The 144,179-nt window shown below is 42.4% G+C and overlaps 1 protein-coding gene across 1 annotated transcript; it reads left to right on the top strand.

The window, feature by feature from the left end:
• The first annotated feature begins 1,714 nt into the window (after positions 1-1,714).
• On the top strand, positions 1,715-65,708 carry LOC127215513 (A-kinase anchor protein 13-like). Its single transcript, XM_051175928.1, is given in 25 exon segments — positions 1,715-1,823; positions 11,346-11,388; positions 12,970-13,007; positions 13,010-13,101; positions 20,513-20,687; positions 32,796-32,863; positions 34,948-35,014; positions 37,847-37,982; positions 38,156-38,268; positions 38,866-39,018; positions 39,667-39,917; positions 41,599-41,724; positions 41,836-41,953; positions 46,155-46,403; positions 51,347-51,423; positions 52,053-52,234; positions 52,358-52,440; positions 53,512-53,706; positions 57,144-57,305; positions 57,981-58,051; positions 58,625-58,669; positions 61,008-61,055; positions 61,907-62,356; positions 63,660-63,990; positions 65,090-65,708. Coding segments are annotated over 25 exon segments (3,432 nt in total). The 3' UTR covers positions 65,140-65,708.
• Positions 65,709-144,179: the final 78,471 nt, after the last annotated feature.

The raw sequence follows: 144,179 nt of genomic DNA on the forward strand, positions 1-144,179 counted from the left end.
ACCAGACATGACCGTGGTGCACAATACATACATTCAGAAAAAAATAGGTAAATATAAAAAATATTATTTTGAAAAGAACACATTAATCTATACAGATTTAAATATTCCCTCACCACCAATGTTTGGGATTGTAAAAATTCAGGACAATAAAGCTTCCTTTATCTATATTCTTCTACTAGCTTGTTGTAAATTGAGTTTTTTAAAGTGCATTGCATGTCATTATTACATCTACCAATTTGAAAGTCCATGCCCCAACGTTTATTTCTAGGAGAAAACATGTTCTTTGTCTCAACCATACTATTTAAGAAATGCCTGTTGATTCCCTTCCTTAGCTGTAAGAGCTACAAGCCCCTATAAGTGAGTTGTCCGATGCCATGTAACATTAAGCTGCATTCCAAACTCGGTCTTGGTGACTGTTAGTCTTATTACTTCTTTCCATGACCTAGAAGTAGACAGGTTTTAATAAGACTGTTTTAATTTTCTTAATACTGTTTGCGTGCCCTTTTCTAGAGGAATAATTTCCAGAAACTTGACAAATGACCATTGTCTTTTGGAGTAAATGATACTAATTACCACTGTTCTCTTTCCGATTTAATCTTTATAGATAAAATCAACATTTCTAGATAAACATCAGCATTGTTGTGCTGTGCTATACCATACTCTGCTCTGCTCTGCTTTGCTATTCAGTCTTCCTAGAACTTTCATCTTGCCTTTAGTTTTCTCTTGTGCACAGCCTCAGTGTGGGTGTTGTGCTGCGTGTATCTCTCTGATCTAGACAAGTTGCCTGCAGCCAACTTCCTCTTGAAAGTCTCTGCTATTCGCTGAGGTCATTTTTCAGGCCTCCCAGTTGTATCTGAAACATAGCAACTGTTTGTCTCAGATTCCATGGTTACAGATGAAACAAACTCTAAATAATCAGAAGTCATCTTTGGCCCAAATGAGTGTGAATGCATGCTAGCAGTAGATGTTCAGTGTCTCTCTTTCAACTCGAATGAGTCATGAAGAGGCAGATTTCATCTTGTGAGACGATTAGAATGAGTTGTCTCCCAAAGAGGCCTGAGTCCCTTATCACCAGGCACCATGATTCCTTCAGGGGTGTTAAAAGGAGCTTCTGCTTTTGCTTGGGACTACACAGCTTTTAAAATGCTGTGGATTTAAATTACTTATAACACTGCCCAGGAAGTTAAGTTACTAAATTGCAGTCACCCTGGGTTCGTGTGGAATCAAAAGAGAGGAAGTGAAAAAGATTTAGCTCGCTTCCCAAATGCATGGTTGTTTTCTAATGCTCTTGAAATCCTTCTACTCCACATCCCAGTTTCCAACTCCTTATAATCAGAGTAGCAGCATATCATACTGTATGTCTGTGAAGATATTTTGATTTTTTTTTAAAGGAGCAATATACTACAGTATTTGACTTCCGGTGAAGTTACCAGATTGTGTGCCCAGCAAATACCTACTGATCACGTACTCAATATAAAACATTGTTAGATGCTCTGAGGATTGTAAAACCACTGTGAATGATGAATACACTCACCAGTTTCAGGTGGGAAAAAAAAAAAAAAAAAGCAGGCATAGGAAAGCTGAGTAACTGTTTAGTGGCAGAAGCAGACTGGATTTCAAGTCTCCCTCACCAGGTTGGGTCAAGTGTAAATTCTGCACATGTCTAAATATATTGAACATGTACTTAGAACTCATTCCTTTTTTTTTTTCATAGATGTGTCACAGGTCTAAACAACAGGGATTTAATTACTGTACATCAGCCATTTCTTCTCCATTGACAAAATCCATCTCATTAATGACTATTAGTCATCCTGGATTGGACAGTGAGTATACCACTTTTTAAAAATAAATATATCTTAACCACTTTTCCTAAACTTTTTACTTTAGGATCTTATTAACTTCGCAGATTTTGTCTGCTTCTTCTTTTGACTAAGTGGCTTCACAGAAACGCTAATGTAGAGATCAGCGGCCAGCTCTTCCTTTGGCTAACACAGAAACCTCTTTGGTACATATATTGCATTTGTTATATTGTGGAGTGTAAATATGATAACATTTTTTAAAAGGGCTTCAGAAGTAATTTCAGACTTGAAAAATTATGGATAAAAATGATTCTCACTAGAAAAATACATGGCAAGAAAAATCCCTGGCTAAAATAGTGTAAAGAAGCCAGATGGTAGTGGCCTGTTACACCCTGTCCCAGCACATTAGAAGGCAGAGGCAATCAGATCTCTGAGTTCAAGGCCACCCTGGTCTACAGAGTGAGTTACAGGACAGTGAGAGCTATCCAGAGGAACCCTGATTCTAAAAAACAAAACAAACAAACAAAAAACTTGGTATAAGAGAATTTATGTATTTCTTCCTCCAACCCCCAAATGTTAACTATAAAATTCCTTATTTTTCCATGATACTCCTTTCTTTATCACTCCTCTTCAGAGTAGATTCTTTTCTTTTCTTTTGATTTTCAAGACAGGGTTTCTCTGTAGCTTTGGAGCCTGTTCAATTTGTAAGACCAGGCTGGCCTTCCTGAGATCTGCCTGCACCTCTGCCTCCCGGATGCTGGGATTACAGTCATAACCACCACCACCCCAGAGATACTAGGTTTCTTTACCTCTAAATAATTTAGTAAGTTAAAAAAAAATATACTCTTTCCTGTGGTAATATAATTTTCTGAGTCAGGAAGTTAATCATGATTAATTGACCTAATGTAGACACATTCCATTTTTCTCACCTTTTTCCTGGGACAGATGTTGAAATGAGTGTTATTGTCACAGTAGGCTCCTTTAAAATATAGAAATATTTCTCAAGTGATCTTGTCCCTGCTAAGCTTGAGAGAGGGCAATCTAGTCTGCACACTCAGAAATGTCAAGCTCAGCCAGACAGAGCTGATGGACATTTGTGCCCCAGAAAGTACCAGAGGATGTAGTCTGAAAGTTGACTGTAAAACTGCAGTTGTAGATTAATTGGCTGTCAAGAGTATATTGACAGTTGGACTCTTGCGCACAGGTCATTTGTGAAGAAAAATGCTTACAAACATATTTTAATTATATAATGTTTGTCACCGATTTATTCCTTAAGGAAACTCCTTTTATTATTAGATTTGTTTATATTGTGTGTGTGTGGGTGTTTTGCTTATATCTGTGTCTATTATCACATATGTGCTGTACCCACAGAGTCCAGAAGAGGGCACTGACTAAAGTTACACATAGTTGTGAGTTGCCATATGGGTGCTGGAAATCAAACCCAGGTCCTCTGGAAAAACTAGCCATTGCTCTTAACCACTGAGCCATCTGTTTAGATCAAAGAACCTCTTTTAAAATTTATTTTCCAAGAGTAATTAGAGTATGAGATCATGATGCAAAAGTTAGATCTAAAAGGGAGTAATATACATGTTCTTCACTATATAGCCAGGTCTTCTGAAGACTAAGCACAGCTCCTGCTGTTTGTGGTATTTTTTCAGTGTCCTCTTAAAATTTCATTCAAAAGAACTGGAAACTAATATAGCTGTCCTTCACTAATGAGCAGTTTTGTCTTGTATCTTGGCTAACTGGAGGTGTAAGCTGGAATATTTCACAGTAGAATGATGGCATAAAAGGGTAATTATTTTGCTCTATAATCATGAGTACCTGTGTTTGGATTTGGTGCCTACATAGCAAGCTAGGCATGCTCTCCTGCTTTCCTATGAGCCCAGCATGCTTAGGAGCGGAGGCAAGAAGACTACTGGAGCATGCTCCTTCCAACCTAGCTAAGTAACATGAGCTCCGGGTTCAAGGAGGCCTTGACTCTCTCTTGTGTTTTCCTATGTACCCACCTGAACATAAATATACACACACATGCGTTTTATTTTAAGGGAAGTTGGGCCTGCTGTTCATTAGGTTCAGTTCTTGGTGAGCATGCATGAGACCCTCCACACCTCCTAAGTTCTAGGATTATGGGCAAATATCGTCACACTCAGTTTACAGTCAAATTTTCTTGAGACAGTTTAACTTATGTTTTATGTAAGCACATATAATGGCCGAATGACTACTTGTTACAGAAACCCTTTACCTTCAGTTCAACTTCAGCAGTTAAGTAAGGATAATGTACTCTAGTTTTAATGTGAACTAAAATCATTAGTGTACTTCCCTGCTGTACAATGAGCATGGAGTTATGCAATTCACAATGACCCAAAATAATGCCAAGGTCTCTTTTTCCCTAACTTTAAGCAGTTTTAGAAGCAAGGGCATCACTTTGGAAAAGAACCTCAAATTGTTAAAAATCGTATTCCTGATATCACACAGACAAACAGCAAAAGTAACTCAGCAAGGCAGTTTACTTTTATAAAAGAGAATAGATAGAGACCTTTCCTGGGCAAGCCAGTACATGGGGCCAAAAAGTTCATTTCACCCCATTGGTGAGAACTCACCTTATAATCTGATGCGGTTGGTGTAGCTTTCATATATGTATTGGCCATTTCTTCACATTTGATTTAGGGCCTTATGGTTCCCAAAAAGCCCAATAAAGGGAAAAGTTCATGTATCCAATTTTCAGTCCAACCCTTACTGTACATCAAACTAGACAATGGCAGAAAAGGACACACTTACTGGTAGTTTCTCTCTTGACTATAGTTACTATTTACAAACACAAGAACAAGTTGAATATAATAGAAAATAGTAAATGAAGCAACCAAAGTAAACACTCATTATTCTAGAAGTATCAGACCTCAGGAGAAAATTTAGACCAAAAGAAACTAGAAAAGCAGTAGAATCGGCTGATTAGAGACTCGACCAGCCTCAATGGAAATAATGTTGGGAAGCAAAACATTACAGGTCAAATAAGAAGGTTTCTTGAGGTTTGCAATGCAGCTGTTTCAGAATAGTGATCTCAGGAGAGAAGTTATCAGTTCAAAGAAGCCCAAATGGGGCGTGCTTTAAGGATCTAGTGGTGGCTCCCAACTTTGTACCTTGAGTAGAGATGTTAGATATGACTTGGCTGGTAAAGGACTAGAGGAAGAGCAAGATAGCAGGAAAAGACATATTCCCTTTTATATTTGTTGGGTTTCAGCTGCTTGTGGAGTGTCCCCACACACACAAGTGAGCAAGGAGATGAGTGAGTCTGATCCTGAAAGAGCCCTACCTTGAAGTAGAGCTTGAAGAGAGAAAGGAAACCCTAGTATATTATGTACATGGTAGAGGTAGGAGTGAAGTAGGAAATTTGGGATGAGTGAGAAGAGGAGTAAATACTGAACCCTGAGCAGCATCACTGTTGGATGTCTGTACACTGTAAAGAAAAACACAAGGTGTGAATATGACTATTAACAACAGTTTGCTTGTTTTCCAATCTAACAAGTACATATATTTAGGTGATTTGTTAAACAGCATTACAGTTTTTCATGTTCAGAAATGAATATATAAATAAAATACATTGTTAACCAGGCAGTGGTGACACACAACATTAATCTCAGCACTTGGGAGGCAGAGTCAGGTCTGAGTTGGAGGCCAGCCTGGTCTACAGAGCAAGTTCCAAGACAGCCAGGACTACACAGGGAAACCCTGTCTCGGGAAGGAAGGGGAGAGAGAGGAGGAAAGGAGGGAAGGAAGGAAGGAAGGAAGAGATCCTGAAGGCCATCAACATTATCCTGTTTCCACATAGGTTGGAAGTACTTTTTTCTTTGTCCTGGCATAACTTTTGCATGCTCTAATGTCTTTCTGTTATCCTACTTCTCAGCTCAGCAGCAGTTGAAGCCATCAAGGTGGATCTCCTTTTCCCTCAGTGTTTCTCCACTCCTCCTTAAATCTAAAACTCTCTTTTCTTTTGGCTCCTCTTATTCCAGTGATGAGGAGGAGGAGTTGCATAGTAAGTAAGCTGACTTGGTGTCTAGTTGTTCTCCAAAGTCTGGCTAGTTTTTAAATGTTATAGGCTTGCTACTAAAAGAATTAAATCATTTGAGGGCTTTTCTCTCCTTGTGTGCTGTCGCTTGACTTGCATGCCTTTGCAAATCAATTTTGCTGAAACCAGGTTTTTGTTGTACTTATAACTACTAACGCTGATTGTTTCGGTGGCCTCCTGGTTCCAGCACAGGTGTCTTTCCAGAATACACTCTCAAATGTGAGGGTATAGTCTCACCCCACTTCTGCCCTTTGTAATACTGAGTGCTAGTTTTACAAAACTTCCTGCTTGATACCTCAGTTTGAATTTCAATTATCCACTTTTCTCTATCTTAGGTTCTCTTTCAATCTTTTCATATAATTGAAAAACAAAGCTATGAGATTAGATCCCATAGATTAGGAAATGGAAGTTACATATCTTTTTTTTCAACTTTTGGTTTTGTAAAAGTCTATCTTATGCCACACTCCTCAGGGAGTTACAGGCTTCAAATTAATAAGTTCATAGTAACACTGGTATGAACATTTTTGAGAAATCAATTTTAGTAAACTTGAAATGCAACTGAGTTTTCTTCTATTAGAAGACCTTGACTCCAATTTTGAAGGGCTTCTAGGATACTCTGGAACTTACATTTTTTTTTTAAATGGGAAAACTATTTCTATCATAAAGTAATGAGTGGTTGTGTTAGAACTAATATTATGAGTGCCTAACATTTATTCTACTTGCTGATCTGAAGTAGCAACAATGTATAAAAATTATTGTGGCCACGCTTTGTGTGTCTTTTTAAGGAAAATGTCTTTGGCAGAGAGATATGGTTTAGTTTTAAATGGTAGCCGCATTGGTGTTAAGTGTATTTTGCTATTAAAAGATACTTCACAAAGAAACAATGAGATATTCACATTTTATTCCTTGTACTGGTTAGAAAGGTGCAAAACATTCACCTCAACTTTGTGTTCAGAAGTTCTCAAATCTCTTTGGTCCGAAAGTTGGTAGTACTATAGCAAATAGTCAGGTTATAATAACAAACTGAAACCTCAGTAGAACTTCATTATCACTAGAAACAAACTGTAATGATCTTACTGTAATCTTAAAAATACAGAAGCAGTGGGGTGTTTTGAATGCAGTGTCTAGCATTTCTTAAACCACCAGTCAGATTAATGGGGAGAGAGTAGTGTAACACATTGAGAAGCTCAGTTAAGCTTTAAGATACTTATTAACACATTGTGATGTCCCAAAGCAGTACTTGATATGCTATACTTCCCAATTTTTTAAATTAGGAAACCATAATAATGCATAAAACCATCTATGCTCCATGAGACTCTTGTTCTATAGAACACATTTTGTTGTTCAATGATTTCAGCCCCAAATCCTTAGACTTATAGTCGACCTATATATTATTTTGTGTCTTAAAATAAAAATCTGGTTGAAACGTTATTTATCTGCAATAATATTTAATGGGTTAATGACAGGTTTATTTTCTTCTGTTTATAGTTTTGTCATGGAAATGGCCCATGTTATTGCATACTTTTAAAAGTCTCCTCACTTCAGGAATTTCAGAGGCACTCATTTTGGTGGCAGTGGTAAATGAATCCATTTTTTTTTCCAGAACCACATGTAAAAAGTCATAGTAACTGAAATAAATTCTTTTCCAGCAATAAAACCATTGGGAACTCTTAGAGGTGGTGCCATAGATTTTCTTGATACCTAATCATAGGTATTTAGTTTTCATCTGTTTCACAGAATCAACTAGTATTTTTGTTTTGTCTTTCTTTCTCCCCCCACCCCCGCTTGGCCAAGTTTTTTGTTGGGTATTTTTCTGCAATAAGAATTTGACTTTTACTTTGTATAGTTTACTAGAGTTTGAATTTAGTGACTTGTTTAAATGTACCGTGAAGTCTTGGCAGTCTGGGAGAACTAAATACTTATTTCATTGAGGCTACTGGGTGGGAAAAATTACAAGCCATTGTTTCAATCCATCTCTTGTTTAAAGTTAACTAAGATATCTAGGTTGAAATGTTTATAGTTTCACAACTAGATTCTGCAGAATTGGACATCAGATCCTTTTTTCCCAAGCAATTGTTATCAAATACTGTAAATATAATAGAAGAAACTTATCTTGGTTAGGGCTTCTGTTGCTGTGAAGAGACACCATGGCAACTCTTATAAAGGAAAATATTTAATTGGGTGACTTATAGTTTCAGTGATTTAGTTCATTATCATCATGGTAGGACATGTTGGTGTACAGGCAGACATGGTGCTGGAGAAGGAGGTAAGAGTCCTACATTCGATCCACAGGCAACAGGGAAGTGAACTGACTAGGCCTAGCTTGAGCATAGGAGACCTCAAAGCCTGCCCCCACAGTGACATATTTCCTCTAGCAAGGCCACACCTACTTCAACAAGGCCAAACCTCCTAATAGTGCCACTCCCTATAAGGTTATGGAGGTCAGTTTCATTCAAACTATCATGTTCCACTCCCTGGCTTGTGGGCAAGCTTGTAACCATATCATAATGCAAAAATGCATTTAGTCCACTTTAAAAGTCCCCATAGTCTGTCACAGTCTCAACATTTAAAAGCCCAACATTCAAAGTCCTCTGAGAATCCTGGAGTCTCTTTAACTCTAATCCCTTTTAAAATTAAAAGCAGATCACATACTTCTGACATTTAGTGGTACAGGTTATACATTCCACAACATAGGGTATGGAACATAGTGAGGAAACACTGGACTAAAGCAAAACCAAAGACTAGCTGGGCAAACTCCAAACTCTGCATCTCCATGTCTGATGTCATAATGTTCTTCAGATCTCCAACTCCTTTCAGCTTTGTTGACTGCAACACACTTCTTTTCTGTTAGGAGCATTCCTTGGCAGGTAGCCCACAACTCTGGCATCTTTAACAAGTTGGAGTCTCCAAGGCAATTCAGGCTTCTCCTTCACAGCTTCACAGGGACACCCCTGACACATGCCTGTCCTCAACAGTTTTCCTTAGTCATGGAGGAATATTCCATAATGCCTTTCTTCTGTCTTTGATGTTAAAATAGAACCACATGGCCAAAACTTCCAAGTTCTGCTGCTTACTGGGGCTGGAACATGGCCCCTTTGTTCAATTACCTCTTCATCATCTTTCTGTTTTCAGTAATTTCTTTCACTGCCTAATCCTGTCACAAAATTAGATCTGTTTTGTGATCTGGCTTTAACTCAGAAGTATTTCAATTACATCTTCATCAACTTTCTGTTTTTGATGATTTCCTTCACTGCCTAAGCTTAGCTGTTCTCAAACTTGCTCTGTAGACCAGGTTGTCCTCAAAGTCAGAGATCCACCAACCTCTGCTTTGCCAATGCTAGGATTAAAGGTGTGTACCACCACACCTGGCTCTAAGCTGTTCTGTAACTCTTTTTTATAAATTGGAAACTTATCTGAGTGGGATCTTGCCATGGTGTCACCACTCCCATATTCCATTTCTTAATCTGTTTATCTCCTTGAACACAGGACTTAGTTCCATTCCACTTCCTAGAGCTCTTTTTCTCCTCAAATTGTACATTTTGTATTTTTCCTTACTCAACTTGCTACTTTTCATTATAAGCATATATAAGCATGAACACTAGTAACCACACAGCAGAGTCTATACTAGGCTTGTTTTGAAATTTCCTCTGACAATGAAATTAACCTGAATCTTTCCACTTTAGCCTCAGGCAAACGCTTAAGACAAGGGCAAAAAGCAAAATATCACAAGAACAATTTCTAGGCCACGTTTACTGCCTCTGAAACCTCCTGAGCCAGCCCCCTCTCACCCATCCCCTCACCTACCCCCCACCCCCAGTTTATGAAATCACGTTCATGCTGTCTTTTCATGCTCCTAAGAGGGCCCAATAAGCATTACTTGTGTCCAATTGGTTTTCTAATCCACAGTCCCAAGGTTCATACTCCTTCAAACGACAACGTAGTTCAGGCCTGTCAGAGCAACACCACAGTCCCTGATACTAAATACTGTCTTAATTATGGTTTCTACTGCTGTGAAGAGACATCATAACCACAGCAACTATTACAAAAGAAAACATTCAATTGAGTGGCTTACAATTTTAGAGGTTTAGTTCATTATCGTAATGGCAGGACATGGTGGTGTATAAGCAGACATAGTGCTGGAGAAAAAACTGAGATTCCTACATTTTGATCCACAGGCAACAGGAAGTGAACTGAACTAAGCCTAGCTTGAGCATAGGAGACCTCAGAGTCCACCCCCACAGTGACACATTTCCTCCAACAAGGCCACACCTCCTATAACGCCACTTCTTATAAGTTTTTGAGGTCCAATTATACTCAAACTACCACAAACCCCAAGTTGCCAAGTGCAGGGAAAACAGAAGTTTAAAGATTCCTTTAATGTTTTGTTTACTTTAGTCCTACCAGTTGAATATTAAGATGCTCAATATAGTAACAACAATTACAATATCAACTGTAATTTTATATTTAAAATGTAGAACAGATTTGAGGTTAAAAGAATTCAAAATGCCAATAATGTCATTGTGGAGCATCTTCAAATCTCTCAGATCAAGTTTTACTCATAATAACCTCAGAGGCTCTCAAAAGTGACCTTACAGAAGAAAGTGTGTATGTTTTCACCACATGATAACAGTAGTTAATTATATAGTAATTAGGTGTCGGCTATTATACTAAAAGTTAAAAGCCATTCACCTTTTAACTTTGCTCACTTCTAAATTCCCAATAGTAGTTCAAATCATTCTTATTTTAAATTTCTTATTTATTCCTTTATTTAGCCATAGAGAAATAATTCTGCTGTTCACTTTTTCCATTTACTCCCTGCTACCTCACTTAGCCTTGGAATTTTCATAGTTGGGTTCCATTTCTCTTAAGGGAGGAGAAAGAAGGCACCCACCCCAATCGTTTTATCACTGGCAACTTGAAAGACGTAACAGTCTGGTTCCCCTCATTTCACAGTTGAGGAGCTGATCTGGAGAAGTCTTTCCAAACCAGAGGTGGTGCCAGGGCTTTTTGAGGCAGCACTCTGCTCCATGCCCAGGAAAATATCAGACAATAATAGATTACTCAGATGGAAATATTTACAAATGGGATCAAAAGTAGAAGCTGTACCATTTACTTTTTTCTTTTATATTCTTTGATAACATCTCAGAAGGATGGCCTATGGGAACTGAGTATTCATTAAAAACAGAAGCTAAATGTGCTTCACCTGTATTTAAGCATAAAAACTAGTATTTTCAGTTACTTGGATCCTGGATTATATTTGCTTTCTTCATGAAAAATTCACTCTCTTGCCTCCTGTTTCCATTCTAATTTGAAAGCTTCCAGTTTAATTTCTCCTTCTCCTAAACTTTTTAAGGAAGAGGTACCATGCACTGACTTTCAAAGACTTTGTGCTTTTTATCTGAGAATCTTTAGGTGGTTTATCTGTCATCAGGACAAGATCCTTGTGTGCTAATGTTACCTCTACTGTTTTTGTTTTCTAGATTCACGGCCCTTCCACAGTACCAGTGCTAACCTGACTGAGAGGTAGGATGCATTTATTTTCTTACTCCTTTTCCCAAAATGAAATGAAGACAATACTAGCTATCGTGCCACATTTAATTTGAATATCCTAAGTTCTTTGAGCTCACCCAGGTTCTGACTTCCTTGACTGGCAAGTTTGAAATAATTAGAAAGTAGTGTTTTCATAATGAAGGCTTTGTCTTCAGTCACCTCTCTTACTCTTTATTTTGTGTGTATGGTAAAGATGGTTATTTGCTTTTATTCACATAAAATATACTTATTTGACAATATACACTTAAGTTACTTGGCTTATGGGAATTTTTTAGTTTTTGAATAAATATAATATTTTGCTTCATAATACATACAGGCATGTGTGTGTATGTGCGTGCGTTCACGTATGCTACATATGTGAATTACACAGTCAGTGTTGCTATCTTCTTAACCTTTAAAGCTGAGGGTTGGTGATGTATGTAGTTCAATGGTTGTGCTTAGTTAGCATATATGAGACTCTGGTTTCTATCCCCATTCCAAAAAAGGAAAGCTGCATGTAGTATATACCTCTGTCCATGTAGAATTGAGGTTTTCTTTTCTCTCCTCTCCCCATCTCTTTGCTTTCTAATACTGGGAGCAAACCCCGGGATTTGTGCATGCTAAGAAAGCGGTCTACCACTGAGATTCATTCCAGCTGGACTTGACAACATGCACAGATTCCTGTCATTTCTGTTTCCCTGTGTATGTTTATGAAGTTAAACCTTGTGATTCAGTGTCATTAGATTTCTGATGATTTTAAGTTGCCCTCCTTCTCACAAAGACTTCAGTTATGATTGTGACCTTGAGTCCTTCCAGTGATTGTTTCTCTTCATGCTGCTTTCACATGGTCATCTTTCTTTCTCTAGAGCAGTTGCTTTTATGCCATTCCTGTTTTCTCTTAAAAAAAAAAAAAAATGAACTTCTTTGTTTTATAACTATCACATATATGTAAATATGGCTGTTAAGAGGGTCCTCTTGTGATTCTACTTACAAATGCGCTCTCAGAGGCTAACACTACTGCCCTGTGGAATGGTGTGAAGATGAATGGCTGTTGTAAAATAGACAAGCAAAATAATTAGATGGAGTCTTTATCCTTATAATGTATTTATAAGTATACTTTAAGGAAATGCGACCATTATAAATTTCCTAAAATCAGAATCTGTCCAGATTAGATGCACTTAAATTTCATATAGACTTTTTGAACAAGTAAATCAGTAAATTTGGATCTCTAGGAATCTCTGTAACAAATCTGTCTACAGTCAGCCTGAAATATGCTTATTCTTCACTCCAAAATTGTATATTGCTTCCTGGACCAGTCTGTAGTTCGTTGATAGGCCTAAAGACTACAAGAGATGTCCTGACCTAAAATTTGTTTTGCCATCTTTCTCAGCACACACCCTGCCATTCATTCCACTGTGTGCGAAGAAGTTGGTATATCCAATGCTATTTTATGCTCAGTTCCATATTTGCTTTTATAGTATATGAGACCATTCAGTAGCCTATGCCTGCTTCTTGCTCAGCCCACTGTTTAACTTTTCTAGTCACGAAAAACATCATCTTTTTGTTTTCATCCAGTATAACAGAAGAAAACTATAACTTCCTGCCACCGAGCCCCTCAAAAAGGATTTTGAAGGGAAGAGTGGGACAAAAGTTAGTCGCACCTTCAGCTACATCAGGAATAAAATGTCCAGCAGCAAGAAGAGCAAAGTAAGTATCTCCTGGGCATTCTCTGTGTGACCACCTCAGTCAGTCACCACTGCATATAAGCAACAGGAACAAATGGGAATAATTTCAGAGGTACTTTGAAACAGTCTCATGCCTGGAGAAAAGTAACAATGCAAGCAGCAGCTAGTAATGCTGCCACTGTTTTACCACACACCAAATGTTGCCCATGCATCAATCAACTCACTGTACCCTTTCACGAGCCCTGCTGGTGCTGGTCTTACCCCTTCTTTAAGGACTGCCTGTTTAATGCGGGGAAGAGGTTCAACCCCAACCCCCTCTAGCCCCTCGTCCCATACATTGAACCTCAGTGCAGAAATGATTAAATCAGGTTTAAAATCCAGTGGAAGGACTTTAGGCTGAGATCAAAGCATAAATGAAAAGTATATAACAGATATATAGGAAAGAAAATTATGCTTCAGAAAATTACAAGAACGTTTAAGACCTACTTAGATCTGTTTCTATTTAGGAAGATTTGTGGTGTATCCTCTTTAATAATTAAGAAGCTAAATTAAGATACTTAAATTTGGGTTGGAGAGATAGTTCAGGAGTTTAAGAGCACTTACTGACAGCTCTTCCAGAGGACCAGAACTCAATTCCCAGCCCCCTCATAGTGGCTCCAGTGACATCTAAACTCAGTTTCCCCAATACAGTTGTTGCTTATTCATCACAGGATTCTATAAACTAAGAAATAAATCTATAGTAACCCCACATATTCTCAATATTTTGATTTGTGTGTTTTTAATGTCTTTTGTTTTCAAGACAGGGTCTCACTGTATAGTACTGGCTGTCTGGAACTCACTCTGTAGACCAGGCTATGCTCCCAGAGATCAGCTTGCCTCTGCCTCCCCAGTGCTGGGGTTAAAGTCGTGTGCCACCACCACCTGACTGTGATATGTCTTAAAAAGAAAGAAGTTAACTTTTTTATACTGACTCCTGATCTCAAACCAAAACTATTTTCATTTCAAACAAGTGAGGGAAACACTACCCCACCACGTTGCACTGTTTACTTACCTATAATCATCTATCTACATGTGTAAAGAAATAAGCAATCAAAGGACCTCTTGAAATGAATCACTGAAACATATCTCTGTACATTGCATATATAAGTATATGCACATAAGCACACATGTGTATACATATATACTGAACTCAACAGCATTCATCTAAAAATATACCCTCTTCATAGCAACTACACACCCCGTGTCCAGCAGTAGTTGGCCAACCCAAAATGAACGCCATGGTATTTTTATTTCATTTGCTTTGTTTTGGCTTTTTTGTTGTTGTTTTTGTTTTTGTTTTGTTTTGTTTTTGTCTTACTGTTCTTTTGCTTATTTGTTTTGATGTTTCATTTTTGTGCTTTTGCAGGATTTCTTGATGTTTTGGGGGTTTTTTTGGGTTTGGAATTTTTTTTTTAAGAAAGAGAAGAAAAGAATATACAGTTGGGGAAGTAGAGTAATGGGGGAGATCTGGGAGGAAAACATGATCAAAAAACATTTAATTTTTTTCAATTAAAAAAATGCCCTTTTTTCTCTAACTAAGCCTTCAAGCACTCAGTTATGTGAGCGGATAGAAATACAGCCAATTGATGTTACTAGCTGAATTAGCTTTCTATTACTGTAACAAATTACCTGATAAAATCAGCTCTGAGGAAGAGAGATTTACCTTGACTTCAGAGCTGTCAGCCTGTGTTCACCTAGATGGTGAGTACCTCACAGTCAGAGTGTCTGCAGGAGGAGAAGCAAAGAGTGAGTCAGGAGCCATGCTCCTAACCCCCTTCAAAGGCACACACCTCAGTAAGTCCCTTCTAGTAGGCCCTTTCCTCCTGTGTGTCCTACCATCTGCACACAGTGTCACCGTGTAGGGAGCAAGTGCCTTTGGGGTACATTTACTATCTGAGCTGTGACACCATGGCCTAAAAAATAGTACAAAGGTTTGGTCCTTTCTTTTAGGGATTTTTTCCCCCATAAAACCCTTATACCAAAATCTGCTTTTTCACCATTTTTCTTACCAAGTGCAAAATGAAGACACAGTCTAGTAAATAATTTCTAGCCTAATTATGTGTTTAAGTATTGGCTTCATTCTTATGCTTGTTTTAGAGCTAAAATATATAGGATGTGATACAACCCAGTATCCCACATACTGGCAAGAACAGAACCTACATGTTTTGTTTAGCTTGATTGATTGATTGATTGATTGATTGATTGATTGATTGATTGATTGATTGATTGGTCAGTAGTCGCCGTGAACAAAAAGAAAACCCCCCTGGGAAAATTAATATAAACTAGCCACATATTGTTAAATGGCCTCTGTGCTCAGTGGTCTGTAGTGCTCAGTCTTAACCTGGAAAATGTTGTGGTCTGGTTTGATTGAATTTCAAGATATTTTTTTTTTTTGTTTTTGTTTTGGTTTTGGTTTGTTTTTGTTTTGCTTTTAAACTGTGGAGTCTTACCCAAACACATACACACATAATTGTAAGACCAGCAAGTGAGTGGAGATTCTCTTCGACCCACCACCTCTCCAATGGCATGGCTTTTGAATCCACATGGTGAACATGACACGGAGTTTGCTGAGGGGGTAATACAGGGGTAATACAGACAGCAAAAAAGATAATGTGGGTCCATACTCAGAAACGGGAACTTGACCTTTAAAACGGAATCTCACCCCAACTTCCATACTCCACAAACCTGAATAAAATGTGTCTCAAGTAATAAGGCTGGATAGCACTCGGGCAGGGCTACCTATGGTCTGGCTCCCCACACATGTTGCCTGTCATTGTGTGCCTTCTCTTCAGCCACATCTCTCACTTAAGTAGCTTCTTTTTCCTTTTTCTTTAATATGTTTCTACTTCCAAGTACTAGCATTAGGTATGAGGGAGGTGATGAGATGGGACAGGAACAAAAAGCTATCTATGTTAGCGTCAGTCTGTTATCACTGTCAAAGAACCAGTTGACCTCTTGCCTCCACTACTCTCCTTAGGCAAAATGACCAACACTCTTTTGCAATTGGCCTGGTTCCCCTTTTCAGACTTGGCTTCAAAATTTGATCGTTGGGGGCTATACTGTCATCCAGCAGTGGGAAACTCCAAAAATTGTAAATACATAATTCCTCAGATTGTAGTACTATTCCTTTTAGCAGTTGTTTACAAGTGCTCCAATGGCCAGATATATTAATATGTCGTCCTTCTAGTTAGTGGTTGCAGGCTAACTTTTAAATAAGACCGTTATACAAGCTGTGAACACTGTCACTTTGTCAATATAGGCAGATGTAATGAGAAAAAAAATAGTCATATGTCCAATCCAATGCACAAATAAATGAGTATCGATCTACTGTTTTTCCTGTTGAATGCTTCACATGTTATTTAAAAAGGGAAGTGAAACCATAGATATTAACACTAATTTTCCTATAAAAACGATGAGCTTTCACTTCTTTTTAACCTGTTTAGGGTCCTTTTTTTTTTTTTTTTTTTTCTTCTCAGTGCCGGGAATTGAATACCGGGCCTTGCACATCTTAGGGCCAGTACTATAACCACTGAAGTGTTTACAAGTGCTGAGAATTTATTAATATGTGTTAATGAGAGTGCCTAATTTTCCTTGTTTTATTCAGCCACTAACTAAACATATCTCCTTTTAAAGAAAAAAAAAAAAAAAGTAAGTACTTAATGAATATTATACCAAAATAATACATATAAATTGTGAGTATAGTTAGGAAAGTTTCTGTGTGAACATTGTATACGTATCTGTGAGAATACAGTTATAAACTTGTGTTTGTTTTTCCACATGTTAGCTGTGACTGCCAACAGTCTTCAGACACTCAGAGTAGCCAAAGTCAGCTATTAGACAGGGAATGGTCCACATTCTTAGACGATGTGTTGCCCAATAGTGACAGATTTTTATGGATGTAGTTTTTATTGTATAGGGGGTTTAGTTACCAATTCTGCATATGTACTTTTGACAGTCATCAGTAACTTGCACACGTTGCAAGATGTATATACTGAATGCTTTTTAGAAAGCTGGAAAGATCTAAACAGGAAGTACAAGAGGAAGATGGGCAGTTTCTCCTTTTGTTATACTGTTTTCTGCTTGGTAAATTGTGTTTGTTATACACATATCAAGTCCTTGCATACATAGTGCTCATCTTCATAAAGAGAGTGGTCTTTATGTTACTGATTATCTCTTTCTATCAGGCTCTTAATTTTACAAGGACAACTACAAGACACTGGAAATATTTTAGACCAATTCCTTGTATGACTCAATTTTTTTTCTGAGTAAAAAGGATTAGCTTCCTCCCCAGCTGATGTACTTTATTAACTTTATTATGAGACTTTCAGCCCCGGTCCTGGTGTCTGTGCCTGTGTGTGAAAGAACTGTATCCATCATCCTTTCCAAGACGCCTGATCATATTAGTTGTCCAGAACACCCTGACTTCTAAAAGGAGAGTTTTGGAAAATAAAAACCGATTTTCTTCTACAGCACCCTAGAGTCCTTGTGATCAGTTGCTTCTATTTCTAAATGCCATTAGATTCTTTTTCCACGGTACAATTAAAGCATGTTGGCAATTGTTAAATATAGACACATTAAATTTAAGAAAAGTAATCAGTCACCCATTTTACCATGGACGACTTTGCTAAAATAATTTTGTGTAAAGCTTTACTTTTTTATTAAGAGTTTGCTAGATAAGTGTGGCCTCTGTCCTTGCCAGATTTCCCATATTACATTATAAGTTCTGTCCATACATGTATCTGAAAGGTACTTCATTTTAATCTCACTTCCTGTGTTTTTTAGAGTGGGGTAGTTAGTTTTACCCACAGCATTTAAATAGTTAAGACTGTCTCAAGGAAGCAAGCAGTCTCAACCCTCCCCTCATGCGCTTTCTCAACCAGTTTCTGGCTTCCTCTTATGGTTTTGCTAATGGCAGCTCTGAGCTACTGAGCGGTCTGCCATACCGGCCATGAGCACCTCCCTCTGTGAAAGAGCATTTCCTGGCATGGGGGTCAGATCATGTCGGTAAAATGGGGTCGGCTTCCTGAAGTTCCTCTCATAACAGTGCGATTCACAGGACCAAAACATGGGCAGGTAAGAGCCCGGACTCTTCAAAGCACTGGACTAGAACAACAGGAGGCTGCAGTGCAGTTTGTTGTTTTGTTTTTGTCCTTGGAGGAAGTAGTCCGGATTACTGTAAGGGTAAGAAAATGGATTATTCAGATCTGAAGAACATTACAGTTCTTCAGACAATAATGCAGCTGCCATAGCAAGTTGTGTTATTGAACTTTAAAAAAAAAAAAAAAAAAGCATTGGAGCATGTTTTAACCTTCAGGCCAAAAAGAAAAAAAGAAAGAAAGAAGTCAGATGGTTTTAAAGTTAACATTTTATGCATGGAGAAATCTGCACAAAAAATATTAAAAGAGGTTATTTAGATATGTTCAACGTTTGGTAATTTGAGTCCTACACACTTTAGCAATTACTAATTTTTGTTCAGAAGAGTTTCCTGTTTTGTAAAGCGGTCGCCCCCCCCCCCCATCCTTTCTGTTGTTTATAGTTTTAAAATGCAGCATTTGGCACTTGGGTTTTTGTTATATGTATTCTGTTAAGGGAGAATTTCTCGTGTATCATAGATTTTACAAGTAACCCATTTTATCCATTGGGTGGGTTCTGAGCTTTAGCAAATTAGAAGATTTAGTTCCTATCTGGTTCTTATCATTGCTTTGTAACCCTTTGCAACTCAGGGAGCCTCAGCAACCCTTTACAGTAAATGTGGTTCGTGAGAGCTAAGCTTTAGTCATACAAAACTATACCAGGTCCAGTTTAACACTGGTGGTTCTGTGCTCTAACTGTCCCTGTCCCAAGAAAATACATATAAATTACTAATTTCAGTGTCTGGTACAAAGTAACTATTTATCATTTTAAGTGTCATTCATTATTCTCTCTTGTAAAATGGGAAGCGTGATAGCAGTCTTTCAAATGACTGACTCTATTTAGATAGCCCCTACAAGTGGCATTGCCATGATGTGTTTAATGGTCAGCATGGTCACTCACTTTGAGAAGCTCATTCTCAGGTATTTTTTTTTCCTAGATTGTAATCATAGTATAAAAGAGTAGGTAAAGATCACCTCAGGACTGGAGGTCTTCATGCTTTGTAAGGAAATTACTCTATTAATCTTGTTAGTCAGTTGAGCAGCTAGTGTAGTGGCCAGGCCTGCAATAAACATGAGGTGAATGTCAATTTCCTATTCCCTTTTACAGAGCTAAGAGGCAGCCGTAATGCAAGAAGAAAGCCTTGCAGTGAAAATCAAAGACAGTTCTCAGAAAGCCCCTGCTCTTCGAGCTGGAGACAAGGCCTGCTTTTCCTGTCTTGTTGGGCTTTAGGGCGAGCAGCTGAGCCTTGGGAATTCCCTGTCCCAGGTCCCCAGGCTTTTGAGAGGAAATGAGTGCTGTAGTGATCAGCTTGAGGACACAAAGAAGGTGGTTGGGGAAGGCTGCTGACAAGGCTGCTTGTCTTTTCTGTGCCTCGTATTTCCCATGCACCAGCATCTGTTCCACTGCTCTTGGGTTATTGTCTCCCTCCCGGCCGAAATCAGAATGTCCTTTCCTTCTCTACAAAAGATTGCAGTTGTGTTGAGTTAGAGTAATAAGCTGATGACACTCATTTTCAGTGAGATGTGAATAATTACTATAATGTATTAAATGTTATTAGTGTTGCTGGGCTTTAACAAAAACAGAACTGTAAAGTAGGTATCTATCCCATTTTGCAAATGCAAAGCCTGGGGCTCAGAGAAATAATTTGCTTATAGTCCTACCATTAGTAGAACTTAGAACTGACTTCATGCTTAACCTCTGTGCAGTTTTCAGCCTTCTTTGTCACAACTGAACACAACCAAAATTAATATCTGGTAACCTACTGAGTTCTAGTTAGTAAAAATACATATGTAGGGTTATTTCATAGTTGGGATTAGAGTAGGAAAGAAAATGTCATGGAGACCCATTATTCAGGGACATACATGTGGTTGTAAAAGGGAGAGAGGAGCTTAACAGAACTTTTTAGACTTTGTGACATTGTTTTTCTTCCTCAGACTGAACCATCCATCCTTCTGCTCCCTTTCTAAACTGACCTAAATTCAGTGCTTCCTATGTGTACTATGCCATGCCTTACTAAGAAAACCTTCCTGCTGTGGGCTCTGCCCTGTCTGTTAGTATAAACAGCCCCTGATGACTCAGAACTCCTAAGTCTTTCTAATGGGAGCTTGCATGATTGAAAATTAATAAAATGTTGCCCAGAGGATTGTTCCTCATTTCTGTCTGCAGTGGACACCACCCTCTGTTGACCACATGCCATCTATGTGTTCAGGTAAGGGGAAGGCCTTCCAGTGCTGTTAACTGTTGATCCTTTTCTTTGGCAGGAAAAGGAAAGGGAAAAAGATAAAATTAAGGAGAAAGAGAAAGACTCTAAAGAGAAGGAGAAAGATAAGAAGACTGTTAACGGGCATGCTTTCAGTCCCATTCCTGTTGTGGGTCCCATCAGCTGCAGCCAGTGCATGAAGCCTTTCACCAACAAAGATGCCTACACTTGTGCAAGTAAGAGACATGCTTTCTTCCTTTCAGTAGATGAGGGTCTCTTGCTTCAAGAAAGCTAGTTTGTTTCTAGCCTCCTGTGCATCCCACCGGTGATCTAATCATCATCTATATGGAGAAGTAACTGTGTGTTTTTCTTCTAATTTTAATCATGTAACTTAAATTTTTTTCAGATATTTCTAATTTCAGATTCTCTGCTTGAAAACCACCTCCCATTGCCAGAAACCTGGCAAATCAAAGCAGAACATAGATAGCCTCAAACCTTAAAGCTGCCCCAATCTTTTGTCTGATCATATATACTTACTTTTATACTCTGCCCCCCCCACACACACATCCAGCACACACACACACACACACACACACACACACAGATACACATGCAGTTTAGAGATTCAAACTCAGGACCTGATATAAGAAAGCAGTCTACTCCTGAGGCCCCCTCCCCCACACACACACCCAGCCCTGTGCATTTGTTTTTAAATCTGGTCCTCTGGAATGTGATTCAGCCATCTTCTGTCATTAAGTCATGATGGCTACCAGAGGAGTGTCTGCATGTGCACATAAGCCCATGTTTCTGTTATTGATCTGCTGAAAGACAAGTCTATTAACTGAGCATGGCTCTCCTTTTGATAAGACATTCTCAGCAAAAGACAGTTGGCTTTCTCTGTACAAGACTTAGATAACAAGTGTCTGTGTCACAGCCACTGCATTCTACAGTTGCAATGCAAAGGCAGACATAGATCGATCAACAAGAATGGCTCTGTTCCAATAAAATTTCATTTGCAGACACTGACATTTAAATTTTTGCATGCCATGTCATTTCATCTTTTCAATTCTTTTTCAGCCATCTAAAATATAAAAGTCATGCGTGGCTCATTGACTCTGAAATGAAGCAACAGGCTAAATCTGTCACACATAATATAATTTGCAAATCTGCTCTACAGCAGTACTTCTCAAAATTGTGTTAGGGCACACATAGAAAGTAATTGTATTTGTAAAGCATATCAAGGTAAAACCTGGAAGCTGTTTTGCTCAGAGTTAAGCAAGCCAGGAATCAGCCCTCATAGGCCTAGCACTAGGAGGCTGGATGGTTTGTCTCATGTTAGACCTGTGCCACATGTGGATGAGACAGTGCTAAGTCACACTCTGAGGAGTGAGTCTCTCACCTGTAAGATGATCTCCTGTTCTGAGTCATTTATTGTGCATTCCAAGTAATCTGTTACTAAAAATAGTTAGCTTACTAGAATTGAAAGAGCTAAAAGTTTATATGGGCAGATTCTAAAAGTTTATATGGGCAGATTCAAAGTTCTATAATAATTTTGTCTCTCTTGCTTTCTTTTATACAAAAGAGGGGTGAGGCTACAGCTTGCAAAGATCCTGAAACCTGTCTTACCTGTGTCACAGCCATTATAACTTTCGTAAATAAATTAAAAAAGGCTTGGTCACATATGTTCTTATAAATTTAATGTGAAAGATATGTTATATCCCCCAAAGTAATCTATAGCCCTATTTATTTTGCTCTTTAAAGGGAAAAGCACTTAACTAAATCAGTATGCATTTCTTCAGGCAGAGATCACACACATTATCGCTATCCTCCGTGTCTGACTTAGCAGAAAATTGAGAACTGCATCACATAGTACTGAGTTTCAGGTAAACTTTATGAAGCAAGAGGCTCTGTCCAATGTGTCCGATATCCCCATAATGCTTTCCTTTTGAAACCTAGGCTCTAATAAGGACTCTCTGCCTCAGCATAAAATGTCGACACTTTAGGTTTTTGTCCATAGCAAACAGTCCGCTTCTCAGTACTGCAGCTAATTTAGTTGGCTACAACAGAAGTCAATAAGCACCTTTTTTTAACAAGCCACTTTATCTATTTTTAAAACATTTTAAACACATTAACCTTGTGCATTTAAAACTATACTTAACAAAGAGTACATTGTAAGGATCAAAGCCACAGGTTTGACATTTTATTTTCTGGTTAATTATTAGTATGGTTGGTATTGTCCTTGAACCACAGCTTCTGAAAAGAATTTGTATAGCTGTCTCTTTCATTTTATTGAACATAAAAGCAAGGTATTCATCACAACATGATGATGATCAGATAAAGAACAATATTGTTGGTCCATGTCTTGGGTGAGAAACACCTCTTCTCCCTCAAGAAAGCCTCACTGTATATGTAAAGTGGAGCTGCCTAGCATAGGACTGAGTGAGGCACCAGTGTTCCAGTCTATATGTTGACTCTGTTTCTCATTTTAAGAGCCATTTTAAGACCAATTGTGAAACAAATTTCTGTGGGGTTTGGTTCACATTCAAATCATAACAGAAATCAGTATAAATGGAAGCTGCAGTGGCTGGAAGTATAGTTCACGGGAGCACTTGCCTAGCTTGTATAACTTGAGTCCATTCCCCATCACTGGGAGAAAAGCAAAGCCATAAAAATTTACTTTTGGTTTTAAATATTATTTTGCATATTCCCTCCTGTTCCTTATGAAAGTGCTTTTGTTTGTTTGTTTGTGAATCATTAATATCAGAAAAACATTAAAAAGCCACCATTCTTTGAAAAGTTCATACAGTCTGTCTTGAGCACATTCACACATGCCCAACTCCTCCCATAACCATCTACCCATTCTTCCCATCAGACTTTGAGTATACTCCATGTCCCAGTCTAGTCCAGTTGGTGTTGCCCAGCTAATCTGACATGTGGTCAACATACCAGGGGTTACATCATTTAAGAAAACTGATTCTCCTTTTTACAGGAGCTATCACATACCAATAGTTTCTCAGCTAGTGCCCATTTTGGCCCATCTATGCAGGATTTTGTCTGGCTTGAACTTCACAGTCTTGGGCATGTTGTCAAAATCACTGTGAGTTCATATGTGCCTCTGCCTTGTTGTATCCACAAAACACTATTTCCTTGGAGTTTCCTACCACCTCTGGCTCTTACATGCTCTGCATCTCCTCTTCCAGGAGTATCCCTGAGCCTTATGGAAAGGGATGTGATGAGGTCCTTTTTAATAAAAAGAAATTTAGTATTGGCAATAACAGTGACACAAAGTATACATTCCCATTCAAAATGAATGAATAACTTGAAGGCTTGGACTAAACAAGATCAAAACCCAACATGGCAAATATTAAATAAAATGCCCAACATCTGGAGACACATAATGCTATGATGTGGGCCCAGAGGTCTTGAGCAGGTTTGCCCTTATGGCATTGCTGTTTATGATTCCTTTGTCCCTCCCTTTAAGGCAGGCTCCCCTAATTAACTGCACCTTTCTTTGATAATATTCCATGTCCCTAGGGTCCCTTTGAGGGACTTCTTTGAAGATTACAGCTATGCTATCCATCTCCTGACCTTCATTCCTTCCTTTGAAATCAGGGTAGAAGCCCCTGATAACTCTTGGATTCTGCCTAAATAAAAACAAAAACAAAAATCAAAATGGTTAATACTATGTAAATAAAATCAGGGACTGCCACAAGTTCAAGCAGTAGCTAAGGCCCCCTTGAAACATGGATGCATAGTCTCAGAGTGCACATGCAGAACACTTTCCTAACAGTGTGCCAGTGCCACCTTTGCCTCAGATGCTTGAAATATAGTTAAAGGATTTAATATTGACTTTGTTGAGTGTGATCCTGATTGCTTTGGTCCAATCCTTTCCTGTGACATGTTTCCCTAATATCAACCATACAAGCAGTTCTCTACCTAACAGGTAGCCCTGGACTTCTCAAAACAGTGTTTTCAAATGAATTAAAACCTCTACACCCTAGAGCTTGGAATGAATGGCGTCCAGCCAGTTTTGAGACGTCCTCAGGATATCTTTCCTATTCCTTCAATATCCTTGGCTTCTTAGTGGCTCTAAGAAGCTCCTTTTTCCCTGGCCCCAACTTTGCTTATACTTCTAAACTTCTGTGCTGCTGTAAGCAGCCAGTAAAGCTCATTCCACAGCCTGAATGCTGAGCCTTTGCAAAATTTCCTCCACTAAAATTTTTAACCCATCACTTTCAAGTTCAACCTCCTTAGTCTCAGGGCTTGCTCAAAATGCAGACAAGTTCTTGGCCACAGCTTAAAATGAATGGCATTAGTCCAGTTTACAGAGCTGTCTTCATTCCCCTTCAGAAACCTCACCAACGTTCTTCCTGTCCCTTTTCCTGATAACATTCTGGGCATTTGCACTCACAACAGAATCACTCACTAAATTATGCTCATGTATCTGAGAACTCTATAGGGCATCTCCAGAACTTTTGAAATGCTCAAGTGCCAATTCGCAAAAGCTCCTTCATGGTCAGATTAGCTACAGCTAATTACTTTTGACTTTCTTCTCCTGACAAATACTTGAGGAAGACAACTAAAAGGTAGTGATAATTTATTTTGACTGATAGTTCCAGTCCACCTTCTCAGGAAGGGTGTGTCAAAGTAGAGCTGGTCATGTCATAGTGCCAAGGAAACAGGAAAACAATGCCTACACTTTCTAGCTTTTTCCCTTTTCGATTTACCTGAGTCCCCAGCCTATGGGATGGTACCATTCACATTTATCGGAGGCCTCCCCTGCTTAGTAATGTGGAAATGTCCATATAGAGACACTCAGTGTGTCCTTTCTCTGTCCAATCAAGTTGACAGTAAAGAGGCAGAGGCAGGCAGATCTCTGTGAGTTTTTGGTCAGCCTGGTTTCATAGCTAGTTCCAGGATAGCCAGAGTGTAGTGGCATCTAGTCTTGCCAGTGAATTTGTGTTAGTGGCCACATCCCTCTGGGCATGACTTCAGGTTTGGATGGAACCGGAAAGAGGGAAATGTGAGGCAGACTCTCTCTCTCTCTCTCTCTCTCTCTCTCTCTCTCTCTCTCTCTCTCTCTCTCTCTCTCTCTCTCTCTCTCTCTCTCACACACACACACACACACACAATAACATGTAGACAATTCCACAGATATTTTAAATGTATAAATGTATATATAATTTAAATGGATCTCAAAATTCTGTAACAGGATTAGTTGTTTTTTCTTAGAAAGTACATTGTGGGGGCTGGAGAGATGGCTCAGGGGTTAAGAGCACTGACTGCTCTTCCAGAGGTTCTGAGTTCAATTCCCAGCAACCACATGATGGCTCACAACCATCTGTCATGAGTGAGATCTAGTGTACCCTTTTCTGGCCTGCAGGAATACATGCAGACAGAACACTATACATAATAAATAAATAAATCTTTAAAACAAAAAAAGAAAAAGAAAGTACATTGTTTAAACTATCATGTAAAAGTGACACACACACACAAAATGACTCACCTTCCTTCTGAGGATTTAATCCTCATTTTCCATGTTTAAACATAGATGGTCAGTTGAAGCAAATAGCTCAGACCGGAATGACAGACACTGGAATAATCTGCATTTGGGCTTTCTGGACAGACTCAAGTGTCCTTGCCAGCTTCCAACAGTCTTCTTGTCATTGACCCATCTCACATCACAGACAGAACATCAGAAAGAACATAACAGAGAAACTCAAGGATTTTACCCCAATAAGTATCCAAGGCTCAGAAGTACATTTTCAGTCTGCAATCACTCCACATTAGAAACTTAGGAGTTCAGTGAATTAGCTACGGCTACCACCCTGCTCTAGAAGCAGTGATGGAAGAGTTCAGTCATTTGAGAGCAGTGGTAAGATTTGTGTATAACCACATGCAGCTTCCTTCTGTAGGGAAAAGACCATGAGGACTAGAGTTTTAAAAGCAACAGAATAGTATATAGTCACCTTTCCAAAAGAATGAAGGCAATCAGCTGATTCACCTGGCTTCCCGAAGGGCAGGGCCTTCAATTCGTATTTGTATGTATGAAGCCCCATCTGTTATCTTGGCAGGAAACAGGAAATATGAGTAATCCAGGAATCTTTTGTCTTTTCCCTTCACACACACACATACCCCAACTCAAGTTCAGATCTTCCCAGGATTTGCAGGAAATATGGCATCTCTGTGGTTAGTCATCTACCTCCTAGGAAAGTACTGCGCTTTTATGGGGGGGGGAGCAGTTTTTGTTTAATAAAAAGCTGTTTTGCTGACCACTGAGTGGAGCTTCATATTCTTAGACAGCTGTTCTATCAGGCTTTGACTTGTGATTTAGAAGTCACTGTAGGACATAATGGAGATATATTATGATCTGTAATGACTTACTCCTGTCATCTGTCATATTCATGTATCCCAAATACCAGGAGATTGGTAGGATAGACTTTCAGTGAAGTCAACATCATTGAGACCATGGGATTACACCCAGACCAATCTGTCAGACTAAGTGAAATCTGGTGTGGAATAACACGGAAGCGTTAATGACCATAGCCACGAGAAATAGTGAGCAGTAGAACATCTGTGTGCTTCAGGCAGTCTACTCCTAGATTTAAGAGAAAAGCTTAAACCTATGGTCAGGAATATTTCAAAGTAAATGAATTTAGCAGAAACTTAGGAGGATTTTCTCCCCCTTAGTTCAAACTGTACTCCTGGTTTAGGATTAATGGGGGAAATATATCTTTTCAATTCTTCATTCTAAAGCATGTAAAACTATCTTTGAATAATAAAACTGTTCGTTCTGGCTGCCACAAGTCATTTATTTTGTGAAAAGCTTAGAGGAGTCCTTCAGAATCAATAATTTGGTATATACACAGTTTTGAACCTTGCCAGTGGTTTTATTTTGTTTGCTTTTAACAGTTGTGAAATGACACCGAGATTATTGTTGGTTTGTGTTCTGTTGTGTGAGCATCTTCTGAGTACTTTTGTGATGGGTTATTTCTGTTGACTAAAACAGTAAACAACTGACCCACTGGAACCTAAGTAGGGAATGTGAATTCTTATTCAGTGATGGTTGGTTTTGTTGTTGTTGTTGTTGTTTGTATTTCCTCAGAAGCAGCAGCTCGGGGACTGGATAGTTTCTATAATTTAGAATCAGTTTGTTGCTTCTGTAAGATAGTAAACACAAATGAATTGCCTGAAGAAAAGATACTTGTAACTTAGAAGAAATGGTAAATAAGGAGCTTACTCAATAAAGTCCATTCTTAATCAACAAGAACACTTGGTTTCATTTTTGTTTGCCAGTGTTCTTATGAAAACTGATGTTAGGAGCAGTTAGTCAGAATGGCTTAGCCTTTCTCTGTGGCTTTCCTCGCCTTCTGAGCATCAGCACTATGGTTATTAACACTGGCTACTGAGAACTGCTCACATGCTTTTCACATACAAGCACTATCAGTCCAGACAAGACAGCGCCTGGAAGTCCCTAGTGATTTTAAACAAGACGTTGCAGAAAGAGTTCTGGAGCATGTGTTTCATGAGTTTCTGCTCCTTCCATGGGCTGGTTGGATTTTGTGTGGTTGGTTGGTTTGGCTTTGTTTCTAGTTCTCTCTCTCTCTCTCTCTCTCTCTCTCTCTCTCTCTCTCTCTCTCTCTCTCGTTTTCCATTTTTCCATAGGAGGAAAATGTTTCTATTTGTTCTTAAAGGCCATTCTTCCGTGTGTCCTTAAAAAGAATCAATTTTTTTTCCTATATAGATTTTTGCTTCTAGTAGACAGAACAGTGCACTAAAGTACTTGAATATTCCTTTCTTCAAAAGTCTGGCTGCATAGGACAGCTTTTCTGCTGGGGGGGAAAAAGTGCACAGTATATAACATTTCACCAAAGTTTTCTCAAGCATAGAAAAGCAACAAATAAATGATCACTCTCAGGCATATAAGTTTGCCTCCTTGTAGAGGGAGGGAGGGATTCTGGCTGAGCTATTGACTTATTTCAAAGAAATGTGAGTAAGGGTCAGCTCTAAGCCTATAAAGCACTGTACTTGGTTACTCTTTTTTTTTTTTTTTTTTTTTTTTTTTTTGTGAAGAATTTTGAAAATGCCACTTACTGCTCTTAGGAAATGTTTTAAATCCAAAGAAGGCCAAAAGCCAAATCAGGTTTTCTTTTTTTATGAGCATTTAACAAGTTTATTTAAAAAAAAAAGGGGGGGGGATAACATAGATTTAAACACAACTATTGAGACAGAAAAGCATAGGCAGAGGACAGTCTACAGCCAAGTGTGGGTTCCAGCTTCCCAAAACAGCCCAGATAAATGTTCCCTGGTCTTCCTAACAACACCGTATGGTTTTATGGCAATGTGCTTTAAAAAAAAAAATCTATTAGACTTGTCTTCAAGTATTGTGTTTTGGACAATTGTTCTAAAACAGATGATACTGTTTTAAATCCCGTGACTTTGGCTGATGTCACTGGGGCTAACAGTTTCTTAATCACTAAAACCATCCTACGGATTGAGTCCAGGACCACTTGCTGACGAGTTTAGTGTTTTTCAAGTAGGTACTTGAGTGTGGTAAACAGGCGGGCCATATAAACTGTTTATCACTGAGAATCGTGGCTGTAATACTGGGCATATTAAAAATTCAGCTAAGTTGTGGGCTTCAGAGGCAATCAACTAAAGCATTATTTCTGTGAAAAGTTCTACTGGGTGCACATTCAGGATGCCATTTCTCCTTCCATGACTCACGAAGTAGAGTTGTTTTTACATATCAAACAGTGACCCAAGAGCATGAGAACTGCTGAATTGTTCAAAAGTTACAGTACCTCCCCCACCCCACCCCCGTAAAACTGCACTGCTTAGCCTCTTGAGGAATGTTGAGACTAGGAGGAAAGGAGCAGGAGGGGCCCAGCTTGGAAGTGACTTCTGTCTGGACCTTTTACAGATCAGAAATAGTGGCAAGTTCTCAAACAAACCTATCACCTTTTATATTACAGAGCTAGAGTAAAACAAGAGAAAAGATGCCTGTTAGAACTGTGATGCTGAAACTAGTGTTTCAACGTAATGTATCACAAATGTGGTAAATTATTGTTAAAGAATAAGGGAATCGGAGCTTTTGAGGGTAATAAAGTGTGATACACTTGTTTTTTTTATTTAAATGCTATTAATACAGATATTATACATGGACAATGTAATAACCTGTTGAACCCCAACTCAAAATGGAAAAGTATAGCTCAGTGGTAGAGTGCTTGCCTAGACTATATGCGGCCCTAGGTTTGACCCATATCACCACAGAAGAGGAAGGAAGGAAGGAGGAGGATGGGCAGTATATTGACACAGTACTTCATCCTTCATTTTCTAAGAAAAAAACCTTCACAGTCAACATTGAATTTGTTTCCCTGTGCCAGTCTTCATTCTTTCCTCCAAGTAAGCACTTACTGTAACTGGTGGATTATAATTCTATCTCATACGAACAAAATTTAATTTTAACAGTTGATTTACTGTTGCTATGCATCTTATTTTGCAGTTTTCATTATTCTCCCCAATGTTCTATTTTAGAGAGTTGAAATACTGGCTACATAGATGTAGATACTGGCACTTATCTGTAGACTCTCTTACACACTTGAAGCTGCTCTGCTGCTTAGGATATGGGATCACCTTCACTTTGTCTCTGTGCCATGCGGGCATTCTTGAGTCCTTGTGTATGGCACTAGACTCGGTGCCAAGTCATAAAGTTGGCACACACTGAACTTTGTTAGATTTTGGAAAATAACTCTCCAAAGTCAATGTATCAGTTTTAGATGATGAGTTTCCCTTGACATAGCTTCACAGTACTTAAAGTGGGGAATATGGTTCTTTTTTAAAAGTTTTGTAGGCCAAGGCTTGCGGAGAAGGAACTTATTTGGGGCTCATAAAAGTAATCAGAATTAGGACCTGAATTAAATGTGTTATGTGTCCTGCTATGTGTCCCGCTGTCTTTTACATATTATTAAGTTGACAGTGAGTTTCAAATGCAGTAATGGAAGTTGTTTCTGGACACTTGGTTCACAAAAATGGCCTGAGTTTTACACATAGATATTCAATTACATATCATGATCCAGATACTGCACTAGAACTAAAGATCCTCAGTGCAGAAGAAAAGCCTGACGATATCCCAGCAAAGTGTGTCTGGTAGTGTTCAGGAAGGGCCCAATGAACCAAGAGCAACTACTGTAGAAGGAATGGAGAAGGCCTTTGGGATCTGGGTTCTTAGCAGTCTCTTTCATAAGTTCCTCTTGCCCTGTAGTCCATACATAAGTTCAAGCTTCCAAGTCCAAAAGCATCTTGACCTTGTGGGCTAGGACAAGGCCTGGCTGTGGTAGTACTCTCTGAAGCAAGCATACCTAGTGAAATCCTGTCTGTCACTAGTTTCCTGAGTGAGCCTTTCCCAGGAGACACACGCCTCTTCAGCTGTCCCCAAAGACAGATCTTTTGCTTGTTTGTGCTTTGCCTCTAGCCTCTTGGCACAGTCTGTTTTTATGACTTCATCGCAGCAGGAAGAGCTGATGACCTTTTTGAGGCACAGAGTGTGTGGTTTTTACATCAGTGGCCCTTATAGGCCACGGGAATGGAAAATTAAAAATACTTTAAGATAAAATGTGTCATTGGTAAGTTTGAATCTGTTTTGTCTCAGGAAATCTCCCACATTCTCTTGAGTCAGGGTTCCCAGGGGTGCTCTTGAGAGAGTTGTAGTTACATCTTCTGGCTTGGGGAGCCAGGTACAAAAGGCTTAGGGTATTTGAGATCTCAAGAATTGAAGACTAGAGAGATGGCTTGGTGGTTAAGAGCACTGACTGTTCTTTCAAAGGACCCAGGTTCAATTCCCAGCATCCGTATGGCATCTCACAACTGTCTATAACTCTAGCTCCAGGGGATCCGACACCCTCCCACAGACATGTGTACATAAAATAAAAATAAATAAATAAAACATTAAAAAAAGAAAAGAAAAAGCATAGATCTTCAGATCCTTGGCCTGAAATTTTCACAGAACCTTTTAGCAGTTTCATATATTTTCTTATAATTTAGGCATAACATCTTTCATTATTTCCTTTATTTTTGAGATTATAATTGTCATTTCTTCCTTCCCTTTCCAACCTCCTGTTATATTTTCAAATTCATGGCCTCTTTTTACAGTAATTGTTCTTAAATATATGTGTATTTCTCTGTTTGTATGTGTATGCTCCTAAATACATAACTACAACCTGCATGGTCTGTGTAATGTTACTTGTGTGTATGTTTTCATGGTTGATCATTTGGTATTGGATAACCAATCAGTGTGTTCTTCCCCTTGGCATTCTATCCAAACTCAGCATTCAGTACTTGTCTGTAGTCCATTGTGTAGGGTTGAATCCTCCATAGTCTTTCCCTGTCCACATTAGCTTGTCTGTTAGTGTCCTTGTTCAGCTCATGTCTAGACAGTCATGTTGGTGAGGCTTTATAAAAGTGTGTATCTTCTGACATCCTAGGAGACTTAATCTCACAATAGATTCCTTCATCTTCTGGCTCTTAGAGTCATTGCACCCCATCTTTGTCAGTGTTCCTGAGCCTTAAGTGTGGGAGTTGTTCTGTAGATTGATAGTTGTTTTGTAGGAAGAGGCTCCACAACTCTGCATTTTGGTTGGTTATAATTTTCTATAATGGCCTTTGTCTCTTGCAAAGAAGAGTTTTCTTGATGAGGGGTTGGTACTACACTTGGTACTACACTTATCTATGGGTCTAAGGACAGATATTTAGAACATAGGATTATTCTGATTTTAGTAAAGTGGGGTGGTTGTAGATTTCTCCCCCTAGATCCATGATTTCAGCATGTGTAGCTGGCTGTTTCCCTCTTGTTGAGTGGTTAAGTCCATTTAGTGAACTTTTGGTAAATATTGTATGCGTGTCACTATTGCACTGTTGAGGTTATCACACTATACTGGCTGTTGTGGTCCGTAGGTGTCATAGCTTGGTAGAACTGTTGGATACTTTGCTTCTTTGAATGATTGTATGGCACATTCTAGTACCTCCTCCATAGAGAAGACTTGTATGTCAGTTTCATCTTAGGGTTCTCTGGCCCTATAGATATAACATCTTGATGGCAGACATTTAAACTCTTAGTTTTCATAGCCTCCCCAGCTTCCTGCCTGAGACATTCCTGATTTCTTTTGGTTAGTCAGAAATACACCTGCTTCCTAGTAAATACCTGTAAAATGTACTGTTAGTTAATGATAATTTTTTTTTTCCTGTGTGAATAAAAGTCTGTCAGCTCCGTGTTGCAGTGGTGGAGTGTCAGAGTCCATGGCCTGCTGGCTTTCTTGTTATGACCTTGCCTTATGCTTCCTTTCCAGGTTGTAGTGCTTTTGTCCACAAAGGCTGCAGAGAAAATCTAGCCTCCTGTGCAAAGGTCAAAATGAAGGTAAGCTATTTCTAGCTATTAGAATGTGTGAAATCCAGTGGTTTAAAATAGTAAAATATCCTCCCCCCCTCCCCCCCCCCATCTCCTGTTAGAATTTAGATTGTGGTAGATTTGTTTGCTTTCTTGCTTTAATCATTTGGTGCCAATTTTGAGACCAAATTAATCTAAAGATAATTGTTCAGCCCCTTTCTTGACTAACAACACAAGAATTTGAGACTTTGAATAAAAGAAGTGTTGAGCTGGAGACTCACACTTGTGATCCCAGCAGTTGGGAGGCTGATGCAGGATGTTTTCCTTGGTTTGATATTAGCCATTGTACCAGAGTGAAAACCTGTCTCAAAAATATTTTTAAAGAAAATGGAATGTTTTTTAGAATTTCCATATATTAAACATTTCTCTGTGTTTCTGTTTAAACGATTGTCTTAAATAGCTCTGCAAATACACTCTGTGATTGAAATGGCTGGCTTGGCCATCTAGGAGCATGAGGGCAACCAGTGGAAATCAGAGGCCTTTGATATGTGATGGGCAGGTACAGGGGTCTACTACATTCAGGACCAACCTACATGGTCTTTTCTCCAAAGGTACATATGGATAGCAGGGATGACATAATACAAGAACAGGAAGTACCAATATTGGAGCCATACAAATTTGGAACTGTATTTTTAGGTAGCCTATGTGACTGATAGTGTTGTATTAGAGTCATACATAGAATGTTTTTCCTTAGAGAATTTCCAGATGTGTCCACACAGATGTTCATCAGTAATCACATTACCTAGTGCAGTGGTCTCAGTCTTGAGTGTGTATCAAAATCATCTCAAGATCTTACTCAAAAAAATTTGCTGCTATAATCCCCCCAAAAGGATTCCCAGTTCTGGAGTGGACTGAAGAGTTTGCTTTTCCAAGGAATACCCAAATGACCCTCAGACCTCATTCTGGGCCTTAAGGAAGGTGGCTAACTTCTGTGTCTGAATTTTCTGAGCTCAGTGATGTATATTTTGACTCATGCCACACTTTAAATTCTTAGTTTGTGCAAAGACTTAGAAATTACATTTTATACCAACTTTGGTTTTTATTTTCTCCCCCAAAATTGGAAGCTCCTACAATCCTCTCAGCTCACTGGTGTTACCTGTTACCCAGCAGTCCCAGTTCCCCTCATCATACTCTTTTTCCATTTTTTCATAGTGTTATGAATCTTCTTAGATGATTTACTCTCCCCCCCCCTTCATCTGTACCTTACTCCCACTAGAACATAAGCAGGAAGGCAGGAATCTTTGATTGAGTACCTGGGATGGGGTCAGGTATATGATAGATTCTTAAAATTTGAAAGATTGTATGTCAGAGAGTAGTCAGTGGGGGCTCACTGGATACTGGTGGAAGGAAAAAGCATCCCAAATGTTCACTTGTGCTTTCATCTCCTCTCCTGCTTCTGCCATTTACCATCTGTCGGATCACTCGGTCAATAAAGTTCATGGTCTCTGATAAGACTGAGTGCATTGGGTTCTGTAGAACAGTGATGATACAGAGAATAACATCTCTCTTGTATATGGTTATAATATCTATGGAAGAATTCATTTTAAATTAGAAGTGATCTATTTCCTCCTAGTGATGTGTTTCAGAGTAAAGGTTTCAGTTTGTGATTTCTCAAACTGTGTGTGTGTGTGTGTGTGTATACCTCACAAAACTTAATAAAAATTAGCATTCTATCTAAGAATGTAACAGTTCACAAATGCTAGTCACCAAAGAAATAGAATGAACAAGGCACAGATGATTCTCTTTTGGATGTGGACAGCCAATTTCTACAGGTCAGGAAAAGCATTAGTGGCTATAGCAAAGAGAGAGTACTTGGGTCATCTGGAAATGGAAGAATGCCATGCCTACATAGATGACAAAAAAACATTCCTGGGATGGGGGTGGGGACATAACCAGACATTTACAGTGTTTGGTGAGCCCAAAGGATGGCAAAGGGGGTGTTGGGTGGGCATGGCCATGGCCCAACATATTGTTCTTTTTTTACTCTGCTAGAGATCTGATGGAGGATGAGTTGCCAGTGCAGTCTTCATGTATGTACCTTCTTTTCTCTTTAGCAGCCAAAAGGGAGCCTCCAGGCACATGATACATCATCGCTGCCTACAGTCATCATGAGAAACAAGTGTAAGTAGCCCAGCACACCTCTCAGAAGTGCACTCAGACTCTTTGTTCCAGACTTAATCTTTTTGTGAAGCTTGCTTGTTGAGGCTAGCCTAAGCTACCTGGAAAGATACTGTACCTATTTTGTAGTATATTAGGTCACTACTTTGTTCTGCCACATTCATTGACCAGTAACTTAGCATTGCACCGTCAAAACCTTCTTGACGATGTCTGTCTTAGTGTGTACATTAGTGGAAAGGGGAACTAAAAGCCCATGTGTGTGAGCACGTTACTCCCGTGCCGCTCAGTCTCCTCTTCAGCACCATCTCTGTCCATTTTTAGAGTTACTCTAGCTGTTGTATCAGAGCATATGTTGTGTTTTAATCATTTCCAACTGCTACCATAAATAACACTGTGGTAATTATCCTCAGAGTTGGCTCCATGGAAGTGCTGTGATTTCAGCATGTAGTTGAATCAATAACGTGCAGATTCTGAGACCCCCACCTAGACCTGTGAGTCAGAGACTATGGTAGAGCTTTGTGGTCTAGGTTTCAATAGACACTGATTTTGATGCCCACTCAAGCCTGGAAGCTCTACTTATGCCTTATCTGTCTTATGTAGTTCCTAAGCACTTGAAAATGCTGCACCAATCTGCATACCACAGAGAATGAATTCTCTACACACATCCCATGTCTGGTCCTCATCCATCCTTGTATGGAGGCAGCCACTAGACTGACACCCACTTCAATCTATCATCCCACTTCCTTGAACAGTTTTAATCTTAAAACTCTTTTCTGTGAAGTTACCACCTGTTTCAGAAGTCTATTTTCTTTCCCATCAGATAAAATATCTTTTACAAGCAAGGTCCTTTGTGTGGATTGCCTCTGACCCTCAGAGATAACTTTCTTACTTATATTGATAGTAATTTGTAGAGTACTGGATTTTGTTATGAGACTTCCATTATTTAATGTACTGTAAAATCAGCCTCCATTAGCTTTTCTTATCTCCACCTTCTTGTTTTCACCCTATCCATCTGTAGTAGTACCCCATTTTGCCTTCAAGTCCCTGCCACTTTTTAATTTCATATGTGAAAACAGATAAGCCTTATTTTGTATTGTCTTACTAAAACATTTTCCTTCAAATAATATAATTTCATTCTTGGTTTTGGCTGCATAAAACTCCAGTATATCATATTTTCTTTTTCCATCCATCCACTTATAGTTATTTTTGGCTGATTCCATAACTTGACTATTGTGACTAGTGCAGCAGTAAACAGTGATGTATAGGCAGCCCTGTAGTAGCCTTCCTCTGATTCCTTTGGGTATACATCCATCAGTGGTATGGCTGGATCCTATGGGTATTCTACTTTTAATCTGTAGAGACTTCATACTGATTTCCATGATGGCTGGCCTAAGTTATTCCTACCGGCAATATGATATAATTTTTTTCATTTGCTTCTTCACCATCCTTTGTAGATTTTATTCTCTTGAGAATAGTCATTCTAACTAGGATAAGATGGAATGTCAATGTTATAGTGATTAAGAGTACAAATTCTGGATCGGAAAATGGTTTAGTGTGTAAAATGCTTGTTGGACAAGCATGATGACCCAAGTTTGGGTTTGGATATGTATGCAACAGTAGGTATGGGGAACAGAGATGGGCAGATAACTGGAGCTTGCTGGACATCCAGTCTAGCCAAAATGCTGGGCTACAGGTTCAGTGACAGACCCTCTTTCAAAAAAAAAAAAAAAAAAAAAAAAAAAAAAAAGGTTTTAGGTTTTAGAAGCTATTGAGGAAAACATTCCATCCTAACATGAACTGTCATGGGCAAGCGCACTTACACAAACAAGAGTACAGTTGTGGATTCCAGTCTCATGGTGTTTGTGTCTTCTGCATCCTTTTAGGTACAAGTAGTTCTTTAGAACATTTAGGGCTCTGCATAATATTCTGGTTCTCCTCAATGATGCACACATACACACTTACACACACACACACACACCCATGCCCCTGTCTGCGTCCTCACATAGTCTAAGAACTACTGTTTCTTCCGCTCTAACATTTTATCTGCTAACTAATCACCTTTCTAAAACACTTAGAATATGCTGTGCACTGGTAACCTTTAGCATATTCTCCAAGGAGCCCACAATATACTCCTTTGTGCTTCCTGCTTCAAGGCCCTGGTCATGTCTTAGCACACCCTCCCTGCTGTTCTATTATCTAACTAGAATTTAAATTAGATATCAATTATTGTGTTACTATTTTCTAAAGGTATCCTGTAATATTATAAAATTATACCAACCCCCATATCTTATTTCTCTTAGCTCTTAGCCCTCCTGGGGATAGACAGATAGAAAAATTTACATCTGTGGCAGGAGCTTACTAAGGAAAAATAATTTAGTGTTCATGTGTCAGTGTGACCACTTAGAGCTCCAGTTTCCTCTTTGATCATATTAAGGAAAAATACTCCATAATAACCAGGTATTTAAACAGTTACTAGTTTTTCTCCATCCATAAATTTAAGAAATTGATCAAAATACATGCATTCAAATAATGGGCAGGGGCTGGAGAGTTGACTCCATGGCCAGAAGCACTTGTTGCTCTTCCAGAGGACCTGATTTACATTTCCAGAGCTTCAACTGCTGTGGTGGCACATGCCTTTTAATCCCAGCACTTGGGTGGATCTCTGAGTTCAAGAATAGCCAAGGATATGAAGAAAGACCCCCGTCTTAAGTTTTTTCTTTTTTTAAAGAGCTGATTATTGAAAGCATTTTGTGTCCTTGTAGTGCCTTGAGTAAGTAGGTACTAGGGGTCTGGAAAGATGATGGTGCTTCAGTTCATGTCCTCTCTTCCTTGCAGCTTCACAACCCAAGGAGCGCCCTAGGTCTGCAGTTCTCTTGGCCGATGAGGCCACTGCTGTACCAGTGTTTACTAACAGACGGTCCCAGCAGAGTGTCTCCCTCTCTAAAAGTGTTTCCATACAGAACATCACTGGGTAAGTGGGTTTAAAGAGTCCACAGTTGACATGTGGGTGACAAGAACATAATAATCACTTTATTGACAAAAAAAGAGAAGTGGGTGTATAAAATGATGGTATGGCATACAGTTGGATGATGAGGATGACATGGTTAGAAGTGTTTGACAGTGTGTCCTTCTTTTTGTCTCTAGAGTTGGCAATGATGAGAACATGTCAAACACCTGGAAATTTCTGTCTCATTCAACAGACTCACTGAATAAAATCTGCAAGGTCAATGAATCAACAGAATCACTTACTGATGAGGGTAAGAAGAAACTCTGGCATGTATTACTAAACCCCTGTCAAGATCTAGTACATCTGCTATCACACTATTAGCAAATAGCAGGGCCTGCTTTTTCCCTCCTCCCTGGAGAGAGTCTCTAAATTGCCTGTAAAGTATCTCCTGCAGTACCGAGCATTGGCCATCGCATCTATCCAGGTGTTGGCTTTCCATTAAAGGAAACATTGATTTTTTTTTTTTAACATAGGCATACTCAAGTATGAATGCTTTTCTTCCTCTAGACTTTGTACACATTCAGTTCTGTGTCTGTAATTGTAAGCCTACTCAGATAGGCATGTGCAGCATGTAAAGACAGCAGGATGTTTCAGGCTCCAGAGTCACATGGGAATTGTTTCAATCTTGTTAGATGTATGTATGTATGTATGCTTATTCCAAACCAGACTTGAATATAGAATGTTTCATTCCTAAACTTGACCATGATTCTGCCTAGTATCTGGTATGATCTCCTTGAGTATCCTCTACACTAAGACAGAGGATTTGTCTTACAAACTCTTTTCACCTGGAGGAAGATCCTGAGGTTGTTTTTTTTTTTTTTTTTTTTTTTTTTTTTAATATGTTAAGGAGTAGGTACAGACATGAATGAAGGACAGCTGATGGGAGACTTTGAAAGTGACTCTAAACAGCTAGAAGCAGAGTCCTGGAGCCGAACAGTAGACAGCAAGTTCCTTAAACAGCAGAAGAAAGATGTGGTCAAGCGGCAGGAAGTGATTTATGGTGAGATGCTTCGATTATTTTGCTTATTTTTGTCCACACCATCTACACTTGCACGCAAGTGACAGTTGTTGAGAAGTAGAGATACTGTCCTACCTCTCATGGAGGGGACTTGAAAAGGAGTTGCCCTGTCCAGCATGTTTAAGTGGGTGATCGTTGGACTGTGGAAAATTAATTTTTGAATATGTAGCATCATAAAGGTTTCCATTAAAACCACTGAGGTATGGAGACATGATATTGCTTGTGTCCTTTTGTTCGTTTTGCCCTATAGTGTTCCATTCTGTTCAGTTTTTATTGCATTTAACAGTGTGTTTACATTTGCAAATGTACTTATAAAACAGTCTATAAAAGAGATGTCTTCTAAAAATGCATTTTAGTTCTTGAGCTACACTAGAAAGGCAAAATACCAGAAACACAGTAAATGGAAGGGACTGAATCTAATGAAGATTTCTCTGAAACCCATTTAAGACTGTCTGAATTCAGTCTACCTATCATTAGAAAAATGATGTTAGGTCAGGGAAAAACAAAGTAAGATGAGACTACTTAGGGAATGACAGCTATTTGCTTGGTTTTAAAGTCTCAGCTGAACTCTGAGCTAACCTTACAGGCTTAGCTGTGATCTCTGAAAGACCCTTGATCTCTCTTCTCCAGAGTTGATGCAGACAGAGTTACATCACATCCGCACACTCAAGATCATGAGTGACGTGTACAGCCGAGGGATGATGACAGACCTGCTATTTGAGCAGCAGATGGTAGAAAAGCTGTTCCCTTGTTTGGATGAACTGATCAGTATCCATAGCCAGTTCTTTCAGAGAATCCTAGAGCGGAAGAAGGAGTCTCTGGTGGATAAAAGTGAAAAGAACTTTCTTGTCAAGAGGATAGGGGATGTGCTTGTCAATCAGGTGAGCATCGGGAAGGCCGTGGGTCTTCTTATACTTTGGAGTAGCAGAGAAGCTTTGTGATTCTGGACCCCTGCTTGTATATCTCAGCTTTACGGTTTGTCTTTGGAGCCTTAACAAATTGAGGCAGTCTAACTCTTGATTTCCTTTTCTGTAAAATAATGACAGAAAGGTTTCTCTGCCTTTTTTTTTTTTTATTTAGAAAGTTAGCTATGTGTATAATAAAGTATATAGAAAAGGTTTTTCTTCCTCTAAATCCACACAATCATCAAACAGTACTGTTTAAGAAGTAAAAGGACATTTGTCAGAGCCTTCAGCTTTCCCTATAGCCCATCTGAAAAGGATCCCATCTACCTGAAAGACCAGCTAAAGCTCAGGCAGTTGTCCAGTAGGCTGTCTGTGAAACACTTTATGTGTTACCTTTTTCTGACATGATTTTATTTCATTCCCATTCCGAAGAAACTTAGAAAAGTATTTTTATATTTTTAGATGTATGTCATGAGCAGCTTTTGATGTTTGTTTTTAAATGTTTTTGAAAAAGGAAACGTTGCTAGTAAAACATTAACAGACAAGAATATCACACACATGTGACTAGAGCTTTCTTCCTCATCAGATCCCTGCTTCTGTGTAGAGGCAGAGACTTAATTGCTGGAATGGTTGAATGAGAATTGGGTTGGAGCTGGGGGTAGTACTCAGGATTGAACCAAGGGATTTTCATATGTGGCAGGTCAGCACCTTACCACTGAGCTACATCCCCTGCTTGTTTTTGCATTTATTCTAAGGCTGTTTCAACCTCCCAAGGAACTGGGATTACAGGCTTGGCTGAGATCTTGTCCTTCCCTAGTATCCTTGAGCCCACATCCCTTGCTTGATAATTTATCAGTGTATCTGCTCATTTTAAAAGGATTTGCTATCTATTAAATGCCAGGGGTAAACTGCACAGCTGAATATTACATTTACATAGCTTTCTGCCTTAAGGAAATCTGTGAAAAGCAGACATGATGCAAATAAATGGATATTCCATGTGAGATACTTGCATTTGGCAAGTGCAGATTGAATAGTTCTATAAAATGAACCTAATGTGAGGTCCTACAAGTGAAGAACCATCTTCCCCAAGCATCTCTCCTTCAAACATTCTCTCTCTCTCTCTCTCTCTCTCTCTCTCTCTCTATATATATATATATATATACATATATATATATATATATATGTATGTATGTATGTATATCCATCCTTCACACACACACTCACACACACACACTTGCTTTCTTGCTCTCTCCCCCACCCCTCCTTTTCAGGACCTATATAGATACTACGTCTTGACTTATAGTCTTAAAGTCTTTGATGCTGATGCTGAGATTGAAACTCTAGTCCCATGGTGCTCATGTGTTCTCTGTATGATGCTATTGGACTCAACCTTGTAGGACACTTAGTTTGTGGTAGTGGTTCTGCTTCTGTCTCTCCATTGTGAGTGAAGAAACCCACATAAGAAATCACTGGGTCCTCTGAGACCTCAGTGTCTAACCTTTTGATAAAGTGCCAAACAGTTTGCCAGGGCTGTTCTACTATTTAATCTTTTTCGGGGAGTTTATTAGGAATCACCCTTGGTTTTTACAACAAGACTGGAAACTTTATAAAGAATTATACCCTGAGTTGTGTAACTCCTATTCTCTTTACTGGGCAGTTTTCAGGTGAGAATGCAGAGCGCTTGAAGAAGACATATGGCAAGTTCTGTGGACATCACAACCAGTCTGTCAACTACTTCAAAGACCTCTATACAAAGGATAAGCGTTTCCAAGCCTTTGTGAAGGTACTGACCAGAAACAGTCCCTCCTGATCATGGTCAGGAACATAAGCCCCCCATTTTGGCTAGAGCCACCTTCCTCACTTAGTGACTAACAGTGAATTCACTCCCTTGCAGAAGAAGATGAGCAGTTCAGTGGTAAGAAGACTCGGAATCCCTGAGTGCATATTACTTGTAACTCAGAGGATCACCAAGTACCCAGTTTTATTCCAGAGGATACTGCAATGTACCAAAGGTGAGTCTGCCTGTGAACACAGATCCAGATAGCCCTGGAAACCACAGTAGCAGAGCTCTGCCATGCTCTAGCAGACCTACCAGAATGCCTATGCCTAGCTCAGTGACTTATTTTAGGGCATAGATTCTCACTCTGGCCCAGGTTGACCTCAAATTCACAGCAGTTCTTCCTCCACCTCCCCCAGAGTGCTGAGATTACAGATGTATCTCATCTTGTAAACATCTCTTCATGACTATTTATTTTGTTGCTTGTAAGAGTATGGGTTTTTCCGCCCGCCGCTTGGTCTTGTCCTGCTGCCGCGCCAGCCCCAAATAACACTCAGAGACTCTGTATTTGATACAATGCTGTTGGCCCGGTTACTTGTTTCTTATCGGCTAGCTCTGCCTTAATTATTAACCCATTTCTGCTGATCTATGTATTTTCACATGGCCTTCTCTTACCGGGAGCCGGCGGCATACTGCTTTCTCCAGACTCTCCATCTTGACTCCTCCTTCCTACTTCCTATTTCCTCCTTGTCTCCTAGTCCCTCCTATCTTCCTTTCCTATTGGCCAACAGTGCTTTATTATTAACCAGTATGAGAAACATATACAGAATGACATCTCCCATCATCTCCTCTTTTCTGACTAAATGAAAAGAAGGGTTTTAACCTTAACATAGCAAAATATATCACATAACAGTTATCCAATAAGAATCACAGTTAACAATATTTAGTCCATTAACATTTAGCAAGATTAAAAGAAACTATTCTATCATCTATCCTATATTTGTGAGTCCAAAGTCCTATATGTAACTTATCTGTAAGCCTAACTAAGGAAAACTATAACCATAACTCTCTGTCTTCAAGTCCCTCAAAGACCACAGAAGGATAGTATAAACTCTAGAAATGACAGAGACAACTCACTGCCTGGTCACCCAAAGTTCTTTTGTAATCTTCCATCTTCAGCCCATAGGCCATAGTGTGTCTGGCAGACTCTTCAGCAATGCAGGAAACTTTAAACTGTCTTCTTGTATTGGCAGTTTATCAGTCACTTTTCTCTGTGTCCTGCATACTGTCTCGCAGACTCTTCCATGAAGCAGGAACTCTGTAGCAATGTCCATCGTGAATCAGCAGTCACTTTTCTGTGGGCCCTGCATGTCCAGTTTATATAGCACAAAGTCAAACAGTCCAGACAAGAGCAGTATTTTGTCCAAATGGCTAGTCTTGCCATATTGGAAGTAAACTCCATAACGTGTTTCTTTAATGTCCATCTTCCTTTTTTGACGCAGGTGGTGTTACCAGGAGCAATTATGTCTCATTGTCAAGTAAAACCCTAAACCATTTTAAATGCCATATTCTGTAGGTCTTTGAAAGGTTTGAAGAATAACTATTTATCTTAAATACATCTCTGTGTATCTTGAAAACCCTAACTAAACTCTAAGCTTTGACTATCATAGGTAATTATCTATAATCTGTACTACATTATACATTATATTTCTAAATGAGCTATACAAACAAGAGGAGAAATATACATATGACAAAATTGACCTTAAATTGTATCAATAAATGAAAATCCATTCCAAAACAAAGTAATCATATCAATACCATAATTCCCTTTTTACCTTTAAAAATAATTGGCTGCGATCATTACCCATTTATAACCAAATCCATTTAAATAAAACCAAACATTTATAAACAATATTTGGGAATTTGGGCGTCGTTCTTTCCAAACTACTTCCTGCTGATAGGGGCACTGTCATGGGGATCCTAAGAAGATGCAGAAATCCTGGCTGTAGTCTGCAAGTCTGCCTTGTTCAAGCTGTTTTGAATGTTGGATCATCAGCGACTGTTTCAGGGGGCCTGGCTTGATCAAACCACATTAGTCTGGAAGGAATCCACAGCTTTTCATTTTCTGTGGAAACAAAAATAGAAATCCTTTTCCCCAGTAACTTGTCCTTGAACTTAAATTTTTGAGTCAAAGCATTTTTAAAATATATAAATTTAATTAATCCAGCAGCATTTCCTTTATCAGTTGTTATTTTTTCAGCACTCAAACAATATAGAGACAACACAATAGCATACAGTAACCAGATTCTCTCTGAGCTTTTCATCTTTACATGGCTTTATTATTACTGTTTATTTTACTTTTATTTTTTTATTTTTTGACATAGGGTTTCACTGTGTAACTCTTATCTGTCCTGGAATTTACTCTGCATACCAGGTTTACTTTGCAAATCACAGAGATCTGCTTGCCTCTGTCTCCTGAGTGCTGGGATTAAAGGTGTGTGCCACCACACCCAGTTCCTCTTTGTCTATTTAAAACCATTTTTTTTCATGTCTACGTATATTTTAAAACACACTGTAAACCTTTAGAGGTTCTTCTTAATATGAATCTGTCTTTACTGTAAATCTTTATCTTCGTCTGGCCACAAGTCTTTTATCTGGTAAACAACAACATTGCTAAAATGAAAGTCATAGCTGTGTCAGCCGCTGTTTACCAAAGATGGTGGCGGGTACTTTTACCGCCAGCACGGAAAGCTGTGCTCACCGCCTTGGTCTGCGCTGCCACCCAGAAAGCATGCTGCCGGCTTGGAGATGTGGTCACTGCCATTGCCATCTCTCATACACACCAATAAATTGTTAGCAGAGTTATTTAAAAGCTGTGCATTTTTTTTCCCGCTTATGCTGAGTCAGGAATCTTCCCTTAAAGGAGTCGTGCGAATATCTGCTTGTCTCTCGCAAAGCAGAGTTTAACCGAGAAAATGCTGCTACCAAGAAACCTTGCTTGTCTCTGTTCTTTTGTTTGTAAAACCCTTTTTTAAGCTTTTGTTAAATTTTAAGTGGAAGTTCTTATTAGCCACGTTGGGCGCCATTTGTAAGAGTATGGGTTTTTCCGCCCGCCGCTTGGTCTTGTCCTGCTGCGCGCATCAGCCCCAAATAACACTCAGAGACTCTGTATTTGATACAATGCTGTTGGCCCGGTTACTTGTTTCTTATCGGCTAGCTCTGCCTTAATTATTAACCCATTTCTGCTGATCTATGTATTTTCACATGGCCTTCTCTTACCGGGGAGCCGGCGGCATACTGCTTTCTCCAGACTCTCCATCTTGACTCCTCCTTCCTACTTCCTATTTCCTCCTTGTCTCCTAGTCCCTCCTATCTTCCTTTCCTATTGGCCAACAGTGCTTTATTATTAACCAGTATGAGAAACATATACAGAATGACATCTCCCATCAGTTGCTGTTTTTAGTTTTTTGAGCCCATGTTTCACTGTGTAGCCCAGTCTAGTCTCAAACTCACAATCCTTCTGCTCAACCTCCCAGTGCTGGGATTACAGGGAAATAAAATTTAACCTACCTAATACATGTTTTTCTTGAAAGAAAGGAAACTGGCCCAGTGGTACAGTTGTGTGGCTTCAGCTACTTGGGGCTAAGGCAGATGAGATGCAAATTTAAGGCCTGCTAGGACCTAGAGCAGATTCAAGTCCAACCTGGGCATCCAGTGAGGCCTGTATCAAGGCAAAACCTGAGAAGCAAGCTGGAGGCACAGCTGAGTGCTATAGTGCTTCCTGGATATACACAAGGCCCTGGATTAAATTCCTGGAAATGCAGGCTGGAGGTATAGCCCAGTGCTAGATTACTCCCCAGATAGGCACAAGGCCCTGGATTCAATTCCTGGAATACCACAACAATTAAATCACTACAATTGGGGTAGATGGACGATGTCAAGGAATGACCATGCATTGGTTCTGTTAAAACATTATGTGCCCTGAACACTAACTAGTTCTGATAACATTGGATTTGGTCAGCAATTCCCACCGTTTCTTCCCCTAAATGCTAAAATTGTTACTGTCTCATTTAATTAGTATGTGGTGGTTTCTCTCAGCTGATGCTTCTCCTAGGCAGTTCCATTAAAGGTTATGGGGCACTTAACATAACAGTAAAGATATAACTGAGTAGCTTGTTACATGCCTCTGCTGCTCTCTCTCTCTCCCTAAAACATCGGTTCCTTTTGCTTTGGAGCATATAATTGCATATCATCCATAGCATTGAGTACTTCTGACTTCTTTTGGAATTAAACTTATGGCAGTGGTAAAGGTAAGCTTGTGACTTGGTTTTCACTCCAGTGTGAAAGTGTAACAGCGGGGGAATGTGACGATGTAGACTCCTTCCCTTCTGCTCTTGTGTGCAAAGGGCCATTAAAAGTAGTTCTTTTCTCCCAAGACAATGAAGTGGAGCAAGAAGACCTAGCTCAGTCCCTGAGCCTGGTGAAGGATGTGATTGGAGCCGTGGACAGCAAAGTGGCAAGTTATGAGAAGAAAGTGCGTCTCGGGGAGATTTACACCAAGACCGATAGCAAGTCGATCATGAGGATGAAAAGTGGGCAGATGTTTGCCAAGGAGGATCTGAAGCGGAAGAAGCTGGTGCGGGATGGGAGTGTGTTTCTGAAGAGTGCAACAGGAAGGTTGAAAGGTAAGACGACTTCCAATGTCTGTGTGCCTGGGGAGAACACAAAAAAGTCTAGATTCTTCTGGACTTCATCACCAGGTTTCTTCCTAGGAGAGCCATATCCAGACACCACCTGGTGCAATAGTAATATGTCACAAAAGCCATGTTTCGGGTGACTTTCAAAGTCCTATGAAATGTGGCAACAAGGAAAAGGTACACCCAGGAAAAATGATAAGTGCAAGTTTTAAAACATGAAGGACCAAATTAATACATGTAGCAGACTGTTGAGGAAGACATACTCCCCCACCCACAGAGAGGTGCTGAGTGCCCACTGAGGAGTTGGGGTCAGTGGCACAACTGTCTGAATCGAGGACTGTGAATCTGTAAGACTGAGAATTTATCACTCCCAAAAAGCCTTCTGAGACTTTAGAGAAGGGCAAGTCTAGCTTATTTCAACTAAATTCCTTATTGCTTTATGGTATCATTTTTCTCTAAAGCAAAATCGATCATTAAAGACAATTCATGCATTTGGTTTATGATTTCTCACCTTTCATCGGTCACCTACAATAACTTAAGGAAGTTAGGGGTTTCACACCATCTTACTTTTAGGAACATGATGAGTTTCATCAAACATTTACTGGACAGGCACACTGCCTGTGTGAGCTCTAACTTCCCAGCAGCTGCAGGTATTCCTGCCACAGTCCTGGACTCGGTGAGCTGAGGATACGGAACAGGCCATGGTCGCACTGTTGTCACAGGAACATGCTGATATTAGAAGGAATGTTTCCTTCCCCATCTCAGAGACGTAATGATGCTGCAATAGATGTCTTCAGTCAGAGCACTCAGCTGCCCTCAGCATAGCCTTAGCATACTCAGGACAGTAGTACACAAGTCCCCTCCAGACAGCTGACTTCAGACTCCAGTGTGCTGGGTGCCAGAATAAAGAGGGAGGACAGACGGACGGACGGCCCTGGTGAATGAGGAGGAAGGTGTTGCTGGAGGTGGGAAAGCGTGGCATTGGGAGGGCCTGGAACCAGGGAAAGTTACATCTTCAGGACTCCCAGACAGACTTGGGAGAGTGACAGCAGAAGAGAAAAATGAGACCCTGCTGGGTCCAGCTGCCAGAGGCGCCTGCCACACTGTGACCGTGAGGAGTTGTGCTCCATGCGACTAACAATGAAAGGATTTCATATGGAAAGGGGATGAATTAGGTGTTCTGTGGTTTCAGTGGGGTTTTTTGTTTTTGTTTTTGTTTTCAACACAACTGGAGGTAGTATAGAGTACATCGTAAGTGACAGAGGTGTTGGAAATGTTAGGCTATTTCGGAAAACACCAACACCTCCCCAGTGATGGAAGACATGAAAAGGAAGTGTGGGGTAATTTTTTAGAGTGTCCCTGGCCTCTGGTGTTTAGGATATCCTCTGATAACTTAAGGTGCTCCTGTCTTCCAACCCTCAAAGTTCTGTGGTGGTCTGAGAGCCCTAGCCCAGACACCACTTCAAAGAGCCCATCTTTCAAACAGGCTGGCAGTTCAGAAATACCTGTCCTTCTCAAGAGGGCTTAGATTTGCTAGAACTGCTGTTGCCTGGAACCAATACTTTATTCTTTTCCTTTACATGGCAGTTTATTCCCAAAATAAAAACGAATAGGTTCCAGCTGTTGGGATAAAGTTGTGGTCAAACCAATAGCAGAACAATAGGTTTCTGGCTTGAAATGCCTGCAGTGGGGAGAATGGGTTGGTATTTAGTCATTTTCACACCGCCGTGAACCCCGGCCAAGAACAGCCGGTACTGTATTGAACACCCTTGGAAGGGGTGGAATTGTTTTTTTCTCTGATCCATAACACTGATCATATGAACCTCAGGATCCAGCAAAGTTGAAACTTATGCTTTTGGACTTGTTGTTGGAAGACACCTGAACTACTTTAAAGTAAACTTTAAAAAAGTAACTTGTCAAAACTAATAATAGTGCATGGAAAATTACTGTTGTCTAGTCTGAAAATTTAGACCTCCCTTGCTTCTGTTTGCTGCATTTAGTTGTAGCAGAGGTTGAAGAAGGCAGGGCAGACTGCATAGATGAACCCAGTTCCCCAAGGAGCCATCGGCTCTGTTTTCCAGAGGGAAAGCATGTAAGCTTTCCCGGTGTAAGCATCGGCCTGGTGGTTCTGACCAGCTGGCTGGGAGATGTGTATTGTAGAGCATGTAGAGCAAACATGACCCTTTGTATGCCTAGAGGACCAGTCAGATCATGAGGTGATTTTTTTTTTTTTTTTTTTTAAGTTCCTGGATCCAATTAAAGATATTGAATTGTTTGTTTTGTTCCATTTCGGTGATGACGATGGTGGTAGAACCTAGATCTGCTGGAATCTTAGGCACCGTACCACTGAAATAGACACCAGCCTGTTGGCTTTGTTTGTGTGTCATATTTTATATTCTGCAGTTTGTACTCAGCTTCACCATGATAATCCAGACAAAACATGGATTGTTTTGCCCTACATAGTTCTTAAATTAATTTCCTTCGCATAAGAAACAATAGGTATGATTTTTTTTTCCTTTTAATTTGGTTTTCTACGACAGGGTTTCTCTGTAGCTGTGGACCCTGTCCTGGAACTCACTCTTGTAGACCAGACTTCCAGACTTGGCCTTGAACTCACAGAGTTCTGTCTGCCTCTTTCTCTCAAGTACCCCAGTACTTGGCGTGTGCCACCACTACCTGGCCTCATTATGATATCTTAATACACACACGGTTGTTTACACTGCCTCTACCCCCTACTGGTCCCCATCTTGCCCCAGATAGTCCTTCTTCAGCTTTCATGTTGTATGTTACAAACAATTAAATTTATCTAACTTATGCCCCCCATTTCACTCTCTTGTTCCATGCACGGTTTTGTTTTGGTGGTGTGGAAGAGGACTGACTACCAACTATAAAAGCAGAATTCACTTCTGCCTATGAAGCTAGAGTATGTCTGTACAAATGTCCTAGTTACTGTGATTAAAAACATTGACTAAAAGCAACAGTGGGGAGAGAGGAGTGTACTGGGCTTACACTTCCAGGTCACAGTCCATCATTGAAGTATATCAGGAGAGGAACAAATTAACACTAGATGCTTAGCTAGCTTTGTTACGTAGCCCAGGGACACCAGAAAATGGTATCACCCACAGTGGGCTGAAGCCTCCTACAGCAATTAATAATCAAAACATTTCCCCACAGACATGGCCTTGGGCCTCTTTGATCTAGCCAGTTCTTCACTGGAGGCTTTCTTCTTAAAAGACCCTAGGCTATATCAGGTTGACAGTTAAAGCTATCTAGAATGGGGTGGGGTAGGGTGGGGTTTTGTCTTAATCTTTTGCTTTAAAATGTCTCTGTCCTGTTTTGGGTGGCTAAAAGGTAAGAGAATCACAGGTAACCCAGGGTAGTCACAAACTCAGCTGAGGATCACCTTGAACTCCCCCAAGCACTGGGATTACAGGTGTGTACTACCACACCCTATTTTATGCAGTGTTCATGTGGGGTATGGAGAAGGTGTCTGCTATATGTCCCTTCTGGGCACTTTCTGGCTGCTATTTCCCATTAATATAATAAGAAATTAGGAAAGACTACAAACACTGTGGACTGTGAGTGCAGCTCAGGGGGAGTCTTACCTAGCGTGCATAGAACCCAGGGTTTGGTCTCCAATGGGGGTGGGAGGGTGGGGGGCGGACACGCTGAAGAATATTTCATGGAATATGTTGGCAGAAGTTGCTTCCTATCTTAACATTGGTTGAAGTTCACCTTCATTCTTGAAAGTGTTTTATACTTAAAACTTTATCATACATAGTAATGGCTTAGTGGGATAGTCAGCTTTTCGGTGACTTTCTGTATGTGTGTATGAAGGCCTGAATTGAGATCTCCAGAACCAACACAAAAGCCAGATACAGTGACGCACACTGTAACCTGGGTGAGAGGGACAGCAAATAAAGACAGGAGGATCCCCAAAGCTCACTGACCAACCAGTCCAGCCAAAAATGGCAAGCCCCAGCCAGGTTCAATAAAAGAACCCCTGTTTTAAAAAGCAAGGTGAAGAGAGTCTGGAGTGGTGGCTCAGAGGTTAAGAGCACCAGCTGTCCTGGGTTCAATTCCCAGTGCCACATGGTGACTCATGGCCATCTATAATGAGATCTGGTGCCCTCTTCTGGCCTGCAGGCATACACGAAGACAAACACTGTATGCATAATAAATAAATACATCTTGAAAAAAAATAGGTAAAAAAAAAAATAAGGTTGGGAGAGTAGTAGAGGAAAATACCCAAAATCAACTCTGGAAGACAAAAGAGGTCATACACAATCTTGAGCACATGCATGCAAGCACATAACAGCGCGCGCACACACACACACACTCACTCACTCACTCTGCAGTACAGGATATATCTTTTCAGGACTGATCACTTAACCTTTTCTGAGGCAAGACTTATGGCAATGTGCCTAAAATACCTATAGGATAAAAAGCAACTATTTGCTTTGCCAGTAACATTGTGTGTTTGAATCCTCATTCCGTGGGTCAAGTTATATCCCTCAAAACATCCTAGGAAGGTGAAGCTAAAAGTGACACATTTATTTACAGGGTGTAAATTACTCATTTCTCTATGTGCCAACATCATAAAGTAATTTATATATTTGTCCATTTTGGATCTGGGATGTAAGTGACAAATCTGGGGTTTCAGTATATTTAATACTATTGTTATTGTTGCTGAAAACAATATCTGAAGATTTGTAACATGCTCGATAGCATAGTTTACTAAAGACAACAAAATAAGTACAAACACTTTAAAGACAGAATGAAAGACATCTAAAAATCCATTGACCAGCTCTGAATCTTGCAGATTACAAAACGGTTGCAGGGGATGGGTGTGATCTCAGACAAAGTTGATACGCATTGCTGAACCAATTTTATAAACAGCTTCTCTCCTCTTTCCCATTTCTACTTTGCAGAGGTTCAAGCAGTTCTCCTCACTGACATTCTAGTTTTCCTTCAAGAAAAAGACCAGAAATATGTATTTGCATCCTTGGTAAGCTGAACTGTTACTCTGATCTGTTTGAAATAAGTCATATTCATACCCACTAGACTGGGTATAAAGCTTAACCAGCTAGCATTAATATAGCTATCATATAGCTGTAGCTGCCCACTGAAAACCATGTGACTCACAAAAGAGTCCTTGGAACAAATTCCTACATACCCTTGTGGTGTTTGTGTTGTTATTGTTGTTACTCCTTCCCAATGCAAAATTATTTTTATGTTCCTTCATACTCCCCCTGAATGCCCTCAACACTTGATTGATGCTTTGATCACAATAGAAACCCACCTCTGGAGTTTCATCATGCAGAAAACATAGATAGGATTTTTTTTTTTTTTTTTTTTTTTTTTTTGCCATGATCCATTAATCTCCAGTGTGGAAATCTCTTGTTTAAATTTGAGTAAAATGATGAAATGCTTACCTGAAAGCTGTGGGGGTTTTGTGTATGTTTGTTTGCTTGTTTGTTTGTTTGTTTGTTTTGGAAAAGGGTTAAATTGACTTTATTTTGGTTTTAATAATGCATTTAAAACTATCTGAGCTTACCTTAAGTTAGAGTTGTCTTTCAAGAGTGAGTGTGCTGCATGCATGTCTTATGCTTTTGTTTGCCTCTCTCCTCTGTCCAGGACCATAAGTCAACTGTGATCTCCTTAAAGAAGCTGATTGTAAGAGAAGTGGCACATGAAGAAAAAGGTCTGTTCCTCATCAGTATGGGGGTGAAGGATCCAGAGATGGTGGAGGTCCATGCCAGCTCCAGAGAGGAGCGGAATAGCTGGATTCATATCATACAGGATACAATCAACTCCCTGTAAGTGAGACACCAGGGTCTGCCTAGTACCTCTGTGTGACGTACACAGGGCAGTGACCACATAACTGACATCTTAGGCATTTTGTTTGTTTGTTTCATCTTGTTTTATTTTGGTTATGTTAGGAACAGAGATGAAGATGAAGGGATTCCTAGTGAGAATGAAGAAGAAAAGAAATTGTTGGATATGAAAGCCCGGGAGTTAAAAGGTAAAATGTTGGAAATGGTCTTTATCATCTGCAGCTAGCCAGTCTTTTCATGAACCCTGAGCTGTCTCAGTCAGCTCAACTACAAAAACAGATACCTTCCAAAAGAGAATGGCAATAAGTCTAGAGGGGCTGGACAGATGGCTCAGCATTTAAAAGCACTGACTGCTCTTCCAGAGGATCCGGGTTCAATTCAGGAACCGGTCTATAACTCCAGTTTCAGGAGATATGGTGCCTTTTTCTGGCCTCTGTAGGCACTGGGCATGTTTGTGATACATACATACATGCAATCCCTATACTAATAAAAATAAACAGTATAAGTAAATATAAATATTAAATAAATAGCATAGCACTAGGGAATATGGATTCTCTGATCTTGATGTTTGTTCTTGGACAGTGATGACTTTGTTTATAGCTTGTCATAGAGAATTTGCCATATTCCATAGTGGTGTCTAAGTTAATAAGTCAGTGACATTTATAGCACTCCCTGTGAGGCTCTGGGAACATGGTGGAAGAAGTAGGAAGAAGGCAAGAGCTTCAGGAGAGGGAGAAAGACCCTGAATGCTGTCTTCAGGGCGTGGCACTGTGCCTAGGGTCAAGACCGGCAGCTATGGCTGCTCCCTGCTGGATTTGGGAGGAAGGGCAGTAAGGTCTTAAGTCCTCATTGAGGAAGCTCATTCAGCTCCAATGAATAGTTCGAAGCCCATGTTCATGCAGATGAACCTGGTGAAACTATTTGCATCTCAAAAAATAAAAATAAAAAACGTCATGAATGTAGGAAAACTACTTGGAATTGAATACTAAGGGTAGGAAAGAAATTAGGGTAATGCACTTTATACATTTATTAAAGAAACAGACAAAAACTAGTCAACTGAATGTAGTGATGGGATAGAGTTGTGTCCAAAATGCTAATGTTTGCAGAAAGAACCCAGGGCAGTTTGAGACTGCAGGAGCATGGGAGCCATTTCCTCCCTTGGGTCTTTCAATAGCCACCACTAGGTGGTGCTCATCTCTCAGTCATCTTGTGATCCCCAGCTCCCGACAAGTCACATGGTTTCTCTGTTTGCCCTGCAGAACAACTTCAACAGAAGGACCAGCAGATCCTCCTCTTGCTGGAAGAGAAGGAGATGATTTTCCGGGACATGACTGAGTGCAGCACTCCCTTGCCAGAGGATGGCTCGCCAACCCACAGCCCAAGAGTCCTCTTCCGATCCAACACAGAGGAGGCTCTCAAAGGAGGACCATTGATGAAAAGTGCAATAAGTGAAGGTAATTTACACACAGCATCGGCCCCTCCATATCCTGTCCCAGAGAGAGTTACACACCTATGTCCCATACCAGTGCCTGCTGTTACTGTAAAACAAAACACCAGTATAAAAAATTTCCCAATATTACTATAGTTAAATTGTCAGATAAACATCCCTAACAGTCACTACCCAAGCTAAGAAATCAATGTGGTAGACACCATGAAAGCCTTTGCATGTCCCCATCACACCTAACTTCCTCCTAACTGCCCTAATCTGTATCAATAATCACTTAAATGCTTTCCCTTCTTTTTAATATTTAAAGTTACATTGGTATATACATTTACTGTATATATGCATGTATATGGGCATACACATCCCATGATTTGTATATGAAGTTAAGAGAGCAACTAGGGGAGTCTGGGACTGCCATGAAGGTCCCAACGATCAAACTCAAGACATGGCTCCGTGAATGCATTTACCTGCTATCTTAGTGAGGGTCACTGTTTGCTGTGATGAAACACCATAACCAAAAGCAAATTGGAAAAGAGAGGGTTTATTTGTCTTACATGTCCATATTGTAGTCCGTTATTGAAGGAAATCAAGACAGGGACTCACACAGAGCAGGAGCTAATAATGCAGAGGCCATGGAGGGCTGCTGCTTATAGGCTTGCTCACTGCCCAATCTTACAGAGACACTTTCTCCCCATTCCTGTTGTGCAGTTCATCTGAGCCTTATGAACCACTGGTTGGACTTTTCCATATGGCACTCTGTCTGTGTGTCTGCTGATCACATCTGGCTTCAGAAGCTAAATTTGTCAGACTTGATGGATTCATAAGATGTATACCTGTGGTGTTGAATGCTTTCATCGGGAAGCATCAGGCCTGCGTTAATTCTTTTTCTGTGATAAAAGGATGAATCCTGGAGGGAAGGGCTTTTTCCTTTATGTGCCCATTTTCAAAACAACTGGTCTGTGTGAATCCTCTGGTAGGACTTGTACTGTTTTGTACACATTGTTATGAGGCTGCAGTCGTAGCTCAGGGGTAGAGCTCTGCAGGCATGAGGGGCCTTTGTTCAGTACCCAGCACCAAAATGAGCTGGGTACTAACCCAGTTCTAGAATGATGAACAGTTCTCAACTTCATGTAAAGCCCAGTGTTGCCCACTTGACCTTAGTGTTCCTGTCGCACAGTACAGAGTTTGCTTGCTGGAGTTAAGCTGTTCTTGGTTGTTTGCTGATACCTTCATTCCTTTCAGAACTCTGGTCTCCTTTAGTGGAGAAGTATTTTAAGGTCATTAGTTAGGTAATCTTTGCTGTGAGATTTTTAGTCATCACTATGTTGTTCTTTTCAGTGGCAGAGCTAGAGAGGGGCTTCAATAAATTCCCTCCGGTGTAACTAATCAAATTGTGAATTACAGGTTGCCTTTTTTATAACCGAATCACTTACACATGTCTGTGTCCTTTCCACATATGGGTATTCCTTCTCAAGGATATATTGTGGAATTAGAATATCTTCTAGTGGGTCAGTAATTTAGGTAAAGGCATCTGATGCAAAGCCTGATTATCTGAGTTTGATTCCTAGAACCTACATAATGAAAATAAAGAATCAACTCCTGCAAGTTATACTCCGGCCTCCACACTCTGCCTTCCGTCTCCCACAGGCATGGGCCACCACACACACAACACACACACAGAGAATAATGTTTTTAGTTAAAAATACATTAAACCATATCCTATATTAATATCTTAATCCTGCTTTAAAACTAGTACTTGTATAATAATACTGTTATTCGTACCAGTACAGTTTCACATACAAGGCTGTCTCCATCCTCCATTCCTTCATAAGCAGCTGACTGTGTCTACACTTCTAGTCTGTAACCACTCACATGCACTCTGCTCCTAGATTGACCTGTAGTATTGGCTAAGCCCATGCTTGGAGAACCCATCCTTAGCCAGTGTCCTCAAGCCCATCAGAATCGTATTTCTGACATCTTTATCAATTCATGCACTTTCTACTTGAAAATACCTTCTAGACATGAAACCTTTGGCTCACATTTTCTTATCTGAATATGTTAATTGTTCTCATTTTCCATCATTCTTAGAGAGTAGTAACAATTTGATTTCTCCATATAAGTCACATGTTCTTTGCCTAGGTATCAAAAGGATGTTTTTTACGTCTAAATATTTTTACAGGGCATGCAATATGGTTGGTGGTTGCATGACTCACCGTCTGTTTAATAACGTGGTTAAAAATATTTTCGATTTCAGAAAAATATCCTTGAGTTGCAACCATTTGTATTTCCTCTGTTCTCTGACTTTGGTTTTCTTCTTCCAGCCATATCTTACCTAGTGTCAAACATTTGTCGCTTTTAATAATCCTTTGCCCAAGCATCTTCTTTGGGTCACATTGCTCTTATATGTAAGTCCCTCTTTACTCTCTGTGATTATTTTTCCTGCCTGTTCAGAGTTTCACTTGTTCTACTTTTCTAGGTTTTTCAGCTAAGGCCTTGTTGTGGAGACCATGCTGGCCTCAACCTGCATTGTGCAGTGCAGCCTGGTCGCTTGAGTCTACTTTGTTTTTTCTACAGATGACTGAAGTTCTTTTGTGTTTCCACACCATTTTCTCAGTGTGTTTATCTCGCTTGTTTAATGGGAACATCTTTCTGTTGTGTGCTAATTACCCATACGAACTTACATTCTTGTTTTCTGTCTCTTTTCTTTGTATGGGATTGACTTATGTATTTTTTTTTTTTTTTACTTGCTCATTTTTTTTTCCATGAAATTTTTACTTTGAAATAATGTTTCTTGCTTGGTTTTGTGGCAGACTCCTTTAATCCCAAGCATTTAGGAGACAGAGGCAGAACTCTATGAGTTCAATGTCTGCCTGGTCTACATAGTAAGACCCTTTCTTAAAAAAAAAAGGAAAAAATGTTTAATTATATTTTTCTGGGGTTTTTTTTGTTTGGTTGGTTTTGTTTTGTTTGTTTTGCCTTATTAAAAACTTGGTGGTTGTTAAGAGATTTTGTTTCTGCCTCTGATTCTATTTGGACCTTCTTTCTCACTCGCCCCAGTTCCTCTCCCATTCCTTCCTCTCCCTTCAGTGTCTTTCCCACAGGCCCTGCCCTAGGGAAGACCTCCAGTTAACAGTTAATGTTAGATTGGAAGATCTAGATGCTTAGGCTGCTCTGGCCCCTGGCACCCACCTGCTCCTAATAGATTTAATTCCCATTCTCAAACTGGACCTTTCTGTTGCCTTTCTAGAAACCATACTCCTCCCAGTTGATTACTCTGCCTTCTGTTCCCTTACAGATTTTTCAGGCCTATGGAAGGAAGGGTAAAATTTGTGGTGACCCAAGAAGACCCTCTAAACATGAAATTTTGCCTATTCTTTGGGCCATGACATTTTTTTCCTCTTAATGAAAGATAATCACCTGAGTGTTTTGTTTGCTTTTTTTTCCCAGTGGAAATCCTCCAGGGTTTGGTGAGTGGAACCCTTGGTGGCACACTTGGACAGCCCATCAGCAGCCCTGTTGAGCAGGAAGTCATGGCTGGTCCCATTTCCTTGCCCCGGAGAGCAGAGACCTTTGGAGGATTTGACTGTCATCAGATGAATGCTTCCAAAGGTGATCCATCCATTATTCCTTTGCATCTCACAGTGACCTGGATTCTGGTAGCTCTGCCTCCTCTGTCCCTTCATCAATAAATGTCTTCATGAGAGTTTCAAGCACTCAAGAATTCCCGTGAGAATTGTGTTCATTGGGAAAAATAAGCTTTTTTTTCTGTTATTTAGCTGAGCTAATATAGCCAGAGGCCTTTGAGCATCTCTAATGTGAAAAGCTGATATCCAAACTGCTGCATAGTTCAAAACTTCCTGACATGTCACACTGCAAACTCCACACTTGAAAAGTTGCACTGAGAACACAAGCATGCATGCCCAAAACATTGTATACCATCACCTCCAGGTGTGGGCAAAAGTGCCTGGGAGATATTCAGTGATTCTGTGTCTGTACAAGAATCCCATCTTCCAAGCATCTTATTACTACATGTATCTGAAAATCTGAAGCTCAAACTCTTCTGGTCCCAAGCATCAAACAAGGGGATGCTAAGCTGTGTTTGGGTTTTGTTTTGTTCTGTTTGGGTTTCATTTTCTTGCTTCTCCATTAGGGAAGCTGTGTCAAGTGGCCAAGTGCCACTGAGTGGCTTCCTGGCCTATTTTTATTTTGGACATTAATAGGATTCAGAACTATTAATACCCCTAAACTACCTATATTGTTTTCATCTGTCTGTGTTTTATTTAGGAGGTGAGAAAGAAGAGGGTGATGACGGCCAAGATCTTAGGAGAACAGAATCGGATAGTGGTCTGAAAAAGGTAGGATTTTCTAGAAAAACACTCATATCTGTACACCACTTGGCACCTACTTGGACTTCATTACCCTTTTGAAGTATCTTTCTGTGATCTGGCTCAGCAATCAGTTTGCCACTAGTCATGAAATTTCATTTCTTGGGGAAGCTCATCCTGAGAGCAAAGCACACAGTCAAGCGGCCCGTATTGTTGGTGTCTGGGCTGAGAGTCCTCATTACAAATCCAGTTCTGCTGTGCTCTCCAGTGTCATTTAACAGTCTCCTTGGTGCTCCTGATCCTGCTCCGCGGGGTTTATTTTAGTAAAATTTATTTCAACTTCTTCTCCTCACACCTTCCAGGGAGATGCTATGGTAAAAAGAAAGGAAAGCCAGAAGTACAGGGTAACTTATTGAATATAGTTTCTACATCAAGATTTTTTTTTTTTTAAGAAACAAGGTGGCATATCCATTTTAATATTTAACAAAATAGACTTCAAAGGTGATAGGGAAGTACCTTACATATGTTTCAAAGGAAAATTCCACCAAGATAGCATTTCAAGATTTTTGGTTTTTTTAATGTGATTTTGTTGTTATTTTATAGGGTGGAAATGCTAACCTGGTATTTATGCTTAAAAGAAACAGTGAGGTAAGGATTCTATGAACTATATAGGATATTTATTGGGTTACAAATGTTCTTGCTTTGCTATGACAAGTATCTTGTGGCTTCAATGTTCTATAACTAAAGAATATAGCTGTGCATTTCCTTGGCTTAATCTCCTCACTCTCACCCCTCCACCACCACCCCCTCCACTGTCTCATTTGTTTTTCTGCGTGTAGGCCAGGCTGGCTACAAACTCACAGAGATCCATCTGCCTCTGCTTCCCGAGTGCTGGGACTAAAGGTGTGCGCCACCACAGCTATATAGCTTTGCCAGGGAGCACCTATTGATGCCTTCATTCTGGGCCCACAGAATTTGCAGCAGCTTTTCCTGGAATGTAAAGGATCCCAGTGGCCACAAGTCTAGAGTATGGGAGTTAAACTGTGACAAATTCTCCCTAATAACCTCTTAAGCATACTGAGTTTGCCTCTTTGAACCCATCTCTTTTCCTGCTAGGGAGCCTGATAGCCTTCCAATGGGAAACCAGACCCTGGGGATAGGCTGTCTGTCTGTTACTCCCTTCCCTCCCTGGAGTGCTGCTGTCACTGGGCCCCACCCCTGAGGCCTGTTGGAATCAGTTTCAGGGTCACTGCTGTCTCCTAGACAAGTGCTCTTGCTGAGTCTTGCTTTTGTGTGTCCTATACACTTGAATCCATGCCTTTTTAGGTGTTTCTCAGGGCTATTTCTTGGATTTCATTCTTCCTTGTTGTATTCATTATCTTAAACCCCTGGGAGTTTTGTTTTGAAATTTAAAACTACTTCCTCCTCTGCATTCCCCCTCAAAAAAATCCAGAGGATGTTGTTTTATGTTTGTTGGCAAAGGAGTTTGCTAAGGGACTCTCCCTGATGCAGCCAGGGCCTGCGTCCTGTAGGCTGATGATCTCTGTATCTGTCTCTTGAAATGAGCTGTCAGCTGATTATTGCCATTTGGCAAAGTCCCCTGCATTCAGTGAGAAAGTCTGATGGGAAATAATGTGCCTGGCTTTCACCCTGGGACTACACAGCTGCAGTTGGCAGGCGTCTGCGCCTTCGGTTAAGACTCGGTGTGAGCACTAAGAAAGGACTAAGCTTGGTTCAAGTATTATAAAAAGAGAAATGTAAAGACTAGCAATATAAATCATCTGAATTTAAGCATGACCCATCACTGTAGAGTAGTAACTGTTAAGTGTCTGTGTCTGCCCTTTTCTCATCCATTGCATGGTCATGTGTGTGACCTTCCAGAGGTCTCTCAGTGCATCAGAGGCATCTTCTCAAGACACAGGAGCACAATGCCTGCTGCTGAACATGTGCATGTTCACCGCTTCTGTCAAGTCCTAGAGTTGGATCTTTCTGGTGGCTAATCCCTCTTCTACTTTTTTTCATGTTACACTTACTGCATGGCTCTTTGATTTTCCTCACCATATTACTATGGAAGGAGCTAGTGTCCAGCTGGGTATGTCCATCCTCATTTCACTTTCACCAGCATCGAACAGTACCATCTTTAAGTTGATGTTGTTGCCTTGATATTTCAAACAGCATTTCTTGATTTGTGCATGTGTATAGATGTGCTCTGTGGAGCTCAATTATTAAGCTGTACCTCTAGTCCCTAGATGCTTTTAAATGTTTTATATTGTTAGCTAATTTGTACTTCTGAAGTAGAATATTCCCTTATTTCCTCTTGTATTTTCTTCTAATTCTTTTATGATCTTTTTTCTTCTTTTTTATTTTATGTGTGTGGATACTTTATCCCCTTGTCTGTGAGTACTTGCAGTGCCTGCAGAGGCCAGAAGAGGTCAGTGTATCCCCAGAGACTGGAGTTACACAGTTGTGAGCTGCCATGTGGGTGTTCAGAATCAAACCCAGTACTCCTACCCACTGAGCCATCTCTATAGCCCTTATACTTGTAATTTATATGGGTTGTATTGTATTTTTCTCCAGTGTGTATGTGAACCAAGGTTTCTAACTTCAAGTTTTCAAGAAATGAAGACATTTCTCTTAGAAAAGTTAATTAAATATTTTTCCTTTGCCCTTGATTATTCATGAACTTAATGTAAATTTTCAGGGCATCCTTTTTTTTTTTTTTAACTTTGAGGTGTACACTAACTTTATGTTAACCAGTTTTAAAGTGGAAGCTCTGTGTATACCTTTTAATAGATGTTTGCACATGCATGCACAGCCATATATCTTTACTCTTGGCTGCTTGCACTCAGTTACTCTCTTGGGTTCTTTCCATTTTAAAAGATTTCATTAAAATGCAATGTCTTGTTGTGCTCTGAAGATACTGTATCCATGTGATGTTCCTGAGAGTCAGCAAAACTGAAATGAATGTTTATCCCTTTGCCAGCAGGTTGTCCAGAGCATCGTTCACCTCCACGAACTCCTTAGCATGCTGCAGGTACACACATCACCTTTACATGTGTTCTTAACTTGCTTAGAAAACATAGCACAAAGATTTTGTTGACCTCAATCTTTGGGATGTATAAGTTACTTGTTGGTAAATAAGCCAAAGATTAGCTTCTGGTTAAGAATAGCTTCTGGTTAAGAAAATGAAGAAGACATTACAGCATGTGGTCCTTCCAAGAGCAGCTTGAAGAGCTGGTTAACTCTAGGACCTGCTTGATAGTATGGGACCTTCTCCAGAGGCTGTCTACCCTCAGGAAACTTTTCCTTATGTCTCTGGTATTTGTAAGGGTATCACTCTCATATTCTTTGGTACTTCCCAGGGACCACCCTCTTTTTCATCCCTTTCTTTCTTGAAGAGTTTACCTGTCTCCTTCCTACCTTCTCCCTCCTGCATAGCACACACACTCATCCCACCCCAAAGTACCACCAAGAATTCCAGAAAATGTATGACCATGGCCTGTGAGATGGCTCAACAAGCAAACCTGAGTTCAATCCTCAAGACCTACATAGTAGGACGGAACTGACTCCCACAGGTTGTCCTCTGACCTTCACATGCTCTCTTTGGTGCATGCATGCATGGACACACTGAATAAATTGGAATTATTTTTTTTATCTTAAAGAGAAAATAGATAACCAGGCTTGACAAAGTTGAGTTCCCACATCTTTGACACTGTTTGCAAACTGCCCAAAGTTGCCATGAAGCATGTTGTTATAAGACCAAACTTAAAACATGAGAGGGACTTCATTCTGTCCCAGTACCCTAGTGTGGGGTCAGGGAAGGATCCCTGCCTGTGGCTTTTCTCCTGGGCCTGAGTTGTACAATTGTTCTCTATGCCATGACAGGGTGTCGTGCTACAACAAGATAGCTACATTGAGGACCAGAAGCTGGTGCTGACCGAGAAGGTACTCACAAGGAGTGCGTCCCGCCCCAGCTCTCTGATTGAGCAGGAGAAGCAGCGGAGCCTGGAGAAGCAGCGCCAGGACCTGGCCAACCTTCAGAAGCAGCAGGCACAGCACCTGGAGGAAAAGCGCAGGCGTGAGCGAGAGTGGGAGGCCCGGGACCAGGAGCTAAGAGAGCGAGAGGCCAAGCTGGCCGAGAGGGAGGAGGCAGTCCGCCGTAGACAGCAGGACTTGGAGAGGGACCGTGAAGAGCTCCAGCAGAAGAAGGGCACTTACCAGTGTGATTTGGAGAGACTACGGGCTGCCCAGAAGCAGCTGGAAAGAGAACAGGAGCAACTGAAGCGGGACACAGAGCGGCTCAGCCAGAGGCAGATGGACCAGGACTTCTGCCAGGTACCTAAGAGCCTGTGCCAGGCCTGTAGATAGGAAGGAAGGGGCATCGGACTGTGACGACCAGGCAGTGACTGAGAGTGATGGTAGGAGCCACGTGGAAGTGAACAGAGGAGACATTCGTGTTGTACGGCAGCTTTGCTTTACCCTGAACAAGGGGAGGAAGTGGGCCTCACTCAATGAGACTGAAGAGGGGGGCAGAGATACTGAGACTGTAGCACAGAGAAGTCAGTGGGTCCTTCAAACTAGCAAGCACTTTCCTCAACCACCAGCCTGGACCAGAGTAGCTTCAGCATGTCTGCAAGAGTAGCTGTTAGCCCTTGCCCCGTAGCACATGGTAAACCAGGCGTGTGTCCCCACAAATAGCAAGCTTACCAAAGGTAAAGGAGCCCATAGGACCTACGGGCCTGCCTGTGGTCATGAGACAGTAGCAGTTAGCTCTGCTACAAGATAAAGAACCTGTTGAGAGGATCAGGGGGTCAGAGACAGAGGGGGAAGCCCAGCAAGTGATAGAAGGTAGTCATCTCCTGTGCGCAGGTGATGTCTGGGCAGGGATGTTCAGACAGCCCCACTCAGCATAATGCCTCGTTTGGCTTGATCGTCTTCCCTGCTCTTGTTTCTCAGTAGCTGGTGTAGGAAGGCTTTCTGTCATTCAACATGCTGAGTGTGATGTTACTGTGGTGAGATCATCTGTAATTGCCTTAGAACATGGACACTGGAGACAGAGAGATAGTTTGGCAGTGTATACATCTCCCTGTCTTTTAAAACTGTTGTCATATTGACATTTAAATGACCTTGGACCATGAAAGGAAACTGAAGCGATGTCTCCAGAGTCCGGCAGTACTGCTTTTTCAGAAGAGCTTCTCAAATACACAGCAGGGAGCAGCCAGTGGTTCTTTCTGTTGCTTTCTCTAGCAGAAGGGTAGATCTACTCACATCTCAATAAAACCAGCAGAATTTTGACAAGGGAGGGTCGGTTCCCAGGCTACAGAAAACACAGATGGGATGATGCTCTTCTGTTAACACTCTAGCCTGGCCAGGTTCATAAACACTGCCCCGAAGTGATGTCTGCGCTCAAGTGTAAGTCAGTCTTTAGATGAGCAGCAAGCCTGTTTCTTCAGGGCATGGGAGTTCTTTTCTAAGTTGCCTCATCAAAGATGAGACTTGGACGTGATGGTTTTAACATGCTCATAGATAGTACTTGGGAAGGAGCAGTAACATGAAGTCCTGTTTACAGTTCTTTAGAGTGTGGCCACCAAGGTGCAGATGGCTTCCAGTTTTAAATGCCTTCTTTGAACACATGCAGGTCTCGAATAAACACGGCAGGCTGATGCGAGTCCCGTCCTTCCTGCCCAATCCGGATGAGTTCTCCTTGCCTTCTGCACCTTCCATAACCAAATCGGGGTCATTGGACTCAGAACTTTCAGTATCTCCTAAAAGGAACAGCATCTCTCGGACACACAAAGATAAGGGGCCTTTTCATATACTGAGTTCAACGGGCCAGACGAAAGTTCCAGAGGGGCAGAGCCAGGCCCCGCCCAGCACCTCCACTTCCACCCGCCTTTTTGGGTTAGCTAAGCCAAAGGAAAAGAAGGAGAAGAAAAGGAAGGGCAAAGGAAGCCGCTCTCAGCCTGGTGGTGAGTTACCCACACTACACTGCTCCCTGTGGCCATGGCATCCGCAGCCTACAAGAGAGGATAGTGATGGGGGTTGGGGAACATTTCAGATGTACAAAAGCCAAGCCCGCCCTTGCCCACCAGTCCCACCTGCTAAGAACACTTGTTGGGGGGGCTATAGATATGACCCAGTTGATAAAATGCTTGCCTTTCAAACATGAGGAGCTGAATTCTATCCTCCAGAGATGGGAGGCAGAGGCAAGAGAATCTCTGGAACATACCCACAAGCTCGAGTAGTCAAGAGTAGTGAGCTCCAGGTTCAGTGAGATACCGGTCTCCAAACTAACAAAGTAACAGTAAGCCTCTGGCATCCGTGCACATAGAGACACATGAAAAGAAAGCCTGTGCAGGGACTGGAGCAGTAGCTTTGAGGCTGGAGTCACAGCCCTTGCAGAGAGCTCAGGCTCAGTTCCCCACACCCACACAGCAGCTCACACTACATCTAACTCCAATTTCAGGGGATCTGGCGCCCTCTTCTGGCCACTATGGGCTGAATGCATGCCTGAATCTGTTGTACATGCAACACGCATAATCTGTTTCAGAAAGAATGCTTGTGCAATGAGCATCCAAGACCTTTTTCTGGGCCTCCTGTGTATGTGGAGTACAGGTTTAGTTTCTCAAGTGTCCTCCCAGTTGAGGAACTCACCTAAATGAAGTCATCCAAGCCCTCACTATCTTGCTAGGTTTGTGCTAGTGCCCAGTACAGTAGTAAGGTTGGGTGTGTAAGGCAGGTCATATATACTCATTTCCCTGGGAGAAGGTAGGAACTGGAGCTGAGAGGTTCACAAGCAGTGCTCACAGAGCCTGCCTGTTGTATCCCACATTTTCCTGAATCCTTTGCTATGTCTGCCTTCACATTAAGACTAAACTGTTGCTTCTGCATGAGATAATACATTTCTAGGCCCGTTTACAAACATGAACAGCAGTGCTGGGTGAAAGTTCATAACTTTCTAATCAGTATGCGCCCAGAACCCCAGTCACCTGTCACACACAGCAACTTGACAGGACAGGAGGTGACATCAAAAGGCTCATGGGTTCACTCTTGGTTTCACGGTTGCAGATGGTCCTGCTTCGGAAGTAACAACAGAGGGTGAAGAGATCTTCTGTTGACCGTCTCCTCTGCCAGGCAGCCACCGTCCTACCCTGACCTGATGGCAGTACTGCTGCGGCACTCCGGCGGCCCCTCGTGCACAAGTCTCCTACACTGGACGCCCGCTACCCCTCAGCGTCCAGTCGTCCTGAGCTACCCCAGGTGCTGGACAAGAAAGCGCGACACCTGCATGTCGGGGTGGGAAAGGACACCTGAGCCGTGATCTGTGACTGCCTAGGATTTGGGTGGGCCTGGCCTTACTCAGGGTATTACACCGAAAGTAGTGACCCCAGAAGTAGGTGATAGCTTAAGACACGTCAGGATTCCATCAAGGCTCAAAGAGGTTTTCCAAATGCAACCAGAATCAAAGAGCAGATAGTGTAGCCTTCGTCTGTGTACACAGCCTTCCTTCCAATCAGGATAGCTTGGGCCAAGGGCAAGCCCATGCCTGGCTGGTGGTGTGCAGGTATACAGTGTTTCACCCTGTGGTCCTGAGAGTGGGTCCCTTGAGACGGCCCCTGTACACACACCACCCCCTTCATATGTCTTCCTCATTTTATTGTAGGAAGAACAACAGTGTGTGAAGTCAGCGAGAGGCCTGATGTGTAGGGGAAAGCACGTAGTCTGCACCACTTGATCTCCATACACTAGGCTGAACTGTCTGTCTCACTTCACATTCAGATCAGGAAGAAACATACTGTTGTCCCGGGTGCCCATCTAAATGCTCTGGGCACAGAGGAAATAGACAGAACTCTTCTCCACTGTCCCCAGTATGACACCTTCTAGTTGTTACTGGACTCCCTGTGGGTGCTCTCAAGCCACCTGTGTGGTCTAGACTGTCCCGAGGCCTCTCCATGCCCTGCTCTAGGGTTACTGGTTCAGGTGCAGCAGTAAAGTCTGGTTGGTGGTTTCACCAATACAGACAGGGGAGCTGGCCCTGGAGTGTGTCTGGCCGGCTTCTCCAGTCACTTCCTGTCACACGGCCTCCTCCTCACATACGGTTTTCAGATGCAGTTTGCTTGGTTGTGCTCTTACCCTTAAAGCTGTCAAGTGCCGCCTATCTCTCTTCTCACCCTCCATCTCCACGTGTTGATCTAAGCGTGCTTGAGGCTCCCACGAGCTTGTGTGTGCAGGACAGTTCATTGGTAATGTGCCCTCCAGGGCTCACGCACCTGTCCCTCAGGCTACTCCCCGCGAGGGCCGTGCTGAGGTCTGTGCTTCACACGTGGCCTTCAGTTCCTGGTTTTGCCCTCAGAAGCATGGGCCTTCGAGCACAGTTGTGCAAAAACAAACCTGTGTCTTGGTGCTTGATGGTGAGCTGCAAGCTGGACTTGCAGATACAGATATTTATCTTTCAGTTTACTTGAAAGAATTCTGATTTAAATTTTTTAGCCTAAATTTTGTTTTATTTATTTTGTGTTTGTGTTTTGTTTTTATTTTATTTTGAAAGCAAACCAGTACTGGCCCAACAGTTTGAACCACCTTTTCAGTACAGAGAATAAAGTGTGTGTCCCAAGTGCATGACGGTCCCAAGGGTCGAGATGGGAACTGTGCCCTTCCCTCCCCTGCTCATTTTTTTCATAAGGAATGTGTTCTTCCTTCTTTGGAGATGTTAAAACTTTGCCTCTTTTTGATGAAGCCGATTTGGCTCTTTAAAGTCTGATATTTTTTTCCCCTACTTCCTTCAAGAACCTTAGCAACAAGAAGTTAGCTGCTTCCTTCTCCAAGTCCAGATGGCTGTCACAGCAGAGCCTGCCATGCCTCAGATCCCCCACAGGGTGTGGCTGGTAGTGTTTGTCCCTGCCTCTGAATGCCCCTCAGGGAGGTGTACCCTTCTAGAGAGGAGCCAATCTGCTAGGAGGGAAAGGGCCTGACCACTGTCTAGAGGGAGGCCAGTAACTGTTCTCCAGGGTCACTCTGACTACCCAGTGAGCCACCGTACACCCCTGTGAAGCTATTCCTGCCCTCAAGTGTCCTTTACTGCCAACTGGCTGTGTTGTGATTTGCTTGCTTTGGTTTTTAAAAACCAATTTTACTTCTACCCACACTCCCCCCCCAAAAAAAAAAATGGTCAGCAACAGTTGGGAGAAGTTTATGTCAAAAGAAAGCCATTCTGAGTTCCCCTAAACTGTCCAGCTTCCTTCAGGAAGAGAGCCATTTGCCAAGAACTGTTTCACCTGCCCACACCATCTGGCCCCCTCAGAAGTCTGTCGCACTTTGGGAATTGCCGCTTGTGCTCTTGCTGAGGACCCTGAAGATTGCCATAGCTGAGCCCACAGCCTTGTGTGGGATTCTCAAAGAGAAGTGTACTTTTCTAGGGACCAGGATTGTGTCCTGTCCTTTTGCCCATGTTTCTACATCAAAGCTAAAGAAATCACTGCTTTGGGGGACAGGTGTAAATTGGCCCCAGCATTGTGGAATCTAGTGAACTTTCTAGAAGGTTGTATCTTCTCTCCAAAAATTAAAATCATCTCAGTAGTTGTCGTCCCATCTGGGTGACATGTGCACTTTAAATGACCTCTCCTCAGCTGTCTTCATTTTTGAGACAATCAAACCTGTTGACTGTTTTCTTAGAAGATGGAGAGGCTTGAGATAAAAGCATGCCAGCATGCCCCCAACCCCATGAGAGTCTCCTACAGGGAAGCCCTCAACAGGATTGATTTTTCGAAAGGTACGATCTGAATCTTGTGAGGGTTACACCACTAACACTGCCCTTGCTAGTCCCCCACATTGGTTTTCTTCGTAACTTCGTATTAGCAGTAAGCACACGTGTTGATCTCTTTGGGGTGATGTTAGTGTACACAGGCTTAGAAAGGACAGAACCTTGGTCAATAGGACAGAGCTTGCCCAGAGTTGCTCTCCATACAAGTCTTTGATGTTTCCTTCTGTCCCAGGGGCTCTCTTGCCAAGCCTTTTGGTATTTCATGGGGCTTGAGTTGACTCTGACCTGTGTGTGCCCAGAAGACAGTCCCTGAGAGTGGGCTTCCATGCCTGGACAGCTGAGCATGGGTGCCTTTGGGGGAAGCAATGACCCAGGCCATCCATCCCTACAGACACCAGGGGCACAGTGTGTTTGGCTTATTGTTTTCTCTAGTGTGGCCGGAACATTCCTAGTTAACCAGAGCTTTGGAGTCTGTTGCCTGCTGGCCAGGTTTAGAAATGCAAAATATTCTAATGCTGCCATAAAAGGGGGGAGGGGTGGCAGCAAAGGCCTTTTCTTGCACTCCTGTAATTTAATTTGTCAAAAGATTGACAAGACAGGTCCTAAGTTACTTCTCCATCTCACTAAGGTGTAAGGTGGGTGCCCCCCACAAGTGTGCCCTGCTTCGAAACCAGGCAGGCGCCACTGCCACAGACCCCAGAGGGCCTCCGCAGGAAGCACCGAGCCTCTGCCTTAGACCCTCTAGCATCAGCTGCCCTGCCTTGTTTGCCTCCTGCTGGGATGTGTCTCAGGGTTCCTCCTGAGGCCTGGGCTCTACAGAAGGTGGGCAGGGTACACCTATACCTCTGTTCTTGTTAAGTCGTCTCCAAGTGCTGTATGAACATTTCTATACTAAGCCCTATTAAATAAAAAGTTGGGTTAAACCCAAGCGCTGTATAGTAATTTGTAATTATGTATAAAAGTGCAACAGTTTTGAACTGTAAAGATTTTCAATGTGTTTTCTGGAAATTTGCCACAACGTATTGGCTTTGTATTTTATTTATCATCCTTTGTAGTTACTGGCTTCAGACTCTTGTAAAGTCCCCTCAGACCTTTCAAAAATAATAAATTTCCTTTGAAATCTTCATCTCTGCCGTGACATATTTGTGGTGAAGGAGTATTCACCTCCCCACCCAGTGCAAGGAGGAAGTCCAAACCACACTTAAATGAAATTACACAGTAAAGTTTACATGCTCTATCTCTGTTAACTTCTGCCAGATCACTCCTCTCAACCCAAGAAGCTACTGCAAAGCTAACGAGCAAGTCCTGTCCCCAGGGTTGCCAGGTAGAACTATGGCTGATGCACTCACTCACTCTCCCCAGCCCTGGCTTCCGACTGCTACCAGATCAGCAAAGAGGCCCTTCAGTTCCTCTGGACATTAGAAAACTGTACCACTTGTTATACAAAGGCCATGGGCAAAGCTACTTGGGATCCCAGCTCTGCCCACCTTTTTACCAACAAAAACAAAACAAAAAAACTGCCATGAACAGCTCCCACTCACATTTTTTAGCAAAATCATTTGTAACCTCAGCAATAGCTGCCCCGCCCCCTCAAGTCACTGGAATATGACCCCTTTCTGCCCTTGGTTGCCATTGTAGTTCAGCCCCTTCCCCCACTGGGCAGCAAGTTTGGCTATCAGTCCCACCTCAGTGGGTCAGGACATGCTTAGCCTGCAGAACAGCGGTTCCCATGGAGACCCTCACCTCCACTGTAGCTGGTCCTGTGCTTGAAACAGACTTATCTGGGAATCAAGACTGGGGGTGGGGGGGCACAACATGAGACAGAAAACAGTCATAAAGCACAGGGCCCTAAGAATCCTGGGTGGCCATTCTGTGTGCTGACCCCTCAAGGAAGCCATCATTCAGAAGACCTCTACCACAGCACAAACCTGATGGGCGAAAGTGGCCATCGATGTCCGGAAGGTCCCCATCCCAAAGGGCTGCCCGTGGCAAGTGTAGCCTGTTGTATTCTCTAATGGACCTGCAGTGAAGACTGACTAGAAAGCCAGTGTGACTGCCTCATATAGCCAGGCAGAAACCTAAGCCCGCAGAGGGGAAGTCCAAAGACTAAATACCCAGGGAAGAAAGTGTGCAGATGAGAAAGGCAGAGAGATGCGTCTGAACTAACTGAGCCTATTCCCAGGTACAACCCTAGGACCTGGAATCTACTTCTCAGTCCCAACTCTCCTGCCACTGCAAGGATGCCCCTGAGGCCTCAGAGTGGCAAGTGGCGACAGGAAGGCACCTGGGAGGGAGTGGTGAGTGCCCCAGATTAGAGGAGTGTGGGCCAGGCACTGCCTGCAGCAGGGTGGGATCTTTGCCAGCCAGCTCCCTGCTTTCCCAGATCCTCCGCCACCCCTGCTCCCTGGGTGTCCAAGTTACTGCTCCCTCGTCTGCTTTCATATGGTAATCAGCCCACAAAGCTGTGGTCTGGAAGCCGGGCTTCTCTGGGAGACTTCTTCCTGGGAACCATCTACCCAGCAGGGATCAGGGAGCTTCTTGAAACCCAGCTGAGAGCTAGACCTCCATTCTCACCATCGTCTCCTTTAAGCCCTCCTGAACTGCCCACCCTGCCCAGCCCCTGAATGGAGGGAGTGTGGCCTGGACCACCTCAAGCTGTGATCACAAGCTTTGCCTACATTCCTCCTATCCAAACGAGGAAGGTGCTCACCTGAGCCAGTGCTGCCAGCCCAGCAGATGGTGAGAAATTTGAGGGCCAGGCTGGTATGCCATTTTTTACACAAGCCCACCGAATGAGCAATGGGACACTACAGACTGGACCAGAGAAACAGGGCACAAACCAGCCCTAAGCTGCTGCCCTGGGTGGTATGTTGTGGGTTATTTTGATCTCACTCTGACACACCTGAGACTGCAATAACGTTGACTTTGAATCAGAGGGTGGGGCTAACGACTAGCTGATCAAAATTAGCCGTAAAGGTTTTGGAGAATTGAGGACTTGTAGAGTAGTACCGGAAGTAGTAAGGAGGAGCTTAGGAAGATTCTTGGTCCTTTTTGGATCAAGGAAGCAGAGAGGGAGGAGGTCCCTGGTTGCTTTTCTGCCACTTCTCTGGCCAATGGCTTCTTACCCCATCATCTGGTTCCTGACTTTTTATTGATAAAGCATATGGCATCCAATAAAGGGCACAAGATCAAGAGGCAGCAGCTGGCCCCCGAGTCACCTGAGTCACCACCATGACTGGGTTTCCCTTCCTCTCCCCAGGCCCTCGGCTCAAGTCTAGGTTTTTCCTGTTGCAGCCTCTCTACAGCATCCTCCAGCTGCTGTCCATCTCCAGCCCCAAATGCCACAGGAGTAAGCTGCCCACCGCCAGTCAGCTCATTCATTCAGGAGGCCCATGCCCTCACTTCCGACCATGCAGGCTCCTTCTGCATATCCCTGTGTCTGCTTTTCAGGCTCTCTTGCCCCATGGGTTGCTGGCTCCCCCTGGCTACTCCCACGCCCATCCCAAGCTGCTGGTCTTGGATTCTATAAGAAAGCAGGCTGAGCAAAGTATAAGGAGCAAGCATCCTCCATGGCCTCTCTGTTTTGCTCCTACCTCCAGGTTCCTGCCATGACTGAGTTCCCATCCTGACTTCCTTCAGTGATGGATTATGATGTGGAAGTAGAAGCCAAATAAACCCTTTCTTCAAGTTGCTTTGGATATGGTTTTTCATCCTAACAGTAGAACCCATAGCGTGTGTGTGTGTGTGTGTGTGTGTGTGTGTGTGTGTGATATGTGTATGGGGGTGGGGACGCACATCTGGCATGGAGTGCATGTGGATATCAGAGGACAACTGGAGTGAATTCTCTCCTCCTGCTTTACATAGGCCCCAGAGATTGGACTCTCAGGGCTTCAGGCTTGCAGGACAAGCACATGGACCCACTAAGCTACTCCCAACTCCCATTATTTTTGAGAAAACTTATCTATAAGTTGTTCAAACTGGTTTGAAACTCATTTTGTATCCCAGGCTGGCCTCAAACTCAAGTTAATGCCCCCCCCCTCCGCCTCAGCCTCCCAAGTGCTGGGGTTATGTGCAAGGATCACTAAGCCCAATCATTTTTTAGACAGTTTAAGCACTATGTGAGTCCATCATCCATTTCATGAAATGTCCAGAACCCCTAGCAAAATCACAGCCATGTTCAGTGTGGAACTTTCCATCCCAGTTACTGCATTCCTAGTGGTGTGAACACTGGGCACCTACTGCTCCATGTCATGGACAAAGCACGGCCAGGAACACTGTGGGTCTGGTAGGAAATAACCTCCTGGACTCTGGAACTGGACACTTGTTTACTGATGGTCCTCTGGAAAGTGACTGGCTACTGAGGGCTCTGCCCTAATCAATGGATTAACCCATTCATGGAGTCACATGACCAGCATTACTGGGAAGTTGTGAAAAGTAGGAGGGGGAGGAAGAGAGTTGGGGGAAGGGGTGTCCTTGGGGCTGTCCTGCCCTGGTTCTTTACTACATCCCTTCCCTGTGTTTCCTGTCTGCCATGAGGTGAGCAGTGTTGTAATTTAAGAAAAGTGGTGTGTGAGAGAAAGATGCCATAGATGCCATGTGACAGGGCTCGGGCAGAGGGGTTTTTATTAGGGAAAGGGATCATTAAAAGGGGAAGGGAAGCGGAGGGACCAGCCTCTGGAGATAGGAGCAGCAGGAGAGAGGAGAGAGGGAGAGAAGGAGGGAGAGAGACAGAGAGAGAGGAGGAGGAGGGAGAGAAAAAATGGGAGGTGGGCAGGGACCGCTTAAACAAGCATAGTGAATATGCACAGGCAGTGCTCTTAGTGGCTGCAGCTGGGGATGTATCCCATCAGAACCCCGAGGACAGGCCAGAACAGATGCCTGAATACTAACAAGCAGCCCTTACTACATGCTCCTGCCACCATCCTCTGCCTCACCACAGAGCAAAGCCAAGGATGGTGGCCTGAAATATCAGAACTGGTGTAGGAGGCAGAGGTCTCTGCCCTCACTGATAAGCACTAGGGGAAGCTGGAATGTTAAGCACCCAGGGTTGTTCCTTCAAGTGAAAAACGCAGTATCTCTTTCGGCCCAGAAGGCTGGGAGTGGACCAGTTTACCAGCCTGGTGACCTTTGTGCTGTGTGGCTAGAGACTTTTCCAGTACCAGCTCCTCCCCAGACCCTCATCATGAATTTGTTTTTCTCAGTCAATCTATAGGACCTAACTTTATGGACCTTACAAAGACTTCCGGCGTGGTCACATGTGATCCGTGTTTAGCTTATTTTGTTCCTCGAGGAGATTTATGTATGCTCTGTTGTGTGTGCAGGATTTAGTTACTCATCACCAGAACAATGTCCACCAAATTGTGCTGTGCTTACATAAGCCTAAAATAAAACTCTGCCGAAGTTTGAACCAACAATGGCTACTGAATTGTGTTGAACTAAACTTGCCTTCTTGCACAAAAAGACCACACACACACACACACACACACACACAGAGAGAGAGAGAGAGAGAGAGAGAGAGAGAGATCCAGAATGAGCCCTTCCACAACCAAATGGTTCGTTTCTAGCAGGCATTTTATCACAGCTATGAGACATTAACATGGGAACTTCGGTGATTCCAAATGTCCATTCTTATGAATAACACACATGTCACATGTAGAGTTTATATTGCTGTGAAGAGACACCATGACCATGGCAGTTTTTATAAACAAAAACATCTAACTGGAGTGGCCCGCTTACAGTTTCAGAGGTTCAGTCCATTAATCATCATGAGGGGGAGCATGGCGGTGTGCATGCAGACACGATGCTGGAGAAGGAGCCGAGGGTCCTACATCTTGCCAGGAACAGGAAATCGACTGGCATACTGGGAGGTACCCTGAGCATAGGAAACCTCAAAGCCCACCCCCACAGTGACACACTTCCTCCAACAAAGCCACACCACCTAATAGTGCCACTCCCTGTGAGATTATGGGGGCCAACTACATTCAAACTATCACAAGACTTTTTTTTAATAATGGTCTGTCCCTTAAAAATATGGCAACCATGTGTTTCTTGCATCTCTTTAAGTCAAAATGGCCTCATGTCTCGCAGATACAAAGCGCAGTGCTCTTCCACCTACAGTGGGTCCCAAGCCCACCAGACACCACCACCTAGGAGACACAGGCACTGCAGAAATCCATTGTCTATGCTTGTGACCAGAGGAGCCAATGGAGGTGGGCAGTATCAGACCACATACTACTAGGGAAAACTAAACCGAAAACTCTAGGCACAGTTTCCATGGAGTTCAGATCGTCATTTTTGTAAATGGGTATAGATGAGTGGGTATAGGGAGGGATGGGTGGTGGGTGATGGTGGGTGAATGAAGCGACAGAAGAAGGACAAAGAGGCTGACAAAGACATGCTATACTACCATGCCTTTGTCAACTGAATTCCTTTCCGTGACCTGTGCTTTTCTTTCTGCCTCCCCTCGGGGCTGCCCATTCTTAACATGTCCATTTTCTGCTCTGCAGCTTTTATAGTATGGGCAGTACTGTGCTATTCTGGACAGGTGCCAAGTGTGTCTTCTTGTAAAATGAAAGGATAATGAGTGGGGGCAGGAAGGAAAGACCAGCCTGGGCAGTCACAGTGCTGGGAAAGGCATGGAGAAGAGTCCCTTGGGACTCTTGAGTATGCAGCACACAGCAGCCTGGGCTGGGGGGTGGGGAGCAGGGAGCCCAGGCTGGGGGTGGGGAGAGGAAGCCCTGGCTGGCCTCTTCTCCTGGGGGGGGTCCTGGAACCCCAGCACTAGCTGGATTAATAGCCCTGGCTTTCATAGTGGGTAGGGCAGAGAATGCTTGACTGTGCTTGGGCAAACTCTGCTCATGGCAGGGACCTCCTAAGGAAGGCCCTGGGTAAATGAGTCAGCGCTGTATGCTCGCCTGTATGCCCTGGAAGGCAGTGGACAGGGACACTCTGCCTTCAGCCTCCAGGCCAATACCTGGCACACCATAGAACACAGCCCTTTCTGCACACTTCAGACTGTGACACCAGGAAAAAAGCCACCACATCAGGGAGCCAAAGAAAGCTTTCTGACCATGCACTTTCTACTTTTCCATTTATTTTACATACCAACCACAGTTAGTTTCCCTTCCCTCCTCTCTTCCTGTCCCCCCACACATACCTCCTGTGTATCCCCCCTTACCCTCCCCCTCTGCCACACCCCATCCACTCCTCCTCCATTCAGAAAGGGCCAGGCTTCCCATGGGAGTCAACAAAGCAAGTCACACATGGAAGCAGAAACAAGCTCTCTCTCTCTTTCACACACACACACACACACATACACACACACACACTCCCCACATCAAAACTGGGCGAGGCATCCCTGCATGGGGAATAGGTTTCAAAAAGCCAGCTCATGTGCCAGGGAAGGTCATGATCCCATTGCTAGGGGCCCCACAAACACCAAGCTACACAACTGTCAACACATGCAGAAGGCTTAGGTCAGTCCCATGCAGGCTCCCTAGCTGTTAGTCTAGAGTCCATGAGCTCCCTTTAGCTGTGGGTTTCCCATCAGGATCTTGTAAAATCCTTCCTCCCTCTCAACTGCACTCCCAGAGTTTGGCCCAGAGCTTGTCTGTGGATCTCTGCATCTGCTTCCATCAGTTACTAGCTGAAGGCTCTCTGCTTACGCATTTTCTAAATAGAGGTCAAGGTCCTTTGAATTTTGACTGTGGCAACCATTCAAACAGAGGAAGCTTGGAAAGAAAGTCTGGGCCATAGGAGAAAAACTGTGCCAACAAGAAGGGAGACACTACTTCTTTGAGAACTTCATGATTGGCTTGGAGCTTCCTGGCAGGCAAGGCAAAATGGGATAGATGACTTACTCCTTTCTCTTTCTCTTTCTCTTAAGTAATTTATTTAAATTGATTTTATGTGTATGAAGGTATCAAATGTCCTGGAATTAGAGCTACAGACAGCTGTGAGTTGCCATGTGGGTGTTAGGAATGAACCCAGGTCCTCTGGAAGAGAGCAGCAGTACTCTTAACTACTGAGCCATCTCTCCAGCCCAACAAATGAATTTCTAATGGAGTTTTTCCTTTGACTCCAGAGCAGCCTGACTGGATTCTCTTTTCCTGTCATTTTTCTATCACACATATAAATTACACTGGCACACACCTCAGATGACTCTTTCTGTGGGGCAGAAGGACATTACGAATGGAACACTACTAGCTTCTTTATCCTATACTGTTCCGGGTTACATATCCACCCTTTCCTTTTCCTAATATGGCTTAGCTTCAGCATCAACCTCGCTGTCCCTGCCTCAGAGAGCATCCAGCATGATGGACCATGCCTGTCTTAGGTTGGCCTGACTCACAGGTTCTTACCTGTCACTCGAAGGATGAAGGATGACATCTCTGGGAAGCAAGCCTAGGTAGGAGAACAGTCTGTTAAACTGATGCCTCAGGAATTTCTGTGAGCCAGACCCAAGAGACCTCCCAAAGAGAACCACATTCAGGTGTTGAAGTGCCAGAAGAACCTGAGTGTGGAAATACACTGTGGGAAACACTTAGAGAATGATTAGTGGTAAGACAATACCCCCAACCAACTCATAGGAAAAAGGGGGTCACTCCTGAGTCTACCTGGCGCTTTTGGCCAAGAAAGAGCACATGCACGCAGAGATCAGGCTCCCACATGTTTTGGGAGGAAAAAATCCAAAGAGCCAGCACCACAGCCTCATCCCAAAAATCCTCCAAATGGACAGTCTTAACTTTAAGGCACCTGGTAACCAATATTGATTTTAGTGCTCCTTACAGTGAGGCTCCTTACAGTGGGGTGGGGTGGGGGGTAAGTTCCCCATTACTGGCAGGAGACAAGACAAGAACAAAGACAGACTAGAACAAAAACAGCAAGTGTGTAGGACCTAAGTGTAGTAGATGTTCCTACCTAATGCACCAGGGGTACCAGACCAACACAAAGAAAAAGACAGGAGGTTCCCTGCGCTCACCTTCTCAAGGACCAAGGACATGAAACACACTGGGGCCAACTTACCGAACAAGTCACTGAAGAGGGAGCACCGAAAAGCACTGCGAGCATGAAGACGAGTCCGAAAATATGCAGATTAAAAAAAAGCAAAAAGTATACTGACATTGGATCCACCAATGCACCTCCAGCAACAACAGGCAAAGAGCAAGGCCCAAAAAACAGCTTCAGCCAAATCCTAATTCAAGAGCTGTTGAGACCCATGCCAGCCCGGGATCTACAAGCCCCACGTCTAGGCACAGGATGTTGCAGGTGACCCTGCTCGGACACCCCTTGGGGAAGAAGGTAAGACGATGCAACACCAATGACTTTGGGAGTCAGTGGGTAGCAGGGCATGCTGCAGGCGCAAAGGAAGTTAAACCTGCCTTCATACCCCCTCCCAAGGTCCCACTGGCTCAGGCAGCTGACACTGCTTCCTCATTGGTGTCTCTGGTCAGGTGTCTCTTCATCAGCAGTCTCTGGGCATTGAGGCAGGCTTGGCTCAGGGAGGAAGTGCTTGTGAAGGCTGGCCTGGGCAACTGGGCAGGGCAACTGTGGCTTGTGTAGGCAATTTCTCCTACACTATACAGCTTAATTTCTTACAAAATCAGTGTTGTCCTTAAAAGATACACAAATGAAGGATTGGAGTTAGATAAGAGGGCCCTCCCCTAGACACACAAGGAAAGCTGGTTTCTAGACACAGCTGGCCACTGCCCAGGGAGCCGTCCACCACTCCCATGCTGGGGGCACCAGGCCTAGAGCTCTGCTTGCCTATAAAGTCCTGGGAGGTAAGAAAAGGTAGCCAGACCCAGGGATGGGAGGGGTGAGTAGGCATTCTACCCTTCTGGCCCCACCATCAGCACAGAGGTGTGGCTCACTCTCCAGCTCTGGGTTTTATGTCTTGCTTACTCTCCTCAGTCTCTCTTAGAGCTGGAGATGTAACTTAGAGTAAAACACCACCCCCCCCCAACTCATGTGAGAGCCCAGGTTTGGTCCCCAGCACTGTAAACAAAGAAAGCCAAACAATTAATAACTCCTCCCTACTCTCTAGAATTAGAAAGTCAGAAAGGGAGGGCATGCCCTGATGCCCTTGGTTCTCATCCAAGTCTGCCCAACCCCAGTTAGGGGAGTGGAGATTTGAACTATGTGGGTAGGAGATGCTCTCTGAGAATTAGGACAAACCTCTTGACACAAACTGCTGGCTTAACCTACTCATTTCCTCCATGTTATGGCCTTAATAGGATTCTCCTTTGCCTACATGTACCCGCAGTGCCACACACAGGGTTCAGGGTCCTCCTGACAGGAAGCTAGCTAGCTCCCTGGACAGAGGCTGAGGCACAGAACAGTCACCTGAAAAGGGACTTAGGTATGGCTAGAGGCAATACCTGCAGGAACTGTGTCCCACTAGAGAGGACAGCTAATGGTGCAGAGCCCAGGGTCTGGCTTGGAGTTGTGTGTCCCAGAGATCAGATTCCTTCATTGATCGCACACCCTAGGAAGTGTGGAGCTCCCTGGAGAAAGAGAGCAGAACTTCTCAGCTGTGCTAAGTCTGGGTGGATGCCTGGCCCCACCCAACTCCCCTCAGTGAGCCAGTAGCTGAGCATCTGCCGAACACCCAGCTTGGCTGCACTCTATGCCCATCTCCAGCGTACACACCCAGGTTCAGGCCAGAGCAGGTCAACTCCTGCCCAGGTAGCAGATGGCTGGAACCTCAGTTTTGGTCATTCCCTCCTCACATTACAGTAGTGACAGCAAAGTGGCCCCTGAAGGGTCACTGAGAGAAATAAATACATAATGTCCTGACAGTGTGAAATCTGGCTGACAGCCTGCAGGGATGCACCCCCAAATTTCTATGTTGAAAATGCATGCTGGTGTGAACAGGTGGCTGTGGGGGTTTAGCAGGCCTACGAAAGCTGGCCGTCCAGGGGTTAAGGTCTGAGGACTGCTCCCTGAGGTCATCCTGACTTTGCTGTTTGCCAAGATCTTCTCCAAACCTGCTTTATGTTTCTTGTTTAGTTTTTTAAAACCAGGGTCTCATGTCGTCCATGGTGGACCTAAACTTACTATGTAGCCATGGCTGGCCCTAAATTCCTGACCTTATTATCGCTGCCTCCCAAGTGCTGGGATTACAGGCTTATGCAATCACACCCAGTTCCATTTGAGAGACAGAGAGACAGATTCAAGAGCACAAATGAGGGGAGGCCAGGGGTCAACAGGAGATGTTTTCTTCATTCACTCTCCACCTGAGTTCTCTTGAGACAGGGATTACCAGTGAAATTGGAACGCAACCATTTGTCTAGGCTACCTCGTCAGCCAGCTCCCAGAATCGACCTGTCGTCTCCAGCACTGGGGTTATAGATAGATGTCACCGTGCCTTGCTTTCACTTGGAGGTCTGTACTAATGTCCCCAATTTTACCCACAAAGCCATCGCTCCAGACAGAGAGCCATGTTTCCTTAGTAATGCTGTCAACCACAGTAACAAGAGGGGAGCTGCCTCTTTTGACAGGCAGAAGCCCTATGCCTAACACTGGATGCGTGGGAAATTTGGGCTAGCCTCATTTGCAAAGACCCTGCCCTCTCACCCACCGCCCACCCCCAGCCTGTCCCTTCAGTTACACGATAGGCCACTTTGACCCCAAGTTCCTACTGGGATTTAAAGGATGTTAAAACCTTGCCACAAAGTGCAGAGTGCCTTGGGCAAGGATATCCGTGGTCACACCAACCACTTAAACAGTGACACACAGAGCCAGAAATCAGGACTCTACCTTGCTCACCAGGAGGCTAAGCCAAGCAAGGGCTGTGGCAGGGTCCCTGCATTTGCCCAAACCATCACGGGTAACAAGAATGGCTCACAACTGTAACACACTTTCCACGCACTGGGCACTGCAGGGGGAGGATGTGTGTGTGTGGGGGGGAACACTTTGAAAATTCTATGATTCAGCTGTGTGTTTCTTCATCTTTGAGGCAGACCTCAACTGTAGTCCAGGATGATCTAGAACTGTCTACTGTCTGATTCTCTTGCTTCAGCTTGGTATTGGGATTACAGGCCTGGACTGTGTATCAGGAACCAGAGCTACCCCTGCCACCCAGCAGAGCCTCATACTCATCTGCCAGTCTCCGGTGCTGAGATAACAGAATGGAAAGCCACACCCTGCCCCGCCCCAAACCTTTTCACTTAGCACCTGGCAATGTCAATGGTAAGCACACTTGAGGAAGGATGGCCACATTAGCCTCCATAGTTGACAGTTTAGGATGATTGCAACTTGAGACCAGGCAGTCTCACACCCTGATGGATGCCATCGAGTGCTTTCTCCATTCCAGTGGGGAGGCCTGGGACAGTTCAGGCTGTGGACATTGCTGGGCCCTACCCAGGGCAGCAGCTCTGCCTTCTCAGGGACAGTAACAGAGCAGGAGGGAAAGGGTCAAGGCCTGTGAAATCCACTGAGAATAAAGCAACCCTGTAAAGGACCCGCAGAGAATTCTGGTCAGAAAGAGGCCAACTTACAACTGCCAAGTGGCCAAAGCCATGTTGTGCTTACAAAATTTGTAAGAAAAAAATTAAAGAAATAATAGGTTTCGTTGCTACATTTTTCATACTTCATTGTGCTTTGCTCATGTCTGCCCCTCCCACCGTCCCTCCTGCTGGTCTCTTCTCTCCCCACAAAACAAATCACCTTCAGCTTCTGGCACACACATATAGGTAAATCCTCCAGAGGACAAGGTACCATTGTCTTTCTCCCCAGTCCCCACCCCCACTGCCCTCTCTTGCTGGGCATTTGACAGAAGTTTGAATCCTGACACCCAAGCACACCGGTTTTAGTCAGGATGGGTGAGGTTACACTGAGGCAAACACCCCTCAGTCGGCAGATGTCTTGGTGGAACCACATGGCTGTGGCTAGCTTCGTGTTACCGAACTCACTTTGGGGTCACTCCCAAAGACCCAAAGACAGCAGTCTCCAAGCCACCAGTCACTGTGTCAAAGGGATGATAAGAGCAGTGGTGATAAGAGCCAGGCCTGGAAGGACACACATATTGTTCCTATCTCAGTGGCCAAAACCAGTCACACAACTTGACTGGATCAGAGAAAGCCACAAGGTGCGACCCTGTCATTCACCCACTCTCTGTAACTCAGAGGAGACAGAACTGCTCAAGGAAAGCCCTTGTGTGCTAACTTATCCAACCAGACACTGCAATCCCATCTGCAGGTTGGGAAAGCAGGCAGATGTTGAGAAATCCATCCAAAGGCCCACAGGGACTGGGTCACAGCCAGGTCTCTGGCTTGGGTCACTAACACCTCCCCATGTGACCCCAACACCACAAAGCTGAGGAAGACATGGCATTAGACTCTAGGTCTGACTTAACTTTCCCCCTGAACCGCGGGGTTGAAGAGGAAGGCCTTCGCCTGGCATGTCACCAGACTCTGATATCCGGTCACTGCTCTCCACCCACAAAGCAACCTTTCTCACCCAGGCTCCATCTACTTAGGACAATTAACATTGGAGAAAGTGTGCCCTGTGCCCCAAGACATCCATAGCAGAAATGAATTCACTTCGGTCCTGAGCTCAGTAGGAAGCTGCTTCAGGTCACTGGGTCTGTGTTTAAAAATGCTGCCTTGGGGACAGGATGGGACAGCAGCCCAGAGTTTAACACCAACCCAAGAGGATGTATGGAATTGGCAGATTCTCGCCAATGTGCTTTATATAAAAGCTGCCATACCCTCATGCCCAGCCACATGCCTGTTTGAGACACTCCACTCGGTGTCCACCTGTGACTGCCTGGTATCCTGCCTAGACCAACATGCACACTCAGGAGCTCCATCATAAAGGATAAAGTGACAGGATGAGTGAGATTGAAGATGGCACTCTCTAGAACAATATCCTTGAACCCAGGCATTTCCATGGAGGTCAGTGGAGAGGGAGGTGGAGGTAGGGCAGTACCCTACTTGGGGGCAAAAGTCCCTTTTTGTAACACACACACACACACACACACACACACACACACACACCACCACCACCACCACCACCACCACCACCACCTTTCTTTCTACATACAAAGCAGATACTGATGGACCCAGGGTATTAAAATGGGAGGAAGGGGGCCACTTGCTGCTCTCCCAGAATATCTGAGATCTGTTCAGCACCTACAGGGCAGCTTAGAACCATCTGTAACTACAGTTCCTTGGGATCTAGCACTTTCTTCTGGTCTGCCTAGGCATCAGGCATGCAAATGGTGCAGAGACATACATACAACCATAAAGCACATGTAACGGGGGCTGAGGATTTAGCTCAGTTAGCAGAGGGCCTGCACTCTGGGTTTGATCCTAGTACTTCATAAGCTGGGATGTGACAGCACACACCTACCTTCTCAGCACTGGACAGATGCAGCAGCATCCGAAGTTCAAGGTTACCTATGGCTATATATCTAATTTGAGGCCAGCCTGGCTACACACTCAAGTTTTTAGACAGGGTCTTAAAGATGCCCAGTGGGTAAAGATGCTTGTTGACAAGCCTAATTAACCTGAACATCCATGGTGGAAGAAGAGAATCAAGTCTTGCTAACTGCCCTGATTTCCATCCACATGCCTGTGTACATATGTATATATGTACACACACATACACAAATGCATAAATGCTAAAACTAAACTAAAATGGGGTGAGCAAATTCTGGAGGAAAGAAAAGGGTTTAGGACTACACACACACACACACACACACACACACACACACACACACAGTGTTACCTATGAGAGGAGAGGCCCAGCATCCTGGAGGGGGGAGGAGACAGAAGGGGGAGGGAGGAAGGAAGGGAGGAGGGGGAAAGAGGAAGAGAGAGAGTTAGTTCCTGGAAAGACTCACCCTACCCAGCTCACTGCTTGAGCCCTGAATCTTTCACTGACAGTGTGTTTTCTGAGTGGGAGCTTGATTCCCTCCAACATCCCCCCCCCCCCCCCCCCATACCCCCAACTGGTCCTTGCTAATGAAAGCCTTTCAAAGCAAGAAACATGCACTTGGGGCCCTTGTGAGGAGGGCCAGGAAGAGGCCAAACTGAAGCACCCACAGCTTACAGTAAGGGCAACCCATATTAAGTCCCCCTCCCTCCCTATCCTCCTCCAGGTGAGGGTGAAACCAAATGGCCCAGACAACTGGCTTCTTGTCCAGCTTCAGCAGTGTGTCTTGGCCAAAGCAACTTGGACTAAGCAGGACTCTCCAGTGTGTAGGTCAAGAGAAAAGGCCTGGGTCATCATGCTCCTTCCACTTCCGGTGGTCAAGTTTCTAGGAATTCTTGGGATGGCCATGGTGGCACTTGCTTATAAGCCCACCTCTCAAGAAGCTGGTGTTAATCCCACCAGGTGAGAGTAAGATCATCAGTACCATTTTGAGACAAATTTGAAGCTTTAATTAAATACTGGCCAGGATGATAGATTTTGGCCAGGTCCATTCCTGGGTTCCCAGAAAATGGTGATGAGTCACATTTTGCAGAGGCCACCATATTTCCCATCAGGTCCAATCAGGGGCAAATATATCCTGATGTATTTCCTGCCTGCATACCTCCAGCCTACAATCCATCCTGATGCATTTCCTGCCCACATGTGATCAAGCGCAATTGGTGCAGTTGAGTCAAACTTGTTTAGGGGAGTGAAGCATGTGGCTTGTTGTCTCCCATAAACAATAGCCTCCAGCATTTCAGGAAGGATCGTCCCATCCCTGGGCAAATGGCCTACAGGTTAGAGGCATTCTTTGTTTCATGGATCTCTTAGGTGAAATAATTAAAACGTAAAATATAACTTTGGCTGTCACACTGGGACTGGAGGATCCCAAGTTCAATGCTGGCCTGGCTCCATCAAAAGATTAAAAATGAAAAACAATTGCTTACACTGTGGAAATGTACTTCAGGGTCCTTGAAGCAGCTGCATCCGAAGGCATCTGGTATTCCAGGAAGCACAATTCCCCAAAAGGAAAATGCAGCTTCTGATTGAACTATAATGGAGAACAGTCAAATGCGGGCCTGCAGACCACAGCAGAGTTCTGGAGTCCAGGCAAGGCATGGGAGGGTAGAGCAAGGAGGACTTGCTAAAGCCCTGCCAGGTTGGCCAGCACACAGATGGGCAGGTGGGTGTGACTCTGGGAGTGTTACCACTTTATCCATCAATACCTTCAGAGAAAGAATCCTGTGGGCCAGGCTATAGCCAGACCCCACCATCCACCCTTCTCTTGTTTAGCCCTTTCTACTTCAATTGGAACTAGCAATACCAGTACCTTTTCCTGATATAGGGTACTGTCTACAGCCTCAAAGACAAGTAGCTTCCTCAATGTAGGATCAATGGTAAGCTTTTTTGTTTTGTTTTGTTGTTTCTTCTTTTTAAATAGAGTTAGTAGACTAATGAATCAACCACTCCCAGGGGGAGGTTGCTGCTCCCAGGCAACATTTGCAAAGCAATTGATTCCCTTGGTAGGGGAGTTCAAGAAACTTGCAGAGCAAGGTCCCCAAGCTAGGGTGAGGGGTGCTCCTGGGGAAGCCCCTATTAATCCTACCAAATAAGGATAAAGATCACTGACCAAAAATTATGGCCAAATCAAAGCAAGCTTTATTCTGTGCACAGCAGAGTCAATCTAGAAGCTGTCTACCCCAAAAAATAGGGTCCTAGAGGACAACCCTAAGCCCTTTTCCCCATACCTCTTTTATAAGACAAAACCAGAAAGGAGAGTGATTTTGCAAACAGGCATAACACAGCAGTTAAGGAAATTATGGTGGTTTGGAAAAGGCCCCCATAGGCTCACAGGGAGTGGCACTATTAGGGTGTGTTGGAGTAGGTGTGGCTTTGTTGGAGGTTTGTCACCAGGGGGATGAGCTTTGAGGTCTTGGAAGCTCACCCAGATGTCTTCCTGCAGATCCAGATGTAGAACTCTCGGCTCCTTCTCCAGCACCATGCCTGCCTACCTGCCGCCATGCTTCCTGCCATGACAATAATGACTAAACCTCTGAGAACTATAAGCCAGCTCCAATTAAATGCTTTCCTTTATGAGACTTGCTGCAGTCATGGTGTGTCTTTGCAGCAATAGAAGCCCTAACTAAGACAGAAGTCTTCCTGGAACATCTGGTATAGAACGTTCTTCAGTTATGGGGTAGGGTGTAGCTTAGTTCCAAGAAACAGAAGCTTGAAACTAATGTTTTAAAGTAAACAGGAAACTAACTTAGCTGGAGTCTCAAAATAGCTCCTGGTCTTAAAAAGTCGGGCTGGTTTCTCATTCCCCCCCTTGTCTTCTGTGTCCTTGTCAAACCCTTCAATGGGAGCTTCCATTTCTAACTATTGTAATGGTTGGTAGTACCAGCTGAGGGCATTCTCTATTTGGCAGAAAACAAATTTATAATGCACCAGAAGACTATAAGGAACACCAGTGACCAGTAAAACAGGGATTAGCACCAATTGTTTCCTTCCTGTTAGTCTAAGTATTTGGTTTTAAGACTGTTTCTTGCCAAGCTCAAGTTTCTCTAACCATACCTGGTTGGATAGGACAGATACAACAGGTTTCTCCTGGAGCAATACATGGCACTCTTTGCTTCACAATGAGTGAGTCGTGGTCTCTTCTGTTTTATAAAACTTTTTGTCAGAGAATCCACCTGATGTTCCAATCTAGAAGCTGAGTCTTTTGAGAACCGTAAATACTGTGCAACTTTAGTGTTCAGGGTTCTGAATTCTTGATCTTTCAGGACCAGGGTTGATGTTCCTGGGGCTGCAAGATCCTGCAATCCCTGCATTCATTAAGGGTGGAACTAATATGGAAACCACCTGTTTTGGTTGAAGGTGGTCAGGTGTCATGGCTAGAGGCAGGAAACCTTTGACCTCATCATAAATATAAACTTGAGGAAGGATATGTATGAATGGGGACACAAAAAAGCAAATGTGCCCCATGGTAAATGCATCAGGACAAATCCACCAACAGTCAGGAGGGGTGGGAGGAATAGCTGAATCATGGTATCTGCAGTAGTCAGGTTCCGAGTAAGTTGCACAATTATCCAAATAGGGAGAAACCAGAGAGCCTGGTATTTTTGACATGAACATAGTCCTTATCCTTGTACACCACCTACCATTAGCTTGGGCTGGGACCAGGAGCATCAGCAGAGGCTTGTGACAATGCCTGTAGTGACAGATTGTAAGCCACTCCTACATAATGGGGGTTTTGGGTTGAGGCAGAGCCAACAGTCCTGCGTTAGGTTAGGTTTAGAATGGCTGAGGAAAGGTCATCATGAGCATAGTCAGAAATAGAACTTCTACCAGAGAGTGGGCAGAAGTTGTAGGCAGAAGTTTCTGTCCCACCAGTCACTCCCAAATAACCACACAGAGACTTAATATTAATTATAAATGCTCGGCCAATAACTAGCTCTTACATTTTTAAATTGACCCATATTTCTTATCTATGCCTTGCCATGTGGCTTTCTCAGTATAGCATGGCCCACTTGCTTCTCTCTGCATCTGTTTCTGATTCCCAGACTCCACCCTTCTTCCCAGCTATTGGCCAGTCAGCTTCTTTATTAAACCAATCACAGTGACACACAGTGTAAAGGAACATTCCACATTTCCCCCTTTTTGTCTAAATAAAAAAAAGTTTTAATTCTAACATAAGAAAACTATAGACAATAAGAACAATTATCAGGTAAGAATTATGTTAACAATGTTCAGTCCACTTGCATTTGGCAAATTTAGAGTAAATACTCCATTACCTATCCTACCTTAGTGAGTCCAAAGCGTTGTACTTAATTCACTTTCTATCCTAACATTGTATTGCTAACCCAAAACTATCCTGTTATGTATCTCAACACTTTACACACTTTACACCTATTTTGTGAGTTTCTTTTCTGGATTTGGTAACAAGGAAAACTATAACTATCTAGTCTTCAACTCCATCAGAGACCTGAGAAGGATATAACATTACCTTAGTAAAAAGGAAGTGCAGAGCAAAAAACTTCCAAAACTAAAAAATGACAAAAACAGCTGGCTGTCTGGACAGTCACCAAAGGTTCCTCTATAACGTTGAGGCATCCATCTTCAGCCTACGGGCCTAGAATATCTGACAGACTTTTCTTTAATGCAGGAATTTGAAAGGACTGTCCAACCTTGTCTTGGCAAAGTTCAGCAGTCACTGTATTTTGTGTCCTGCTTGTCCAATTTGGACCGCATACTGTCAGCAGTTGAGACACGGGTACTTTCTTGCCTAGTGGCTTACTTTTGCCACAAAGAAAGCAAACTCCACATAGAAGGTCTTTGATGCCCATCATCTTCTCAGAAGTAGATTGGTGCTGCCAGGAACAGACATGTCTCATTGTCATTAAAGAAACAAAACAAAAAACAGAAAAACTTATGTTATCGAAACATCTTAAATGCCATATTCTGATGATCTCTGAAGTGTTTGAAGACCACCTGTCTACCTAAAATATATGTTTGACCTTGAAAACATACCTAACGTGACTACAAGTTTGATCATAACAGGTGACTAACTACTAACCTGTATTCCTTTATTATTCTAAATAGTTTGTAATAATAACTTTACCTTATTAAATGAACTGCATAGGTATACCTTAAACAAGAACAGAAATGTATACACAGTATGTTCTAACAAAAATAACCTTAAACTTGTATCAATATATAAAAATATTTTAAACAAGAGTAGAAACATGTAATCAATATAGCAAAAATAACTTCAAATTTGTATCAATATACAAAAATCTATACCAATGTCAAATATTTAAGACTAGTAGTTGCTTATTTGGCTTAAAAGTAGATTCAATAATCTACCCTTTTATGTTATCATTTCTATATTCACCCCCCCCTTTTTCTTTTCAGAATGAGATCCCTGAATCTAATCTCTCTTGTTCAGCTTTTTTTCCTGGCCATTACCAATAACAACTTGTAACTAACCCCCATAAATGATAATAAATATCCACAACCCACTGAACAACCAAAAACTGCCCACCCCACCTCTTGGGAATGTGGGCGCCGTGTTCTTAAAATTGCTTCCTGCTGTCTGGGGGCGACGGCATCTTTGGGGGACACTGAGAAAATTGGAATAATTGTCAAGTCCTGGGAGAGCGTTGTCTAGTCTCTATGTAAGTGCAAGGCTGATCTGAAGTCCTGACTGGAGTAGTCTGTGTGGCTGGACCATCTCAGTTAGCCACCCTGAATTTGTCCTGAGCAGTTAATAGTTCAAAGGCGATCTTGGGGTGGTATTTGTCAGCTTAATGGCTTTACCACAATCCAGGTGGAATCATTGTTGTGGGGCCCCACCATCATTTTGGAGACTTCAAAAGTTGCTGTTAGGAATGGCCACAGTTCACTGCAGAAAACTTAAACATTTTAAATGTCATATGCAGCAGACCACAGAGAGGTTAGAGGACCACAATTTACTAAGTACATACAGAGTCCAAAAACTTAATTTCTATTACCTGACAGAGACTCATGCCTGGAAATCATGTACAGGAACTAGATGAAGCTTTTTTTTAGAATTAGTTAGTACTCTATATGACCATTAATATCACAACAGAAAGATATGTGTGTGTGTGTGTGTGTGTGTATTATATATAATATTGAGAAATATTTATACCTTAAGAAAAGTTTTATGGTCAATGGTGGCACATGCCTTTAATCCCAGAAATTGGAGGCAGAGGCAAGCATATCTCTGTAAGTTCAAAGCCAGCCTGGTCTACAGAGCAAGTTCTAGGATAGCAAAGGCTACACAGAGAAACCCTGTCTTGATAAACAACAACAAAGTTTTAAAGAGTCAAAATAAAACCAAAAATAATGAGATTTAGTGGCAATAAAACAGTCCCTTAATTTTGGTTTTTCTTCTGTCCCATATCAAGTATCTCTTATGACATGAGACAGAGATTTTTGATTTTCCTTTAACAGGAGATGGCTCAGGGGAGGTTAGAATAGGCAAGACAGTAGTTGGTGAGTCTTTACAACATGGTGTGCTGGAAGAACCTGGAGTACTAGAAGGTCTCTCCTGGAGCCTATAGGTTTAGGTTCTTGTCTTACCACATATCACTAGGTGGTACTGAGGAAGCAGGACTCAGTCCAACTCCATATAGCCTAAATACACAGGTTCTTCCTTCATTCCAATGTGAATTTTCAGAATAAATGTTCCAGATTTAAGTTGGAAAATACAATGTTACAATAGAGTTGGTTTTAGAGTGGTTGGGAGTTACAGTAAGGGGACTGAGCCCCCTTAACTCTGGGGTCTGACAATGCCCTGGCCTTCATGGCCAAACTGTCTCAAACAAGTTCAGAAGCCCTCAATATAATCTGGAAACTATACTGCATATATCATCCTCAGCGTTCAGGAAAGATAAAAACAATGAATAGAACCTTAAAAGAAATTCTCATTAAATATATTCTTGAGACTGGCGGTAACTGGGTTGACTCTTGTCTTTTGTCCTCTAAGGGCCTGTTGCACCCACTATCAGGAAAAATTAAATCTATATGAAATAATTTATGGATGGCCACCCCCAATGGTCCCCAAGGGTACATAAAGAGCTATTAACAGATTACCTAATCTCTGAATCCCTGAAGAGATTACATTGAGCTTTCCTCAAATCCAGGCTGCATAACAGATCAGGCACTGCCTGCCAGACTACCTGTTCCAACCTGGTGACACTGTTCTAGGCCACTGTTTGTTTCAGAACTGACTACATGATTCTCTGGATGCCCATTGCTGTTAAGATTGGCAGCATTCACATCTCAAGAAAACACCAGTGGACCCTGTGGAAGAAGGGGAAGACTGCCAAACATGGAAAGTGATTGAATGGGGTCCCCTCAAAGATCTCAGGTTTACTATTTTGTTACTGACTACTTGCTTTTACTCTTTTCCTTAGACTATGGAAGCCATAAAGTTACCCTTGACCTGCTGGGTTGTTTTTACCCTTGAGCTTCAGCTGTAATAACCCACATAGACCAACCACTTGTAAATGGGAGCTTAGATTCACTGATGCAGGTTACGTGTTGGCCACCATCATAACTTCCAATCAGCTCAATCTGAAAGCTTATTACTGCAAACTTCTATCCCTTCCAACTTGCAATGGGAGGTGGACATTTACAATTGGGGGAAAAAAAAACTTGCAAGGCATTCTAATTTATGCCTTTCCAGCCCAGGTAAGCATATCCTGCCAGGGCACCAATGCCTATCATTGTGCCTCCTGGGGCTAAAAAATTATCACACACCCCCCAAGAAAGATCCTTTGGGGCCACATACACATTTTTGTATTTGCCTGAGTGCAGGGATGTGAGATGTTTTGAAGTACTTCCCATCATCTGAGTAACCAAACATGGGGAGAGATAAGTTCTGAGATTTTCTTAGTACATTGCTTTGAGGCTGGCAATTAACCATTTCCTTAATAGACTGGGTATATAGATTTTCCTGTCCCATAAGATCCACCACCAAGGTAATTTTGAAGGGCTCCCATGCTAGAATGTAATTCAGTCTCCTTTGGAGAGTTCATAGGGGTGTCTTCATTGAAGCAGAGTGGGAACTCAGGAATGGCCAATAGCTCCAAGATGATTTGGAGGCAAGAGTCCCCAAGAGCTGCTTCCCTGACTGTCTGAACTGCATAATTATTCCCCTGGGTTTGGGGGCGATTGTCCTTTTGATGTCCCCACAGAGTACTATGGCCAGAAGATCTCCAACAATTAGATGATCCCTTCTTCATAGTTTTTCCTTCTGAGGTTAATAGGCCTCTTTGTATAGTTGTCTGTAAACATGAGCTGTGGTGAAGGTGTATTGGTTGTTTATGTAAATGTTCCATTTTGCTTCCCTTGGCCCATTTCAATACTTGAGTTAAGGTCATTATTTCTTTCTTTGAGCCAATGTGCCTCTTGGGTAGAGCTTGTGATCAAATGACTTCTTTCTGGTCCATAACTACTGCTGCCCCAGTATACCTAATTCCTTATAAAAGTTAGCATTCTTGATTGTAAGGGGAACATCTGTGAAATACAGTCAGCTACCCTGAAGGAAATCCAGGATCTCCAGGTGGTCATATATGATTCCCTGGGGGTCACTGTTCAGTAATAGAACACCAAGGTTGATAGTTATGGATTTGTCAAAAGCCAATCTATCCTTATCTAGAAGGGCCTCATATTGGGTTAGACAAGCATTAGACATCTAGCAATTAGTGGCACCTCATATCTCAATGCATGTGGGGTCATTAGGGGTCATTAGGGTCAAAGGAAGTTTGTCTGCTTCCTTTACAAAGATGTGCCATAGCTCATAGACAAGAGAGCCATCCTGAGACCACAAGATCCAATATTTTTGAAATGTAGGCAACTGGCCTTTTACAGGGACCCAGGGCTTAGGTTAGGACTCCTTTGCAATGCCCTTTCTCTCATGGCCATATAGGTGGAAGGGCCTGGAAATGTCAGGGAGAGCTAAGGCAAGAGCTTGCACCAGAGCCCTTTTCAAGGTCTCTTAAGGCCTGCTAACTTTCCTCAGTGTACTTGAAAGGGGTGTTAGCCCCTGCCACGGCTGAGACCAGGAGTCTGACAATTTCAGCAAACCTGGGTATCAAGAGGCAGCAATACCCAACCACACCAAGGAACTCCCTAATGCTGTAATAATAATAATAATAATAATAATGACAACAACAATAATAATAATGCAGCTTGAGAAAGACAACATGCAACAGTCAAGTGGAGGGTTTTTGTTTTGTTTTTAAGAGAAAAGGATCATAAAAAGGGGAAGGGGAGGAGGGGATGATACAGATAGAGGAATAGAAAAAGAGGGATGGGAGGTGGGCAGCAGCGCCCTTTTAAAAGGGAACATACATACTGAATAGGCACAAGTGGTGCTCTTAGTGGCAGCAGCTGAGGGTGTTATCTTGTCAGACCTCCAAAGGCAGGCCAGTAAAATGCCTAAATACTAACACCTAATCTGCCTCTTTATGGTTGAAATGGGGATTCAAATTATGACATGTATGTGGGCCTTTGTAATAGTCTTTTCCTTCCTTTAATCCATATTTCAAATAGGTGAGCCAGGATGAGCAAATATGAGCTTTCTTTTTGGAAACTCAATAGTCTAGTTGAGCCAGAGTTCTTAAGAAACCCGAAGTAGCTAAACAGTCCTCCTTAAATCTTTTGGAGCCCACAATAAATCATCCACATATTGGAGTAAGGTTAACTTTTGGGTATTCATTGCAAAAGTGACTTAAGTCAAAGATGGTAGGAGATTTCCTGAGATAATCGGGTCTAAGTCATTTGTCCAAATATTCTCAATTCAGGCTCACCCCATTTGAATTGAAAGATGGACAGACTTAGTTTTGACAAGGGAATAGAGAAAAATGCATCCTTTAGGTCTAGCACAGTATAAACCTTAAGCTCAGGCAGCTGCAGGCTGAGCTGAGTATAAGGGTTGGGAGCAGGTAGGCAAATAGTTTCCACCCGCTTATTCACTCTCCTTAAATCCTTTACTGGTTGGTAGTCTTGATTCCAGGTTTTTGTACTGGTAATAAGGGGATGTTCCAGGCTGACTGGCATGGAGTGAGTATGCCTGCCTTGAAGAGGCAACTGAGATGGATCTTGAGTCCCTCTCTGGTCTCTGTACTGTTGGGGTACTGTCTGACTCAGAAGGGCATGGCCCTAGAAATCAGCTGAACTATAACTGGCAACACATGCTTGTCCAGACCAGGAGGACTGTCTTTGGCTCAAACAGTTGGAACATCCCTGATCAATTGTCCTTTTAATTTCCCCTCAGGAGCCTGGGTCAGACCCTAGAGGAGGAAGTACTCCTCCTTGCTTAAGTGACAGGTGATGGTCAGGATTGTAGCTGCACACCCTAGTTGTAGCTTAGTGATATCTCCTAAGAATGAGATAGTTGCTTGGAGCTTGCTTAGGAGGTCTCTTCCCAGCAAAGAGAATGGGCACATCCAGGGGTAATGAAGGAAAGAATCACTGTCCCATTTCCCAGAGTAACAGTCCATTTTGCAGTCCATTTATATTTTCTGACTTCCCCTGTTGGCCTCTACACTTCCATTGTGTGAATGGTGAGAGGCCCCAGAGGTTCTGGTAATACCAAATGTGAAGCCCTCATGTTGACATGGAAGATTACAGGTTAGCATCAATTATAAAGATTACCATAGACTCCTGAGGGCCTAATTTGAAAGAGCTATGGCCCCACTATTCTCCTCAAGCCAAACAAGGCCTTGGCCAGGGAGGACCTACCCATTTCTGTCGAGGGCATTCATGTTTCCAGTGCCCAAACTTTTTGCAGTAAGCACACTGGTCTCTTTGCAGGGGCTTCCTCTTGTTCTTGTATGTTGTTTGACCATGACTGAAGGCACCAAATTCTTGGGCAGTGATCACAATCTGGGTCACTTTCTTCATTAGCAGCTCCTCTTCACTCTCTCTATTGTCAAACACTCTCTGGGCTATTGCCAATAATTCTGACCTACTCATGTGTATAAAGCTATCCATCCTTTTGATTTTCCTACATATGTCTGGGGCAGACTGAGTTACAAAGGTCAGGTTAATGATGGGGAAGTTTGCCGGGTCCTCTGGATCTATAGATGTATATTCACGGTATGCCTCCAGGAGGCGCTCGAGAAACTCTGTAGGTGATTCACTTCGACCTTGTCTCATATCCATCACCTTGGAATGGTTAGTGGGCTTCCGGGCTGCCTGCTTTAATCCCTTGATCAAAGCGTGGTGGTAATCACTGAATGACATCCTCCCTTTTTCTGTCCTGTATTTCCAGTCTAGTCTCTGCATAGCCAGGTCCTGTTCGCCAGTGAGAGCCCACATTCCAGGAAGTGTTTTAGCTGCCTCAGTCAGAATCCGTTCCCTTTCCTCGGTTGTGAAGAGGATGTGTAAAATAAGTTTACAATCATCCCAAGTAGGATAGTGGATGAGAAAGAGATATTCAATTAGAGAGATTAGGGGCTTTGGATCTGTGCTGAAAGGAGGGAGCTGCACCTTCCAGTTAAGAAGATCAGTGGTGGTTATAGGCAAATAGGTTATGCAGCTCCGGTCTGTCCTGAGAGGAGGGTTCTGGGTGTTCTTATTATAAAGATCAGTGTGGGTAAAGGGCACACAGACATCAGAGGGCTGGAGCAGAGGTGGGGGTTGACCAGGAGGTAGAGCCAGGGACTGGGGTTGAGGTGGGGGCTGAGTCAGGGGTTGGGGTTGAAGTGGGGACTGGGTCCGGGGGTTGGGGTTGAGGTGGGGACTGAGTCCGGGGTTGGGGTTGAGGTGGGGACTGAGTCCGGGGCTGGGGTTGAGGTGAGGGCTGAGTCGGGGGGTTGGGGTTGAGGTGGGGGCTGAGTCCGGGGCTGGGGTTGAGGTGCAGGCCTTTTTAGGGGCTTGGGTTGGGGTGCTGGTCTTTTTAGGGGCTTGGGTTGAGGTGGGGGCTGAGTCAGGGGTTGGGGTTGAGGAGGAGACTGAGGGAGGTGAGGCAATGGGGAATGAAGTTGGCTATATATGAGCATATAAACCTTCATCCATGGCGGTGGATTAGATGTTGCTTCTGCCCAAGGCAAAATGTATCCGATTTGGTTCAGGTGGCCAGGTAAGCTGAAGACAACTTCTACTATGGCCCATGCCACCTTGGGATCGAAGGTGCCCTCAGGGGGCCATTCGACCCCAAATGTGGGCCATTTCTGTTCACAGAGGATCTGGAGCTGTTTCTTGGTAATGGAGTAGCCATAATACTTCTTAACTTTCCTGGTGTAAAGTAGGTCAAAATTTTTCAGTACATACTTTAAGGGAGTATCAGCTTTACTACTCTTATTACCCATTTTGTTGTTCAATCACCCCAAGTCCAAACCAAAGAAGACTCAGGACAAAGAGACAGAAAAGACCAAAAAAAAAAAAAAAAAAAAAAACCAGAGCAGAGGGGGGCAGAACCAGGCGGGCAGTGTGACTTCTCCTTAGTGCCCCGACTTTATTTCAGGAGTCTCCTAAGACCTCTCACTGTCCCCAAATGGGATCCCAATAGAAACCAGGATCAGATGTCATATAAGGAAAACGATGACTTACCTCCTCAGACAGATGCTTACTGGTTTTCTTTTGATGATGCCTTGGGCCAGTCAAACCGGAAGCGAGCCCGAGGCCCTTGGAATGTCTCAAGGTGCACACCCCGTGGCAAGTGTCGCTCCAGTCCCTGAAATTCAAAGGGAAGGGTCCGGGTTCTGAATTTGGGAAGGGGGTCTTATATCATTCAGGCTTCCAACGGTGATCCCACTGAATACGGATAAAAACCACCTTATTCTGCGCACAGCCACCTGTGTGGCGGCTGTCTACCCTAAAACAGGGTTCGAGAGAACAGCCCGGAGCACCTCTCTTATAGGAAAAAAACCACTCTTATAGGACAAAACCACACGGAGATTTTGCAAGCAGGCGGGTTTAGAGAAAGAACAAGGCTGCTATGGAACTCTTCCTGGAACATCTGCTACAACACATTCAGAGGTTATGGGCTCGGGGGCAGCCGAACGCCCAGGACCGGAAACGTGGTTTTGGCTAAGTTTCGAAATGGCTGTGACTCTTAAATGGCATCCCGCGGCTTTCTCAACCCAAATCCCCTCAACCCAGTGGACGGGCACTCTTGCAGGGCGCTCCTCCCGACCACGTTCGGCCGGCTCCCGACCCGATACTCACCGTACGTTCGCAAGCGCCGGCCTCACCCGCCGCCACTGCCCGGGGTCTCTCTGGTAACCTCACCGCTCCGGTCCAGACCACAAACTTTCTTCCTTCTTCCGCCCCGAAGCTCAGGAGCCAATCAGAGGCCGCGGCTCTGTGACGGATGGGCCGACGAACCCGTAGTACAGCTGCGTGTGGAGAAAGGCGTGGTCGCCCAGGCCACCGTTACCCAGAAAGGTGCCCTCGGAGAGAGGAAAGCAGAACGGACTGCCACCAGATTCTTTTTTTGTTTTGTTTTGTTTGCTTTTTGTTTTTCGAGACAGGGTTTTTCTGTGTAACAACTCTAACTGTCCTGGAACTCACTCTGTAGACCATGCTGGCCTTGAACTCAGAGATTCTCCGGCCTCTACTTCCCCACTGCCTGGCTCACTAGATTCTTAAATCGACAGGCCATTGTTTTTCTGCCCTGGTGGTCAGAATTGGATAAAGCAGCTCAATAAAGTGCCTGGCGGTGGTGGCTGCAGATAGATGTTTGAGTTTGAGGTCTATAGAGAATCTTCCAGGACATCGAGGGCTACACAGAGGAGAAACCCTGTCTCGAAAAACTAAAAGGAGAGGGAGCAAAAAAGAAGGGGGGGAGAAGGGAGGGGAGGAGAAGATAAGGAGCGAGGGAGGGAAGCAAAATGAGAAATAGATCCCTTGTACAAAAAGCTGCTTAGCCCGGCAGAAAGAGAACTTTGCCAAATAAACAATGCATAGCATGTATGGGGCAGGAGGCAGTCCAACACGGCTGCAGGTTTGATGATAACCCTGCTGTAGCTCTACATCTCTGAGGTACTGCAGGCCAGTTGATCTGTTTGCATATCTGGTTCTTGCAGGCAGAAGGAATATCTCCAAACCTTTCCCAAATGTTCAACAGAGTGTGTCCATTTCACCTGGGTCTGAAGATATTTAAGGGGAGCCTTGGCCAGAGATGAACAGTCAGCCAAACATGCTGTTAAGGAACTTTCCAAAGGGATACTAAGGTGGCATCAAATAACAGTTTCATTAAATGAATGACAGTCTGCATTTATAGCTTTAGTGACCTGCCAATTTCATGAAGCTACAGCACTTATGTACTTGTGGGTTGGCTGAAGCTTCCCATGCAAAATTGATTCTTAGCAAGTTCATAACATTACTATGGTTTCTTAAAGACTCTCTGTGAACTTATTTATACATGCCAACCATTTAAACCTGGCCCACATTATCACTGGTCTCCTCTTCAACTCTGAGGCCTAAATTAAGTAGTGGCATACATGAATATCAAATATAGCCAATCAAAGGAAATCACAGCAAGAACATGTGTTGGATTGTAGAATTTAGACATGAGATGAAAGAAAAGAGAAGCCAGCTTTGCCATCTGCTTCAGGCCTTCATGGACCCTGTCAGGGACCTATCTGCCAGGCCAGCCCAGCACAGGTGGAGTTCTGAGGTGCAGGGCCGAGCAGTTACCTCAGAAACCTTGGCGTTACGCATAAGTTGACTTTATGGTTTTGAAGTACTGCCAGCAAATCTTATAACATCCAGAACTCTCTTATATTGAATATGACAGAAAGGGGGAAATTAACTATGACACAAATAAGATAGAAGTTCCTGCAAGGGCAGCTGGGAAATATGGACCATTACATAATATTTTCTCTCTTCAAGCAAAGCCAGGTCTCTATTAACATGGAAGAGGGAAGGAATGGTGTGAGCTCCAGGCTCAGAATAGACCTTGACTCAAAGGAGACAGGTGGAATTACAGGAGGCCCCCTTTAAGGTTATTGTCTGGCTTCCAAAAACATACAAACACATGCACTTCTGTACCAATGCCCCCGTTAGTGTCGGAGAAGCTGCAATAACCCAAGCAGGCACCAGAGTCTGCACAAAGCAAGGTTTGTATTGAACTGGGCATCAGGGAAACAAAAACAAAACAAGAGAACTGACATGTCAGGGACAATAGCACAGGCTCATAGCTTACTGTATCACCAAATGTTCATTGCAGTGGGTTTTTAAGCACAAAACCCCACAAACATCTGTTCCAAGTCACAGTTACATTTTTCCACCAAGGGGAATTCAAAGACTAGGGCTTTCCCTATGCCTTCCATCACTATCAACCGACACAACGTAAGCTCTTCAGTCCAACCAATCAGATTCCTTTGTTCTTTTTGTTGTTAGGAACAACCGCAATGTTTTAGAAAACCAAAGATGCATAACAGACCATTTCTTTTGTTTAAGGAGAAGGTTCGTCAGCTATTGGAAAGTCCCTAGCTCCCCCAGCGCCCGGGAACTTGACTTTGTTTCACTCTACTGGTAAAATGGAGCCTGAAGTCAAAATTGCAGGACTTAGGACAGAGTGCTGCTGCCTATTCCCAGGGCACACCACACACATAAACAGGGACATACATAAAAAACAAGTCAAGGATAATACGTAGACCTCAATACGCACTTTCCCCTAATAATCCATGAAACATTGGCCAATATACCTTATGTCTGGAGACAGAAAGCAAATGATTCAAAGTTTAAATTTAAATTACAGAATGTGTCCTTTGACTATAATGGGGTCACACTTGAAACTAGTAACAGAAAGATAATCAGAAATTTTCTAAACATGTCAAAATTTAATAATATACTTTTTTTTTTGAAACAGCATCTCAGTGTTATGTACCTATGGCTGTCCTAGAACTTCCCTATGTAAACCATGTTAGCTTTGAACTCACGGAGATCTGTATGCCTCTGCCTCCTGAGTGCTGGAATTAAAGGTGTGCATCACCACAACTGTCTAAATATACTATTTAATTGCCATAGAATAAAATAAAATAAATCTTGAAATGAATAATTTTTAAAAAAATTAACAAACTTGGAATGGTGGAATATGCCTATAACCCCAGAAATCTGGCAGCAGAGGCAGGAAGATCAGAAGAAGTTCAATGCTAGTGTCCACTCATAACAAGTGTGAGGTCAGTCTGGGCTACATGAGGCTTTGTTTCAGTACACACACACACACACACACACACACACACACACACTATCTCAAGATGCCATTCAAGCCAATGTAATATTGAATGTCACATAATGGGCACATTATGTGGGTATTACAAAGTGAGCAGTTAGGTCATGAGGATAAAGCTTAATGTGTTACAGCAGGGAAAGGTGAATATAGTTAAAATTTACTATCTTCTTCAAGATACTTATAAGGGGAAGTTTTTTAATGTTCCCAAACAAATTGCAAGTTTTTGGAGGGTGAGGTATGCTAATTATCCAATTTGATCATCTCACTTTGTACACAAGGATCAAAAGTGCCATGTTGTAGCATGTAAATTAATTGTTATGGATCAGCTCTATAACAAGTCTCAAAAGTACAGTTCCCTATAAAATCAATAGTTCAAGCAGGCATCTCCTTCATGAGATAGTGTTTGCTTAATAGTAAAATGCAGATTGATTTGGGGCACCAGCTGGCACAGGCCGTAGACTGTCCCTCTCTTGAGAAGACCAGATTTCCAGGAAGACTACTCATAGCTAGGCAGGCAGAGTCTATGTCTTGTTACATTTTTGTTTTGTTTTGTTTTGCTTTGCTATGCTTTTGTACTCAATTTGAGATAGGTCCTCAAGATATTGAGCTACATCCCTAGCCCATCACAGATATCCTCTAAGATTAACAGGATATCTCTGAATTGTTCCAGACCTACCCTAGATGTTTGGAAGACTATTGTGTTCGGTTCATTTATTTTTATACAGGAAATGTCTGAGCTGTCGACTAAGTTCTTCATGTCATCATTTGTATGAGGTAATGTCACAGACAATGGATAATATGCACATTGAACCAATACTGAATGAAAATACAAAGTATCAAAACATATGAGGAGCGGCCAGCAGGAGTCATGGGAAATCGACATCATTCAGTCCGTCAGAAGGGAGTAATAAGTTCCCACTTCATGACAAGGGGAGAAAGAAGCAAGGGAGGAGAGAGGGTTGTAGGGTAGGAGAGGGATAAGAGGGTAGAGGATGAATGTGACCACAGTGTATTATACACATGGAAGAAATCATCAAAGAAAAACTTTATTATTATTATTATTATTATTAGAGATAGGGTTTCTCTGTGTAGCTTTGAAGCCTATCCTAGGCTGCCCTCAAACTCACAGAGGTCCTCCTGCTTCTGCCTCCCAAGTGCTAGGATAAAAGCCATGTGCCACCATCACTGGGTCAAATAAATTAATTTTTAAAGAGTGGTTTTTCAATTTTCAAACTAATCTAAAAGTAAGTGAGCATGTTGTGGAATCTCCATCATGTAAACAAAACACATAAATAAAACACAGGTTAAAGTCTATTTCCCTAGTTGTGTGCCACAACAAATATTACATAACAGATCTCTGCAAACTGGGTTCCTGATAACACACTATTTCAGCTGTGGCTTGTGAGGTGGCTCGGTGGTACAGGTGCTTGCCACCAGGCCTGATGACGTGAGCATGAGACAACCAGTCCTACATGCGGTGGCACATATGTACATATGCACAATTAATTAAAAAGTGAAATATTTCAATCAGATAGTGCTGTATGTGTGTCTGGTGTTCAGTTTCTCTCACTTCTGTGGAAGAAATAGGGTTACTCTAGGATGAATTTTTAGCCATTGTGGCCACAGGGGTGTCAGCTGCTGATGAGCTGACCAAAAGTAGCTTTTACAAAAGGTTTTTTATTGTTACACAGTTTATACCTTAGCAAGTCAATTTCCAAATACTAAAACCACTTACCTGAAGCTACCCAAAGAGACAAATACCAAAGTAATTCTCAGTCACAACACATTTCAGTTTTCTGTGTCCTCCCACAACCAAGGTTTGCATGGGCTTTGAACCTTTTAGGAGGCACTCAAGTATTGCGGTAAATAAGGATCAGGATAAACAAATAGGCCGAATAGATGTTTATTCAGGGAGAAATAACTTACAACCTAGACAGATGAACACCAGGAAATTCAACCCGATCCTCTCCTGTCCGAGTCACGCCAGAAAGAGAGAGGGCCTTCCTGGCCCCCTCCGACCTCCTTCCTCAGGTCACCTCCGCCCATCGCTCCACCCCCCAATGGGCGTGGTCAGTGCTACAGAAGGACTACCTCACTACAATTCCCCTTTTAGTCTAAAGAAAAGATTTAGGCTTAATACAAAACTATATACAAAACAGTGAATAACAAGTGTGCTCTAAGAAAAGGAAAATCGAGAACAAAATGACCTACATATCTAGTCCTAGGGTGAGGGCATAATGGAGTTTACAATAGAGTTGTCCTAAGCTGGAAAATGTAAGTCTAGTACCTAATATATCTAACTAGGAAGAGAGAATAATAGTTGTGATATCTTAATCTTGAGCCTCATCAAGACCTGAGAAGGAAAATAACAATACTAGAGTAGACAGGAAATGCGGATGGACAACTTCCAAAAGGTGCAGCAAGGACAGAAACAGCAAGCCACCTGAACAGTCACCCTAGGTCTCACAGCGACGTTGGTACACCCAGATTTGGCTAAGGCCAAGAGAACTTGACAGACCACAACAACAGCAGGGAAACAGAATGGCTGTCTTACCCTGACTTGGCAAGGTCAAGCAGTCTTCTATATTTGTCTCCTGCAAGCACATAGGACTGCATGTCCAAATCAGTGGTCAAGGTGGGGGCAATTCTATGCCCAACAGGCCATTAGCTGAGGCGAGATTGAACTCCAGCAGGAGCAACAACAGTGTCCAACATATTTTCGGGAAAGTGCACGGTGCTGTCAGGAACAACAGTGTCTCATGTCAATGGAGTACTAATATTAAAACATTTAAATGCCATGTTCTGCATGTCTATGAAGTGATTGAAGATTAAGCATCTATATCTGACTAATCTCATAGGTACAGGAAATGTGAGTGAAGATCATCTGTAATACTCGGGAACTTAGCTAAAAGACTGATTAAAACTTTCCTGAGTAAAGCAGGAACAAATACTTAAACAATATAACTATTTACATATACCTACATGTAAATCCCTAAAATAGAGGTAGAGTATAAGTGTCAAGACAAGAGGTAGAACTATAAAGGGCAGCAAGATAAATATCCCAAATTGTATCAATATACAAAATGTCTTGAATACAGGAAAAGTATACATACATAGAATATGGTAAAAAATAATGTGCATAAATATTATAAGTGGAAACATTTAACACAATATAACAAAATATAAACTTAATTTTACATAGCTTACCACATAGGAATACATAACAATGTAAGCTGTAAAATACTATCTCATTCATACTCAAATTCTCAAGGAAATAGGCTAATCTACTTATATCCCATCTAAACCATACCTTTACCCACCATTCCCTATTCCTGTCTAAAAGATAAACCCGAGTGTAAGCATCACCCAATCCCAAATAACTAAAACCAACCCAAAGACGATGACTATTATCCCAAAATTCCAAGGGTAGGGAAAGGGGGCGTAGTCATATTAAGATTACTTCCTGCTGAAATGGGACGATGATTGCTCCAATGGATCCTGTAGGAAGAAAATTTTTAGCAACCAAATTTCTCAACAGAACTGTCTGTGACATATGTAGTTAGGCACTGTGTGGCAGAAAATTCTTGACTGTAGTTCTATTTGAAACTGGCCAGGGTGTAATAAAAAGGTGCACCATTACAGCTAGCTAGTCATGAGTTGTCTCGAGCAAAACAGTCTCAAACCGGTTTTAGGGTGATGTTTGTAGTTCCGATGCATCAGGTTGAGTCAAGTGGAAATGATGATGTGGGGCCCCATCTTCTTTCCGGAAAGTTCAAAGACTGCTGTTAAGAATTGTTATTATTCCTTGTGGAAAAGTTACACATCAATATTAAAGTAAAATTTTCAAGTTTTAAGGTATGCATTAGGGAAAGACAACAATAAGCATTAAAAGTATGTGAGAAAATTAGGATTTCAGAGAGAAAATTGCATAAGATATGAGTCCCCAGATTTTGTTTCTTCTGCCTTACACCAATTGGCTTCTTGATTTAAGGCAGAAACCATGAATTTAATCTTAACAACATGCTTGAATTTAGAGAAGGAAAGCCAAATCCAACTCCAAAGCCAGCATTGGTTTACAAAATTTGGGACTTCAGGAATACTAGATAGTAGAGAGAAATAGATTTCTATATAGAAATAGTTTACTACAATTAAATTATTTTTTATTTATTTATTTTTTTTTTTACCATATATCAGATTCTGCTTCCTTAAGTGATTGTTTCTGAAGAGCTGTCTTCTCTTCTGTAGGCACCTACATGTTCAGTGTCTTTTGGCTGTTTGATGATAGGTTTTCTCTGTTTTCCTGTAAAAACAAGAACAGAACACTTCCCCTACCTTTGAGAGGCCTCCGCACACCTCATAGGACCTAGTTTGTTGGATGACTTGTCATTTCTCTTCATTAAGATGTTTCTCTTGTTCAACACGGATCTTGATTAACTTAGATGGTATCCATAGTTTTTCTTCTCCTGTAGATACAAATGCAAAACCCCTACCCCAACGTAACACATATCCTGCTTTCCATTCTGAGGTCAGTACATCCTTGAAATACACTGGCTGATTTAGTTCAGAAGTTTTTTCTATCGTCCAGTGTCTTTCTGCAGCTGTTTTTCCTTTTTCATCAGCATTAAGAAAGTTTAATGTTAATAAAGCATTATGTAATCTGTGTTTGGGTGTTTTGGTTCCTCCTGCCTGTTTATGGAGCATTTCTTTTAAAGTACGATTGGATCTCTCAACCACTGCTTGTCCTGTAGGATTGTGTGGTATACCAGTTATGTGCTTTATCTTGTAATACTCAAAAAACTCTTTCAATTTGCTGGAGACATATGCTGGAGCATTATCAGTTTTTATTTGTGCAGGTATGCCCATAATGGCCATTACCTCTAAAAGGTGCGTTTTAACAGAATCAGCCTTTTCAGAGCTCAGAGCAGTAGCCCACTGAAACCCTGAAAATGTATCTATAGTGTGATGTACATATTTTAATTTTCCAAATTCTGCAAAATGAAACACATCCATTTGCCATATTTCATTCCTATTTATACCTTTAGGGTTACTGCCTGGTGGTAAAGGAGTTTGGTTATAGAATGAGCAAGTAGGACATTTCCTTACTATTTCCTTGGCTTGTTCCCAAGTGATAGAAAAATCCTTTTTTAAACCTTTACTGTTCACGTGGTGTTTCTTATGAAACTCTGAGGCTTCTAGCACACTTCCTATCAATAAACGATCAATTTCATCATTGCCTTGTGCTAGAGGACCTGGCAGACCCGTATGGGATCTGATGTGTGTTATATATATAGGATGAGTCCTCTTTCTGATAGTATCTTGTAATTGTATAAACAATGAAGTTAATTCTGTATTGTCAGGAATAAATTCTGCAGTCTCAATGTGTAAAACGACTCTCTCTGCGTATTGAGAGTCAGTAACTATATTGAGGGGTTCTTTAAAATCCATAAGTACCATGAGAATGGCATACAATTCTGCCTTTTGTACAGAATTGTAAGGGCTTTGAACCACTTTGCTAATATTTCCTGATTTATATCTTGCCTTACCTGATTTATTTGCATCAGTGTAGAATGTATGAACTCCAGAAATAGGTGTTTTTCTTACAATGCGTGGAAGAATCCAAATCGTTTTCTTTATGAATTTGATTCTCTCAGTTTTGGGATAGTTGTTGCTAATTGTTCCCAAAAAGTTACTGCAAGCTCTCTGCCAATATTCGTTATCTTTCCATAAGGAAGAAATTTCGTCATTAGTTAAAGGTACTATAATTTCTGCTGGGTCCCTTCCTATTAGCTGACGAAGTCTTAATTTACCTTTTATAATCAAGTCAGAGATCTTTTCTATATATGTTTTCAGTTTTTTATTCTGTTTATGTGGTAGGAATATCCATTCTAATATGATATCTTCTCTCTGCATCAAAATCCCTGAAGGATATTCTCTAGATGGTAATATAACCAGAATACAGTCTAGGTTTGGATCCACACGGTCCACATGTGCTTCTAGTATCCTCTTTTGTACCCATTCTAATTCCTTCTCAGCTTCAGCTGATAGTATTCGTGGACTATTCAAGTCCTTATCTCCTTTTAGGGCCATTTTCAAGTTTTTCAAATCATGCCCTTCTACTCCAATTATGGTTTGCAGTTGAGAAATCTCTCCTAGTAATTTTTGAAGATCATTAAGAGTCTGGTAGCGATCTCTTCTGATCTGTACTTTTTGTGGTCTAATTTTCTGTAGACCTATTTTATATCCTAAGTAGTTGATAGACTCTCCTTTTTGTATTTTTTCAGGTGCAATTTGTAATCCCCAGCGAGGTAAAACTTCCTTTACTTTCTCAAACATTTTTTCTAATATTTCTCCTTTAGAGTCAGCTAACAATATATCATCCATGTAATGATAGATTATGGATTGTGGAAACTGTTTACTGAATTATTTCTAACGGTTTTTGTACGAAATATTGGCACAGGGTGGGGCTATTTAGCATTCCCTGTGGCAAAACCTTCCATTGATATCTCTTCACCGGTTGAGAATTGTTATAATTAGGTACCGTGAAGGCAAATTTCTCTTTGTCTTGTTCTTGTAAAGGTATAGTGAAGAAGCAATCCTTTAAATCAATAACTATAATAGGCCATTCTTTGGGTATCAAAGAAGGCAAGGGCATTCCAGGCTGTAGAGAGCCCATTGGCTGGATAACTTTATTGATGGCTCTCAGGTCTGTAAGCATTCTCCATTTACCAGATTTCTTTTTGATCACAAATACAGGAGAATTCCAAGGGCTGGTTGATTCCTCAATATGTCCAGCATTTAGCTGTTCCTGAACCAGGCTTTCTAAAGCTTCTAACTTCTCAGAGGTCATAGGCCATTGTCCTACCCAGACAGGTTCCTCTGTTAGCCATTTTAAAGGTAGGGCTTTTGGTTCCTCTGTTTGTTCAGCATTTGTATTTTGTTTTTGTACTGCCTGGATATTTGGTCTCTGTCTTGTATAGTACTTAACAGTATTCTTTCCACAATCATGAGGTCGTCTATGGTTCCTATCTAATACAGGAGGAATGTTAATCTGTGTATTCCATTGCTGTAATAGATCACGACCCCATAAATTTATCACTACATCAGCCACATATGGTCTCAACCTCCCTCTCTGTCCTTCTGGTCCTATACAGTCAATCCATCTCGTGCTTTGTTTTACCTGAGCCAGGGTTCCAATCCCTAAGAATTGAACATTTACCTCATGCAGGGGCCATCTTTGAGGCCAAGATTTATTAGATATGATAGTTACATCAGCTCCTGTGTCCACCAGACCCTCAAACAGTCTATTATTCATCTTAACTATCAATCTAGGCCTATGACTATTTATAGCAGTTTGCCAAAATATACATTTTTCATTTCCTTCTGTCATGTTTGATTCAACTTCCGTCACTAGTTCGTCATCCAGAGCAGTATGAGTTTTTATAATAGGCACAGAATTTTCTAATTGTCCTGTGGGAGATTGTCTTCCACTGTGACTGGGAATGTTCGAACCACCTGTGACGTGGGGGCCTTCGAGAGGCCCCCAAGGAGTTTCCCGATGGTAAAGGGTTTCCTTGCTTGTCTCTGGTCGATCTACACTCATTTGTCCAGTGTCTGCCTTTGCCACACCTTCTACATAATCCAGGAGGCTGAGGCCTTCTGTTTGATTCATTCCTGGGGGTGTTACTTCTAGGGAAGCTTTGCCTACAATTTCTTTTTAGATGTCCTATCTTACCACAGTTATAACATCTGACATTATGATATCTTTTCAAACCTTTGGGGATGGCTTCTCCTACCCAAGCTTCTAAGTCACCATAGTAAGGAACTCTGTTATCTTGATATCTTCTCTGACCTTTAGATATGGCTTCTCCTATCCATGCTTCAGTCTTATTGTCATTATACTCAATGTTGCCTGTATATAGGACCCATTCATCCAAGAGTGCTGATCGCATTTTTAAAGGCCAAAGCACCTGTTTGCATTGAGGATTCAAATTCTCATAAGCTAAAGATTCTATGAGTATTCGCCTAGCATCTATGTCTGCTATCTCTAAATGCCCTAGATAATCTTTCTAGAAAGATACTAAAACGTTCTCTAGGTCCTTGCTTTATCTTGGTATAGGGTTCTATCCTCTCTCCTAATTCATGAACCTTATCCCAAGCATTCAAAGCTGCTGTACTGCATAGAGACAAGATGTGTTCATCATAGGCAGCTTGGGTTTCTGGGTCAGCATAGAGACCCTCACCAAGAATTTTATCTTGGGGGAGCTTTATACCCTTTCTTTAAGCCCTGAAGTTCAAGAGCTTTTGCTTCCTCTCTCCATAAAGCCCTCCATTCTATTTGAGAGGCGCTTTCAAGGACAGCTGATATTAATTGATCCCAATCCTTAGGGGTTACCTTGTTATTCCATGCCCATGATTCTACTAATTGCTTCACATAAGGTGAGTGCATGCCATAAGAGACTACTGCTTCCTTTATACCTTTTAAATCTTTCATACGTATTGGTTCCCACTGATATGCAACGACACCTTTTGGATGTTTCTTCGTTGCTGGCTTTTCATGAATAGATACAGGGAAAGCTCCCCTGACCCTAAATGGTGTGGAAAACTTTAAATCTTTTTCATGCCCTGTTACCTGTAGTTCTTCTTCTGATGTATCAGACTGAAGGTCTTCTAAAGCCTGAAATCTATTCACCATTGTTTCTTTGAGTGTCTGAACTTCTTGAATCAAATAACTTTCTAGAGACTTCATTGTATCAGTCAGTTTCTTACTTTCTCCAACTACAAATGATTCCATGTTTTTAATCTTATCATCCTTAGATATTATCTGAATGGCGTGTAAACTGCCTTCCAGAAACAATGTTCTATCTGCTAGCTTGCCATTATCCTCAGACATGGAAGAGATTCTGTCATCTAGTCTTTCTATCTGATGTTCCAGTTTTTTAAACTTATTAGTAGCTTCCTCCGACCAGGAGTGGGCTGTTTCTGCTAGTTTGTTAATGCATTGCATTGTTTCTGTTCTGGTTATTGAAGTATCTGACATTAAACAAATTATACCTTTCAGCTCGCCAACGCCATCTTCAATATTCTGAATCTTTCTTTCTATATTTTCTATGCTTTGAATTCTATCATTTTCAATGTTTCGAATCTTTGTCTCTATGTTTTGAATTCCATCATTTTCAATGTTTTGAATCCTTGTCTCTATGCTTTGAATTCTATCATTTTTCAATGTTTTGAATCCTTGTCTCTATGCTTTGAATTCTATCATTTTCAATGTTTCGAATCTTTGTTACTAAGTCTCCCATGGTTTGTACAAGTTCCTTATTGTTTGCTGTAATCTCAAACCATTTCTTTAAGAATATCATGTTAATGATGAAACCCATTGCTATTACAAAATAAAAGTATATATTGGTCCAGTCATAAGTTTCTTCTGCTAAAATCCCTTCTACATATGAAGTAAAATAAATCCTAAAGTTCTGCATAGTAAAATTATCTGCCATAGTTATAGAACAATTTATCTCAGATTTTATATCAGCTTAAATTGCAAAGGATGTTACAATTACCTTAGGTGTAATTCTGCTGTCCTGGAACTTTGATGCTTTTAGTTGTATATCTCAGCTTGTGGTAGCTACGCCTGGAGGTGTGTCATCAAATAGCGCCTAGCCGCCCAGGCTCATCTGATCCCGGTTCCTGTAAAAAGTTCTTAACAAACTATGGCAAGCAGAATTTTGTTAAAAGGGGACTTTTGGAGTTACTTGTAACACAAGACGAAACGCGTGCCGGGCGGGTGCCGCCGGGTGGGTGCCGCCGGGCGGGTGCCGCCGAGAGGCTCTGCGCGAATGCAAAGTCCCGTGCGGAAATGGGCAAAAAATGTTAAGCGGTAAGTGCCTTCTCAGGTCTGCTTTAGCGGCAAAGATCTCCTTTGCAGTAAGGAAGAGGCAAATGTCCCAAAGCTGTGGTGAGTCCACCTGGTTAAACCCTGCCCGTTGGGGAAGGTGGGGGAGGGGGACGGCTTCTGCCGCCTGGGGGCAAAACCCAGGTAAATCCCGCTTCTGACACCAGATATTGCGGTAAATAAGGATCAGGATAAACAAATAGGCCGAATAGATGTTTATTCAGGGAGAAATAACTTACAACCTAGACAGATGAACACCAGGAAATTCAACCCGATCCTCTCCTGTCCGAGTCACGCCAGAAAGAGAGAGCGCCTTCCTGGCCCCCTCCCACTTCCTTCCTCAGGTCACCTCCGCCCATAGCTCCACCCCCCAATGGGCGTGGTCAGTGCTACAGAAGGACTACCTCACTACACTCAAGTAAGATTTACATGCTTCAGACAAAAGGTAGTGGATGCAAAAGGTAACACTTCACAAAGGGCATATGAAAGGCCCAGGTGCCAACACTCCAGAATCAAGCCAGCTGCAATGCTCTATGGGATATCCTGTTACAAAATGGTGATATTTCTATATGGGTGGGAGGGAAGCAGCATAAACCAAATGCAAGGAAGCAGAAGAAAACAAGGAAGAGCAGAAACCAGCATAATGGAAAATATGAGATGACAGGGAAAAAAATCAGTAGAACAAAAAATTCTGGTTGTTGAAAAGATTAATAAAGTTGATAAACATCTAATACAACTGACAAAAGCAAAAAATAAAAAATGACAGATCAAAATTAATAAGACCAATTAGGGGACATCCCTACAGATGGCTCTCTCATTGTGAATTCAAAGGAGGTGAGCTATCAGCATCTTGAGAGGGATAAATGTGGCAACTTTAGTGAGGGTCCAGTTTCCCCAAAACCAAAAATTTAGTCCTGTAACCACTGAAGAATCAGAATTAGTGACATAACAGATTCCAAATATGAATTGTCTGGGTCCTGATAGTTTCACTGGACAATCTGTGAGATGTTGAAAGAGTGAAGACCAAGCACACACAGTATCTTCCAAGAACCAGGATGGAGTTTATTAGTCAAGTTCTCTAGTAAGACAGAAGCAATATAACATCTGTCTGTGTGTTTCTATGTCTGTGTGTGTGTGTATGTGTGTGTATAGAGAGAATTTGCCACGTAAAAACATAGTGATGGTTACTTTTGTTTCTGGGGTTGTGTTGTTGTTGTTGTTTGTTTTGTTTTGTTTTTAGAGACTGGGTTTCTCTGTATTGCTTTAGAGCCTGTCCTGGAACTCACTCTGTAGACCAGGCTGACCTTGAACTCACAGAGATCCATCTGCCTCTGACTCTGCCTCTTGATGCTGGAATTAAAGTCTTGCAAAACCAACATCTGGCTTTACTTTTTGTTTGTTTGTTTGTTTTTTGACACTGGGCCTCTGTATAATCCTAACTGTCCTGGAACTCTATGTAGACTAATCTGGCCTTGAACTCAGAGAGATACCCCTGACTCTGAATGCTGCCATTTGGTATGGGCCACCATGCCAGGCCAACCTGACATACAATTTTAAAAAGGTTTATTAGATGGGCTAATACAGTAGCAGGGTGGATAATCCTACAGTAGTCATTCATGTGCTAAAGGCACAAAGAACCCTGAGTTGCCCAGGCCAAGAATCTGGTACCTGCAGGACAAGAGGGAGCAGCAATTCAGCCCCATTCAAAAGGCCAAGAAGCTCCCTCCAGAGCCCTTGGTGGGAGTCTTCAGGAAATGCCAGGGACTGATGTCCTCAAGCCAAAGCAGCATCAACAGGCACATCAGGGTGGGAGGTCCCCAACTCAGTTGCTGAATTCACGTGCCAAACTGCTCTAGAAACACCCTCACAGACATATCCAGAGGTGTGCTTTACTCCTTCTCTGGCATCTCTCATGCCAATCAAGCTGACAACTGAAAGGGGTAAACTAAACTCAAAGGCTTCACTTCTAATAATTTAGACTGGGGAAAAATTGTAAGTTCCCATTCAACTCTTATTATTCATACTAGAGAGAAATAAAGGGACCAGACCTTCACTCAGCCCCCTGCTTTAGCAGCCATGACAGGCTACAGACATGTAGACCTCTGACTCAGCACACAACACAAAGAAACTCAGATCCCCTGGCCTCCTAGATACTTGGTTCCTGAGAACTGTTTGGCCACATAAGAAACTCCAGGGGAGACCAAAACCTCCCCTGTAGTTTCCAGGATACAGTTCTAAAATCTATTGGTATCCATAAACAACAGGCCACCTGCAAGTAACAAGACAAAGCTATAGGAACTACAGAATGTTCCCTCTCAGCACTGACCAATGAAAATGATTGGTACACAGGTATTTCATGCCAAAATATGACTTTGAGAAATTCTCCTGATTATTCCCCAAATGTCTACCAATCAGAACCCAACCCATACCTATTGATGTAATCCTGTGATTTTTTTTTTTTTTTTTTTTTTTTTTTTTTTTTCCTTTAAAAAACCTGACAGTAGTCAGGGATTCCTCTGGTAGCTGTTGCATCAGCCAGCTAGACAAAGTCCCTGTCATGGTGTATGAAATAATAAATCCTTGCTTTTACAGTTCAGTGAGTCTGTCTTCCTGGTGGTCTTTGGGGATCCTCATGACTTGGGTACAACAACAACCAAGATTAATCATTGCAGAAAGTAATAGCCTAACTTCCTTTATTCACCCATTATTGCCATGTCATCACCACCACCACCACCAACAACAACAACAACAAAATGGTAGAAACTATATAGGTGTAGAGAGCCACCGGTGCCATTCCCGAAGATGGCACCAGTTTCCTGTCCATAAGCCAGCAAGGCGAGGATGTGTGATCCACGTCATGGGGTGACCGTTATGAGCGTTGCGGGCTGCACCTGTCAGTAACGGACACAGCTCCTCTGCAACTATCAGTAACGGACACAGCTCCTCTATATAAGCAGAACCCTTTTTCCTCCTCGGGGTCTTCCCTCAACTTGCTGTAATGAGCCGCGCAATAAACATAGCTGCAGAAGAATCCTGTTGTTAAGCGTCGTTCTTGCAGGCAAGGCAATAGCGCTCGACAAGTGATGCCGAAACCCGGGAAACTGACATCAACGGCACAAGGGGGACCCTTCATTCAGCTGGAGAGGATTCAGAACTGTGGCAGACAGGTAACAAAATAAGGTAAGTTCTGATAGACATGCTATCAGGAAAGCATGTCAGAAGCAGAACGTGACGAAAAGTTGGGTGCGCGCAAAAAGAAAAAAGGCTAGCAAAGAGAAAGTGAAAGAGCCCCGAGAGACTGATCAAAAAAATAAATAAATAAATAAAATAAAAAATAAATAAAACAGAAAAGAACCGAATAATAAAAAAGCCACAGATGGAGAGAATCTGGATACTGTACGGTATTATATTGTCTTTGTATTGTTTGACTGCTGAGGAAACAACTGTTAAAGGAAATGTTGCTGGATTAATTCAATTTATATATTTTAAAAATGCTTTGACTCCAAAATTTAAGTTCAAGAAAAAGTTACTGGGGAAAAGGATTTCTATTTTTGTTTCAACAGGAAATAACAAAGCAGCCTTGCAGTTAACTCAGATGTTTCCTGTTTTTGAAGAGGATGGAAATTGTACTCATCAACCTTTGGAACATAAGCAGGTTAAGGAATTGGTTGAATCTGTCCGTGCTTATGGCATTAATGCTAACTACACCTCCTCACAAGTAGAGAGACTGTCTGCTATGGCTATGACCCCTGCAGACTGGATGTTTGTCACAAAAGCATGCCTCACTATGGGGCAATATTTGGAATGGAAAGCCATATGGCATGATCTTAGCCAATCACAGGCCTCCATTGATTCACGATTAAAAGGAGGATTGATGGTAGTCAATCAGAGAATTGATTTGGTGCAGGAACAAATTGACACACTCTGGCAACTAGCTCAACTGGGCTGTCAATGGAAATATTCCAGTTTATGTGTCACCAGTGTACAATATGAAAATTATACAAGAGCTGCAAACCTTTCTAAACAACTTTTTCAGTATCTTTTAGGTGAATGGACAGGAGAATTTGATAGCCTGATGGACCAACTTCAAATGGCCATTGTCCATGTGAATTCCACCCGTGTGGACACCTCTCTATCAGAAGGATTGTTCTCCTGATCTCCACTGCTTTTTCCCACTTTAAGGAATGGGTGGGTGTAATGGGGTTTGGTGTAATGGGGTGTAATGGGGTGGTGCTCCTGCTCTGGTTGGTGTGTAAGCTACGTGCTCAACAGACACATGACAAAGTGGTTATCGCTCAAGCCCTAGCTGCTATGGAGATAGGCTCCTCTCCCACTGTGTGGCTAAGCATGTTTAAAAATGGACATTAATTGTCCAATAGGACAGCCCTTGCACCCTGAGTCTTCTATGACATTGCACCAGGTTAGGGTGTCCTTTTTTTTTTTTTTTACCATAAACAGCCCTAACGTTCTGCGGGGTTTTTTCCCATTGCACGCAGACAGGTGCTTCTTTAGTTTAGCCTACTGTAATAAATTCTTCACGCTCGGGTTGTTTGGCTTAGCACTGCACTCCGTGTTGACTCTAGCCATGAGCAGCTCCGAGAAGGGCAAGTCTGGTTGCATGTGGGTTGGTGTCCAAGGCCCCACCTCCAGGGAAAAGATGCCAGACGGGTATGGCACTGACTTGGCTGACTACCAGGATTCAGGGTCATTACAATGTCCATCTCATTACTGGAGATCAGACCACTACCCTTGCCTGTTACGTTTATAAAACAAAAAAGGGGGAGATGTAGAGAGCCACCGGTGCCATTCCCAAAGATGGCACCAGTTTCCTGTCCATAAGCCAGCAAGGCGAGGATGTGCGATCCACGTCATGGGGTGACCGTTATGAGCGTTGCGGGCTGCACCTGTCAGTAACGGACACAGCTCCTCTATATAAGCAGAGCCCTTTTTCCTCCTCGGGGTCTTCCCTCAACTTGCTGTAATGAGCCGCGCAATAAACATAGCTGCAGAAGAATCCTGTTGTTAAGCGTCGTTCTTGCAGGCAAGGCAATAGCGCTTGACATACAGGAATATTTTCATGACCTTAATTAAGCACACAAGCCCTTTCCAAAATACCACCAGAGTGCACTGATACATATCCATGACTAGCTTGGATTAATTCAAGATGTAAAAGGCTAGTTTGCTGTCCAAAAGGTAATCCACATACTCTGCTATATAAACTTTAAAAATCTTGAGACAAGCCTTTAATCCCAGTGCTTGGGAGGCAGAGGCAGGGAGATCTCTGTGAGTTTGAGGCCAGCTTTTGTTGGACTCTAATTCTGGGGTCCTGATGGGCCTGTGGGAGAGCCCCACGATACAAACACCAAAACCAGGAGATGCAACAAGCAAGAGGTGTTTATTGAATGACTGTATTCGGGTGACAGCAATCTCGGGGAAAGCTGCACACCCCTCAGAGGGTTCAGGTCCTTTTTAAAGAGTACAAAGCGGCATACATGCATAGGGAACCAGGTGATTGATTACAAAGTATAATTTCATGTTTGAGAGATCACCCATGTTTGAGAGAGAGACCTATTCTTCTTTAAAGGAAAAACAACAGAATGACAGGGAAAGACCCCAGACTGTCCGTTGGTCCGGTATGACCCAGCCAGGACCGTTCATCTGGAACCATCTGTTCCAGGGTTGGGGCCCATTTCCTTGATGTGGACCACAACCTGGGAGAGACTTCAGTTATTTCACAAAAGATTGATGATTCAGTTACTAGCCCTATTTAACGGAATCAGCCTAGCATGACCACTAGCCCCATCACCATAGTAACTTTCTTGTTCTCATTTTTTCCTCCCATGTCCATTCTTTATGATTTTCTATTTTCTGCTTGCAAGAATTATTCTCCTGCCCCTTTCCTACATCCTTACTCTGCAAACTAAAATCTTTCACTTTCTCTACAGAGCTAGTTCCAGGACAGTTTAGGGCTGATACACAGAGAAACCCTGTCTCAAAAATCATAGGGGGAAAAAAACTTGTGACAAACTTCTGCAGCTATTTGTAATCAAAGGTCTCAGCAACTTAACTGAATATTACTTAACAGAGAGTGTCTATGAAAAACTTATTGCAAGTTTAGTCTAAGATGTAGAAGTAAAAATGCATGGGAGGAATCTTTCTTCAGATCTGAACACTTGGCAGTTGTGGTGAATTGTCTATTTAAAGGCCCTAAGGAGACACAAACCAGTGGGATAGACTAAGAAAACCAGAAACGTATATGGAATCATTTTGATGCAAGAAATGTAGAAATATCAAATGCCACTCTCTCCTATCAAACTCTATAAAGTCCTGCTTAGGACAAGGGATTCAGATATTTGTGTCTCCCTCACCTTTCCAGAGACTTAGCTGCAAGGGTTTAATTCCCCACCCAATAAAAACATGGTTTACATAAAGGACTCCCCTACTGCACCCCAGGAACCTGACCGCCTGGAGCAGTGACCTCTTTCCTTTCTGCCTTCATCTCCTGTTCACCAATTCTTTTCAGACTAGCCAATGGAATAATACAGTGAGGTCTGCCCCTGGCCAATGGGAAAAAGACACAGTCACCACCTGAGTTAGAGCAAAAACCAAATGCTCTTACTCTCTCTGAGTGTTTTGTCAAAGCCAAACACTCAGATGGCATACCTGAATTAAGGAAAAACAAGGAAGACAGGACAGAGTCGGAACGGCTGTCAGTCAATACCGAAGCAGCAAGGTTACTTCTCAGCCTGCTCATACACATCTTCAGGGCCAAAGTAAAACTGCAGACACTCACACAGCATAGGCAGAGACTGTCTTGAGAAGACCACCTTCCTACTCCACTGGGTCAGCAGCTTAGAACTGTGTACTTCACTAGATAATACGTTCTTTCCCATGGACTTTATCAAAACATCCTCCCAGCTGCCAACACTTAAGGAACAAACAAGTTTGAATTCACCTTGACATGTAAGTCAAGATGGATTCTGGAATCAAAATGGAGTCACTGTGGGCCCCCACAGTGTTTGTTCTGAGAGCACCCTTTGGATCAAGAGCCAAGTTTGCCTTGTCCAGGTAGTCAGTTGGAATGGTGGTCTCTGTCTTTGTAACCATGAGCAGAGGGATTACTATTTAAAACAAACAACAAACAAACAAAATGGTGGAAGCAACTAAACCACACACACACACACACACACACACACACACACACAAAAAAAAAAAAAACCAAAAAAACTGTAAACTTAACCTAAGTTAAGATCTTACACAAAACTTACTCACAGAGATTCATAGACTGAAAATACAAAACTATGAACTTCCAGAAAAACAAGAAAAGGAGTTGGTCTTAGGGTTTTTATTGCTGCGGAGAGATACCATGACCATGGCATCTCTTATAAAGAAAGCATTTAATTGAGGTGGCTCCCTTGTATTTTCAGAGATTCAGTCCATTATCATCACGGTGGTGTGCTAGCAGACATGGTGCTGGCTACACCTTGGCTTGAAGGAAACAGGAAGTGGACTGAGCATAGGAAACTTCAAAGTTCACCCCCACAGTGACACACTTCCTCTAACAAGACCATACCAACTCCAGCAAAGCCACGCCTCCTAATTGTGCCACTCTCTATGAGATTATGGAGGCGATTACATTCAAACTCCCACATGACTGGAGAGCTGACTCGTTTGTGAAAGTGCCTGCTGCAGAACCACAGAGACCTGGGTTCTGATCCTCATCATCCATGCAAAAAGCTATGAAAATGCATTTGTGCAACTAGGTTGAGTGAATAAGTGATGTTACACTCAGAAAGAGTTTCAGGGGAGCAAGCTTCCCCTTCTAGAACTGCACAGCAGGCAATGTGAACTGTGAGGACAAGCAACCTTTCCAAAGCCCTCCCTTGGTTTGACAGAATTCCATCACTCTGCCAAGCACCTGGGAGACAACTGAAGGACAGCAAAGGTTTATTCTGGTGCCTAAAAAGGTTTACAATGTGATTATCTGCTGTCAATGCTTTAGGACTGAGGTCTGAGCATCATGGTGGTGAGGACTGTGAATCTCTAACCCATAAGAATAGGTGTCCATTTCTGGCTAAGGATAAGTTTCTGTTTCCTAAACATGATGTATCTAGGAAAACACGATTGGGAACCTACCCTGAACTCAGGACCTCATAATTATAGTGCCCCTGACCTTGCAAAATGTGTTTTCAAGATACCTTGATCTATACCCAGGGCCACCAGTCCCATGGTATACGACCTACACGATGCGTAGTCTTGCTTTTACATTGTATTTTTCTAACAGTCAATTATCTCATCCCTTTAAGTGCATGCTTGCAGATTTTTTTTTTTTTTATTAACCTTATGACTTTCCCCACAAAAATGACCTCAAGAAGCTGGCTCGGGGCTGCTCTCAAACCCTGACTTAGGGTGAGACAGACAGATGGCCAACTCAGAGTGTGTTTTCTTAAAATACAGCTTGCTCGAATTGATCAACTGTGGAAGTGGTCTTTCTCCTCCAATATTTGGGATTCACAAAGACATGAAGAAGAAAGAACTGTTCAACTCATGGCTGCCAGGGAGCAAAGAGTGTGAAAAGAAGTAGTGTGTGTGATGGGGATGTCCTTCTATATATGTTTCTCTTTTGGGGATGAATAAAATACCGTGGCTAATAGGGACTAGGAGATAAGGAGAATTCTGGGTGTGTAGACAGAGGAGGAGTCATCATGTGATCCCAGGAAGAGAGGACTCCAGTCAGGTGTTCTCTGGTAAGATAAAACCTTGTAGAAATACATAGATTAGTAGTTATGGGTTAATAATTAAGACAGAGCTAACCAATAAGAAGCCCAAGCCAACGGCCAACAGCTTTATAACTAATAGAGAGTTTGTGTGTTATTTGGGGCAAGGTGGCTGTGGAACCAGGCTAGCAGGAAGAATTATCAGTATCAAGGTTGTCTTTCCAGGACAAGTCCCAGTGAACCAAATCCCCAGATAAGGCCCCATTGTCTGAAGTTCCAGCTTCACCCAGTGGTCTATTCAGAGCATCATTCCATCAATGAAGTAGCCCACAGCCTGACCACTAACACTGTGCATGACTGAGCTTTTCTGTTACTTCCCTCTAAGCCACACTCATTACTTTCGCCCTGATTGAGTTCTTGAAAACTGTTCATTTCTCCCCCAGCAAAGTTTGGTTCATCACATTGTTCTCTCAATGCTAGTGTTCGGTTTGTAAGTACAGACGCTAAAGTCCTGTGTGGCTGCAGGAAATACCTAACATGTCAAATTTAGTCTGGTACTGTGTATGAAAACTTGGATTTCTAGCAGTTTCTAGCTGTCACACAATGAGAAAGCTAGAGGAAATAGTGGTTATTACTGTTTTTTTTTTTTTTTTTTTTTTTTTTTTTTTTGTAATGGCTCCTTGACTTCTTTTCACAAAGATTATCATCACCTGTGAACTAACAACTATGTGGAGAAGCTGTTCCTTTTTCAGGAAGACTTCAAACTGAAAAACAAAGAAACAAACAAGGAAACAAACACACAAACAAACAAACAAAAAAAAGCCATGGAATAGAGATGGATGGGAAAAGTTGCTGGTCTCTCTGTCCCTGGAGGAACTGGGACTGAAATATGACAGGCACAACTTCCAGAATAAAGAACAGTTCTGTCTGTTATGATAAAGTGCAAGGTGAATCTTGGTTAATTCCATGGCAGTTGAGGTTGACCCAAGCAACAGACAAACATGCCAGGCAGACAGAGCTTAAGTGAGTTTTAATAGGAAGGTTCAAAGACAGAGAAAAGAGGTTTAAAAAAAAAAAACACACAGTGGGGGGAGAGACAGAGACAGAGACAGAGAGAGTGCCCAAGGAGAGCACAAGTGGGTGGGGTCTTTCTTTCAAAGGGGTCCTTTGCACCTGTGTGCAGATTCATAGTCATGGAACCCTGGGCTGACCAGGGTCCTGCCTGAGTGCATTCTGCCAGGTGGCAGGGACAGGCCATCACAATGCTTGAATCCTTACACTGATGAGGACACGGAGACTCACCTGTCCCCAGGTCTGTGTCAATCCCTGGTACCCAGAGCATGGACAGAAGGATGATATCTGTGAGTTTCAGCACAACACAAGTTTCCGGGATCTAGAGGGGCTGGCAGAGAACATTTCCCACTTGAGTTGTCTGTGGCAGATTTCCTATAGGGACCGGGTTGGCAGAAAAAGGGGCAGAGGAGTAGGGACTTGCATGGCTTCAGGGAACCGTGACTCAGTCTCTGATGGTCAAAACAGAGAAGATGGAAGAATGACACAGGGCATTCGCAGAATCCGGTGGCGGCATTGATGCAGAGACTTTTTGTTCTTTCAAACTGATTAAATTCCCACCATCTCATGGAATCCACACCCTGTGGTCCCCATCCAGATGCTAACTGGGAGGCCCACTTTGGGAACTCCGCAGGGACTAAAGGCTCCAGAAAGTCTGTGGCTCTTCTCCTTTGAGAAACTGCAGCTCCCAACAGAGCACATGAAAGTACACCTGTGACATAAAATACCCCTGTTGTTCACATGGATGCTAAGTGTGGGTTGAGCAGCCTCAGACCAGTGTCCTTTTGCCCCATTTTGTAGATATTTAATGATATTGGCTTCTGAGGGTTTTTTTTTTAAATGTATTTTTAGAGCAGGAAGGTGGTGGTACATGACTTTAATCCCAGCACTCTGAAGGAAGAGGCAGGCAGATCTCTGAGTTCAAGGCCAGATTGGTCTACAGAGTTCCAGCATAGCCAGGGCTACACAGGGAAACCCTGTCTTGAAAAAAAAAATTAAAAAAGGAAAGAAAAGAAAAAAAGAGAAGGAAGGGAGGGAGGGAGAGAGGGAGGGAGGAAAAGAAGATTTAGAGCCTGTATGTTCTTCTGGCTTCTAGTATTTTGATAGGTAGAACATCTGAGAGCTGGACAACTTCCCAGGAATGGCATAGACCCAATGCCCTGCTGCCCAGTGCAGGGCTCCCTAATTCTCCCCCAGAGACCCTTTTTCATCTGAAAAAAAAATGCATAAAAATGACCGCATGTGTCTTAGTTTCATTTCCTGTAGCTGTGATAAATATCTGGCAAAATACACCTAGTAAGACAGGGTTTATTTTAACTTAAGTCCTGATTACTGTCTGTGATAGCTGTGAAGTCCCAGGGGTCAACACTTAAGAAGGCAGGTCCCCTTCTACAGTCAGAGAGACAGCAATGGTCCATGTATACTGCCCATTACTCAGCTTTCTCCCTCTGCATACAACCCAGGACCCAGACTCAGGGTAAGATGCCACCCACTGTTAGGGCTGGTCTTTCAACATCAAAGGATGTGATCAAGTCTCCCTCCCACCATACACAGACAAGTGCACAGGATAATCTAATGTAGACATCCCTTATTGAGACTCTCCTCAGCTGATTCTAGATTGTGTCAAGTTGATGATTAAAAACTAAATATCACACAGGTACAAAGATCTATAAAACAGATAACTAAACATGCATTGATAATAGGTCATAAAGAAATTGAATTTATGCTGGGCATGGTGGTGCATGCCTTTAATCCCAGCACTTGGGAGGCAGAGGCAGGGGAGGCAGAGGCAGATCTCTGTGAGTTCACCACAAGCCTGGTCTACAGAGTGTCCAGGGCAGCCAGGGCTACAGGGAGAGAAACTCTTATGAAAAACAAATTAACAACACTCATCTAATACTTGAGAGAATATGAACTTGCTGGTTCCTAGGCCCTGTGGTTGGGTGTCTCCGCAGTGGGAGGAGTCCTCTCCATGTTACTAGGGAGGAGAGCACCATGGTAGTTGTTCAGTCCATAAAGACAGATGGCTCAACAATCCCAACCTGTCACCAAAAACCTGGAAGGTTCCTGGAAAGCCCTGTCCTTCGTCAGCAGTGGAGTCTGGAAACATTGATTCTGGCAGTGATGAAGGAGGCAGCAGCAGCAGCAATGGTGAGTCAATCCCTCAGCAAAGAAAGGATGAGTGAGCAAAAGGTGAGCAATCGTCCTTCTGACCTAGTTGTTGTATTGTTTTTAATCTGGAATGCTAGCAGAAGATGGCACCCACACTCCAGGTACATCTACCCGCACCAACTAAGGCAGTCAGGAGGGTTGTTTCATATGCGGATCCCTGCTCTCCTATTCTCGGGTGACTGATTTGTGGTGATTTGGTACTAAAACCAACCATCATCACCCAACATTGAGAAATGATGGTTAAAAAATATATATACACATATAAATATATGTACATATATATGTGTGTGTGTACATATACATACATACATACATACATACATACATACATACATACATATATCAGGGCTGGAGAGATGGCCCAGAGGTTAAGAGCATTGACTTCTCTTTCAGAGGCCCTGAATTCAGTTACCAGAAACTACATGGTGGCTCACAGCCATCTATAATGAGATCTGGTGCCTTCTTCTGGTGTGTAGCAAGCATGTAGACAGAACACTGTTTACACAATAAATACATAAAAAAGGAAGAGAGAAATATTATGTCTTTGTTGTATAATTAAACCAGTGTATTTCTTTTCTTTTTTCTTTTTTTTTTTTTTTTTTTTTTTTTTTTTTTTTTTTTTTTTTTTTGGTTTGTTTGTTTGTTTTTTTGTTTTTTGAGACAGGGTGTCTTTGTATTGTTTTGGAGCTTGTCCTGCAACTCACTCCGTTGACCAGGCTGGCCTTGAACTCACAGAGATTCGCCTTCCTCTTTGTCATGAGTGCTGGAATTAAAGACTTGTGCCACCAACTCCTGGCAAACCAGTGTGTTTCTATAAGAACAGAAAATGTTGTATACACAGTAGAAAATGTTGTGCCTACCGGGTTTCCTCAACCTTTTTATTGCTAAGAACTGGCCGGGACCTCACTCTATTGGAAGAGTAAGGCACCTGCTTACAATTTCAAAGGCATTTTAAAAGGGAAAAGGGAAAGGGAGTCTTGAGACAGCTAGTCTGAGCTCACAGGGTTTCCAAGGTTACAGAGATTTTACAGAGTACAAAGTTTCTTTACACGGTCAGCAGGCTCAGTGGCCTTGTTCTCAAGATAATGGGGCAGGGAGGATGCTGGTGGTGGGCTCCAGTTTTCTCCTTTATCTCCTGGGCTCTGGTCCCGTACTCTGCAGTCAGGGAGTTATCTTCTCTCTAGTTTTCCCTTCTTGCCATAAGCCCTAATCTCTACCTCTTAGTTACTAATTTTCCATCATAGAAAACAGCACGATTCATAATGTATCATAGACTCAGATCTGAGTTGAGGTGTTTCAGGCAGTATTTAACAGCATTACAGAGTAGAGCCATACCTGCAATGTGAAGTACACATGTGTGTGTTCAGAGACAAGGCTCTAGTGAAGGTTCCTGATGCAACCTGGGTGAATGCTGCAAGGAATATCTCTGATTCAGTAGTATGCATCTGATTCCACAGGAGTTTTGTCACCGCTACACATCCAGAAACTTTGTGCTGTTGCCAGACTTTGCACAGCCCCCTCTTTCAGGTCCCAGGACCCACAGTTCAAGGAGCTCTCTGAAGCTTGAGAAAAAGAGGATCCTTACAGAACATGGTAATGAACTTGGCACTAAAGGTTGGCACAGCAGATGGAGGCAATTTTCATAGAGTTGTCACTAAAGCTAGTCTCAGCACGAGAGGCAGAGAGCCAGGGCTTCAGAGGGAACAGTGAGGAATGGGCCTGAAATAACGTCTACCATTGCCAGGAGAACAGCTCCCAAATTCTTCAGAGACAGGGTTTCTGTTTTTGCTGCTGAGAAATTTCAGCCCTTCTCCCCTTTATGTAATAATCATGCAGGGTATCCTCCATCACCCTCTGACCCAGGTTGGAGGAAAGGAAGGAAAGCCCAAGTCTCCTCTGCTGAGCATCTCTGGCTGAGCATCTCTGGAATCTGCTGGATTCTGGTCTCTCTAACTTGAATGTTGAAGCCCACACAGTCTCCCCTAGCTTACTCCAGGAGGCCCTCAGAACAGGCTTGTGGCACTTTTGGTTTGCTTTTTACTATTTTTCTTCATGTGTATGGCTGTTTTGTCTGCAGGTATGAATGTGTACCACACATGTACCTGGTGCCCCAGAGACCAAAAGAAGTTACAGATAGTTGTGAGCCACCACATGGTGCTGCAATGGAACCAGCATCCTCTGGAAGAGCAGCCAGTGCTCTTAACCATTGAGCCTTCTTAGGGTGAGCGTTTAAGCACAATAACCATGTCCTGGGTTGACATACTTAACAAAACTGTTAGCCAGAAGTGGAACTACAGACACCAAAAGCAAGGTTAGTACAGTTAGAAGCTTTCCCAGAACTATAGACTTTGATGGATTAGCTCTTTGTTTCTGTTTTGGCAAGTGATGATATCTATGTACTGAGGTTCATGGCCTGAATGGCACTTCCATCATGGAATCACTTGTGCTAAGGTCTGGAGCCCTGTTATATTCCACAGTGGTCTTAGTGAATGAATCAAATTGTGAACTCATCCTAGCAAGTCCTAAGGGCCATTAATTTTACTGAAGTCATACACAACTAGCTACATAGTTTCAGATGCAGGGCCGGACAGTAATTAAATCACATTGAGAATAAAAGACTCAGGCAGTGCTGATAGCAGAGAAAACAGAAATTGGTACAGATTATTTGATTAATGTCTGCCTGCCTGTCTATCTGTCCCCTGTCCCCTTTTTTTCCCTCCATGGCAAGACAAGATTTTTTTTTAAAAATTACTCCTGACCAATTAAGATAGAAACAACAGGTTGGATGTAGCTGCTGACCCATTGTCTGGGAGCCATGTGTGATTACCCCTGTTTGTTTAGGCAGAGGAATGTGTGGTGGCCACTCCTGGTTGTTGGAGTGAGTGAGTGAGTGAGTGAGTGAGTGAGTGAGTGAGTGAGTGAGTGTGTGTGTGTGTGTGTGTGTGTGTGTGTGTGTGTTTCTGCCAATCCTGTTTTCCTATATTGATCAGTGGTTTTCATTGCTGTTAGAACTTCTTGGCTTAACAACTGTGCCCCCTCCTGTTGGGGATCAGAATCCTCTTGTTTGTTCCAGGTTGCCCAGAGAAAACCCTCACACAAAACAAAAACAGACAAAGCAAAACCCAACCCCTTTCCCACTCCTGGGAGCAGGAGCACTTGCTTGCTTTGTTACTTGACACCTGCACAGACAGGTTTGGTCCCTGTGTGGAGTGGGGGGGGTCACCCAGGGCCCCCTGCCATTTAAAAGGGATGCACACAGGGAAAGGGGAACAGTTCCCCCAAGTACTGGCTGGTTTTGTGTCATCATTCCCTCCCTTGCCTTCTCCAAGCAGCCCCGGGGAAGTGGAAAAGTTCCCCTAGGTTGAGCCCAAAGGAAAAGAGAAAGTTCCACTCCTTTCTCTTTCATGATTTATGTCTCCCTTCCAACCAGCTATTTGCATTGATTGGAAAATTCCAAAATCCACAATTCCCTCCATTCCCTTAAAAGAACAGAAAAACCACCCCAGAGGAGGTCACTGCCAAACAATGCAACCTGAATGGAACAGATTTTCCCTTCTGCTCAACACTGACCAATGAAACTGTGGACACCTTAGATTAGTAGAAATGGATTAATATTTAAGGCAGAGCGAGCCAATAAGAAATGCCAGTAACAGGCCAACAGCTTTATATCTGATACAGCATCTCTCTGTGTTATTTTGGACTGACACTGCTTGGTACCAGGCTGGAGGGAAACTGCTCATAACATCCCAGCATTCACATTCCCAGCTCACTACCATCCATAATCCCAGCCCCAGGGAATTCTTTTCTGACCTTTGCCAGACACAAGACATGCAAGTGGTACACAGACATACATACAGGAAAATCACCCATACACTTAAAACAATATAATACATATTTAGAAAGAAAAAAAATATTTCCTTTGTCACCAAGTCAGCCTTAGATATTAGGGGAAAGGTTATAAAAATTAGAGGTAAAGGTATGCCCCAATTGTTGGGTGTTTAACAACAGATTGGGACAAGACCTTTTGTATAGGTTGAAAACTATCATCACCTTTCCTGACTATTAGACACAGACTGACAGATACCCAGCCAGCAAATGCCTAGTGTCTTACCCTCTGTCAGAAGAGTATCTCCTAGGTGAAAGAGGCTCCCAATCAAAAGATACAACTGGACCAGCTCTCAGATTGACAACAAAGATTCCCAGGGGTATGAGAAGAAACTAATCCCCAAGAACTGGCCCAACACCAAAGTCCTACAATTGTTCAACTATTCAGATAAGCTACCCTCATCTAGATCAAACAATATCCAATGACCTTGGAAACAAATGGGGGAAATTGTCACCCTCATTGCCTGGCTAGGAGAGACAGGCATTGTAAAATCTTGCTAGTGGCTCTGGAAAATACCTTTCCCGCCTGTAAAGAAAGGCAGGACTTCTGATTTTCATGGGTTTGAGTTTTACAGAGAAACACGTGTACACTGACCTGGACCTGAAAGATACATTCTTGGGCTTCCTGTTGGAAGAGGTGAGTCTACCCATCTTTGTTTTAAACGGACAGACCCAGAGAGAGGTTACAGCAGGCAAGTTACTTGAACCAGATTGTCCCAAAGATTTAAAAATTCACCGACTCTGTTTGATGAGACACTAAGAACTGATCTCCTGCCCTTTGATCAGAGGTTTCCCAGGAAGATAGATTATAAAAGGGCCACTGAGGGACAGCTGTCAGAGTCACATACCTTGGGCAGCAGACTGTCAGCTAAGAAAGTCCAACTTGACCTAGGCACTCTACCTATACATTACAGTTGTGTAGCTTGGTCCTCTTGTGGGACTCCTAACAGTGGGAACAGGGGCTGTCTCTGACTCTTTTACAGGCCTTTGCGACCCTACTCCTCATACTGGGTCTCCTAGCCCAGACTTAATACGTGGGGAGGTGCTTAGTCTTTCTGCAACTTGATATGCCAGGTTATGTTGATACTCATGGGAGACCTGCCCTTTCTTGAACAGAAAGAGAAGAGGACTGGATGGTCGGGGGCGGGGCAGAGAGGTGATGGAGGAGAGGTACATCAATCAGCCTACATTGGTAAAACAAGCTCTCAGATGGGGAAAAGGAAACTCCCCCACCATAGTTGTGGACAGTCACAATACTTTTACCACAGCGCGTGTCCACAACTGATCTATAGAGAAAGAGGGTTTCATACCTCTTGGGAAAAGGACATAAAAAACAAAGAGAATGCAGGGTGGTGGTGACCCATGTCCTTGATCCCAGCACTTGAGAGGCAGAAGCAGGTGAATCTCAGTGAGTTCAAAGCCAGCCTGGTCTATAAAGCAAATTCAAGGACAGCCAGAGAAACCCTGTCTGGAATAACCAGATCAAACCAAACCCAAATAAGACAAAAACAAAAACAAACAAACACCCCCCAAAAAAAAAACCCAAAACAAAAACAAAAAAACACCCAAGAGAAAATTTGGTCTTTTTTAGAGGCTATTTGGCTTCTACAAATTGTTGTCCTCCATGGGTGGGCCACTGCCCCCTGGCTGCCTGACAAACTGCTCTTAGACCAGTGTGGCCCATTGATATTTTAATACAGAACCCTGACTTGGTGTTGCCTGAGACTCCAGGGTAATAAATAAATAAATTAGAAAAAAACAAAACAAAACATGGATAGCTCAAACCCACAGGTTGATAGGGAACACCAGAGGAAAAGACTATTCTCCAAGAAACAGCTGGCAGGACTCTGATAACTAACCTTCACCAGGCTACTCATTTGGGGTCTACAAAACTTTCTGAGTTGCTCAGAGCAAGACTGGACAGCCTAGTGCCAGAGATCTCAGCCAGATTCCAGGTTTGTGTTTGTGTTCAGGTAAGTCCAAAACAGAGAGCCTTTACTGAGAAGGTGTCTGAATGAGAGACCCCAGAGAACTCTGGGGAAACTGACTTCCTAGATCTGGCCTGCCCAGAATCAGCCAGGATTGCTGGTTATGCTTAGACACCCAGTCCCTGTACTACATAGGGATAGAAATAAACCAGACTGTCAGCCCATTGACAAAACCCACTGTGACTGGGGACAGCCCAAATTAGTGCTAGAGGAAGCACAGGAGGCTAAAACTCGTCTAATATGGAAAACCTTTAGCCCAGGCTCTTCCCTCATTATGATGCCTGTTGTTCTGCCTTTCAAGTTCACCTGGATAATGTTGTTGAGTATTTGTTTAAACAGGCAAAGACATGTTACATTTGTTCATGCTGCATTTGCTAACTCTGTTAAATTAATTAAATGAAATTAACCTTGGCTCAGAGAGGTGGGGTTTGCAACTGGTTGACAGGAAGTAGCAGGGGAGGAGCTTAGCGTGGGTGTTTTTTTAGTTGGGGAGGTATGGTAAGGAGTGGTTCTGGGATGCCAGCAAAGTTAAGTTAGCCCATTTGGTTTTTATTCAAACTCTCTTAGCTCACAGGTGTGAATCTCAGTTTTATTAGAACAATAGACATTTAGTTAAAAACTACCTTTAGTGGCAACAACAGAGCCTTTGTCTGGGGGGGGGGGGAACAGAATTCGCCTCAGGCTACAGGCTTAGAGGACAGGCTGCTAGTACTTTAAAGTACTTTAAAGCACAGCCACTGTGACAAAGGAAGGTAAAAAAAAAAAAAAAAAAAAAAAAAAACAGCCCCTGAGACTACTCCGTGGGCATATTCTATTGACTTGAGTAAGTGTACCTCTTCTGATGCTTTCCAAACTAAATAGACAGGTTGATCAGGACTTAGAGCTATTAAAATAACAGATTCCCTTGCAGAAATCCTCCTACAAAATTAGAGAGGCTAAAACTTACCTTTCATGAGATAAAGAAACTAAGTTTGGCTTTGGGAAAAACCTGTTGTTTCTATGCCAATTGATCAGGAGTGACTAAAAGTAAACTTGCCAAGGTTTAAAAAAAAAAAAAAATCTAGGAGCTGGAGGAGTGGCTCAGTGGTTGAGAGCACCAGCTGCTCTTCCAGAGGACCCAGGTTAGATTCCTAGCATCCACATGGCACCTCACAACTGTCTGTAACTCCCGTTCCAGGGTGCCTGTCAGTCTTATACAGATACGCATGCAGGCAAAAACACCAGTGCACAAAAATAAAAGACATTTAAAAAAATCCATTATATTTCTCTTTCCCAGAGAAATTCATGCATTCCCCTCTCGAGTCCCGCTGGTTACTTAGCCTCTGTGGGTCTGTGGATTGTGTCAAGATTCTCCTTTACTTTATAGTTAATATCCACTTACACATGAGTACATACCATGGTTGTCTTTCTGGGTCTGGGTTGTGGTCGGGATGTAATATATGACAAAGCACTGGCGGTGCATGCCTTTAATCCCAGCACTTGAGAGGCAGGCAGACCTCTGTGAGTTTTAGGTCAACCTGGTCTATAGAGTGAGTCCCACCACATCCAGGGCTACACAGAGAAACCTTGTCTTTAAAACAAAAAAATTAATGAGAGAGAGAGAGAGAGAGAGAGAGAGAGAGAGAGAGAGAGAGAGAGAAGACATTAATTAATGGCTGTGTTGTTGTTAACTCAAGTATGTCAACCCAGAACAAGTTTGTTTGTGCTTAAAAGATCACCCTGAGATCAATGCTACACTGGGATCCCAAACACCCAGGGGTTCGCAGTCTGGTTCATTTGATGGGATTCTTGACCTGTTGTGATGTGTGAACCATGATAACATTCCCTCACTTGCAGAGAACTGACAGCAATACAAGTCCCTCTTCCTGGACTAAAGGGAACTCTGTCCAGTGGAGGTTTGTTCAGTGCCTCCTTCCAATTGCTGGAGCACATTTCTGTCCATTCACAAAGTGTGTGTGTGTGTGTGTGTGTGTGTGTGTGTGTGTAAGAGAGTGTGTGTAAGGGTGTGTGTGCACGTGGATGCACCTGTGAGCTCAGGGGTTTCTGAATGCTTGGCAAGCGCTCTCCTGCTAAGCTGTCTCCCTGGTTCTCTTCCTGTTCCTATCCTGTTTTGAGCCTTTTTTTTTTTTTCCACTTCTTGGTGCTGATGTGACTTCTTAATGTAATGTAAAAACATGTTCACTTTATGCACCTAGGGCTTTGGAAGACAGGTGCTTGGGACTCTATGACATTTGGGCACTTGTGATTTCATTTTACCTTTTCTTTTTCTTTTGCTTTGGAGGCTGTCCTGGAACTCACTCTGTAGACCAGGCTGGCCTCGAACTCACAGAGATCCACCTACCTCTGCCTCCTGAGTGCTGGGATTAAAGGTGTGCACCACCAACACTCAGCTTGACCTGTTTTTGAAAGCTATCCTAAACCAGTGAGGGATACTTGGGATCCTAATGGAGTGATGAAAAGCTGGTTTCAGATAGTGTGTGAGGAAAAGTGGCTCTGGGTCTGGTGGTTCACACCTGTAATTCCAACACCCAGGAGGCTGAGACAGGAGGATCATGACTTTCAGGCCAGCCTAGACTACACAGTGTGACCCGTTTCAAAACAACACTAACCCCAGCCCCACAGAACAAAACACACATACACATATCCAAGCCCCAAACCCATACAACCAACACAGGCATGGCATTAGCAATGTAAACACCACTATGTCTTGTGTTTATCTTAGGATGGGCTCTTGGGCAGATTTAATTATCTTAATTCTTGTCTTATTTTTTAGGCTTAACATATATTACTGGCAAATAAAATTATTTAAAACAACAAAAGAAACAGGAATTAAAATCTGGGACATGTCATCCTTTTTAACCAAATCCTGACCGTTTCTGATGTCCTTTCCTTTCAATCTGGGGGATTTAATGTCGGGAAATGGCTCTGAGGATAACCCTGCCTTCCACAAGGGGAATAAAGCAGCTACAGACTGAAGAGCTCTGGGAGACTCTGCTGGCCTGTTGGGTGGATTGATGGGTGCACAGGTGTATATATACACACACGGAACTGCAGACTGCTAGGTGTTTGAAAAAAGTGTTCTGATATTTATTTGCAAGTTAGTTTGAAATGCATCAGAAAAAATACCATACTTGAGGGAAATACTCATAGAATTATTAGCATATGAGAATGTGAATCCACAATGCAAGCAAGAGCTTTGGTCTTTAAAAATTAGATCAACAACCCTGGATGAATGGGTCCTATATACAGCCAACATTGATTATAATGGCAATAACACTGAAGCTTGGGTAGGAGAAGCCATATCTAAAGGTCTGAGAAGATATCAAGATAACAGAGTTCTTAACTATGGTGACATTGAAGCTTGGGTAGGAGAAGCCATCTCCAAGGGTTTGAAAAGATATCAAAATGTCAGATGTTTTAACTGTGGTAAGATAAGACATCTAAAAAGAAATTGTAGGCAAAGCATCTCTGGAAGTAACACTCCTAGGAATGAATTGAACAGAAGGCCTCAGCCTTCTGGGTTATATAGAAGGTCTGGCAAAGGCCGACACTGGACAAATGAGTCCATCCTCACTTTGGCTAATGGCCTCTTGGGCAAAGAACTTCCCCCACCTTGAACACTGATTTGGATGTACAGTCCTATTTGCTTGCAGGAGACAAACATAGAAGACTGCTGAACCTTGCCAAGTCAGGGTAAGACAGCCTTTCTACCTCCCTGCTTTTGTTGTGGTCTGTCAGGTACTCTTGGCCTTAGCCAAAACTGGCTGTACCAACATTGCTGTGAGACCATGGATGACTGTCCAGGTAGCTTGCTGCTTCTGTCCTCGCTGCAACTTTTGGAAGTTGTCTATCCACACTTCCTGCATACCCTAGTATTGTTATCTTCCTTCTCAGGTCTTTGAGGTTGAAGATTAAACTATCACACCTATTATTCTCTCTTTCTAGTTAGATATTTTAGGTACTAGACTTAAGCTTCCAGCTTAGGACTACTCTATTGTTAACTCCGTTATGCCTTCACCCTAGGACTAGATACATAGGTCGTTTTGTTCTTGATTTTCCTTTTCTTAGAGCACATTTGTTATTCACAGTTTTGTATATAGTTTTGTATCAAGTCTAAATCTTTTCTTTAGACTAAAAGGGGAATTGTAGTGAGACATTCACTTTGTCCACATCTGTGGTGCTGACCAAGCCCATTGGGGTGGAGACAGGGGCGGAAGTGACCTGCGGAATTAGGAGGAACCCCGGGAGTGCTCTGTTGCTGGCAGGTTGTGGACAGGAGAGCATCGGGTGGAACCTGCTGGTGTTCATCTGTCTAAGTTGTAAGTTATTTCTCCCTGAATAAGCGTCTATTCGGCCTATTTATTTATCCTGATCCTTATTAAACCACGATAATGAAATCTTTAAAAATAAAACCCATAATGAAGCAATAACACAAAGGCAAATAGCTCAGTTTTTATTTTTTTATATATAATTTTTTTATTTAATTTTATATAACAAAGTCCAATTAAATGAAAACAAACATTTATACACAATATTTGGGAATTTGAGCGTCGTTCTTTCCAAACTACTTCCTGCTGGTAAGGGCGCTGTCTTGGGGGATTCGAAGAAGATTCAGATATCCTAGCTGTAGTCTGTAGGGCTGTTCTGTCCAGCTGTTTGGAATGTAGGATCAGCTTGTACTCTGTTTCAGGCGGTCTGGCGTGATCAAACCACTTTAGTCTGGAAGGAATCCACATCTTTTCATTTTCTGTGGAAACAAAAATAGAAATCCTTTTCCCCAGTAACTTGTTTTTCAACCCAAATTTTGGAGTCAAAGCGTTTTTTTTTTTTTTTTTTAATTTATTATTTTACATGTCGATCCCAGTTCCCTCTCCCTCCCCTCCCTCCCTCCCTCCCTCCCCTCCAGCCCTCCCTCCCTCTCTCTTTCCCTCCCTTTTACCCTCTCTGCCCTCTCACATGCACTCTAAACACCTTCCCCTCCCAACCCCCCACCACGATACCATATGTAGGGGAATGCCATCCAGTTGGGGTCATGTAGATCTGACAGGTCCTGTGAAGTAGGGACTAGGGCTTCTCTCCTATCTCTAGAATAAGGCAGTTATCCCTCCATGGGGGATATGTTTGCAAAGTCCTTTTGTGCACCAGGGATACATCCTGGCTCCACTGTCTGAGGTCTCTCAGACTGCTCAGACCTTCTGGCTGAGACCCATATTCAGGGGGGTCCAAGTCAGTCCCCTGTTGGCTTCCCAGCTATCAGTCTGGGGGGCCGTTAGCTCCTCCTTGTTCAGGTAAGCTGTCTCTATGTACTTCTACCGCATGGTCTTGTCCTCTCCATCTGCTTCTGGGTTCTAGTTCGACTCAGTGTTTATGTATGGGTGTTTGCTCCTATTTTCAACAGGCATTAGTTGAGGGCTCCATGGAGAAGTTAGTTGTTGATCTCACTCTCCGGGAAGGGCATTTATGATAGCCTTTCCACGGAAGCTGAGATTGTTAGTTGGGAGCAGTCTTGTAGTTCCCTCGACCTTTCTTTGTGTTCAACTTTATCTTCAAACCAATATTGGCTCCCTCTTTCATGTTCTCTCTCTCTGTCTCTGTCTCTCTCTCTCTCTCTTTCCTATTTTCCATTCCTAACCAGGCTCAATCCTCCTGGTCGCACATGCCTTCCTCTCCTCCCCCTCATTTTCTCCTACTTCTCTCTCCATTCGCTGTCCTCCCCCCACTTTACCTGAGGTCTGGGGGAATTGTCCCTTCCCAGTTTTGTGAGGGACTTTATATGAATCTCTTAGAATACAACTTGTATCCTAGTTCCTCTGGTGATGTGAATTATAGGCTGGTGATCATTTGATCTAGTTCTAAAATCCATATATGAGTGAGTACATACTGTGTTTCTCTTTTTGTGACTGGGTTACCTCATTCAGGATGGTTTCTTCAAGTGCCATCCACTTGCCTGCGAATTTCAAGATACCATTATTTTTTTCTGCAGAGTAGTATTCCATTGTGTAGATGTGCCACATCTTCATTAACCATTCTTCAATTGAGGGGCATCTAGGTTGCTTCCAGGTTCTTGCTATTATAAATAGTGCTGCTATGAACATAGTTGAACAGATGTCTTTGTTGCATTGATGTGAATCCTTTGGGTATATGCCTAAGAGGGGGATTGCCAGGTCCTGTGGTAAACTAATTCCCATTTTCCTGAGGAACCGCCATACTGATCTCCAAAATGGCTGTATGAGTTTGCACTCCCACCAGCAGTGGAGGAGTGTTCCACTTTCTCCACATCCTCTCCAACATAAGTCATCACTGGTGTTTCTAATTTTAGCCATTCTGGCAGGGGTAAGATGGTATCTCAAAGTTGTTTTGATTTGCATTTCCCTGATAGCTAAGGATGTGGAGCATTTTCTTAAGTGTCTTTCAGCCTTTTTGATTTCCTCTATTGAGAATTCTTTCTTCAGTTCTGTACCCCATTTTTTAATAGGGTTATTTGGTGTTTTGTTGACTAGTTTCTTAAGTTCTTTGTATATTTTGGAGATCAGCCCTTTGTCGGATATAGGATTAGTGAAAATCTTTTCCCAGTCAGTGGGCTGCCGTTTGGTCTTGTCAACTGTGTCCTTTGCCTTACAGAAGCTTCTAAGTTTGAAGAGGTCCCATTTATTAATTGTTTCTTTCAATGTCTGTGCCCCTGGAGTTATGTTCAAGAAGCGGTCTCCTATACCAATTTGTTCAAGGGTACCTCCTACTTTCTCTTCTAAGAGGTTCAATGTGGCTGGATTGATGTTGAGGTCTTTGATCCATTTGGACTTGAGTTTTGTCATGGCGACAGACATGGGTCTATCTGCAGTCTTCTACACACCCTCATCCAATTGTGCCAGAACCATTTGTTGAAGATGCTGTCTTTGCCCCATTGTATAATTTTAGCTGTTTTGTCGAAAATCAGGTGTTCATAGGTGCGTGGATTAATATCAGGATTTTCAATTTGATTCCATTGGTCTACCTGTCTATTTTTATGCCAATACCAGGCTGTTTTCAGAACTATAGCTCTGTAGTAGAGCTTAAAGTCAGGAATGGTGATGCCTCCTGAAGTTCTTTTATTGTATAGGGTTGTTTTGGCTATCCTGGGTCTTTTGTTTTTCCATATAAAGTTGATTATTATCCTTTCAAGGTCGGTGAAGAATTGTGGTGGGATTTTAATGGGGATTGCATTGAATCTGTAGATTGCTTTTGGTAAGATTGCCATTTTTACTATGTTTATCCTACCTAACCAAGAGCATGGGAGATCTTTCCATTTTCTGGTATCTTCTTTAATTTCTTTCTTTAGAGTCACAAAGTTCTTATTATATAGGTCTTTTACTTGTTTGGTAAGCGTTACACCAAGATACTTTATGTTGCTTGTGGCTATTGTAAAGGGTGATGTTTCTCTGATTTCTTTCTCTGCCTCTTTGTCGTCTGAAAGAAATAGGGCTACTGATTTTTTTGAGTTTATCTTGTATCCTGCTAGTTTGCTGAAGGTGTTTATCAGCTGTAGGAGTTCCCTGGTAGAGTTTATTGGGTCGCTTATGTAAACTATCATATCATCTGCAAATAGAGACAGTTTGACTTCTTCCTTTCCAATTTGGATGCCCTTGATCTCCTTTTGTTGTCTTATAGCATTAGCTATAACTTCTAGTACGATATTGAAGAGATATGGAGAGAGAGGACAGCCTTGTCTTGTTCCTGATTTTAGAGGAATTGGCTTAAGTTTCTCTCCATTCAGTTTGATGTTGGCAGTTGATTTGCTGTATATTGCTCTTATTATGTTTAGATATGTTCCTGTTATCCCTGACCTCTCTAATACCTTTAACATGAAAGGGTGTTGAATTTTGTCGAAGGCTTTTTCCGCATCTAGGGAGATAATCATATGGTTTTTCTTTTTCAGTTTGTTTATATGGTGGATCATGTTGATAGATTTTCATATGTTAAACCATCCCTGCAATCCAGGTATGAAGGCTACTTGATCATGGTGGATGATTTCTCTGATGTATTCTTGAATTCAGTTTGCCAGTATTTTATTGAGTATTTTTGCATCGATGTTCATCGGGGATATTGGTCTGTAGTTTTCTTTTCTTAGTTGTGTCTTTGTGAGTCTTGGGTACCAAAGTTATTGTGGCCTCATAAAAAGAGTTTGGCAATAAACCTTCTGTTTCTATCTTGTGGAACAGTTTGAGGAGTAGTGGTATTAGTTCTTCCTTGAATGTCTGATAGAATTCTGCACTGAATCCATCTGGCCCTGAACTTTTTTTTCGTTGGAAGGCTTTCGATGACTGCTTCTATTTCATTGCAGGTTATAGGTCTATTTAAGTTGTTTGTCTCTTCTTGATTTAATTTTGGTAAGTGATAGTTATCCAGAAACTTGTCCATTTCCTTTGAATTTTCAATTTTTGTAGAATACAGATTTTCAAAGTATGACCTGAAAATTTTCTGGATTTCCTTTGTGTCTGTTGTTATGTTCCCCATTTCGTTTCTGATTTTGTTAATTTGCGTGTTCTGTCTCTGCTTTTTTGTTAATTTGGATAAAGGTTTGTCTATCTTGTTGATTTTCTCAAAAAACCAACTCTTTGTTGCATTGATTTTTTGTATTGTTTCCCTCAACTTGATTATTTCCTGGCGTCTACTCCTGCGGGGTGAATTCGCTTCTCTCTGTTCTAAGGTTTTCAGTTGGGCTGTTAATTCTTTTATTCGACTATCCTCTGTTTTCTTCATATGGGCACTTAGTGCAATGAACTTCCCTCGTAGCACTGCTTTCAAGGTGTCCCGTAAGTTCAGGTATGTTGTATCCTCATTCTCGTTGAATATTAGAAAGTCTTTAATTTCTTTCTTTATTTCTTCTTTGACCCAGGAGTGGTGCAATTGCACATTGTTAAGTTTCCATGAGTTTGCAGGTTTTCTGCTATTTGTGTTGTTGTTGAATTCCAATTTTAAAGCATGGTGGTCCGATAAGATACAGGGGACTATTCCTATTCTCTTGTATCTGTTGAGGTTTGTTATGTCTCCTAGTATGTGGTCGATTTTAGAGAAGGTTCCATGTGGAGCAGAGAAGAAGGTATATTCTTTTGTCTTTGGATGGAATGTTCTATAGATGTCTGTTAGCCCCAGTTGAGACATAACTTCTGTTAATTCTTTTGTTTCTTTGTTGAGTTTCTGATTTGTGGTCCTGTCTAGTGTTGAGAGTGGTGTATTGAAGTCTCCCACTATAAGTGTGTGAGGTTTTATATGAGCTTTGAGTTTTAGTAGTGTTTCTTTTACAAATGTGGGTGACTTTGTATTAGGGGCATAGATGTTCAGAATTGAGACTTTGTGTTGATGGATTTCTCCTGAGATGAATATGAAATGACCATCTTCATCTCTTTTGATTAATTTTGGTTTGAAGTCTAACTTGTTAGATATTAGGATAGCTACGCCTGCTTGCTTCTTATTTCCATTTGATTGGAAAATCTTTTCCCAACCCTTTACCCTGAGGTAATGTCTATCTTTGGAGCTAAGATGTGTTTCTTGTATGCAGCAGAAGGATGGATTCTGTCTTCATATCCATTCTGTTAGCCTGTGTCTTTTTATAGGTGAGTTAAGACCATTAATGTTGAGGGTGAGTAAGGTCCATTGATTGTTGATGCTTGTTTGATTTAGGTTTGTTCTTGGCAGTGGTATTGTGAATATATTTGTTCTGCTTCACCCTAGGTTTCTGGTGTAGTTGGATTATCTGTTGCCTACATTTTTGTGGGCGTAGTTACCTTCCTTGGGTTGGAATTTTCCTTCCAATACTTTCTGTAGGGCTGGGTTTGTAGATACATATTGGGAAAATCTGGTTTTGTCATTGAATATCTTGTTCTCTCCATCTATATTGACTGAGAGTTTTGCTGGATATAGTAGCCTAGGCTGGCATCCGTGTTCTCTTAATACTTTTAGAACATCTATCCAGGACCTTCTGGCCTTGAGGGTTTCCATGGAGAAGTCAGGTGTAATTTTGATAGGTCTGCCTTTATATGTTACCTGTCCTTTTTCCTTCGCTGCTCTTAATATTCTTTCTTTATTCTGTATGCTAGGTGTTTTGATTATTATATGTCGAGGGGTCTTTTTTCTTTGGTCCAGCCTATTTGGGGTTCGCTATGCTTCTTGTACTTTCATGGGCATGTCCTTCTTCAGATTTGGAAAGTTTTCCTCAATGATTTTGTTGAATATGTTTTTGGCACCTTTGAGCTGGGCTTCCTCACCTTCCTCTATGCCTATTATTCTTAGGTTTGGCCTTTTCATGGTGTCCCACATTTCCTGGATATTGTGTGTTAAGGATTTGTTGGATTTATGATTTTCTTTGGCCGATGAATCTATTTCTTCTAGTTTATCTTCTGCGCCTGAGATTCTCTCTTCCATCTCTTGAATTCTATTGGTTATGCTTGTGTCCGTGGTTTCCGATTTTTTGCCCAGTTTTTCAATTTCCAGCCTTCCTTCCGTTTGTGTTGCCTTTATTTTCTCAATTTCAGTTTTCAAGTCTTGAACCGTTTCCTTCACCTGGTTAATTGTTTTTTCTTGGCTTTCTGTACTTTTCTTAAGGAATTTGTTCATTTCTTCCACTTTTTTGTTTGTTTTTCCTCCATTTCTTTAAGGGATTTTCTCACATCTTCTTTGAGGGCCTCTATCATTTTTATGATGGTGATTTTTAAGTTGTACCCTTCTGCTTCCTCTGCTTTGTTGTTGTGTTCCATTCTAGTTGGTGTAGATTCCCTAGATTCTGGTGGTGTCATGTTTGTCTTTCTGTTGTTAGGTGTTCTCTTGTATTGCCTTCTTCCCATAGTTTCTTCCAGTAGGTGTTGGTGGTGTCTCTTCCCTCTCTCTATGGTCCTTCCCCCGATGGGCTTATGTGGATCTGAGATTCAATATCTGTAGCTCTGTGTGGTCCAAGCTCTCTAGAAGGTTTCTCCACAGACAGGGATCCAGGGATGGGGTCAAGGATGAGGATCCAGAAGAAGATGCCAGCAGGTACTCACAGTGGTCCTCTGGCCAATAGCTCTGGCCAATAGCTCTGGCCAATAACCGGCAGAAGAGGAAGAGGGCTGAGAATAGCTCAGTTTTTAAATTGACAGGAGGATTCAAATATGCATATTTTCAAAGACAGCATACAAAAGCCCAGTATAAACGTCAAAAGGGCTCAGTGTTGTCAACATTAAGGCAGGCAAGGCAAAAGCATGATGGGGTGTGGCTTCCCAGCTACTAAGCTGGCAACCCTCAAAGATTCCAGACTGTTCACAGTGAAGCAAGCCTGTAGTCCTGACATTCTGGAAGCTGAGACAGGAGGATTATTACAAAGTGTGCCATCATCATCATTGTTGGGAACCAGCAGTCTGCTGACCCCGGCCCCAATGATGGGCGGGATGCTCATGGCCATGCCATAGCTACGCCAGGCTTTACCTGGCTGCTCAAGCTTTACCTGGCTGCCAGAGGACTCAATTTCGCATGCACAAGTTTCCCTTTTAAAGCAAGCACGCCAAGCAGGCCTCTCTCTTGCCCCCTCTCTCTTGCTCTTTCTCTCTGGCTTTCTCTCTCCCTCTCTGCTCTCTCTCTCTCTTTCTCTTTCTTCTCTCTCTCCTGCTGTTGGTTGGTCACCAGCTACCCCCTTTTCTCTCCCTTCCCTCAGTAAACTCCACGTGGGTGCAATAATCACAAGCTTCATCTACATAGTGGTTCCAGGCCATTCAAGAGTACAGTGAGATCTTGTCCCAGAAATAATAATAAGGCTGGGTGGTGGTGGCTCACTCCTTTAATCCCAGCACTTGGGAGGTAGAGGTAGGCAGATCTCTGTGATTTTGAAGTCAGCCTGGTCTACAGAGTGAGTTTAAGGATAACCAGAGCTGCAAAGAGAATCCTTGTCTCAAAATAAACAAATAAATAAACTAAACAAAGCAAGAAAAGATAACATATGGCAATACTTTATTGCTAATATGATAGAATTTGATAACCTTAATCTTGGCCTGCTTCCTGGTTTGCAGAGATTCTGATGGAAAAGGGAGATGGGCAGCCTGAGTCAAGTAGGTGCCAGTATTTCTCTGCAGGGAAAAAGAAAGCAGGGTGTGTGTTTAGTCATGAATGTTAGAAACTTCTTCCATTTGTTTCTTTAAATAATAAAGGCTGGCTAGACTAATATACCCAGAAAAACTGTCCATCATAGTAATAGGAAAAAGGAAAACTTTTCACAGCATAAAGAGCCAAACATAAAGAAAATACAAGAATTCTAACGAAAGGGTTTGATATTGCTTTGTTAATGGTGGTTTTATATTAATAATGGTTGTAATAAAGTTGATTGCACCTAGAATTGATGAAACAACAACCAGGTGTTAGATTACAAATGCTCCTGCATAGGCTAGCTTTCCTGCTGATGGAGGATAAATAGTCCAACAAGTTTCTGTACTGGGTTTTACTATTGATGATGCTAGCAGAAATTGAAATGAAGGGGTAGAAGTCAAAAGCTTATATTATTTACTTGGGGAAAAGCTATATCAGGAGCTCTAGTTATGGGGTGAGGCAATAAGTTTTCAGATACCATAATATTGATTATTATTGGTATGTGTGCAGACTAGTTTTAGGTCAACTTTACACAGGCTAGAATTGTCTAAAAGGAGGTAACCTCAACGGAGAAAATGCCTTTGTAAGATCTGTCTGTAGAGCATTTTCTTAGTTACTGACTGATGTGGGAGGGTCAGCCTGTTGTAGGTGGGGCCATCCCTGGGCTAATAGTCAGTCCTATGTTACATAAGAAAGCAGGTTGTGCTAACCATGAGGAACAAGCCAGTAAGTGGCTCCCCTCCACGGCCTCTGCATCAGCTCCTGCCTCCAGGATCCTGCCCTGTTTGAGTTCCTGTCCTGACTTCCTTCAGTGATGTGTAACGATGTGAAAGAATAAACCAAATAAAGCCTTTGCCCCCCAAGCTGCTTTAGTCATGTTTCCTCACAGCAAAACACTAAGACAGTATGACTATCAAAAAAAAAAAAAAAAAAAAAAAAACTTGTTATCAGTCAGACAGTGGTGACACACTCCTTTAATTCCAGCACTGGGTAGGCAGAGGCAGGTGGACCTCTGGGAGTTTGAGGCCAGCCTGGTCTACAGTGCTAGTTTCAGGACAGCCAGGGCGACACAGTGAGACCCTGTCTTGAAAACTAACAGAAAATTGTTACAAAAGCATGGACAGTAACAATGTTATAAATTTGTTTTTCTCCTAGTAAGGCTCCTGGTTGATCCTAGTTAAGCTTGAATTAGATTCTAATTCAAGTGGTTCTCAACCTTCCTAATGCCGTGACCTTCTAATACAGTTTATGTTGTGGTGACCCTCCCAACCATAAAACCATTTTGTTGGTACTTCATAATTGTAATTTTGCTTACTGTTATGAATTGTAACTTAAATATCTGATATGGGACCCACATGGGATTTCGACCCACAGAGGTTGAGAACCACTGAGTTAGAAGACATAAAGCCATTCCTACTACTCCAGCTCAGGCAGCAAACAGGAGGTCTAGCATCCCAACATCTTTGCAGTTTGTTGAGAATAGTCAACAGCTAGTGAACAAAGGCAGAATGGCTGGGTGAGCAGCAGACTGTAAACCTAAATACAGAAGTTTGAGTCCTCTCCTTACCAAGCCTTGAGCTGAAGTTCCTACCAACCAGCAAAGTCAAAGGAGTAGGAAAACAAAATACAAAATAAAAACGCCATTCTACCAAGATTTTCTCACACCTTTCTGCCAGGCAAGAGCAGTAGACTGAAGACAGTTGTGGGATATTTAGTTATTAACTACAATTTCATGGGGTCAGATCCATTCATCTGAAGGGGAATTTGACTTAATAGAAGCTATTGATTTGCATTCAGTGGATGTAAGATAAAGTCTTGCAACCATTAGATAGGAGAAGTTAAACTTAAAAGTTTGCTTAGGGCTTTAAAGGCTCTCGGGCTAATTATATGCTAAACTTCTGGTTGGGGGAACTAATAGGGATGGTAGGAGGGTTAAAGTGCTAAAAATAATTAGGGGGTGAATGTTCAGGGTCTTTTTTTATATTTTCTTCATGGTTAACTATTTTGATGCTGCTAGCTGATGGGGAGCTTGTGAGTGACGTAGTGTAAAACTAAGTGTATGTAGAGGAATAGGTTAAGTATGGCTATTATAGCTTTAGAGGTAGCCTTGATAGGGCAATTTGTTCTTATTTATTTTTTATAATTATTTGCTTATTTTTAAAATTTACTTTTTACTTTATGTGTATGGGTATTTCACCCATGTGCTTGCTCGGTGCCATGAGTCCCCTGGAACTGGAGTTGCTGACAGTGGTCAGCTGCCATGTGATGAAAGACCCCCACTATGCTTATTGCCTGTTTGAGCTGGTCTTGCCAACTTGCCAAGGTCAAGTTATGGGAAAGTACAGGAGGGAACCAGGTGTTGCTCTCATCTGAAGCCAACCAGATATCTGTGGTCTGCAGCTTGGACCAAAGCAAGGTTAGCAGGACGATATCCGGGAACAGAAGGTCCTGGGAACATTCTATCGAGACCACCAGAATGCTGAGATAGTCATAACTGAATTCTTTGTGCCCAACCCCGAATAAACAACTCTGTCCCTGGTTAACCACAATCGCTTTATTTAGATGGAACAATGAAATCCCTGTAACCATGCTTCCGCTTCTGTAAGCCTGCTTCTTGCCACTCCAACCCTATATAAACTGCGTATGTTTTAACCGTGGCGTGCTCAGTCTCCCGAAAGACTGAAGCGTCCACAGGTACCTGTGTGAGCAATAAACAGCCTCTTGTGCTTTCATCCAGTGGTCTGGTCTCGTCTCTTGGGGCAAGGGCCTCTCCCTGACAGACTCCGAACTCTTGGGGTCTTTCAGTGGGTGCTGGGAACTGACCTCAGGATCTCCAGAGGAGCAGCCAGTGCTCTTAACCGCTGGGCTATCTTTCCAGCACCAGTATTATTGTTTTCAATAGTTCAGTAATAGTTATTACTTATGGAAAAAGACTGTGGGTGGGGGAGGGATAGTAGACCTCCTATGATGGTAGTACTAGTGGAGTAGTTAATATCACAATGGATATTTTATTTCATATTTGTGAAAGGGATGAAATAGATATGTTCTAGCCAGTTTTATGTCTGCTTGACACACGCTGGATCACCAGAGGAGCAAGCCTCTGTTGTGAAAATGCCTCCATAAAATCTGGCTGTTTGCAAGCCTATGGGTATTTTCTTAATTAGTGCTTGATGTGGGAAGGCCCAGTCCATTTGTGGGTGGTGTCATGCCCAAGCTGGCGCTCTTAGGTCCTGTAAGAAGCCAGGCTGAAAAAAAAACCATGAGGAACAAGCCAGTAAGCAGCACCCCTCCATGACCTCTGCAGGCTCCTGTCTCCTGGTCCCTGTCCTGTTTGAGTTCTTATCCTGACTTCCTTTGATGAACTGCTATGCGGAATCATAAGCCAAATAAATCCTTTCCTCTCCAAGTTGCTTTGGTTATGGTGTTTTATCACAACAATAGTAGCCCTAAGACAAGATATAAAGGAATTGCTCGAGAGATAAATACTGAGGCTGTAAAGAAAGTATAAACAACTAAATTTATTAGTGCATGGTTGGGCAATATAGAAGAAAAGCGTTGATTCGTCCAGAGTGAGCAATAGATGAGTAAGCCATGATTTTTCATAGTTGGGTTTGGTTGAGCCCTCCCTCAGTCCCCCATTTAGAACTGATATATTTTCAGAAGCAAGAATTAGTGAAATATTAGTGTATCGAGAGATTTGTAATGTAATAATTGATAAGGGGGCTTTTTTTTTTTTTTTTGTCGAGTGAGGAGAATAAGGCCAGTTTGATGGGGAGCCCATGAGTCACTTCAAGTCTTGAGGAGTGAGATGGTGTGAATCCAAGTCCACTGCTAGGGAGATAAAGATGAAGGTGAACAGCAGGTTGAGTGTGTTAGGTTGAAAATGTCACATACTTGATTTTGGTGATTCAACATAATATTCAGTAATATATATCGAGGAGAGAGGGATGGCTATTGATTAAGTTAAGAAATACTTAGTTTTCTTGGCAGTGGTGTTGCATGCCTTTAGTCCCAGTACTCAGGAGGCAGAGGCAGGTGGATCTCTGTGAATTCGAGTTAGTTCTAGAACAGCCAGAGCTGTTACACAGAGGAACCCTGTCTTGAAAAACCAAATTAAAAAAGAAAGAAAGGAAGGGAGAGAGAGAGAGAGAGAGAGAGAGAGAGAGAGAGAGAGAGAGAGAGAGAGAGAGAGAGAGAAATAGTTAAAGCCAGGCATAGTGGAGCATTCTCCAAAAGCTAAATTAATTCTGCCATATGGCCCAGCTATACCACTCCTTAGCATATGCCCTGTCAGGGTCCACAAGAGATACAGCAGGTGTTAACTATTGTTTAATAGGTCAACCCACCAGATGCACTATTCCTGATGGAGGAGCCCCCACACGGTAAGGCTGTGGGGTCATTGACTGTGGAAACCAGTTGCTCCTGCCTATAATTTCTCTCATGATCCACTTCATTTCTTCCCTAAGTACTTCATTTCTTCACTAAGAATAGTTTTTAGGTGTTTCCAATTGTTTGTGTGTTTAATCTCATGAAACTATTCCATCTGCTGGGCACATATATTTGTGGTGGTCAGAAGATGACTTTTCATTTAGCTATATATAGTATTGATACGTAGAATATATATTGATATATTTGATACATAGAAGCATGGGACATACTTCATAACTAGATCTATTTGTCCCATGAGGACTGTAGATGCTTAAAATCCTGACTTCTTCCTTTTTACTCAGACTAATATATATTAAAAAAAAACATTTTTTCCTGTCTAACACAAATGGTACACAATTAGCTCACTTTTGTCTCAGAGCAAGTTCAAACTAGACTGAAGGCCTTTTGTAAATAGATCATAAGTTTGAAACCTTACAGCTATGTACAAGGTCAGAGCCACAGACGTCCAACCAAGGTTACTAGTAAATGCATGCCATTTTTCACTTGCCAGTCTACTAACAATGGATCTATGTTTCAAAGTTGTCACTGGGCACTGTGCCCTCTCTCTCTGGTCATGGTTTTGCTCTTGTGGTCTTAGAACCTTATGTTGCCATGGCAATGGCTCTGCCCTTATCGCTTAACCTAGGAATGTACTTCTGAAAAATGGGAGCTATTCTTGTAACTCCTTCTTTCTGCTTCAGGTTTGGAGGGGGAGGATTTTTGTTTGTTTGCTTGCTTGTTTGTTTGTTTGTTTGTTTTGAGACTAGAATGAAAGAAGAAGCATGGGGAAGTCAGAAGTAGGATGGGATTATTAGAATAGAAACAGAACAACAAAGAGCACAGGAAATAAAGAGCATGACCCTCAGATTGTGTGAGAAGTCTCTATAGAAACCTCTTACCCACTCCTTCACTCCTGAGACATGTTTCACCTTTGGACCCTGGCTAGGGGCTGGAGCAGGTGTCTTAGCCCTTACAAGGCCCAAAGGGCTAAACATCCTACTCCACAGGTACTTGTTCAGCTAGGAAACAGAAACAACCTAAATGTCTAAATGTCTTACAACCGATAATGGGCAATAAAATGTGGAACATATACGCTATGGAATACTATCACCCTGTAAAGAAAAGCAAAATCAGCAGCAGCTTTGCAGGTAAATGGATGGGATTGGAAAAGATCATACTGAGTGGAATAAGCCAGACTCAGAACTCAGAAAGACAAGCATCAAATGTTCTCTGTTATCTGAGGCTCCTAGCTCTAGGTCTCCAGATATGAGTACAGAGCCTGTAGTAACTACAGAAGTCAGAAAAGTCAGTGGAACCATTGCTGGGGGCCAGGGGTGGAGCTGGGGAGAAACAGAGAGGAGAATAGTAGCAAGATGCAAGTGGTCTAATTAGGGAAATGGGAAAGGGGGGCTCTTAAGGGAGGGGAAAGGAGGTAAATACAGAAGATGAAAGGAGAGTAAATAAGATGTGGAGGTCTGAAAACAACATAAGGAATCATAACAACTATCTATCTTAAAAACCTATAAT

This window comes from Phodopus roborovskii, unplaced genomic scaffold (genome assembly GCF_943737965.1).
Source record: "Phodopus roborovskii unplaced genomic scaffold, PHOROB, whole genome shotgun sequence".
Lineage (NCBI taxonomy): Eukaryota > Metazoa > Chordata > Mammalia > Rodentia > Cricetidae > Phodopus > Phodopus roborovskii.